Genomic DNA, 144,179 nt, shown 5'->3' with positions numbered 1-144,179 from the left:
TGCATTTTGACGTGCTTTCGAACTGCTAGGTTGGTAGGAGCTGGGACCGAGCAACGGGAACTCACCCCGTTGCAGGGATTCGAACCGCTGACCTTCTGATCAGCAAGCCCTAGGCTCAGTGGTTTAACCCACAGCGCCACTTGTAGTCACCATTAACTGGACGTAACCATCCAGGGGTCCTTTAACTTTACCTTTCCCCTACTTTTGAGCATAGGATTGCAATAAAACTGACTAGGCATTGCAACCTAACTTAAAATGCTTAGCTTTTGCTGGATCGCGCCCAGAATTCTTTTTCACCTAAAATCTCAAATATCGCTTTAGCTTCACATTCTTACTAACTTTATCATGTCTTTTTACTGTGTATGAGATCATTTCACTCTCAACAGAAGCTTCCCCCCCCCCCGCCCCATTATGCAGTTTTCTTTACGGTGGGAAATGTTCCCATGGCTACTCTTCTGTGGATGGTTTGTTGTTCAAAAAAAAAAAAATCATATATGAAAAATGCATAAAAGAAATGCCTTCTAACAGAAAATTGTTCTTCAAGATATAGAAAATTAAACATACCAGGCAAATTAATTCAATGCATTTAATGTATGGAGTGAGTTCCTCCAAAATCTGTAGAGAGGAAGGGATCCCTCTGCTTTTTAGGCTGAGACCTAATCCACATTTGCCTGGGACTAAGTTCCAGGGACCCAGGTGGCGCTGTGGGTTAAACTACAGAGTCTAGGGCTTGCTGATCAGAAGGTCGGCGGTTCGAATCCCTGCAACGGGGTGAGCTCCTGTTGCTTGGTCCCAGCTCCTGCCCACCTAGCAGTTCGAAAGCACATCAAAGTGCAAGTAGATAAATAGGGACCGCTCCGGCGGGAAGGTAAATGGCGTTTCCGTGCGCTGCTCTGGTTCACCAGAAGCAGCTTTGTCATGCTGGCCACATGACCCAGAAGCTGTCTGTGGACAAACGCCGGCTCCCTTGGCCTATAGAGCGAGATGAGCGCCGCAACCTCAGAGTCGACACGACTGGACCTGATGGTCAGGGGCCCCTTTACCTTTACCTAAGTTCCATTGAACCTTGGAAGCTTTACTTCTGAGTAAACATGGTTCCAATCAAATTGAGTGTAGTGCTAACTTGTACAGGATACAGCATTCCTCCTTTGTATGTACACCTTAGCCCTTTTCATACCTGTAATAAAAGGTTAAAAGAAAAAAGGCAAAGAACCCCTGGACGGTTACATCCGGTCAAAGGTGACTACGGGGTTGTGGCACTCATCTTGCTTCAGGCCAAGGGAGCCGGCATTTGTACACAGACAGCTTTCCGGGTCATGTGGCCAGCAGGACTAAACTGCTTCCGGCGCAACGGAAACCATGACAGAAGCCAGAGTGCACAGAAATGCCGTTTACCTTCCCACCACAGCGGTACCTATTTATCGACCTGCACTGGCGTGCTTTCACACTGCTAGGTTGGCAGGAGCTGGGACAGAGCAGCGGGAGCTCACCCCGTCGCAGGGATTCGAACCGCCGACACTCCATCGGCAAGCCCAAGAGGCTCCGTGGTTTAGACCACAGCGCCACCCTCATCCCTTTAATAACAAATATACCGAGTCTGTAAAGGGGTCCCGCTCCAGACCTGTGCAGAAAGTTTGGCATGTGAAATATACTCGGAGTCGAGAGTGAATTTCATGCTCTTTATTCAGCTCATATTCATCAAGGAGAAGAAGAGAAGACGAATGGCTCTCTTCCCAAAACCATCTGCTTATATACATTATTTACACAATGGGCCTTGCGTGATTGGCTACTTCAGGGCTACACCTGTGGGACAATTATATTGTGGATTGACTTCTGCCTGCAGCCTGATTGGCTGCTCCTACAGGCCAATCAGGTAGCAGATTCACTTCTGCCAGCCGCCTGATTGGCTGCTCCAGCAGGCCAATCAGGTTGCGGATTCACTTCCACCTGGAGTTGGATTGGGTAGCTCCCGCTGATTCTGAATCCTATTGTTCTAGGATTCAGCTCAGTACATAACAGCATGGCTCATATACACTTACAGCTGCAAATCCATAGGATCACTTTCCACATTTTCTGTGAACCCAGAGGGATCTGAGGAACGGCCAGGAGCCATGATCTCACTCCCACTTTTACCTTCCCTGTCTCTCTCTTGGTCATGCTGGTAAGTCAGCATAGAGAGAGAGAGAGAGCCCAGAGTTCTTCACAGTAATCTTCACAGCAACCACATAAGGTAGAGGGGTACGTTTCACTGAGTAAATATTCTGGAGGTGTACATTTTTTAAATTTAGGGATCTGCTGGTCTTTCTGTTTCGATATTTTTGTCTCTTAAAAAACAAAACCCTCTTCCGACAGGATTTGATCCCTGGGAGAGGAGCAAACAACTTTTATAGTCTTTTCTTGTTGCATTGGAAAACTCAAATAGCACACACAGCAGGGGGGAAGAGCGGGGGGGGGGACACACACAAGGCCAAACATCTGTTCTTGCTGCAGCTGGACTTTTTTTGGAGAGTCCTAGGCTGTCGTCCACTCAGATAATCGTTAAGTTTGTATGTGATTGCATTTGTCACGTTAAAGCTATACTGTCTAGCATTTCTTCCCTTTACCCTCTAAAAGTTTCCTCAGTTAAAATCTACAAGTTCGTAAGAAATTAAGGAAGGATGTCCCTGCCTCAGTTTTACTAGGGGCTCACCTATGTCAACGGTGAGTTGACCACATCTCATTCTGGAATTTGGGACGCGGGTGGCGCTGTGGTCTAAACCACAGAGCCTAGGGCTTGCCGATCAGAAGGTCGGCGGTTCGAATCCCTGCGATGGGGTGAGCTCCCGTTCCTCGGTCCCAGCTCCTGCCAACCTAGCAGTTTGAAAGCACGTCAAAGTGCAAGTGTCACAGTCTGGTTTGAGGATGGGCCATGCTGAATTTGAGGCGGAAAGGAAAAGAAATGCCTTATTTGGAAAGAGTTGAATGCATGATGAATGACATTGGGCAGTTGACAGATGCTGTGCATTTCCAGACTTTCCTGGGGATGGTTTGGGGAAGGGGGAAGTATTTCCGTTTGTACTTACCCTTTGGGAAATGGTTGTATTAGGTCAAGGGAATGTCTAGTTTAGAGGCGGGAAAACTTTATGCCCTAACTTTATGTCTTTATTTCCCTACGCACCCCCACTCGACAGGATATATATATATATATATATATATATATATATATATATATATATATATTAGTTTTCAATTACAATCCAATAATAACCTCATTGTAACAATACCAACTTATAATACAATTAGAATCATAGAATCATAGAGTTGGAAGAGACCACAAGGACCATCCAGTCCAACCCCCTGCCAAGCAGGAAACACCATCAAAGCATTCTTGACATGTGCCTGTCAAGCCTCTGCTTAAAGACCTCCAAAGAAGGAGACTCCACCACACTCCTTGACAGCAAATTCCACTGCCGAACAGCTCTTACTGTCAGGAAGTTCTTCCTAATGTTTAGGTGGAATCTTCTTTCTTGTAGTTTGAGTCCATTGCTCCGTGTCCACTTCTCTGGAGCAGCAGAAAACAACCTTTCTCCCTCCTCTATATGAAATCCTTTTATATATTTGAACATGGCTATCATACCACACCTTAACCTTCTCTTCTCCAGGCTAAACATACCCAGCTCCCTAAGCCGTTCCTCATAAGGCATCATTTCCAGGCCTTTGACCATTTTGGTTGCCCTCTTCTGGACACGTTCCAGCTTGTCAGTAATACAATCATTCAAGTACCAAACTATATAATTTAGATAAAGTGCCCCCCCCCCCGTGTGCTAGAATTGATGGCTTGATCATTTGCTTTATTTCTGAGTTCCAAAAACGTATTAATTTCCATTGCATTCCAGTCATAATAATAACCATCCCTTCTACAACAATGGCAATATTAATAACTTCTATTCGTGTTGACACATTAAAAGATTTATAAAACCATATGATGTATGGTTTCAGATTAGATGGGGGACCACATTGCAGGGGGTTGGCCTAGATGACCCTCCAAGTCTCATCCAACTCCACAATGCTATGGTTCTATGGTGTGAGATGTGGGGCAGGTGTGGGTGGTCTGTGGAAAACTGCCCTGCAAGCTTGGGGGGGGGGCTGACAGGGCACATTTGGTCCTCATTGCATAGGTTCCCCTTCATTAAACTTGTTTGTGCCTTTACTGCCCCGGACTCTGCACTCACCATCCGAGGACCTTCACATGAGGTCTGGAGGAGGGCGGCAACATGAGAACGACCCTTTTCTGAAATGGCTCCCCAATTGTAGAATACTGTCCCGGGGCGGGGGGTTTCCCCATATGTCATTATATATTTTTAGACACCAGGCAAAAAAAGTTCCTCTTCAACGAGGCCTTTGACTGGTTAATATCCTACAACCTTTTTAATGTGTTTGTGGAAAGGGAGCGGTTATTGTTTTGCTGTTTTGTTTTTAGCTATTTGCTTGTTTTTATCCTGTATTTTCTCCTGCCAACCTAGCAGTTTGAAAGCATGTCAAAGTGCAAGTAGATAAATACGACCGCTCCAGCGGGAAGGTAAATAGCGTTTCCGTGTGCTGCTCTGGTTTGGTTTCCCCAGGAGCGGCTTAGTCGTGCTGGCCACATGACCCAGAAAAACTGTCTGCAGACAAACACCGGCTTCCTCGGCCAGTAAAGCGAGATGAGCGCCGCAAGCGCAGAGTCGTTCGCAACTGGACTTAACTGTCAGGCGTCCTTTACCTTTACCTTTTATCCTGTATTGTATTCTGTGAACTGCCATGAGATATTATTAAACAAACAAACAAACAAACAAACAAACAAAGTAAGCTGGCAAACAGACACAGGGCCTGGTAAGGAACACTTATTTACCATACAATTAAAGTACTCTTATACCAATTTAACAGTCATGGCTTTCCATGAAGAATCCTGAGAAGTGCAGTTTGCTAAGGGTGCTCACAGAGCTACAATTAACAAACTACAGTTCCTAGAATTCTTTTGAGGAAGCCATTACTGTTAAAGATGTAAGTCATAGAATCATAGAATTGGAGAGTTGGAAGGTACCCCCGAGGGTCATCTAGTCCAGCCCCCTGCAACACAGCTATCTTTTGCTGAACTTGGGATTTGAACCCACAGCCCTGAGATTAAGAATCTCTTGCTCTACTGACTGATGAGCTTTGGGTTCAGCCACTAACAAATGCAATTCATGACAATGATAAGTGGTATAAAAGTGCTTTAAATGTATGTTGTGGGTGTGACACTTATTACACTTAATAAATTAGTCACATATCAGGTATTAGGTAAGTTTCATGTGAATTTCTGGCCTTGTAAATGATGTGCAATTGCTTATGAATGAGGATATTCCTTCTTTCCTTATTTATTTCTGGCATCTCTACCCTGTTTTTCAGCTAAAAAGACTCCCAGAGTGGCTAACATACAATAAATTAAAACAAGAAAGCCCCGGGCTGCAGGGCACACAAGAAAAAATGCACAGGGAGGGAAGAGGGGGGAAAGCAAACTCGGGCTCCGGTTCTTAAAGTTAAATAGTAGTTCCCACGCTCTAGCATGTATTTAATTAATCTGATCATTTTAGGCTGAAAGCAGGTGATAGGGTGTTTGTTTCAGATACTGGCAATCATGTGGTGTACACACTCATTCATCTGTTCAGGGTTCTTTCCCCATTTCACAGCCATGCCATACCTCCATCCTTCCAATTCTCTTAAAAATCATTCTCTTTCTCCAACTTTAAATGACCCAATCTCACATTTTCCCCTCCTTGTAACAATGCCGAAGATATTTCCTTGCCTGGAAGGGCAGTTATTATTCAGCTCCCTTAGCCCCGACCAGTAGAAAATGCCATATTCCACTGTTTGCCGTGGAACAATGAACACAAGGCTCATTTGTTTCCGTGGCCCTTTCCAAACATCCCCTTTCCGTGCTCGCTGCTGACTCCACAAGTCGAATGTCACCACAGCTTCACCTTCTCCCTAACGCGGAGAGACTAATGATCTCCCACTTGAGAGAATGAGAGAGGCTCATTTCCTCGCCACTCGATCGCTGCCCACACAAAAATGCAACCTTTTCATAAGCGGCAGAATTTGATTCAAAGGCCCCCCCAGCGCTGTGCTCTGGTCTGCTCAGCTTCGCCACCATTCACCAGCACGTTGAATGAAGGCTTTGGGAAAGAAAACAGGGGTGAATAGCTCCCCAACCCAACAACCGGCCCCTTCCTTGTCGTCCCTTTTTATCCCTTGAGCTTGGAAATTGAGCTAATACCATAAGAAAAAAAGGGTTGTGGCACCGCTTCTTGTTTTTGTGACCCCACATTGTTATTGCATTGGGGGTGAGAGGAATGGGGGGGGCAGGAATAAATGCATAAACAAAGAGCTTTCAGCAGCCATGACCTGCTGGAGCCTCAAACTATGACGTTCTTTCTGATGTAAACATTACAAAAATTATTAGACGATATACAAATAAGCAGCGGGCCACTTTTTTAAAAAAGCAAACCTCTTTTGCACAGCTCTTTTATATGTTTAGATCAGCTTTCAACTTTTAATTAGTTTAATAGGTGAATTAATCGATCATTCTTAAGTTAAATAATCATTGGGGGCAATTTTAATTGATGGGGCCTTAATTAAGGGCATGTGTGTTTATCTTTCGAAGGCCCTTTTGTCTTTGGTAAGTTTCATTCTCCTGATGGTTAACTTGTAAAATAAAAAACACCCTGGGTGAAAATCACTCCTGATGAAAATCAGGCGAGGTAGAAATCTAGGCTGATTTTTTCCATCTGAACATGGTAGTTTTCTATGTGGTGGCAGAAAGATTCAAATGTGTGGGAGCATTACAAAATTCAGTCCAGGAAAATATTTTTTTTCGCTTTATTCTATTGATGCTACTAGCTGATAAATGGGTTTCTCCTGTTGCCTCCATTTTGCATACATGAGTCCTCTGGTGTCGTGTGGAATGAAAACCTAAAACAATATGGTTTTGACACTGTGGTGTCAGGTGGCGCTGTGGTCTAAACCACTTCAGCTTGCCAATCGGAAGGTCGGCAGTTTGAATCCCCACGATGGAGTGAGCTCCAGTTTCTCTGTCCCAGCTCCTGCCAACCTAGCAGTTCAAAAGCACACCAGCGCAAGTAGATAAATAGGTACCACTGTGATGGGAAGGTAAATGGGGTTTCCATGCGCTCTGGTTTACGTCACGGTGTCCCATTGCACCAGGAGCGGTTTAGTCATGCTCTTACACCAGTAAAAATAGCTAAGATGTATCATAATCGGGATAACAAATGTTGGAAATGTAAGAAAGAGGAAGGATCTTTTTATCATATGTGGTGGACTTGCCCACTAGTAAGGGATTTCTGGGAGAAGATTTATAATGAATTGAAGAGAGTGTTGAAAAATACATTCACTAAGAAACCAGAATCCTTTCTATTGGGTATAGTTGGGAAAGAGATCCCCAAGAAAAATGTTAATTTCTTTATGTATGCCACAACGGCGGCAAGAGTATTATTGGCTAAGAACTGGAAGACTCATGAATTACCAACAGTGGATGATTGGCAAATGAAGATGATGGGGTATATGGAACTGGCTGAGATGACCGGGAGAATCCGCGACCGGGGAGAAGAAGCGACTGAGGAAGAGTGGAAAGACTTTAAAATTTATCTTAAAAAATATGCCAAAATTGTATATTAAGATTAGATTTAGAAGTGTTTAGAAACTGTGGATTTAGGAATTATGTGAAGTAAATAGATGCATAAGAGATTTGAAATTTTATGGAATATTTAATAATGAATTGGAAATGGCTAATTGATAAAAGAGATATGAATTGTAGATGGATGGAACTTGAGGAAGTCCCCTCAAATAATGTTAAAAGTAAAGGACTGGGTATTTGGATTTTTGTGTTTCTTTTTTATTGTTACGTTATTGTGCTTTATTGTTCTATTGTGTTGTTTGCTTGTGCCTTTTTTCTTTTTGTTATAAAACTAATAAAAATTATTTTTTTAAAAAAGGAGCGGTTTAGTCATGCTGGCCACATGACCTGAAAAGCTGTCTGTGGACAAACGGCAGCTCCCTCGGCCTGAAAGCGAGATGAGCGCTGCAACCCCATAGTCACCTTTGGCTGGAATTTACCATCCTTTACCTTTACCAAAGCTAAAAAGGAGCCCATCAAGACCAAGGCAGGTATTGTGGTCTTTCCTACACATCTGCCAATGCCTCTTATTCCTGAACCACAAATCACGCCTGTACAATATGGACAAACTATTCAAGCCCTCGGTATATCAATTGGTTCATTATGTGGCATCTTCCCAGTCAGAAGAGAGACGGGGAATTATTTCACAAATGTGCAAATCCCGTGGAGGCCACCAAATTGTAAGTCTCCATCCAAACTATGATTACCTTTGCTTCTCTTGCCCACCCATTGAAAGGGAATGGCTCCTATGTTAGCAAAACAAAGAGAATCAGAATAAAAAAATTCCTTCCAGTAGCACCTTAGAGACCAACTAAGTTTGTTATTGGTATGAGCTTTCATGTGCATCAGATTCTCATGCAGAGCTACCCAAAGTGATGACATCATAGCATAAAAGAAAAATTATCATGGCAAGGAAAAGCCCTTTTGGTAAGAAGTCATCATGCTGGCACGAGGTCAGTGCACATATTGCAGAGTTCTGTTAATAAAATTTATTGAAGCACATTTGCTGTTTAAATTAATTTTAAGGTCAGGAATTACTTCAGTTTTTCATGCAGAAAAATCTCCCTTTCAGATGGTGCAAGCTACATTTTAGTTAAGTATATCACGGCTGTAGACAGTATCCAAAGTGGGGCACCAGTTTAGAAACATAGAAATAATAGAACCAGGTTTTAAACAGTCAGTAACAGATCCAAAGTTGCCAGCTAAAACCACATCAATTCCATCAGAAACCACCTCCTGAAAAAAAGATGGTGTTCCTGAATGATCTCTCTAGGAAGCATATTGCCTTACCAGTGGTGGTTGTTTCTATTTATTAACTGGATTTTGCAAGCAGCACAGCTCCACCCTTGGTGGCCCAACCACAATTCCTAATCTCAAAAATGATTCAGACACAGTGTCACTCTAGGGTGCTTAGGGGAAAGAGGCATGGCAGCTGCCATTGAAACATGCAGACCCCTGTTGGCCACAGGAGGGGACCCAATCTAGCAGATCTTAGAACAAATTTCCAGACTAATGCAAGGACAAGCTGACATAGGAGATCAGTGTTCTTCAACCTTGGATCCCCAGATGTAGCTGGACTACAACTCCCATCAGCCACTTAGTCAATGGTGAGGGATGATGGGAGTTGTAGTCCAGAAATATATGGGAACTCACGGCTGAAGAATACTGCTTTAGATATCCTGGCATACCTGCCAAGTCTCTCACGGAGAAATCCGGGATCGGCAGCCGCGCAACACCGGAAGTTGCGTAGATGCAACTTCCGGTGTCGCTTTGCCCATCTATGGGCACCGAAAATGGCCGGCGCTGGCGCCGTAAGTCACGTCTACACATGTCCGGAAGTGCATAAACGCAACTTCCGGTGTCGGTGCCGGCCATTTTCTGGTGCCCATAGATGGGCAAAGCGGCACCAGAAAAATGGCTGCCGACAAGAACCAAAATAAGGGAAATTAACGGGAGAGGAGCTGGAACAGGAGACCTCCGGGAAACGGTAAGGAAAAACGGGGGTTTCCTGGGAAATACGGGGTACTTGGCAGCTATGTATCCTGGTCCTAAACTGTTTAGGCCTTTAAAAGTAATAACCAGTATTTTGAAGTGGGCCAAGAAATGGACATGAACCCAAAGAAGCAATTGCAATAGACCATTACTGATCTTTTCACTGAGGAAAGCAAAAAAGTTTCCACAGGAGCCTCAGAGTGCCTCAGACCATGCTTTGAAAACCACTCGGCTATATATATGCATATGAATACATAATGTGCATCCATAATAAAAAAATAATGGCAAGAAGTGAGAGGGAAGATTTTAAAAAGAGAGAGAAGTTGGTATTTATTGGCAGATGTTTGAACTCGGCAGTTTTCAGACCTGTATAAAAGAGGAAATTTAATTCCAGACTTCGATCACAATTGCTCTTGGACATTATCATTCTTAAATGCTCCGCAAGGGCGATCGGGCTGACTTTTATTACCCCAAATAAGAAATGCACCAGCTCAACTCATTTATATGCTACTGGTGTGCAATGAAGCAACTGCTTTCTGGGGAGGCTTTTATGAGGAGGTGGAGGGTGAAAGGCCTTTCTGCCTGAGCACCCAACAGAGAAGAAATCTATTGTGCACCCTCTCTCCGTGGCTGCCTGCAAAAAGGTTCAGGATGAGGTTTCAAATTTAGCATGATGTCATCCTGCGATATATATTCTCCTGAATAAAACACTGGGGGTTTCTTCTAAAGCAGTTTAGTCTTTCAGAATGTCCATGGAGTTCAAAGGTTCAAGGGTCTTCTTTTATTTTTTTTATTACCGCCATGCCATTAGGTTTCCATCTATCCACTCGAGGAGAGAATTCTTCCTTCGCCAAATGAACTGAGCCATTAAGGAAGGAGATTATACCAAACCATTAATTAAACGCTATGTAAATCTACCAGCTTTTCTGCGAAAGAATGAGCAGTGTGAGGAGCAAGGGGAATTTTTCTTCCTCTCTTATAATACCTAGAACACAAGGTCACCCAAAGAAGCTGAGCGGCAATAGGCCCGGGACTGACAAAAGGAAACACTTCTTTGCACAATGCGTAATTAACTTCTGGGATAGGCTGCCACAAAATGTGGGAGATTGCCAGCAGTTTGGGTGGTTTTAAAAAAGGATTAATCCCATCTGTGGAAATCCTGCTTATACTCAGTACCTCTAAAAAAAGCCCCATGTATTTGCGGCATACGATTCCAAAGAACATACCATAGCTATAGAAGATATAACATACCATAGATATAATGATGCTACTTTAAAGGGATTTGACAAGTTCGTGAAGGGACGTTCTACCAATGACTAGAAGCCATGTTTCCGAGCACAATTCAAAGTGTCGGTGCTGACCTTTAAAGCCCTAAATGGCCTCTGTCCAGTATACCTGAAGGAGCGTCTCCACCTCCATCATTCTGCCCGGACACTGAGGTCCAGCACCGAGGGCCTTCTGGCGGTTCCCTCATTGCGAGAAGCCAAGTTGCGGGGAACTAGGCAGAGGGCCTTCTCGGTGGTGACGCCTGCCCTGTGGAACGCCCTCCCAACAGATGTCAAAGAGGAAAACACCTACCAGAATTTTAGAAGACATCTGAAGGCAGCCCTGTTCAGGGAGGCTTTTAATGTTTAATAGATTATTGTGTTTTATTCTTCTGTTGGAAGCCGCCCAGAGTGGCTGGGGAGACCCGGCCAGGTGGGCGGGGTATAAATAATAAAATTATTATTATTATTATTATTATTATTATTATTATTATTATTATTATTATTGCTGGATAGAACTTCAGGGAACATAGGGAGCTGCACAGTAGGAGAGTAAAAGGTAAAGGACCCCTGGACAGTTACTCTAGAACCAGGGGTGAACGAAGGCTAACCAACACCCGGGGCGGGGGGAACCGCTGGCTGCACACACGTTGTGCCGCTACATGCGACGCATGTGTGGCATCGCTACGTAGGCCGCATGTGCGGCGGCGCTACATACAGCGCATGCATGCGACACCGCGCACGCATTGTACGTGGCGGTTTGCCATCGGCGGTGCCCGAGCACTGTACGGGCGGTGGTGGGATCTTCCGCTTGCAGCTGTAGTGGCGACGGAGGGATCCCACCGCCATCCGTACGGCGCTCGGGTGCTGCTGGTGGCACACCACTATGTACAGCGCATGTGCAACGTCGCTACGTACAGCACATGCATACAGCACTGCGCATGCGTTGTATGTAATGGTTTGCTGCCGGTGCCACTTGAACACTGTATGGACAGTGGCAGGATCCTCTGCTTGCAGCTGCAGCCATGAACAGAGGATCCTCTACATGTGGCTGTGGCAGCACAATGGCTGCTTGCGCCGCTGCGGCTGGGGGCGGCAGGGCGAGCACCCCGCAGGGTGCCTTCTTGTCACCCCCCCCCCAGACATGGCACCCGGGGTGAACCGCCCCCCACCCCTTGCAACGCCACTGTCTAGAACATTTCCATTCCAGCCTTTACTTTATAATCAGCTCTTATCAGACTGCAGATTGAAAGTCCCCAGTCCCTTTGTCTTTCTGAAATCAAGCTATATTTTTTGCAAAACCTTCAATGCTTTTCAGACATGAGCTCTTCATTAAGCTTTCGGCGAACATCCCCTCTATTGTAGAACACTTGAAACAAGTCGAAGACATTGCATGAGAAGAGACCAGCCTTGTAAATCGTTCCTTGCAATGAGCAATGGGGATTCAAAGTAGTGTTAAATTAAAATGTATGCTCTGTCAGTCTATCTATGAAGCCCGGCTCTGTCAGAATAATAGGGGGGTCATTCAAGGCTGCATCTTGAACACTTGCCAATATCACATATGTTTCTCTTTGGTAGCTGCTGTATGCTGTTGTTGTGCATTGAGCTTCATAAGCAGGAACGCCAGGCAACAGAAAATGGAGATTGAGCTGCTATTTCGGCTAATTGAAAGCTTGAGTTGAAAGGAGATGAAGTGTGAAGTCTTAAATTAGTACCTGTGTTAAAAACGTAACAGTTTGGTTCTAAAGGTTCTAAATGGCAGAGAAACCATTTCAGATTTTGGGGAAAATATCTGAAAGGCACACACACACACACACACACACACACACTCATGCATGTATTAAATTACCCAAAGCAGTAAGATTTAAGAGCTTTTTTTTTAAGCGTAAAATATATGTGCTTTTGCCATGCATATATGGGCCTATTTAACTGTGCATGACAATCAGTGAGAAGAAATAACTGCATCTGGCCACAGGGCATTGCCCTGCCCTGATTCCATCCCCCTTCAGATGTGAGCTGGTTTTCCACCAATTCTATCCTTACTGGCCCTAACCTCTTCAGGCCCAGGTATGACCAGTTTGGATGCATCTACCATGGGAGGAGAGCAAAGTTAATAACATATTGGGCATTCCAAAAGTCCAAGGTGCAGTTCATGGAGTTTGCAATAACATTCTTACATTTTTATTACATATGGAGATAATGAAAGTAACTTATTACAGTGGTACCTCAGTTTATGAAAACAATTGGTTCCGGAAGTCTCTTCATAAACTGAAGCGTTCATAAACTGAAGCGAACTTTCCCATTGAAAGTAATGGAAAGTGGATTAATCTGTTCCAGATGGTCCACGGAGTACTTAAACTGAAGCGTTCATAAACTGAAGCGAACTTTCCCATTGAAAGTATTGGAAAGTGGATTAATCCGTTCCAGACGGGTCTGCGGAGTACTCAACCTGAAGCGTACTTAACCCAAAGCATGGGTGTAATTGGTTCCGGAAGTCTGTTCATAAACTGAAGCGCTCATAAACTGAAGCGAACTTTCCCATTGAAAGTAATGGAAAGGGAATTAATCCGTTCCAGATGGGTCCGCAGCGTTCGTAAACCGAAAATTCGTAAACCAAGGTGTTCATAAACTGAGGTTCCACTGCATATATATTGTATTCCCCCCAGGTCTTGTGGTCTTCCATGCAGGCACTGATCCATCCCATACATTCTTAATAGACCTGAAAGGCTAATTAGTAGATTAGACAACTCAGGTTTTAGTTAGCTAATAAGCAGGGGCAATGTGGCTCCTTAGATATTCAACCTAAGGGAACATCCTTAGATATTACAGGATATTTTGTTAATATTACAGAGGGTATGAAAAGATAGTCTTCCTTTTAACGACGAAGTATTAGCTTCTACTTATTTAATCAGAAACTGTTTTACGCCTCCTTCAATATCTCAGAAGGACACAAATATTGATTCCTTTTTGCATTATGTTAATTAATTCTTTCATTGATCGCAACAGTTAAACGGCAGGTGATTAATCAGCTGACACTCCTTCCCTGCACTTTCTCCTCACCTAAAGAATTAGGTGCTCCCAGGTGCCCTTGTAGCTTTTGAAAGTGAATTGATTTGCATGTGCAGAACTTCAAATTTAGTTCCTAGCATCGGCATCTGAAGGGCTCTCTGAAGGAAGGGCTCAGAAAGACCTTGGCCCGAGACCTTGAAGAGCTGCTACTTATTGGAGCAGGCAGTGCTCAGCTACGTGGAGCAATGGGGCTACCATCCAATATAAGACAACCTCCTGTGTTCAGAAATGAACAACTTAGAATAAGTGTTTCTTGCTGTTTTCAGATCTTATATGGTGTGGCATTCCCTACAGACCGATATTTTGTCTGAAAGAACTCCCCAATTCACTTGATTGGAGTTAGAACAGGCATCCCCAAACTGCGGCCCTCCAGATGTTTTGGCCTACAACCCCCATGATCCCTAGCTAACAGGACCAGTGGTCAGGGATGATGGGAACTGTAGTCCAAAACACCTGGAGGGCCGAAGTTTGGGGATGCCTGAGTTAGAAACTCCAAACGTTCAAAAGGTTTCTTGTATGCTGCCACTGTTTATCTGTCTGTCTCTGTCCATTTAACCGCCCTATATCCAAGGATCACAGGGCGGTTCACAGCATAAAAACACAAAATACATAACACAATAACAAACAAAACAGTAACACACACCCTGAACATCCAAATGAAGCTGCATAGCACATCACAGCACATAAGTGTGGGATCAGTGTAAGGAGCAGTCAAGTACAACATTCCTTGTTTTCCTAGAGTGGACATGTGGGGGAATGTTTGGTCCAGCCAGTTGAAAACTTCCTGTTTCCTCCTGGCTGGGGCATACTTCCTTTGCATGTGACTAGAGGTGGGCGTGACCTTAGCTGTGCAGGTAACAAAAAGGACAAGGCATGCAGCGCTCTCTCTCTCTCTCTCTCTCTCTCTCTCTCTCTCTCTCTCTCTCTCTCTCTCTCTCTCTCTCTCTCTCTCTCTCTCTCTCTCTCTCTCTCTCTCTCTCTCTCTCTCTCTCTCTCTCTCTCTCTCTCTCTCTCTCTCTCTCTCTCTCTCTCTCTCTCTCTCTCTCTCTCTCTCTCTCTCTCTCTCTCTCTCTCTCTCTCTCTCTCTACTTTTATATACTTTACACAAGATTGTGGTGTGTTAATTCTTTTAAGAGGGATATAAGGGAACTTATCAGGAACCTACTAGTGAGAGGCTTACACAAGCCTGCAACCAGCTACCCGCTGTGTGTTTAAAAGGGGAATGTGAAACTCTGCTAAGTAAAGGAACTTGCTAGTGCTAGTTAGGAAGGATATTAATAAACAATATATCCTCTCCTGCCTCCCTGAACATTCCCACAATAAGGAGCTCTGGATCAGAGCAAATGCATTTCAGAAAGGCAGATACATTCATAGACAGATAGACTATTCTTCAGCAGGTAACCAAATATTGCAACAGTTTCTGAATTTCTGCAAAGCCAAGTTCTTTTTAGTTGTTCTTATTTTGTAAGCTCTTTTCCTATTTTAATAATTTCCTATGCATATATGAGACATTTTCTCGCAGCTGCACACTGCATCTAAAGATAAGACCATTGAGATCAAACAGCCACAGGTCAGGGCAATGGTTAATAATAGCCCTAGACATTTTAGGAAAGCTACTCTCTCATCCCAATAAGGGTTTAGTCACATGACCTATGGTAATGCAAACAGCCTGTTGCTTTACTTGCTCCCCAATGTAATATATTTTCTCAATGGCTTGATAAAATCTCTTAAGAAGCGTGGGAGTCTGGGGCATTCTCAGCAAAGTTATCCTTGCGGATTAGCACAAAGAAAACATCTTCAGTGAGAAGATACTATTAGGGACAAAGAAATATACTTACCCTTGATAATTTCATAAATGTATACCATTCAGTTGCTGAAATCTGCCCTGCCCTGTACTGCAGCCTCCTAATATTTAGCTGCTGCTTCTTCTTTGATGATCACTCGTAGCTGAGTAAGATTGTCTTCCATAAACATGGTTTTAACAATGAGTCCGTAAGTGACTGTGGAGGCCAATTCTGGATCCACATGCCCTTCCACAGTGGGGACATTGGTTTTTGGGCGGGAGTTGATCACGGTGTGGATGTGCCAAGCGTGCCCCCCTCTTAGCACATTTCTCCCTTTCGTCCTGAGTTCGAGTGTCTTCAAAGCCCATGACACCTTTGGTAAAGGCTGTTCTCCAACTGGAGCGCTCGCAGGCCAGTGTTTCCCAGTTGTAGGTGTTTATACTACATTTTTGTGAAAATGATATTATTAGGGGAATAGCTTACTAAATATTAGGCAAAGTTGAGCATAATATGCATTTAGGAGAAATGCTCACAAATATGCACACACATTTTCATGTGAGCTTTAAAAAAAACACACCATAAACTGCTGTGGAAATGGAGCACGCTGAATGCAAGAATGGAAAAATAAGACGCTAAGAGAAACTGACATATACAAATTGATCCGTCCCTAGCATCAACATACTCTATTCAGCTTGAATATATAACCTGCCCTTGCATATAGAACAAGTTGGTTGGCATCCGTCTGTCTCGCAAGTAATAGGAGTAATATTCATAAAATTCCACACCAGTGGCGTAGCAAGCGGGGGCGATTGGGGTGGTCCGCCCCGGGTGCCACCCTGGAGGGGAGTGACACTCGGAGCCCCCACAACTCCCAAGCCGAGCGGTGCCACTCCAGCGCCGTGCAGGGATGGTGCCGAGGTCCTGTGCCCGTGACTGCCCCCATGACTGGAGGCTCCCAGTGCCGTCTCCGCATGGCGCTGGAGCGGTTTGCTGGCAGCAAGCCGCTCCAGCGCCATGCTGGGATGGTGCCAAGGTTCTGTGCTCAGGCGCTGCACGCAAGGCATCATGGGGGCTGGAGTTTGAAAAGGTTCAACAATGGTCTCCTCCTCCACCACCACCCTCACATGCTGGCAAACTGCTCCAGCGCCATGTGGGGATGGTGCCAAGGTCCTGTGCTTGCAGCTGCAGCCGTGACCAGAGGCTCCTGCGCAGTCCTCGCAAGGCACTAGAGCGGTTTGCCAGCGCTGCGCAGCTCACATGTGTGTACCGTGCATGCATCGTGCGTGGTGACGTCGCACATGCGCACTGCATGGCGACGCCCCGTCCCGCCCCCGGGTGCCGGAAGGGCTTCCTCTGCCCCTGTTCCACATGTGTGTATAAGTATACCCTAAAACAATTAGGATATTTTCACATTAACTAGAAAGCTGAAACCTCCTGGTAGCTCCTCCATTATACTGTGACACAGTTCTCCTCTCCACAAGCTGCCCCTTAAGATTTCTCAGGCTCTCTCTTTCTAATACTTAATAATCTGTACAAGGAGGAGTCTTGTCCAAGAGCTGAGGAAAGGCTGCTATTCTGCACCTTGGTTGCCCATCTCCAGCCTTATTTCCACCTGTATGTCCCATCTCTAACCTGTTGGCACCTTGACTGTTTGAGCCCAGCACCAAATTTAGGGCAATGCAGGCAGTTCCCCTGCACAGGGTGCCAAGACTGAGGGGGTGCAAAATTGAGAAGACCCACAACTGAGAAGATCCATTTGTGGGCAACAAATTCTGGGCTCACTCGGGGTGCCATATTACCAAAGATTTCCATAGTCTGCCTAGCCCCTGGGCATTCTCTTGACTATATGACTGCCTTGCGACTGGCTGGGCAATGTTCGCCCTTAGTCAAGACTCACCTGATTTAGAACTCTTTAAAAGTGGACTGTTACCATATAGTCCTTTGTCCCTCAAAATCCCTCAAGCAACCATCTGTGCTGTTACATTTGAGGAGACCAGTGGGGAGGAGACAGACCATATCTCTTCTCTACTCTTTTTCCTGGCCCTGTAACTTGAGGTCATTTTCAGTGACTCTTATGCATGCCAAACGTGTATTCTACCACTAAATTATAGCCTCCGCCAAAAGCTATCCTCCATTGGGCTCTTAGAAATCTCTCGCCTAGGAAGTGGCCAGGACCACATATGTACCTGCTTAGCTTCACCAAAGCGCCAGAAGGGGAGTTTCCAAATCAGTCACACTGCCCAGAGGTCCTGAGCACCGTTTCATTCCAGCAGGATGGAGTTGAAACTCTTGGTTGTACAAGTGCAATTGCTGCTAAGCAGCTGCCGCACCACACCAGCCTGAAACTGGGGTTTCAGTCAGCACCCTAGTGCCCTAAAACAAACACTCTTCGACCTCTATTCCCACATGGGTCCCAAATACAATTGTGTTTATACAGTGGTACCTTGGTTTTTGAACGTCACCATTGATTAACTTTTTGGTTTTTGAACACCGTAAACCTGGAAGTAAATGCTTCGGTTTTCGAACTCGCCTCAGAAGTAGTCAAACATGCCACGTGGCTTCCATACTGAGTTTTCGGTTTTTGAAAGTTTCGGAACTCAAATAGTCTTCTGGAACGGATTATGTTTGAAAACTGAGGTACCACTGTAATATTATTGTTATGACAGAGGAAGGGCACTGATGGGCCTCACCTGTCATTCTGAAGCCACTTCCAGAAGAGTAGTTTTAACCAGCTTCTATACCACTAATGTGTCTCACTTTGGATCCAGAGTTTTGACCTTTGAACTATTTTTAAATCCCTCTTTGATCATTTGCTATCAAAACATATCTCTGTGGTTTTTTTTTACTCTTTCTTACCTGACATTCTTAACCATCGGTCCCTTATCTGATTTTGGGTTGGTGATAAAACTGATGAAGAGCAGAACTGACTGGAGAAGATTGTTCCCGTGATGGAAATGCTGAAGTTTGACCTTTGCTGTTGTGTCTGAGCTGGGAAGGTTCCCTTGTGTTTATCCAATGTCTCCAACGCTCAAGTGAAAGGCATGGGGAAATTTTATAAATGCACAAGGGTCAGCGACTCTCTAAAAGATCCTTGGCAGACCCTCGGGGAGAAGCGATTAGATGGAATTGCACAAAAGAATTGCAAACCTCTACTATCCTGTCATCCATATAGATCACACAAACATATGAATATGCCCCAGCCAAACAGAAGGATTCATTGCAAAGCTGTGTCAAAAAATATTATTTCTTCAAATTTGCAATTCAACAATAGTTCAGAATACCCATGCCTCCAGGTGTGGAGATTACATTTGTTTCCCTTGTTGCGGTGTATCAGGTGTTAGGGGAGGAGGAGCACCTCTGGTGGGGGGCACATCATGCTCCTTTGGGGGTATTTTGTCAGCCTTTGACTCCTAGAAGCTGTAAGCATGAAAAAGGAGCGACATCCCAGGAATGGCTTCAACTGGCTGGCTAAACCAGGTAAGAGTAGCCAATGTGTCTCAAACCCTTGGTGTGTTAGGGAGTTGTGAGTTAGAGCCATCACATAGAAGAGGGAACAAGCTTGTTTTCTCCTGCTCTGAAAGGTAGGACTCAGACCAATGGCTTTAAGTTAAGGAGATTCCAACTAAGAACTTTCTGATAGTGAGAGCTGTTTGACAGTGGAGCGGTCATCCTTGGGAGGTTATGGACTTTCCTTTCTTGGAGGTTGTTAAGCAGAGGTTGGATGGCCATCTGTCATGGATGCTTTACCTGAGATTCCTGCATTGGGGTCCCTCCCAACTCTACAATTCTATGTTTGTATGATTCTATGGCTCCAGACAAATTATGGGTTCACAAAAAGCTGACAAGATCTTCAAACGCTTTCCTAGAAATAAATACATTTGGGTGAAACTAGACACATATCCTAAGGCCTATGGAAATTATTAAATCTGATGGATTTCTGATGGATTTCTGTATTTTAAAATTTCTGTTTTTTTGGAAGCCGCCCAGAGTGGCTGGGGGAACCCGGCCAGATGGGTGGGGTATAAATAATAAATTATTATTATTATTATTATTATTATTATTATTATTATTATTATATGTACACACTGCCTGCATTTTGAGACATTTGTTTTCAGGCCCAGAAAAACCACTTCCGGTACACGGAGGGCTCATCCACACTTCTGCTTGCCTGCTGCTTTCCTCTGAGAAAACCTGCTGCTTACCGCTGAATCAGAGCAAACGTCAATCGGGTTTTCTCCAGATTGGCGTTTGCTCTGATTCAGCACTAAAGAATGAGTTTTCCAGGAGGAAGTGGAAGGGCAAAGGCAACAGTGTGCCGAGAAAGCACAGGACAAGCAGAAAGCAGATGCTCCAAAATGCAGCGCATGTGTGTTGAAAAGAAAGCAATTCCTCCATATGTTTGCCTTTAAGAATGACTGAAGGCTTAGGAACTGAGAACAGAACAGAAGGGAAGTGACACCAAACATGATTTTGTTGCCATAGCCAGCAACCTTCTATCCGGAGTCCCCTTCTCCCTGGAATATTTTCTCCCTGCAACGCGTGATCTGCCGTTGACATCTTGTGCATTTCCCTGTCCCTGTGCCTACCCTTCAGAGAAAAGAGGGAAACACGTGGTATCTCAGAATAGAATACATTCAACAAGTGTGCAGTAGTACTCTGTACACCCAATCTGTACTTCACATTTTTCAGAGTGCTCCTAAAACCACTGGAGAATCACAGCGCCTGCTGTGGCTGCAGAGACTGGCAACTTGTAACTGCTGCCTCCCGTGTTGTTTTTGCTGTGTTAGCAAGCACCGAAGTGTGTTGTTGTTTAGTCGTTTAGTCGTGTCCGACTCTTCGTGACCCCATGGACCATAGCACGCCAGGCACTCCTGTCTTCCACTGCCTCCCGCAGTTTGGTCAAACTCATGTTTGTAGCTTCGAGAACACTGTCCAACCATCTCGTCCTCCGTCGTCCCCTTCTCCTAGTGCCCTCAATCTTTCCCAACATCAGGGTCTTTTCCAAGGATTCTTCTCTTTTCATGTGGTGGCCAAAGTATTGGAGCCTCAGCTTCACAATCTGTCCATCCAGGGAGCACTCAGGGCTGATTTCCTTCAGAATGGATAGGTTTGATCTTCTTGCAGTCCATGGGACTCTCAAGAGTCTCCTCCAGCACCACAATTCAAAAGCATCAATTCTTCGGCGATCAGCCTTCTTTATGGTCCAGCTCTCACTTCCATACATCACTACTGGGGAAACCATAGCTTTAACTATACGGACCTTTGTCGGCAAGTATACGGACCTTTGTCGGCAAGGTAATGTCTCCCCCTTCATGGATCAATGCCTTGTCGTGGTGAAGGGGCTTGAGTAACTCAGAGAAGCTATGAGCTATGCCATGCAGGGCCACCCAAGATGGACAGGTCATAGTGGAGAGTTTTGACTAAACGTGATCCACCTGGAGAAGGAACTGGCAAGCCACTCCAGTATCCCTGCCAAGAAAACTCCATGGACAAAGACAACAAGCACCGAAGTAGAGCTGCACAAATCATCAAGGAGTTAGTATATACTGCACACAACTAGGGGTGGGTTGAGAGATTTCCGTAGCAGCTTATGAGTGTGTCTTCATTTTTTGTGCAATTTCTGACGCTGTTCTGTGGCATGCAAGCCAGGGCCTTTTGCTTTGAGGATTGAATGCTAAAGCTATTCATCATAGCTTTTCTCAAAATGGGAGGTAAGGTTAGCATGATTAACCCACTTCTTTGATTCAGGAAGCCAAACGACTGCTAGGAATCCTGATGAAAACAAAGCCGCCACAGCCCAGTGTGAGGAGTTTAGGATAAGAGTTACAAAACTTCAAACAGAGCGGGAGGGTGGGGGCAAAGCGGGGAGGGGCATGTCAAATTGAGAGACTTGACCTCCTCGGTTTCCCCTCAGACTGGTGTAACTGAAAGAACCTGGGAACAGCCTCTGAATTAAGAGGCTTTGCAAAGCTTGCAGGGGCAAAAGTCTGAGACAAGGAGGGAGATTCTTCTTTTCTCATTTTAAATCGTTCTTTATAAATGGCCCAGGGTAGGGCCTGCAGCTTAGTGCAAAGGCGCATCCATCGCAGTGCAGAAGGTCCCAGCTTCAGTATCCAGATAAGAGATCAAAGGGAGCAGAGCTGGGAAACACCCGGGTTCAAGAGACCTTTCAAAGCCAGAGCAGGCCCTGCAGGGTTGGATGGAACAATGGCCGGACTCAGCATCCACAAGCAATTTCATTTGCTTTTAGGGTTGCCTCCTAGTGTTAGTTTTATTTGCCTTGTTTCTTCTTCGTCTTCAGCAGCAGCCTGGCACACAGAAATTAAACAGGTGAGCCTTTTCCTGGCATGGAAATAAGTGGTGGGAGAGCTCCACTTCTTTGGCTTTTGTATGTTAAAGGTAAAGGGACCCCTGACCATTAGGTCCAGTCGTGACCGACTCTGGGGTTGTGCGCTCATCTCGCATTATTGGCCGAGGGAGCCGGCATACAGCTTCCAGTTCATGTGGTCAGCATGACAAAGCCGCTTCTGGCAAAACAGAGCAGCACATGGAAATGCCGTTTACCTTCCCGCTGTAGCGGTTCCTATTTATCTACTTGCATTTTGACGTGCTTTCGAACTGCTAGGTTGGCAGGAGCTGGGACCAAGCAATGGGAGCTCACCCCGTCACAGGGATTCGAACCACCAACCTTCTGATCAGCAAGCCCTAGACTCTGTAGTTTAACCCACAGTGCCACCTGGGTCCCTTATGTATACACCCTTTTGTATGTTAGGACTTTGTTAAAGTGTACAGCCCTTCTCCATGTGTGTCATCTGAGCAGGCAGAATACGCATAGGAGGAGGAGGAGAGGGATTGTGGACACAGTCTCCACACACTCCCAACTAATGTAGTTTGGTCTAATTTCTAAACCAGGGGTCACCAACCCAGAGCCATGGCACCCGTACAGCAGCTGGCACCTCTTGCGGCCCCCGCAAAATGTATGTTTGCTTCTTTAATGGGATTTTTACACCCATGACCTCTAAGCAGTTGACATAGAATATAAAACATCCATTAAAAATACTGATAGAAGTTGAATTTTGAAAACAACTTGACCTAAGTTCATGTAGAAACTTCCTTCTTGACCGTTGGACCCACTATTGGTCCGCTCAATCTGCAGGGAAAAGTTGAAGCTGTTCCTGGAGTGGCTGATGTCCGGTGCTTCTAGGAGCCACAGGTGAGAGCTGAGTTCAGGATGGGGACCAAAAGTGGGCAAAGTACCCCAGAAGGAGCATGACGTATTTCCCCACCAGAGGTAAGGTAAAAGATAAAGGACCCCTGGACAGTTAAGTCCAGTCAAAGGCAACTATGGGGTTGCAGGGCTCATCTCACTTTCAGGCCGAGGGAGCCGGCGTTTGTCCACAGACAGCTTTCTGGGTCATGTGGCCAGCATGACTAAACCGCTTCTGGCGCAACGGAACACCGTGACGGAAACCAGAGCACACGGAAACACCCTTTACCTTCCCGCTGCAGCGGTACCTATTTATCTACTTGCACTGGCGTGCTTTTGAACTGCTAGGTTAGCAGGAACTGGGAGAGAGCAATGGGAGCTTACTCCTTTGCGGGGATTCGAACCGCCGACCTTCCGACTGGCAAGCCCAAGAGGCTCAGTGGTTTAGACCACAGCGCTACCCGTGTCCCTTCCCACCAGAGGTACTACCCCTCTAACACCCCATACAGATGCACTCTCATTAAATCACTGTTTGTTTGTTTGTTTGTGATTAATCAGTTTTGCCTGTTGACCTCAGTGAGATTTTATGGGTTCCAGTCCAAGTCAGCTGCCTTGCATGGAGCACTCTCCCTGGGAAATCTTCAACAGGCAGCAGGGGCCGTTGAGAAGAGCCTGCAACTGGCATGCGCCACATTTTCCCCAGGAAACGGAGCGATGCTAGCTCTGCCCATTCTCTGCAGGCCTAGGTCCTGGGAAACAGAGCCCTTTCCCACTCTTCGGCTCTTGCTTCAGAGATGTTCAGTGGCACTATGGATTTTTAATTTAAGCCCCTGGGGGTTACTTTCATATTAAATTGTTTCCAGTCCTATTCATAATCACTTGGGAGACAGTGACAAAAATGAATCGGGGGGGGGGGTCCTTTCCCCCCCTTGAAAGGCTGTCATTACAAAAAACAAAAATATGATTTCACCTTAAAATATACAGAAAAATACAAGGAGGATATACCTGGTGTGGGGAGGAGACCTGTATCCTGTTCCGTGATAAATAGCCCAAAACTGGAGTACAGTACATACATATTTTAGGTTGCCAAGCAAACTCCACTATTTCCCACACTGTATTTCCATTCTGCTTTTTAACTCAGCAGCCAATGGAAAAGGTTGATGTAGCACAGGTGTGGTCAGCCTGTGGCCCTCCAGGTAGGTGATGCACAGGTGGTGGTTTCTTTTCCAAATACAGTAGTCTGAGATGTGTGCATGTAACCCTTTTAAAAAATGCTGAAATGCCACAGATCAGCTGCTTGGGATTTAGGTTCCCCCTCCCATGCCAAACAGCTGGTTTGTAGGATTTCATCTTTTTAAAATATGCTTACGTGCCCACAGTCCCAGCTGCTCCACTCATCTTGTTGGACTGATGACATGAAATTGGGCCACAATGAAGTGCAGTTATAAACAAATGCAAATAGCCCTCTATAACTTCTTTTCTTCAAACCCATAAATTTGTTGATTGCCCTCCAGGCTGGGGCTGCAGAGGGGTTGGTACGGAAGTTACTGCTGTACTCTTGAGTTTAAAACGTTCCAGAAGCTAGGATGAAAAGGTGAATTGTTATACTGCTGAAATGAAATAATAATTCCGATTCTGGGTAGCAGTTATACACAAAGGTCTTGGCGGGGGGTGGGGTGGGGGACTCACAAGATGAGACTGTTGCAATATTCCTTTTGTTTTGGTTTAACTGTTTGTTTTTGTGCTTTTCTCCAGTATTTTTATGTTGTGAACCGCCCTGAGATTTTCAGGTGAAGGGCAGTATATAAACTTAATGAAATAATAATGCACGTTCAAATCGAGGCGATGTGTTGAAGTGAGGGCATGTGGAATAGCAGGAAGGCAACTGTGTGGATGTAATCTCATGCACTATGCTAAAGGTAAAGGGACCCCTGACCATTAGGTCCAGTCGTGACCGACTCTGGGGTTGCGCACTCATCTCGCATTATTGGCCGAGGGAGCCGGCGTACAGCTTCCAGGTCATGTGGCCAGCATGACAAAGCCGCTTCTGGCGAACCAGAGCAGCACACGGAAACGCCGTTTACCTTCCCGCTGTAGCGGTCCCTATTTATCTACTTGCACTTTGATGTGCTTTTGAACTGCTAGGTTGGCAGGAGCTGGGACCGAACAACGGGAGCTCACCCCGTCACAGGGATTCGAACCGCCGACCTTCTGATCAGCAAGCCCTAGACTCTGTGGTTTAACCCACAGCGCCACCTGCGTCCCTGCATGATAAACCAAACCAAAACAGCAGTAAGGGGGAAATTGTTCTCCAAGATTGTGTGTGTGGGGGGGAAACGGACAGAGGGAATAAGACATTGGTACACCAGGGAACTACCTGGAATACACTATCCATATTGCTTGAAAGTGGTGCGGGGTGGTGGATTAAGATTGGAAGGGGGAAATCCAAATCAATCACTATTTATTTCATATTTATTTATTTACACATTTATAACCTGCATTTTCATATGTACCGTATTTGTGTATGTGTATAGGCAATATTAAATGAGCATGCTGTTGCTGAATTTCACCTATGATAAGGAATGAAAAAAGACGTCCGACATCATAACTAATCTATAACTTGTGACCATGCTGAAGCATAGGATGAGAACTTCAGATAAAACATTACAAATGGGGCTTTCATTCTGCTCCCTCTCCTCCATTCAGCAAAGCATTTTCAGACGATGGAAGGGCCAAGCTGGGGTTAACTCTGGCTGACCAGAATGATGCAATGCACAATTGAGCCTCTGTCCTCCAGAGCCAAGCAGCTTTCACAGAGTGGTCCCTTTTAATTAGCAGCCTGAGATTTTCAGGACCTGACAATTTCTTCATGGCAACTAGCCAATAAGAGGAGGCCAAAGCGGCCTCTGTTTCAGTTTGGCTTTTGCTCAATCTGGTTGCGGGATGACAGCTTTTGGCACAGGTAGCATCTTACAGTGGCATGCAATTCAACAGAAAGGGGGGGGAGCATGAAGCATATCATCAAATACAAAGCCCTGTCCATCTCTCCCCCCCCACCCCTTTCCTGGTCCCCACTGCCCTTCCATCCACTTACTGCCTCCCAGCAAGCATTAGCAACAAAATCACTGATAAATCTTGATAAGGAAGAATTGGTGCTTGGTCCTTCTCTGGCACGCTCCTGTAGAACTCCGAATACCTCCAGGGGTGATGGAATTGACTGTTTGCCCAGAGAGCTTAAGCGCAGGGAGGCCTGATGCAATGTTACGTGTGCAATTGCTAGATGATGACTGACTCCAAAGATTTTCCAAAGCTCAGTCGGTAGAGCAGCAGACTTTTAATCTCAGGGCCGTGGGTTCGAGCCCCACATTGGGGCTTTATCTACACTTTCCCTTTGTCCTATGATTTCTCCTATTTTCTCTGTGATTTCTAGGCTTGGGTCCACGAGGTAATTCATTTATCCAGCCGCTAATCCTGCAAAAAGGCCCTCTGTTTACTGATGATTCAGAACAAATGTCAGTTCTCAAAAACCCCTACGGGACGTGTGTTCCGATTCAGCAGTGAACCACGGGTTTTCTCAGAGGAAAGGAAACCCTGGAAGTGGAATCTTCAATTAGATGGATTAGAATATACCTTGAAAAGCATCTCCCCCAATTGGGAAAGGTTGTGGAAGAAAAGTATTAAATTTAACACTCTAATGATGAATATGATGAAAATGATGTATAGATGGTATCTTACACCGGTAAAATTATCTAAGATTTATCATAAACATGATAACAAATGTTGGAAATGTAAAAAACAAGAAGGAACCTTTTACCATATGTGGCGGACTTGCCCCCAAGTAAAAGACTTCTGGGAAAAGATTTATAATGAATTGAAAAAAAGTGTTGAAAAACACCTTTGTTAAGAAACCAGAAGCCTACTTACTTGGGATAGTTAGAGAGGAAATACCCAAGAAAGATGTTACATTTTTTCTGTATGCCACAACAGCAGCAAGAATATTATTAGCTAAGAATTGGAAGAATGAAGAATTACCAACGATAGATGAATGGCAGAAGATGATGACGGAATTTATGGAACTGGCAGAGCTAACCGGGAGACTCCGAGACCAGAGGGAAGAAGCGGTGGAAGAAGATTGGAAAAAATGTAAAGTGTATTTAAGAAATAATCATATTATTGGAAAGAATTAATAGAAGTTTAGGAGGTACAGGGAGGTTGTAGAAACAAAAAATGTTTAGATAAATATTGATATTGAGGTTTAGTTATAAATAAGCAGTAAGTGTGAGATTCTGTGTTATGATATAAGATAAAATTAGAAAAAGAATAGTTATATGGTAAATAAGGTATAAGAATAAGATTTAGAAATTACTAAAGAGGATATACACCATAGCTCCCAAGTAGCCTGTTTTCCCCGGGAAAACCCATTGTTTACTTACCTTTTCCCGGTGGTCCCCCGTATCACTTCGTCTCCCGTTTTTCTCCGTTATTTTCTCCTGCCGGCGGCCATTTTTTTTCTTTCCGATTTGCCCTTCTATGGGCACCAAAAATGGCCGCCGCCAGCTTCAAAAGTCGCATCTACGCATGTCCGGAAGTGCATAGACGTGACTTCCGGTGTTGGTGGCAGCCATTTTTGGTAGAACATAAGACTTTTAATTTCAGGGTCATGGGTTCGGGCCCTACATTGGGCAAAACATTCCAGCATTGCAGGGGGTTGGACTAGGTGACCCTTGTGGTCCCTTCCAAAACTATGATTCTAAGATTCAATGAAATACTGTTCTAAATCTCATTTTTGCCGGTGAAATCTGCATGTGTGGAAACCACATGCAATTTATTCATTTGTTAGTTCAATTTACAAAGCCAGCCTTCAGTACCAGGTCTTTTAAGGCAACGTACAAGTTAAAAACAAAAACCACTGTAGCTTCAAGCAAAGCCAACTGAAATCTGGCAAAGCTAATACACAGGGATGTGCAACCATTTTTGTTTTCTGCCAGGTGCCATATTCCTTTAGAGGTATCTTGTCAGTGGTGGGCAGGAGCAAAGTCAAGGATGGACAGAGCCGAATGTTATCATGGTTTCTGGTTGCCTGCAGCAGAAAAATTAAAATAAAATCCCATTCAGAATAAGCTACGTAAAAGAATAAGATATAAGATATCTTTATTGTCATTGTCCCCTTGCGGGAACAACGAAATTACTCGGTTGCTACATCCACTCAGATAAAGCATTCCGCATAATCCAAAATTACAAAACCTAATTAAAAACAGTAAATATAATACAAATAACAAGTAAAATAAGATGACTTCAAAGTCCAGTCTTTCCATTTAAGGCCAAAATCGCTCTAGAGAAGAAACTGTTCCTGAGACGGCTTGTTCTTGCCTGCATTGTTCCATATCTCCGTCCCAATGGCAGGAGCTGAAACAAATGGTGACCAGGGTGCGTTGGATCTCTTGATATGTCTAGTGCTTTTCTATGGCACCTGGTGGTATAGATTTGTTCTAAGGTAGAGAGTGAGCAGCCAATAATGCTCTCTGCTGTTTTAATAATTCTACACAGCCCTGCTCTGTCCTGAGAAGTACAGCTTCCGTACCACACACATAAACCGTACGTGAGCACGCTCTGTATGGCACAGTGATAGAAGGCAAGCAGCAGCTTTTGTGGAATATGGTTTTTCCTTAAAATTCTCAAAAAATACAGTCTTTGCTGCGCCTTCTTCACAAGCCCCCTTGTATTAACACTCCAGGACAGATCCTACTGTAACTCAATGCCTAGAAATCTAAACGTTGTTACCCTCTCCACACAAATTCCGTCAATCAAAAGTGGCTGGACCTCGTTCTTCTGTCTTCCAGTCACACTGCTGACTGGAAAGAGTGAGGAAATTTCAGTGGATTATTTTTGCTTGTATTAGCCATCCCAACCCTAGTATTAACCCAGCACAGCAAACCCAACCAAATAGAGTCAGATTTCCACACCTATTCCTGACTAAACCCCAAAGTTGAGCTATATCTCTAAAGGAATGGTATGGTATATACTCCAGCTCTTGAACTGAGTCAAATGAAACATGACATAGCATGATAGTCGTACTATCATACCCACCCCACCACCCCATAATTGAGGGAAACGTTTCGAAACTCAGGTAGGAAAAGTGGCCAAACATGTGGCTTAGGCCTGACAGGTGTCAATTTCACTGAGGGCAAACAAAACCAATTGCAAGAGAAAGTAAGAGAGGGGCAATGGAAAGAACTGCACAAACCTTTCTGCAGGCATTGCTGATCAAGAGCACTTTCAAATATAAAAAAATTCCTTCAGTAGCACCTTAAAGACCAACTAAGTTTTTATTTTGGTATGAGCTTTCGTGTTGGTCTTTAAGGTGCTACTGAAGGAATTTTTTTATTTTACTTCGACCCAGACCAACACGGCTACCTACCTGTAACTTTCAAATATGTTCTTGAAATACAATGAGTATTGGCTCAGCCCCAATTTAACTGAGAAATGTGCCGAGTAACGGAGAATAAGCCAATGCTTGTAATGTGTGGCTTGGGGACTTGGATATGTCTGACCCAACTCTTCAGCTGAAAAGGATCCCAGACCAGCTTACAAAAGATTAATAACAAATAATCTAGGTTTACAACCTAAAAGACATGGCACAAAAGGAGGAAAGGATGAGGAGAAGAGAGGAAAATAAGCAGAGTCAAGCACCAGCTCTTAACGTTTTCAAGTTATTTTAATGAAAACAGGTCAAAGAGCAGAGGAGCCAAAGAGAGTTGGCCTCTTAGCAGAGCAGATGGACTGCCCCTGCTTCTCTTCTCCCCCCCTCCGTGGCAGCCAGGTGAGTTGCAGGTGAGAGTCACAGGTGAGATGGTCAGGTCCTTGTTTTATACCTGGGATGTGCTGCAAACCTAAATTGGTTTTCTGTCATTTTGTCACAGCGTCCTCCAGAGAATCCTTCCTTCCACCACAGGCAGAACATGTGAGGTGGGTGCTCTGTGCCAAAGCACACAGGTACAGAACCCAAATTTGCAGAGACTTCCACCCCACTGCACACTTTTTTGGAGGTGAGGATGGTACAACTGAGGCTTCTGTGCATGCCAGTGGCCACATGGAGTGCCCTCCTCTTACAATCCATTATGCACATAGCAGAGAGCACTGGTATGTGGCTGTTCCTCCACTGCACAAAGAGGACCATTGGCCCAGTAAGTGTATGAACTGGGCTTTTGTTAGCAAATCTAGCCCGGAGAAACCACAGAAGCTGATGGCAAACCAGAGATGCTTTTCAAGGCCGTCTGACAATTTGAAGCTTAATAGTGGCAGGTCTTATTGGGCATGTTGTTGGGTGGCCCCTGTCCAGAATGTCACACACTCTATTTGAAAGAATTGTCATGAACGCTTGTTTCCATATATGCATATTAATGTATGACGTTACTATCCTCGGCACCTCATCTATCAAACATCGTTGTTGACCAGCCACATTCTACCGTATCTTTAACTGTCAGCCATGAAGCTCCCCCCCCCCATTGCTCTTGGCTTTGGAGGCTGCTCAAACATCCATCAGTCATTCGGAACTGGTGCCTTCTGCAGTCTCCTGCTGACTTACAGGCAAACCAGGGCAGCGCACGGAAACGCCGTTTACCTTCCCACCAGAGTGGTACCTATTTATCTACTTGCACTTTGACATGCTTTCGAACTGCTAGGTTGGCAGGAGCCGGGACCGAGCAACGGGAGCTCACCCCATCGCGGGGATTCGAACCGCAGACCTTCTGATCAGCAAGCCCTAGGCTCTGTGGTTTAGACCACAGCACCACCCGTGTCCCACCTAGGCTAACCTAGGGAGTAGGTTAGCCTAAAAGATGGCGATTGGCCTAATAGTTCACCTAGTGAGGCTCATGGTGAACAGATCCAGACCTCTCCAGTCTAAGAACAACAAATAATAGATTAATAATAGAAGTGGGTTAAACCACAGAGTCTCTAGGGCTTGCCGATCAGAAGGTCTGCGGTTCGAATCCCTGCAATGGGGTAAGCTCCCATTGCTCAGTCCCTGCTCCTGCCAACCTAGCAGTTCAAAAGCACGTCAAAGTGCAAGTAGATAAATAGGAAGCGCTACAACGGGAAGGTAAACGGCGTTTCCATGTGCTGCTCTGGTTTGCCAGAAGCGGCTTAGTCATGCTGGCCACATGACCTGGAAGCTATACGCCGGCTCCCTCGGCCAATAATGCGAGATGAGCGTGCAACCCCAGAGTCGGTCACGACTGGACCTGATGGTCAGGGGTCCCTTTACTTTTACCTTTACTATTTTCAACATATAAATTCAATAAATCATAACATGTCCACATCTCTGCTTCATAGTAAGTGGCTGATCCAGCAAAATAAATCAAAACATGGCAGGTCATGCTCCAAGTAAATTATTTCGGTGCCATGGCTGTGATTCACGAGTGTCCTTTTGTTAACTGTAGTGATATTTTTAATTAGATGAAGGGGCCTGGCAATTTCACTGGGCTCTGACACCAAATATCATTTCAGATGTACGACATCATTCTTATCCTTTATGTTTCTGTAGGAAAAAAACCATGATGCAACTCCTTGGCAGCAAGGCAAACGTCTAAGAATTTAGTTCCAGTCTGCTAGCAGAGGGCCTGTTCCGATGGTTGCCAGCTCCCATGTGGTATGAACACAGTATGAATCACTGCTTAATTTTTCTCCTGGAATTCTGTGTTTTGCTGGGTATGTTTTATATATCTTCCAACATAGATACAATAGGCTGCCCTCCATCTAAAATACTTCTTCTGTTGGGGTGGTGCTGAATTCCATTCTATAAGACGCTTGACTGAGGCAAAAGCCTTTTTAAAAATGGAAGCAAGGATGGTTGGTTCCAGGCCAGTTCAGACAAGCTGGAAACTACAGTGCGACAGCATAAGTAGGCCCAGGTATCCTAAAGTATCAGAAAAGGCATTACCTGCCTTATCGGGAAGGTATCACAATACAGGTTCATATTAGGAATATCCAACCCCCTACCAGACAACTGAGCCAAAGCAAACAAGATGAATTTTAACAAGGAGAAATGTAAAGTACTACCCTTGGGCAAAAAAAATGAAAGGCACAAATACAGGATGGGAGACACCTGGCTTGAGAGCAGTACATGTGAAAAGGATCTAGGAGTCCTGGTAGACCACAAACTTGACATGAGTCAACAGTGTGATGCAGCAGCTAAAAAAGCTAATGCAATTCTGGGCTGCATCAATAGGAGTATAGCGTCTAGATCGAGGGAAGTAATAGTACCACTGTATTCTGCTCTGGTCAGACCTCACCTGGAGTACTGTGTCCATTTCTGGGCACCACAGTTTAAGAAGGATACTGACAAGCTGGAACGTGTCCAGAGGAGGGCTACCAAAATGGTCAAAGGCCTGGAAACAATGCCTTATGAGGAACGGCTTAGGGAGCTGGGTATGTTTAGCCTGGAGAAGAGAAGGTTAAGGGGTGATATGATAGCCATGTTCAAATATATAAAAGGATGTCATATAGAGGAGGGAGAAAGGTTGTTTTCTGCTGCTCCAGAGAAGCGGACACGGAGCAATGGATTCAAACTTCAAGAAAGAAGCTTCCACCTAAACATTAGGAAGAACTTCCTGACAGTAAGAGCTGTTCGACAGTGGAATTTGCTGCCAAGGAGTGTGGTGAAGTCTCCTTCTTTGGAGGTTTTTAAGCAGAGGCTTGACAGTCATATGTCAAGAATGCTTTGATGGTGTTTCCTGCTTGGCAGGGGGTTGGACTGGATGGCCCTTGTGGTCTCTTCCAACTCTATGATTCTATGATTCTACTCTGGGTTCATATGTAAAGCAAATATCTTCCAAGTCTAGCTCTTTTTCCTCTACGACAAATTCCCTTAGTGAATTTCTTCCAGTGTTTTAACTGCGTAGGCTGCAGATCATCTGGGAGGGCCTGAAACAAATATGCTTGCTTTGGGAGGAATATCATCTTTATTGCCGAAATGTTTCCCAGCCATGAAAGTCCTTCAGGAACAAATTTCCTCTTTCAGGCACATTATGAGAGGTTCATAATTTCACTTTTTAAGCCGATGTATATCATTTGTAATGATTATGCCTGGATATTTAAAACAGTTTGCTTGCAATGTTAGATCAGGCAGCTTGCAATGTTAGAAGTTTCCGTATTGCTAATTGCTGTTTCCATGACAAGTTAAGACACATAAACTGGGACTCAGTATAATTAATCTACAAGCCTTCTACATGCTAAAAAATATCTGCTGGTGTCACTTTGAATTCTAGGATTCCTTCCCAAGGGTCAGGAAGAATGAGGAGGGGGTTCTACAAATAGATTGATGACATGTGCTTGGCTTTCAATTTCTTACACATTGTTTTAATAATCCTTCTGATTTTATCAGCCAAGACTTTGATTGCAACAGCAAACAGAATCCCCAACAGAGGGCAACCCTGCAATTAGGTCAGAATGTCTAGCATTCACTCACACACACACACACACACACACACACACACGTCTCCAAATTTGAATCAAGTTATGAATCCAGGGCCATGAATTTCTCTCCAAATTGACGTCTCCTGAGTAGCCTCAGCAGGAACAGCCACTCAAAGCTGTCAAATGCCTTGAAGGCATCAAGAGATAGTTGAGCCATGGGCTCTTGTTTACATGTCCTTAATGCAATACCTTTAGGATGCATCTGATTGAATCTACAAGATCCTGCCCTGTGTAAATAACTTTATTGTACTAGCCATTGGCCATGACAAATCTAAATCAAAAATAAATCAAGCAAAAGGAGTGTTGTGCCACAAAAAGTGAATCTACAACATGTCTACCTGGCACAGTTTAAGGTTTTCTAATACAGTGGTGCCTCGCTAGACGAAATTAATTCGTTCCACAGGTCTTTTCTCATAACGAAAAATTCGTCTAGCGAATCCCATAGGAATGCATTGAATTTTTTTTGAATTTTTTTTTGCCCATAGGAACGCATTAATTGAATTTCAATGCATTCCTATGGGAAACCGTGATTCGCTAGACAAATTTTTCGCAAAACACATTCGTCTAGCGAGGCAACCTCCGCTAGAAAAACCTTTCATTAAGCGGAAATTTCGTTAAGCAGGGCATTCGTTAAGTGAGGCACCACTGTATAATGAAAGCACTTAGCTATTATGCCAGTAATAAATTGGTGTCCTGATTTACCTGTGCTATGGATGAGTAGGATCCCATTTCTACTGGATCTTTACCTAGTGTAGGGACTATGGTCAATGTAGCTAGTTTCCATGAACTGGATATCTCCCTCCTTCCAAAATGCACACACAGCTGAGAGATAAGCACCTCAGAGAACACTTTATAAAAATTGCTTGTGAAACCACCCTCTCATGGGATTTCCAATCTTTTCAGCCCACCTACCAGTTTTATTTCCTCATCTGACACAAGCTCGTTCCAATAATTTCTATGGCCTTCCAAAAGGGGAAGAAAGGAGATGTCATTTAAGCATTTGTCAATGCTTTGTACAACTCTCGAGGTGTATAGTTTCTTGTAAAAGGATTCAAAAAGATTATTGGTGTTATTTTATATGTCAGACTCCATCTTTCTTCTCTTGTACTTTATACTAAGGGTAATGTTCCTTTCAGCTTCCTTTCTTGAAGCCCTGACAAGCAGTTTTGAACTCATAATGTCTGTTATGTACTGAGCTGAATCCTAGAACAATAGGATTCAGAATCAGCAGTCTGATTGGTCCGCAGGAGCTACCCAATCCAACTCCAGGTGGAAGTGAATCTGCAACCTGATTGGCCTGCAGGAGCAGCCAATCAGGCGGCTGGCAGAAGTGAATCTGCAACCTGATTGGCCTGTAGGAGCAGCCAATCAGGCTGCAGGCAGAAGTCAATCCACAACCTGATTGGCCCACAGGTGTAGCCCTGAAGTAGCCAATCACGCAAGGCCCATTGTGTAAATAATGTATATAAGCAGATGGTTTTGGGAAAAGAGCCATTCTTCTATTCTTCTCCTTGATGACTATGAGGTGAATAAAGAGCATGAAATTCACTCTCGACTCCGAGTATATTTCACTGGCGACGAGGATGGAATCCTGCTGAGCTGACCGCCACCACGCACTGCACCGCAGCACCGCCACTTGCTGCACCGCTGCATCGCACCGTGCATCCAGGCTTCAGCTCATTGATACGTGTCCTTTGAACATTAATTCCACCCCCCCACCCCCACCCTCAGGCCTTCAGCTCATTTGTTTTACTCCAAGTACATAACACACATTGGCATTCCTGTTTCTTTATACCTATTTTATAGAAGACCGATTTCCTAAAGGATCTCACTGCACTCTCATTCAGTACATTTCTACAGTGCATTGGATTCACTTATAAACTGCCCTCTCAAGCCAGCTTTCAAAGAGTCACACAAGAAAAGTGTTATTCATACCACATGACCTGCATTAATGAATAGGCGGTTAACAAATTTGGTGTATAGAATCCACTCACTTAAAGTGGAATATAGCATTGTAGATAATGATAACCCTATATAGACCATATGCCTGCAGGAGATTGTGGTTTTAGGGTATAACCCAGCCCAAATGATTTCCATACGAGCAACTGAAGCATTTGCTAAACAATCCCACTGACATTTTTTGGGATTTTGCCCCTAATATATTGGTAGGCCCTCTTTCTTATTTAAAGCATTTCCTGTCAACATGATTGTTGCTGCAAATTATTCAGTTTTGAATTACATACTCAAAATAGTGAAAAATACATTGAAAGTGGGAAAGCAACATGAGGTTTTTATATACAGTCATACCTTGGGTTACAGCCGCTTCAGGTTGCGTCTTTTCGGGTTGCGCTCCGTGATGAACCCAGAAGTACTGGAATGGGTTACTTCTGGGTTTCGGCACACACGCATGTGCAGAAGCGCCAAATTGCGCCCCACGCATGCGCAGATGCGGGTTGCGAACGCTGTGGGTTGTGAACCTGCCTCGCACATGGATCACGTTCGCAACCCGGGCATCCACTGTATATATAAAAAACCACTGATTTGTACTGCATAACTTTATCCCATGGATTCCCTGTTAAACCCATTATTTTATTTTCAGGGGGAAAGTTTTGAATCAGAATGTTTGGTTTTCTTGAAAAGGTTCCAAACAGGGTCCTGAGAAGGAAGTCCCGAAGGAAATACTGTGGCTTTCAGAATTCATTCCCGCCAGCAGAAAACAAAAACCCTGTATATTAGTTTATTTCAGACTGAAATTTAAAACATTTTTAGGGGACTGGAAAGTAAAGAAGGTTTCATTGGTCCCGTAGACAATGAAAACTTTTCCATTGGATGTCCCAACTCTACCAGGCATAAAAAGGTAAAGGTAAAGGGACCCCTGACCATTAGGTCCAGTCGTGACCGACTCTGGGGTTGTGCGCTCATCTCGCATCATTGGCCGAGGGAGCCGGCGTATAGCTTCCAGGTCATGTGGCCAGCATGACAAAGCCACTTCTGGCGAACCAGAGCAGCACACGGAAATGCCGTTTACCTTCCCGCTGTAGTGGTTCCTATTTATCTACTTGCATTTTGACGTACTTTCGAACTGCTAGGTTGGCAGGAGCTGGGACCGAGCAATGGGAGCTCACCCCGCCACAGGGATTCGAACCGCTGACCTTCTGATCAGCAAGCCCTAGGCTCAGTGGTTTAACCCACAGAGCCACCTGGCATAGGCAAGGTTTATGTCCTACCTCTGTGAATCTTTCTCTGGATGTGTTGAGAGTGTGCACACCAAGAGTTGCAACACATCTTGCCGTGTCCCAGGTGACCTGCAGGTGTCCAGTGGGTATCCGCACCACAGCATGCCCCAAAATCCTTAGCAATGGGCAGAGGTTCAATGAGAGGTGTGGAAGGGTCCCTGAAGAGTCTATTCAATGTGAAATGTGTGCCTCAGGGACTTGGGCAGAAATAGTTGGAGGGGAGGAGGTTGGCAGGGCTCAGCCATGGGCTCAATCTTTGAGAATGGTGAGCTTCGGTAGTCTTGTTAAACTTTTACACATGAACCTTAGAAAGAGTCCGCCCCCTGAGGAAACCATTCCTGTGAAACGGGGGAAGAAGCTAGCCGCCCGTCGGATGAGATAAGAGCGCATGGGAAGAGATAAGAACGCATGACACATCGTAGCACTTTATTATCGGACTTGATTATTGCACTTTATACTGGACATTTATGGTTGGACAGTGTTCTCGAAGCTACGAACATGAGTTTGACCAAACTGCGGGATGCAGTGCAAGACAGGAGTGCCTGGCGTGCTCTGGTCCATGGGGCCACGAAGAGTCGGACACGACTAAACGACTAAACAACAACAACAACTGGACTTTTAAGACTTCAAGCATGAGATTTTGTACGCATTTTAGAATCTCTTTGTCTATGTGAAGGTTGTTGGTGCCTATACATTTAAATATTTGCACTTCGCGGTTGTTTACCTTTTCATTGTTTTGCCAACATTACCGTGTTGTCTGTTTGTTGCTGCTACAACTGAAGCACAAAGCAGGAGGCAAGCTGGAGGAGCCAAACGGAAGTCAAAGCTGACCCAGAGAGTAAAACAACTTGGCTGAGGAAGACCATCATGCTCAAGACAAGCTGACCAAGAACAGGAATCTGGAGTACGTCTTTCCAGAAGGAAAGTGGAGCTAGTCCAGGATCTGTAGCTGCTTCACACAGAAGCCTGCCATGTGTACTTCAGTGGTTCTCTACATAGGACACAGTCCTTGCAGAAGGTGATGCTCCCTGGCCTTCCCTAAATGGCACCGCTGACCACAGCAGTAGTCCATACGAAGGACACTGTAGCACAGTCGACTTGAGGAATTAGGTGTTTGGAGAGAGTTTATCGCCAGGGGGGCAGGGGACTGGATTCTAAGTAGCCAGTACATTTGTTACCATCTGTAAGATCAGGCATCCCCAAACTTGGCCCTCCAGATGTTTTGGGACTACAACTCCCATCATCCCTAGCTAACAGGACCAGTGGTCAGGGGTGATGGGAACTGTAGTCCCAAAACATCTGGAAGGCAGAGTTTGGGGATGCCTGTGTAAGATGAAGACCACACACACACACACACACACACACACACACACACACACACACACACACTGTTGTCCTAGGTAGATAAAAAGAAGAATATGTTATGGCTATTTGGGTGCTAGAAAACTGCCCTGCCCCCTACACAGCACTATGGTTTTCAGACTTTTTCTATCTCGTCAAGAGGAACATTTGTGCTGGGTTTCTCGCCACCCCCTTGGCAATCCATGCAACTCACTGAACTGCTCTGAACTGCTCTTTCACCTTTGACATGGTAGTAAAAACTAGTTAACCACCCCAAGGGGTTTTGTTTTAACAGGTGAGGGAACATGAGTGTCGTGGCACTTTGCTTACGTGCAGCAGTCCAAACAAATAGATCTTACTCGCTTTATGATATCATTCATGTGTAAATGCAAAAGGCATATGACCACCCTTTTGCTGAAACATGCTGGGGACTCAAGCCTGATTAATAGGCTTGTAAGGGTCCAAGGCTCTGAAATGGTGAGGCGAATTCCTCAACATCTTTCCAACTTTCAGGCACACCTAAGCCTCTTGACTTCACTGGGTTTAAACATCTCCAACTTTTTAAAAGATTGGCCTGATGCACGCCTAACCAAAATCTTGGGGATGAGGGAAGTGACACATATATCCATCTTATCCAGAGGTTATGCACACTGCATGGGAAGGTACCACTAAGATGGTCAGGATGCCTGCTTCACAGAGGGTAGACTGGCATTTGAAGGGAAGTCAGAGAGGATAGACCTCTGCTTGAAGGTGTCCTTTATTTGAAGGGCTGCCCAGTTGAAGTCTGGTTTAAAGATAAAGAATCCTAAGGAGGACGAACAGGGGGCTTGAAAGTTGCCCATCCAGTTAGTACCCGCACAACAGACACACAGGTAACTGGGTCACAGTCTCCCCCACTATGGTAAGATTTACTGTATTTCTACTTAAAGCATAGCAGTCATTTCTAAATTTGCCCATATGCATATAAATTTGTACATTGAATATATATATATATATATATATATATATATATATATATATATATATATATATATATTGCAAAATCTGTGCCCCCTTTATGTCATCTTTTTTAGGCTATGCAATTCCTCTTTTCTGGCAATGTGTAAGTGGCAACCCAAGCTATCACTTCTCACATTGTGTGAGATGCTTGCATATGATCTAAGACTTCTGAAAGGTCACCAGAAGGAGCTGTGCTGAAGCAGCTCTCTTGCCACTAAAATGGTAACGTTGGAAGAAGCTCTAAGTTAATGGTTTTATATATTAATTTTTATTAGAATTTTCCCATGAAAAAAAGAATCAAACAAAGATAAATTTAAACATACAAGAACGTAAACATAAACAGATATCCCAAAATCCACTTCTTAGGGATATCTTTGTTCCACCGAACTCAACTTCCCCTTCCCCCTACTTTGGTTTTATTTATCAAATTCTTACATCTCTCGCTCTTCTAAGTCCAAACTTAATTTGCTTAAATATACTTCGTCAACATCCGAATAAACTCTATTATTACTGATGCGGGTGTTACCACATATCTGTGAGTGTTTTTAAAGTTTTACAATACGTGTTAAGATATTCCGAAAATTTACACCACTCCTTTTGGGTTTTTTGATCTTTTTGTTCTCTTACCCTTCCAGTTAGCTTAGCCAAGTCTATATACTCTATCATTTTGCGTCTCCAATCTTCAATTGATGGAATCTCTGGTGTCTTCCATTGCCGTGCCAGTAGCATTCTGGCCGCTGTGGTGGCATACATAAATGTTCTTATATCATAAAAAAGGATGATATAAGATGATCGAAGTTAATGGTTGTCACAATTCAACAACCCTGTCAATAAGAGGTCTGTGCATTCTAGTGTTTTCCGCTTCTTCAGCTAAGCAAGCTTCTGTAGTAGCCCTCTTCTGTATACGGCAACAGCAAAGTGAGAAAGAAACTTTATTTTGTCTTCTTCATTTGGTCAACCAACACTATCACCAGAAACTTCTTCCATGGAGCAATTTGCTGAAGAAAGCAAGCACACACAGACTGCAAATGTTATCAAATGATCAGCCTTTCCTTGGAGATGAACGAGGAAACTCCCAATGATTTAAGCACAGGACCACACAGATGGTTGGGAGTGGTGAGATCAGTTACAAAGAAGGATAAGGCTATAAATTTCCCATGGCTATCGCACACAGTCTGCTACACCTGGCCTTTGCAGAGGTCCTGAGAGATGCCGATCAGTTCTGCTGTTGGTAGAACTTGTTCCTTATCTAAGGATTAAAAGAATTTGTCCAACTGCAGAGAGAGAACGAGAGGGGGGGCGTGCAGAATGAGAGACAAAGCAGCTGCTAGATGAGTTCAGTAGAGTAAATGTGTAACTGAGGTCAGAAATTGGCAACGTGGTTTCAACCTAGGTCATTTTTGTGCACCATTCAGTGATGAAAGATGAGGAGTCCTCCTGGCAGGGCTGTTCTTTTAGAGCAAACACAGGAAAGTAGAGAGTGAAAGTGTAAAGCAGGCATGGCTTGGGATCTTTCCAGAGTCAAGACTGTGGAAATGTTAGGGATGTGGATTAGGATATATTATTAGATAGATCCTATCCAAGCTTGTGTTATCAAGCTTCCAATATCAGCAGAGTGACATTCCCCTTTTGTGCGCAGCAAAAGTGTGCGTTCAGGTCTGTTAAAACCTATTCAACAATATTATACTTCCTGGCAAATCCCCTTTGTCCCTCTTAAAAGAAATACACGACACAATAGTCTTAAAATAAGATAGAGTTTACTCACATGACATCCTGAGTTGACAGCATAATCTCAGAAAGGCAGGCTTACGTAGAAAAGCTACAAATATGTACATCTGGAGTCTACTTAGTAGAGTAAGGCTCCATCTGGTCTCTCTCTTGGCAGCAGGCCGAGAGGGAGAAGCATCCTAACTGGAGATTCTCTGGAGATGTGTTCCCATTGAAGAAGAGATGGCTAAGAGAGAAAATGGCTGCTGGCTAGGGGCTTTTATCTGCCAGCTACTCCATCTCATCTGCATGTCTGGAGGAACAGGAAACTGAGCCTTGGTCAGGTGTTCCTCCAGGTGAGTCCTCCAAGTGGACACTCTAGGAACGGTTGTGACTTGTCTGCCCCAGTATTCCATCCCACAAAGACCTGTTAAGGAGCCCATCAAAACCCAATGCTGCCATTTTGCTTTTGCTTCAAATATGGCTCACACCAAGTGAGATGACACACCTGAATCTCCTGTCACAATAGAGTTTAGGGGTGATTTTTATCCAGGTAGGGCCTCCATAGGATGCACTGGCCTGGCTCACAATTAACACTAAGCCAAACCAAGGCTATGTGTCAGTGAGTGAGCCTGTAGCTACTCGTTGGGGGAAATCACAACTGCTTCACTCCTCCTTTGGTGCTGCTGCTACTGCTTAAATCTGGGCTCGTGGTTTCCCTCTCTCCAGACAAACTGTAATTGGTAACCAAGGTTTGTCCTCAAGATCCTGCTAATTGAGTACGGTCGTACCTTGTATTCCGAATGCCCTGAAACTCAGATATTTGGGCTCCTGAACGCCGCAAACCCAAAAGTGATTGTTCCGGTTTACAAATTTCTTTTGGAACCCGAATGTCCAACAGGGCTTCCATGGCTTCTGATTGGCTGCAGGAGCTTCTGATTCAGAAGCCATGGTTTGGTTTTCAAATATTTTAGAAGTCAAATGGACTTCCGGAACAGATTCCGTTCGACTTCCAAGGTACGACAGTACTCTGAAACACCAGCCAGATATTCCAAACAAAATACATGGTATCTGAAGAAGTGTGCATGCACACGAAAGCTCATATCTTAGTTGGTCTCTAAGGTGCTGCTGGAAGGATTTTTTTTATTTTGTTTCGACTACGTCAGACCAACATGGCTACCTACCTGTAACCAGATGTTCCAATCTCCCTCGTGTAATCTCGGTGACTGCCCCTTGAGATGGAAGATGCATTCTTGATCCTATTTATAATCTAAATCCAGGTATAGAATGTGTCTTCAAGGCATCCTGTAGCAGCAGCCCAGTTGCCTTGTCGACATTTGCAAAGAACTAGCTTTTAATGAAGTAAAGTTTGAAGGTCATTTTAGTCTGTGGTTTCTGCCAATGTAAAGACAAGGAAGTTACTCAGTTTCCACTCAGTGATTTATTATGATCTATTTCTCCTTAGCAGGTGAAAATTTGACATTGATGCTTAACCAAGCTGAAGACATAACATTGGTTGAGACAGTATATATTGTCCCATAGCCAGATATAATCTTCTTTAAAATATTATATTGGTTTCAAATCTAATCATGCCTAGTTGTCCAGGTCTGCATAAATGGTGGCCCACAAAGCCCAAGGCAGCCAGCTCAACATGTAAAGTATGCTTGACAGCCACCCTAGCTGCTTGGCTAGATGGATGACTAGGGACAATACAGCAATGGTAGTCAATTCCCATTAAGACCAGTGGGATTTACTTCCAAGGAAACATGCTTAGGACTCAGCTGTCATCCTTGTCCTGCCATCTGATGTCTTTTGAGTTCTAGAATTCCATTGGTTTGGAGGGAAGTGTTTCATTCTCCTCTTCATCGTAAAAATATCCAGCGTTTCTCATGTAGCTGTGAGTGTCACTGCAGACCTTGAACAGTTAAGGATGCCAAGGGTGTTGGCGCTGTGCCCAAGAACATCAGTCTTGACGGCTGGATCCTAGCCTAGAGAACCAGCTGTGGCTTCGCTCCCACTGAGGTGCTTAATCTGTATCTGGGTTGTATCATTTCAGACTGCAGGTGGGATCTCATGTGATGAAATCCTGCCTCATTGTGTAAAAAATTTCCATACATATAAAACTTAGCATGTCAGGGAGAAGGCCGTGATTCACAGTATACCTAGTGGTCCAGGCTAGCATAATTTGTGACTCGCTTGATGGGTCACAATTTCATATTTTATGTAAAAAAAAAGTAAGAAGGGGAGACATTTTATTGTGTACCCTACAGGACCTTTGCAATTTCCAAAACAAAATCAACTTGAAAACAACCAAAAATATATATAAATTCTGTGTACACCCAACATTTCACTTGGAAAAAACAACAACAAAATATTAAGCGAAATGTTTCCTGCGTGGAAACAGCTGTTCAGAAGAGAGGGTTTTTTTGGCATGTGCCAATTCAAACAGCCTGAGAGAGAGAGAGAGAAGTTGCACCTGGAGAAAATTCCCCTTTCCACACGACTATGAAAGGTGTAGCTCTACCCTTATTCACTTGGCTTCCATTCTTAGAGTTCGTTCTGCCTCTGTTCTGTCACTTTGGCCTGAAGGCTGGGAGTAAATGATTCAGATTTCTCCACCTATACGCAGAACATGGCGCCGATGCTTTGGTGTGAGCATGGCAAAACGCAGGCTGCGGGAACAGCTGCAAACACCGAGTTAAGCATTTGTGCCTGAACCATTCCCAGCTCCCTCTTCTGGATGAGCTCTCCCCCCCACCCAAACAAGGCAGCAAAATGCCATGCAATTTGTCACAGCACTGAAAGTTGTGTCATTCTCCTCCGCTTGCCAATTTTGCTAATACATTTGGTTTGGCCAGCTGGCAAGCAGAGAGTTTCGTAGTACTGTATGCATTTTCATGTCATCATCAAGGCCTTTCTGCACCTAGACTCTCTTTATTCATGCCTGCACAGAGTCAGAACCAGTCACAATAGTGGGAACTGGCAGCGGGGGAAACCAAATTCTTAGGTGCCTGCATCAAATTTGTAAGCAACAGGGGTAATCAGGCACATTATTTCTCTCTTTGCGGGGGGGGGGGGGAGGAAATACATGAATTGTTATGACTTTTTTTAAAAAAAATATCATCTTATGCTGCAATCCTATATACCAGAGGTGGGAAATTTAGGCCCAGACCCAAATCAGATCTCCAGGCCATTTTGCCTGGTCCTTGGGATTCTCTCCTAGCTATATCTCCTCCTGGACCACATCTCTCACCTTCTTACACACCCTACTTTAGTGGTTTACCCATCTGAAATGTGCCCTTGAGCTCTGATAACTCTGGTCGATGGCCTGGAGGGAGGAGGGGGAGAGAAGGGTTTTGTGACTGTGTGAAGAAACCAGCATTCTGTAGAAAGGCACACTTCTCATTCATTGCTCTGCCTGCTTTCTGCACTGAGGTCCAGCTCTGAGGGCCTTCTGGCGGTTGCTTCACTGCAAGAAGCGAAGCTACAGGGGACCAGGCAGAGGGCCTTCTCGGTGGTGGCGCCCGCGCCCATCAAATGTAAAGGAAATAAGCAACTACCCGACTTTTAGAAGACATCTGAAGGCAGCCCTGTTTAGGGAAGTTTTTAATGTTTGAGGGTTTTATCGCACCAGTCAAACCCTATAGATGGAACAACCTCCCTGGCAAACATGGACATAGGCAAGAATTTTGTTGTTGGGCTTTTGGGGGGGGCGGAGATCACAGGTAACCCCCCCCCAAAAGGCATTATGGGGGGCAGGTTTCTGCTGGGTGGGCAGAACCTCAATTGAGTATTTTCAATGCTTTTCAATACGTTTTGTGGATTTGGGGGGGCATCAGCTTCCCCCCCCTCCATGGCTACACCCATGCTGCCAAAGGACCCCTGCTGATGCACATGGGATTTATGGGGGCGACTTCTCCCTTCCTCCTAACCCATCATCATCATCATCATCTCAACAGAGAACTGCTGCTTTGCTCTTATATTTCATTTTGTGTGACTTTCACGGAGATCCTGCTCGGCCCCTCTCCTAGGCAACCATGGGCCAGTCCACAAGCAGCACGCAGGGATCTCTGGCTGCTCACTTGTGGAGCAGATAAATGCTACTGAGGATCCCAGAAATTAGGGTAGATTTAGAAATGGGGCCCCAAGTCCAACAGTTACAGAAACCACGTCCCCACTATGTAGCGTCTACCTCTGCAGCAGAATAAAGTGACAGATTCCTGAGACAGGCAGGTGGCAGACATGATCGTTGCCTGCAGGCAGGAGATGACCTCTCTGGAGGAATCTATATGTTTGGGGGTTTGTTTGTTTTTAAAAGGATTCTTTAAGTAGAAAAGCATATCAGAAAGAAAGATTTTAAATTTTGGCTGTGTCCTTTGGTGTCAAATTTCAGCAGCGCCCTGTGCAATGCCCTGCTTCTCGCACTCCATTGTAAATTAAAATTGTGCCCCGGTGGCACACACACACACACACACACACACACACACACACACACACACACCTGTGGCACACACACTCCTAGGCAACTGAATCAATTGTGCTCCCCTAAATCTGCCTCTGGCCTAGTTTTACTCCTTGTTGTTGTTTTTAAATGAGGAAAATTAATTAAAACAAAAAACAAAACCAGTGACATTCTCCACCTGCAACCAGAAATGGTAACTTCATTCTTTCACTGTTGAAATTTACCACTTCGTTCTCTCCCTCTCTCTGAGAGATGGGCAAAGAAGCACACTCTTTACCTGCTCAGGAGCACTTTCACCTAGAATCATAGAATCGTAGAGTTGGAAGAGACCACAAGGGCCATCCAGTCCAACCCAGGAAACACTATCAAAGCATTCTTGACATATGCCTGTCAAGCCTCTGCTTAAAGACCTCCAAAGAAGGAGACTCCACCACACTCCTTGGTAGCAAATTCCACTGCCGAACAGCTCTTACTGTCAGGAAGTTCTTTCTAATGTAACCTATTGTTTTCCATATACAGTACAGTACTGTATTGCAAAGTTAAACCCTGGCAGCAAAGCTGATCTCTCCAGGGAAAATGGGCATGGAATAATCCCTGGTTCCCTATGCTCGCTCGCTCTCTCTCTCTCTCTCTCTCTCTCTCTCTCTCTCTCTCACACTCACACACACACACACACACACACACACACACACCCTCTCTTACGCTCCCTTGTCTGCATAATTTGACCGGCCCCCGCCCCTCTTGCTCCGCGGGGACAAAGGCAAAGTCGGCGAGCTTGCGCGCAAAGTCCCACGCCCCTCCTCTCTCTCCTTAGCGGAGAGGCGTCCTTCGCCTCTGCGTGGGAGGAGTAGGGGGGCGGCAACAGCAGGTGCTGGGCGGGACAGAGAGAGCTGCCCCCTCGGCAGAAGCCGGCCGGCTGCCCCCTCCCCGCCCTGCCCAAAGGAGGCTGCCGCCGCCGCCGCCCCCGGAGCGCAGCTGGGGCGCCTGGCCATGGAGAAGCGCACCTGGCGCGCCGCGCAGCCCCGACCTGTCCCCTCCTGCCTCGCCAGCGCAGCCTGCCGCCCCCGCCGCTCCTCTCGACGAGGCACCTTTTAGCCGCTGGGCGTCCTCCTCCCGCAGCAGCCAAGTGAATGAGGGCTCCGCTCATTCCTGCCATGCCTGCGCTTTAGGCTGCCGCTCCGGGGCATGCAGCTCTCTGCCACCCTGGCAGCGCGCTCCGCTTCCCTCTCCAAAACAGGAGCCAGGCGCACGGCGTCCGGGCTGCTCCGTCGCTAGGGGTGGTTTGCGGAGCTCCGCTTGGCGGGAGAGGATGCCGTCCAGCAGCCTGGCGGGCCTGTGGCTCTGGCTGCTCTTGGAAGCGCAGCTCAAGGTAGGTTCTCCCAGAACAGCTGTGCGAAAGCCTCCTCTCTTTTTTCTCTCTTACAAATTGCAGTAAAACCAATATTTGCCAATATTCGGTCATCTCCAAGGCAGGACCATCCCAAATACAGTATTTTAAAAATGCTGATTGCATTAAGAAGGACTTTGCAATATAGAGAGTCCATAAAGATATTCTGCTCCTTCTCAACTTTCTCCCTTTGCCTATATTTCTTAAATCTTTGTATATTTCCAACCAGAAGGGTGGGTTATAAATAATAGAATAATTATTGTTGTTATTATTATTGCCACCCCCTTCCCTTTTCCAGGGTGCACCTGTGACATGTGCAGGTCAAGCAGCCGCTGCCAGCCCAGATCTCCCTCCCTCTTTGCACTCTGAGTTGTTGGAGTTCACAGACAACAGTGGTAAGTGAGCAGAGTAGATCCTATATTGTATTAACCCTTGTGATTGGTTGTATTATGACAATAGCCTGTAAGGGCTATTGACTGGTGTCTAATGGAAATGATCTCTTTGGCTTCCTTTATAATTCTCTGCATATGCTCAGGAGCTCTTCTGAAACGGGGCTTTTAAAGCCCGGTGCCTGTTTACTCAGACATCAATGAGTTTCCATGTATTCAGGGAGACTTGCTTTCAAATAAGGGTGCATAGAATTGCAGTCACATGGTGAAATCCTGTGCATGCCTCCCGGGAAGTAAGCTCCATTGAGTTCAATGGGACCTGTGTCTTGGTAGGTGTGCATAGGGTTTGTATCTTTAATATGCTGTTTTATTTGGAGTGGTTGAGTGAGGTTCTGCCCATATTAATAGGATTAATAACGCATGCACCTGGGATCATGAAGTGTTTTGAAATAGGTGTTGCTAATGTTTAGATTCTGTGGCTGTTTTAGGCTACATGTCCAATGCAGGTCTACTGAGATGCAAGCCCCACTGGGCCCAATAGGGCTTTCTTCCAATTACAGCTTAATTCCAAAAACACACTTACGACTGGGCTGTAAACAAAACCTGCTGCTTTCTAGAAATGAATAGTGAAATCTCTCTGATTAATATGTTGATATCTGGAATAGCAGAGATTGTGAGACATGGGCCGTCCTTGATGTATTGCCTTTGATCGGCGTTAATGGATTTCCACAGGCACATAAATGTATATGCTATTTTAGCGTGGCTTTCTTAAATTAAACTGTTATATTTGTAACTGGCTTTCTTCCCGTCTGGAGTGGCTGCTGCCCTGCAACATAAGACCTAAGAATAATAACTTAATGGGTGAGGAAATCACATCCACACACATTCAAGCTAATGAGTAACTGTTGCCACCCTCAGTGAGGTCTTACTACATGGTGATAGGAGCCCGGAAGGAATGGTCTGCCCACTTGCTGAGTTGATTCACTCAGAATGGAGCCTCATTAACAATCCAAATATTGTGGGATGCAGAATCTGCCCCCTTTCCCCACAATTGTGAGCGGAGGAAGTTCAGCCTTTATTTTATTATTAAAAGGTAAAGTTAAGGTAAAGGCGCCCCTGACATCAGATCCAGTTGTGTCCGACTCTGGGGTTGCGGCGCTCATCTCGCTCTATAGGCCGAGGGAGCCGGCGTTTGTCTGCAGACAGCTTCCAGGTCATGTGGCCAGCATGACAAAGCTGCTTCTGGCAAACCAGAGCAGCGCACGGAAACGCCGTTTACCTTCCCGCCGAAGCGGTCCCTATTTATCTACTTGCACTTTGATGTGCTTTCGAACTGCTAGGTGGGCAGGAGCTGGGGCCAAACAATGGGAGCTCACCCCGTTGCAGGGATTCGAACCGCCAACCTTCTGATCAGCAAGCCCTAGACTCTGTGGTTTAACCCACAGCGCCACCTGGGTCCCATTTTATTATTATTAGGCTTATAAAACTTCCAGATGCAAAATAAGATAAGATAATCTTCATTGTCATTGCCCCCCTGCAGGAACGAAATTTCTCTGCTGCTCCATCCACTCAGATAAGGCACGCCACCTAAATTTTAAATATCAATTAAAACATCAATTAAACGATACAATACAAAATGACAAGTAAAAATAAGATAAGATGACTTCAAAGTCCAGACTTTCCATTTAAGGCCGAAATTTCTCTAGAGAAGAAACTTTTCTTGAGACGGCTTGTTCTTTCCTTCATTGTTCTGTATCTCCGTCCCGATGGCAGGAGCTCGAAGAGCCGGTGACCAGGATGCGATGGATCCCTTGATATGTCTAGTGCTTTCCTGTGGCACCTGGTGATATAGATTTCATAGAATCATAGAGTTGGAAGAGACCACAAGGGCCATCCAGTCCAACCCCCTGCCAAGCAGGAAACACTATCAAAGCATTCTTGACATATGCCTGTCAAGCCTCTGCTTAAAGACCTCCAAAGAAGGAGACTCCACCACTCCTTGGTAGCAAATTCCACTGCCAAACAGCTCTTACTGTCAGGAAGTTCTTCCTAACGTTTAGGTGGAATCTTCTTTCTTGTAGTTTGAATCCATTGCTCCGTGTCCGCTTCTCTTGAGTGATTTGTTCTAAGGTGAAGAGTGAGCAGCCAATAATGCTCTCCGCTGTTTTAATAATTCTGCACAACCCTATCCTATCCTGGGAATAACCCTACTGGAACCATCCTGTTCTGTATTAGTGTCAGAAAGCAACATGATTAAAGCACAATCGTTTTTAACTACTCACCTGGTTGCCATAGGTGATTAGGAAGGTCACCCAGGTGAGCGAGCAGGCTGTGTGAAGATGCGTGGAGTGTTTGTCCCTTCCTCTGACAAGTCACCTATGTTTCTGGTCAGGGGGTGGGGGCACACTTCATAGAAACCCAGCAAGATCACAACAGAGGTGTGCAGTGCTTGACCCCCGCCCCCTTTCAGCATCTCAGTTTGTTAACTATGCTGGGAGGCTTCCTCTTCCGCCCCCCTGCCCCCATGCACCATGGTGGAGTCATGCAGGCTCCCAGGGAAGGCACAGATTGCCTCTACCATTCTCTGGCAGCCTCGTGGATTTCCATACTGCATGATGCTCACAAAGCAAAGGCCATTGCCTCCCATCCAGCAGAGACACCAAAAAAGGACCAGCAGCAGATGAAAAGAACTGCCAGACTGGTGTCTTTTGACATGGAGCAAGTGGGCCTTGTGCATGCCTAACATGGAATCATAGAATTTGATGGGGGTCACAAGGCTCATCTAGTCCAACCCCCTGCAATGCATGAATCTTTTTGCCCAACGTGGGGCTCGAACCCATGACCCTGAGATTTAGAGTCTCAGGCTCAACCGACTGAGCTATCTGGATCGGGGTGTTAATCGGACACTTGAGCTTATTCACACGCACCATGCTTCTGTTTATATTCATACACTGACAGCACAACCCTTTGTCTATGTCAGTCCCACTGAGTTGAATGGGACCTACCCCCAGGTAAATATAGTTGGTTCACAGCAAAGGGGCTCTATTACCAGCCAACTAAGCTTCTTCTTTTCCAAAAAAAATTATTCATACACAACATAAACAAATAAAAACATACTACAACAGAATAAATACTAACAAATAAACAATATAATACAACAAAAACAATACTAAATTTTCTTACTTATCCATCTCTTAACATTGTAGGGTGACTTCCCCAGATACCCCCTTTCTGCGGTTTGCTATAAGTCATCTTTAGTAATTTCTAAATCATATTTTTACCACATTGAATATCTTATCTTTACCTCATTTCTTGCTTTATCTATTTAAATCATTTATATAATTTTTTCTTACTCACTAATCACTACTTCTACCCCTACAGCCTAAAACAACTTCCAGATATAGTCCATAATATCAAATATTGCAATATTTCTTTAAATAAATTTTAAATTTTGTCCAGTCTTCTTCCACCGACTCTTCTTCCTGGTCACGCAGTCTCCTGGTCAGCTCGGCCAGTTCCATAAAGTCCATCATCTTCATTTGCCATTCTTCCACAGTTGGTAATTCTTGGCTATCAAAATTCTTGCTCATATTGTGGCATACAGAAAGAAAATAACATCCTTTTGGGGAATTTCTTCCCCTACTATTCCAAGTAAAAAAGGCTTCTGGTTTTTTAGCAAATGTGTTTTTCAACACCTTTTCCAATTCATTATAAATCTTTTCCCAGAAGTCTTTTACTTTAGGGCACATCCACCACATATGGTAAAAGGTTCCTTCTACATCTTTACATTCCCAGCATTTATTATCATGTGTATGATAAATTTTTGCTAATTTTACCAGTGTTAAATACCATCTGTACATCATTTTCATTGTGTTTTCTCTCAATGTATTACATACTGTAAATTTAATACCTTTTTTCCACATAGAAACATAGAATCATAGAGTTGGAAGAGACCACAAGGGCCATCCTGTCCAACCCCCTGCCAAGCAGGAAACACCATCAAAACATTCCTGACAGATGACTGTCAAGCCTCCTCTTAAAGACCTCCAAAGAAGGAGACTCCACCACGCTCCTTGGCAGCAAATTCCACTGCCGAACAGCTCTTACTCTCAGGAAGTTCTTCCTAATGTTTAGGTGGAATCTTCTTTCTTGTAGCTTGAATCCATTGCTCCATGTCCGCTTCTCTGGAGCAGCAGAAAACAACCTTTCACCCTCTTCTATATGACATCTTTTTATATATTTGAACATGGCTATCATATCACCCCTTAACCTTCTCTTCTCCAAGCCATTCCTCATAAGGCATCGTTTCCAGGCCTTTGACCATTTTGGTTGCCCTCCTCTGGACACGTTCCAGCTTGTCAGTATCCTTCTTGAACTGTGGTGCCCAGAACTGGACACACTATTCCAGGTGAGGTCTGACCAGAGCAGAATACAGTGGTACTATTACTTCCCTTGATCTAGATGCTATACTCCTATTGATGCAGCCCAGAATTGCATTGGCTTTTTTAGCTGCTGCATCACACTGTGGACTCATGTCATGTTTGTGGTCTACCAAGACTCCTAGATCCTTTTCACATGTACTGCTCTCAAGCCAGGTGTCACCCATCCTTTATTTGTGCCTTTCATTTTCATTTTTCCCCAAGTGTAGCACTTTACATTTCTCCCTGTTAAAATTCATCTTGTTTGCTTTGGCCCAGTTGTCTAATCTGTTACGGTCATTTTGAAGTGTGATCCTGTACTCTGGGGTATTAGCCACCCCTCCCAATTTGGTGTCATCTGCAAATTTGCTCAGGATGCCCTCAAGCCCATCATCCAAGTTATTGATAAAGATGTTGAATAAGACTGGGCTCAAGAAAGAACCCTGTGGCACCCCACTAGTCACTTCTCTCCAGGATGAGGAGGAGCCATTGATGAGCACCCTTTGGGTTCGGTCAGTCAGCCGAATCAGCCCTTTGGGTTCGGTCAGTCAGCCAAATCCACTGAATGGTAGCATTGTCTAGCCCGCATTTTACCAGCTTCTTTACAAGAATATCACGGGACACAACCTCTCCCAATCCTCCATTATAATGTTGTGCCCCACATCCTTAGCCCATTCAATCATTACAGATTTCACCTGTTCATCTTTCGTGTGCCACCAGCCTCCTAAGCGTCTAGGCTGGATGCATGAGAATCAAACCCTCTTCTTGCAATCTCAGCAACCGGCGAGGAGGCAGGGCGCTTGCCATCTAGCCCACTGCCACCACCAAACACTCCAAACAAGCAGGTCTTTTTTTGGAAAATGTTGCAGGGCTGTGACTTTTGAGAGCCAATTTACAAGTCTGTATTAAAAGAAGTTGTGCTTGTGGAGATAAGAAGGGAAACGCCAGGGGGTGCTGAATAGTGAACCTTAATAGCCTGAAACATTCAGTGAAGGTCTCCCTGGAATTCAAGTGGAACTTTCTCGTTAAGTTTATCGGGACTTTTATTTGAGACGCTCTCAAGATAGCATTTGGGGAAACCGCTTTCCTTTGTAGATTGGGACTAGATGGATTAAACACATGGCTTCTGGCAAAGATGGAGCCGCCGTGTGTATAATTCTCCCCTTCCCCTTTATTGCGTCTAGTAAGGATTATCTGGGCCCTAAACACAAGATTACTCACATCCTCACTGCTATTGGAATAAGTTATGTGTTATCATCTACCCTTGAGATGCAGTGTAAATGCTAGGTCCGTAATCGCTAGGAAAATGCATCTGCTTTAAAAAAAAAATTGTGATAATGGATTAATGAATCATAGAATTGTAGAGTTGGAAGGGACCCCAAGGGTCATATAGTCCAAGCTCCTGCTATGCAGGAATGCAAAAAGGCTGTGTCCACAAAACTCCCATTTACTGCAGGGGTGGGACACTGGATCCAGCCCACAACCCCGTGGGCCAGTTTTGACAGGTCCACCTGTCAATCACTTGATGTCACAGTGAAATCAAACCACTCCAGTCTTAAGAAATCCCTGCGTGAACCCAAAGCAATGCCTACCAAAAGTAGTGGGAGGACTTTCATTTGAAAAAGTCTCAAACTACAAGAAAGAAGCTTCCACCTAAACACTAGGAAGAACTTCCTGACAGTAAGAGCTGTTCAACAGTGGAATTTGCTGCCAAGGAGTGTGGTGGAGTCTCCTTCTTTGGAGGTTTTAAGCAGAGGCTTGACAGCCATCTGTCAGGAAAGCTTTGATGGTGTTTCTTGCTTGGCAGGGGGTTGGACTGGATGGCCCTTGTGGTCTCTTCCAACTCTATGATTCTATGATTCACTGCAAGCAAAGGATGAGCAGCTGATTGTAAAGCACTCTGCATTCCTAATGAGCAGCTCTCTAGTGGAGCCAGACCCAGCAGCACTGTCAGGGCAGTCAGCAAGACTCCTTGCAAAGAAACCACCTTCCTATTGTTCCTTTGGAGTGACATCCTTACCTGCCCCTAACATGTGACACATGTGATGTCAGGTGTGGAGGCAGCTGGTCATGGTTTGGAGGGGATGGCCTTAAGGGCCAAATTTGGACTCATGGTGCATTTAATGAAACCTATTGATCAGAGGTTTTCCCACCCCTGATTTGAGATCTCTCTTGCCCCTTCTGCACTCTCCATTTAAATCAGCAACATACCCACAGTCAAGCCTCACCTCAGAGAATCCTAACTGTAGTTTGTTGTGGGTGCTGAGAGTTCCTAGGAGACCCCTGTTTCCTTTCATAGAGCTACCCAGGGCGATTTAACAATCAAGCCCTCCTCCCAGGGGACATTTTCAGTAGCCAGGTTGCAACAGGAAATCTGTGCGTACAAATGCATGCAAACACTTGCATTTGCACCTGCCGCCGTCCATGCTGGCGAAAGTTCTGACTTCTCTCCATTGGCTGCTTACAGAATATGTTATTGTGACAGCATATGAAGTAGACCGAAATGGGGATTATGTAAGTCATGGAGTTGCACACCATGAAAGGAGGAAGAGAGAAGCATCAGAGGGAGAAACTGACTCGCTGCACCTCCATTTCCATGGATTTGGCCACGACTTCCAGCTTGACCTTAAGACTTCAGATTTTCTCGTGGCGCCTGGATTTACAATACAGACCCTGGGCAAGGGGAGAACCAAGTCAATACACACCTACCCAGCAGAAGACTTTTGCTTTTATCAAGGTGTCTTGCGGTTGCACAAAAACTCGTCTGTAGCACTTTCAACATGCGGAGGCTTGGTAAGTAAAGATGCAACAAGTTGAGGGGGGAAATTAAATGCAAAATGTCGTAGCTATTGCAATGAAATTCAGGATGGATGTGCAGGCAAAACATCTGTGGAAGCTTCAAAAGGAGGAGACTTTGTGTTGTTGTTGTTTTAAAATATGTTTTTATCTATGAAACATTTTACAAGGAGAATGTACCGGCAAACATACATTTTACTGCCACATGTATTGCATAGGTATGTGGTTGAGTGTGTGAGAAATATAGATACATAAAACAAACGTATCAGCACATATAATATTATGCATAATTTTGCAAAAGCTATAATTCCACCCACCCACCCACCTCTATTCACGGGGAGCGTTTATTGTAAGAATGTCAGAGCGCAGCTCCCAGTGGACAATATGTAGTGCCTCATCACAAGCCTGGATTTGCGTAATGCCAGGGTCATGAAAGGGAGCAAAAGTGAAGGCAGGTTTTAAAATGGCAGTGGCCATAGAACTGGAGCAAGGAGGGAGAACCACTAAGAGGATGAAAATTGGGATTTTAAACAGTAGGTTTTGAGTAGAGCGAGCAGGGAGTGGCACTGAGGCGGGGATGTGGCAATTTAAAACAAGGTTTGAGAACAGTGAAAAGGGAATTTGGAAAACTTGTTCATTTCTGTATTGTACCTACCTCTGCTACAGTGGTCCCTCGACTTACGAATTACTCGACATCCGTAGGTTTCGACTTACATACGGGACAAATGGCTGCACGCTTACGAATTTTTCTACATCCGAACGGAAACCGTTGGCGACTTTAAATGCGGGGTTTTTTTTACTTACAAATTTTTACATGCGGTTTTTTTGGCTTACAGTGGTGCCTCGCTAGACGAATTTAATTCGTTCCATGGGTCTTTTCTTATAACGAAAAATTCGTCTAGTGAATCCCATAGGAATGCACTGGAATTTTTTTGAATTTTTTCCCCCCATAGGAACGCATTAATTGAATTTCAATGCATTCCTATGGGAAACCGCGATTCGCTAGACGAATTTTTCATAAAACGAATTCGTCTAGCGAGGCAACCTCCGCTCGAAAAATCCTTTCGTTAAGCAGAAATTTTGTTAAGCAGGGCATTCATTAAGCGAGGCACCACTGTACAAATTTTTCCGAATTTTTTTTCCTATGGGAAACCGCGTTTCGACTTCCAAACTTTTCGACCTACGAATGTGCATTCGGAACGGATTAAGTTCATAAGTTGAGGGACCACTGTAGTTCTTTTCATTGAAACAGGTGCTTAAAAAACACAGCTCCCCAGTAGCCTTCCATCCCTGCTTCGCTCAAACCTCTGCTGTTGTTTAAAACTGCCATTTTCTTCTCAGTATCTTTCCATCCCTGCTTCATTCATTCTGCCAGTGTGAGCTGCATTCAGCCTGGTGTGCCACAAGTTGTGCAAACGTGGTATATGCAGGTACATCGAAACAGGTAATCCAGGAAGCCATTATTGGTTGTGGCTCCCTTTGTATTCAGGCAGTTTTAAACACATGCTTGCTGCTCCATCGTGTTGGAAGTGCCCCTTAGAGTAGGGTATTGGCTAAGGGTGGAAATCAGTGTTACACCATGATGAGCGTTTTATTTGTGCAAACATTTCAGCTTAGCAGACAGAACAACCCCCTTCCCCCCCATACACTGTTCTGGGTGTTTTCCACATGGGGGAAAGCCCCATTACTTAAGCAAAAGTCCTTGCATATGCCTTGTTGGGTGAATCCCACCCTACGTGGGATGAATATCTGTACATAAACACTGGAAGTTCAGTGAAGCTGGCATTAATTTTCTGCAGAGATGATTTCACTGAATATATTTTGCTGCTGAATAATTTGATGTTCATCAAGAGTGCCAGGGATGATGTTATCTTCTCTTGTTTGACCTAAAGGCGCATCTCCACCCAAAGGCGGTTTCTGTAACTTCATAAAACTATTTTTGCACTCAGAGATGTTCAGGTTTTAGCTGAAAACTTACTGAAGTGCTGCACTTAGTCAGCTCCTATTACATGTCCTCTATCACATGTTCATGTGAATACACATGTGGAGAATCGCTGTTGGTCAGAGTTCTAAGTCAGGTGGACTGTTTACCTGACTCTTTTATAAGGCAGTTCCTTATGGTTCGTTCACACATGCAAATCATCAAAACCTGTGACAGTGGCATGTGGGAATCAGCCCTTGGTCCTACCTTAAAGGAGATAATTCATTTTGCAAAGCTTACATGAAAGCCTACTGACATCATGTTGGGATGTGCAGTCGTGGAGGTAACCATCAAATAATTTGGTTGGTACGACTAAAGTATCTCCACATACTCATGGACAAAGTTTGTTTGTCAGTCACTGCTTTCCAGTCACTGGGAGCTGCAAAACAGTCAGCTGAAACAATCAACTCTTGCTTGAGTTGAGTACATTTGAAGGATTTGAAGGTAAAGGTACCCCTGAATGTTAGGTTCAGTCGCGGACAACTCTGGGGTTGCAGCACTCATCTCGCTCTATAGGCCGCCATTTACTTTCCCGCTGGGGCAGTACCTATTTATCTACTTGCAGTTTGACGTGCTTTCGAACTGCTAGGTTGGCAAGAGCTGGGACCAAGCAATGGGAGCTCACCCCGTTGCAGGGATTCGAACCGCCGCTGACCTTCTGATTGACAAGCCCTAGGGTCTGTGGTTTACACAGCGCCACCCATGTCCACATGGTTTTAGGGATGCACAAACATCCCTTCATTTACTTTGAAGGAGCTCCCTCAAAGGGATCCTTTGTGAAGCTCTAACTGAGCAAATGCAAAACCCTTCCAGGTGACACTTGGCCTGCCCCTGTGCTTGACATGTTAAAAACCCAGGCTGAAGACGTTCCTCTTTGTCCAGGCGATTGGATCATGAACTGCATTGCATTCAGAGTGTGGCCCTGTAAATATTTCTCACTGCTGTTTTACTATGTTTTTATGTTTGATTTATTGATCTTGTGCTGTTAACTGGCCTATGATCAGGAATGGAGGAAGGAGAGGATATAAAAAATAAACTAATTGTGGCAATGTTAGGGATGTGGGTTAGGATATATTATTAGATAGATCCTATCCAAGCTTGTGTTATCAAGCTTCCAATATCAGCAGAGTGACATTCCCCTTTTGTGCGCAACAAAACGTGAGCGTTAGGTTTGCTAGAACCTCTACAACAATATTATACTTCCTGGAAAAAACCCTTTGTCCCTCCTAAAAGAAATACACAACACAGTGTTCATAAAATAAGATAGAGTTTACTTACAGGTTCATCCTGAGTTAACAGCATAATCTCAGAAAGGCAGGCTTATGTAGAAAAGTTACAAATATATACATCTGGAGTCTACTTAGTAAAGTAAGGCTCCATCTGGTCTCTCTCTTGGCAGCAGGCCGAGAGGGAGAACCATCCTAACTGTAAATTCTCTGGAGATTTGTTCCCATGGAAGAAGAGATGGCTAAGAGAGAGAATGGCTGCTGGCTAGGGGCTTTTCTCTGCCAGCTAATCCATCTCATCTGCATGTCCGGAGAAACAGGAAGCTGAACTTAGTCAGGTGTTCCTCCAGGTGAGTTCCTCTTAGTGGACACTCTAGGAACTGTTGTGACTTGTCTGCCCCAGTATTCCATCCCACACTAATTAACTAGCTAAATAAATAAAACAGTCATGGCCACTGGAACTCTTGCTTGTTGTCTCTGCCACCTTCCCCCACTCCCCAGCCAAGCCAGGGCTGGCTCTAAGGCAAGCCTGGGTGGTGCAGGGCACAGGGCCGCCAGGGGGGCACCGCGTGGCTGCGCCCGCTGCAGCAGCGCTGCGCCCACCAGACAGCCACGGTGAGAAATGGGGTGGGGCGGCACCGGAGCGATCATCGCACCATGGCTTCCGGGCGCCAAGCTATCCTCCCAACTTTGGGTAGAAGAAGGGGGCCCTATTGATGACAGAGGTTGCTCTCCTCAGTGGGAAAATAAAGCTCTGCCCAAGAGCTGGATCCAGTTCTAATTTCTGCTGCGCTCACAGCCACTCCTGTCTCCTTCCACCCTGACGTAAGTTTGGAGCATCCTTGGGTGGCAGCCGATGGGGAAGCAGTGGCTGCAGAAAGAGCGGAGGCCACTGGTTTTGTGGGTCAAGCAATCCTTGAGAAGGATACTGCTTGACCTCTGCCACCTCATGAGTAGACCTCTGGACACCCCTTGAGACTCAGCTGCTGTAACAGCAGAGGCAAGATCCTGGTGGATGCAAGCGATTTTTCTCCGCAAAATGTTTTGTGAACAAGTCACAGTGAGCTGCTGTTGGTTCTGGGCCAGACTGTCAAAGACTCTGCACAATGAGGATGCAATGGAGGCAGCAAAGTTTGTCTTCTTTGCTGCCTTTCCTGCCACTAGGTTGATGAGCTTCTCCTACTTTGAGTAATAACACTGTTCCCTACGATGGCACAGCCATTTGTGCAAGTCATTGATTGATACTTGAGTCAACACATTTTGCACCATAAGAGAAAAAAAATGAACAGCAGCACTAGTGTAACACCTTCCAACAATTACCAAGTATCAATCAAGCTTTCAAATTGCAAATTGCACAGAGAGAGAAAAAATATGTTGCATCAAAAAGTTGGGAAATTAATGGTTAGCAATGAAGGCTGCCATAATCAATTACCATAATCAAGGACAAAAGTGGTAAGGACCTAACAGAAGCAGAAGACATCAAGAAGAGGTGGCAAGAATACACAGAGGAATTATACCAGAAAGATATGGAGGTCTCGTACACCCCAGGTAGTGTGGTTGCTGACCTTGAGCCAGACATCTTGGAGAGTGAAGTCAAATGGGCCTTAGAAAGCACTGCTAATAACAAGGCCAGTGGAAGTGATGATATTCCAGCTGAACTATTTAAAATTTTAAAAGATGATGCTGTTAAGGTGCTACACCCAATATGCCAGCAAGTTTGGAAAACTCAGCAATGGCCAGAGGATTGGAGAAGATCAGTCTACATCCCAATTCCAAGATCAGTCTACATCCAAGATCAGTCTACAGCAGTCTACATTCTACATTCTACATCATTCTACATTCTACATCATTCTACATTCTACATCATTCTACATTCTACACCAGTCTACATTCCAAGATCAGTCTACATCCCAATTCCAAAGAAGGGCAGTGCCAAAGAATGCTCCAACTACCACACAATTGCGCTCATTTCACACGCTAGCAAGGTTATGCTTAAAATTCTACAAGGCAGGCTTAGGCAGTATGTGGACCGAGAACTCCCAGAAGTGCAAGCTGGATTTCGAAAGGGCAGAGGAACCACAGACCAAATAGCAAACATGCGCTGGATTATGGAGAAAGCTAGAGAGTTCCAGAAAAACGTCTACTTCTGCTTCATTGACTATGCAAAAGCCTTTGACTGTGTCGACCACAGCAAACTATGGCAAGTTCTTAAAGAAATGGGAGTGCCTGAAATGGGAGTGCCTGATCACCTCATCTGTCTCCTGAGAAATCTCTATGTGGGACAAGAAGCTACAGTTAGAACTGGATATGGAACAACTGAGTGGTTCAAAATTGGGAAAGGAGTACGACAAGGTTGTATATTGTCTCCCTGCTTATTTAACTTATATGCAGAATTCATCATGCGAAAGGCTGGACTAGATGAATCCCAAGCCGGAATTAAGATTGCCGGAAGAAATATCAACAACCTCAGATATGCAGATGACACAACCTTGATGGCAGAAAGCGAGGAGGAATTAAAGAACCTTTTAATGAGGGTGAAAGAGGAGAGCGCAAAATATGGTCTGAAGCTCAACATCAAAAAAACCAAGATCATGGCCACTGGTCCCATCACCTCCTGGCAAATAGAAGGGGAAGAAATGGGGGCAGTGAGAGATTTTACTTTCTTGGGCTCCTTGATCACTGCAGATGGTGACAGCAGTCACGAAATTAAAAGACGCCTGCTTCTTGGGAGAAAAGCAATGACAAACCTAGACAGCATCTTAAAAAGCAGCAGAGACATCACCTTGCCGACAAAGGTCCGTATAGTTAAAGCTATGGTTTTCCCAGTAGTGATGTATGGAAGTGAGAGCTGGACCATAAAGAAGGCTGATCGCCGAAGAATTGATGCTTTTGAATTATGGTGCTGGAGGAGACTCTTGAGAGTCCCATGGACTGCAAGAAGATCAAACCTATCCATTCTTAAGGAAATCAGCCCTGAGTGCTCCCTGGAAGGACAGATCGTGAAGCTGAGGCTCCAATACTTTGGCCACCTCATGAGAAGAGAAGAATCCTTGGAAAAGACCCTGATGTTGGGAAAGATTGAGGGCACTAGGAGAAGGGGACGACAGAGGACAAGATGGTTGGACAGTGTTCTCGAAGCTACGAACATGAGTTTGACCAAATTGCGGGAGGCAGTGCAAGACAGGAGTGCCTGGCGTGCTATGGTCCATGGGGTCACGAAGAGTCGGACACGACTAAACGACTAAACAATGAAGGCTGCTCTCTTTTTGAATTTATTTGGATCTTCTCTAGCACTGAGCAAAACACACACTTGCTTGATGTATTCAGCACTTAGCATTTGGACCTCTAAGAAGCAGTAATTATATACTGTTGTGTAGTTTATTATGTTCATGAACCACTCCAGTGACCAGGTGGCTATGGCATCCGCCTTTATGCCCAACTCCCCAAACTATAACCTATCTTTTTTTTATCTTGCATATCTGGGTTAATTTGTTTCCAACAGTCATTCATGATTTTCTTGCTGTGAAAATCATTCATGATTTTCTTGCTGTGAAAATCCCTTTGGTTCCACTCTGAAAAGCTTTGACGAAACCAGTAGTAAATTCGTTCCAATTCATTCAAACTTACCTTTTGCCCCACACTTTCTGGGCACAGGTCTGTGCTGGGTTTTTTTCACCCCAGAGCTTTCCCCACAGAGGATTGGCAGGATTATTGTAATAACCTGCAGTTTTATAAGAATACAGTCATACCTCGGTTTAAGTACGCTTTGGTTTGAGTACTTTCAGTTTAAGTACTCTGTGAACTCATCTGGAACGGATTAATCCACTTTCCATTACGTTCAATGGGAAAGTTCGCTTCAGGTTAAGTACGCTTCAGGTTAAGGACAGACTTCCGGAACCAATTGTGTACTTAAACCGAGGTACCACTGTATATATTTAAAGTAGATGAGCAAATTAATTTAATTGAGATATGCAGAAATACCTTTAAAAATAAATTTAAGGAACCTCAGAAAGAGAGGGAAGGAAGTCAAGTTTTGAAATGTTAAAATGATTGTAAAGTTATTGAAATGTATAAAACTGAAAATCATAAATAAAATTAAATATATATAAGAACTTTCCCCACAAATACCCACTTTTTTAAAGCTGAAGCGCAACAAACGGCAAGTCGAGTTTTCTGTGAATTGCCATTTGCTCCAATTCAGCAGTGAAGAGCAGGTTTTGGCAGGGAAGCATGTGGGAGGGGAAGAGAGAAAGAGAGAGCACTCAGACACAAAGCTTTAAAGCATCGACTGTGCCTGGAAAGTGGATAAACCCTTGTCATGAGTACAGGTATGTCTGCAGCTACTCATTTGCATGTTCAGACCCAGAGACCTCCCCCCTAAATAAACACACATTTGACTCAAATTTTAGTTTTGGTTTTTGGCAGAATTTAGGCCACAACTTTATTGATTGCAGAAAAGTGAGTGGTTGCATAGGCTCTGGTTCAACTAGCTCCCTACACCCTTGCAGGTAGCGCTGACCCAGAGCTCCATCATAGGTCAGCCAAGGGTGAACACCTGAGGTAGGTAGGAAGCCCCGGAACAGACTCTGTTCACTCCCCAGATGTTCCCCTGGACTCAGGCACGGGCACAACCCCCTCTCGGGGGTTGACCAAACCAAGTTGAGTCCCTGGATTCTTTTAACGGAATACCCTTCACATAGGGATGGCGAGACCGTTCTCCCATCCCTATCACCTGAACCAGTGCCTATCCGCAACCTTACAAGTTGTGACGATTTCCTACGCGGCAGGCGAAACCCAAACGGCAAGAGCCAATTAGCCAAGTGGGGATAATTCCCAACAACAGATGACACACGATGGCATAGCAAGGTCAATCGCAAAATGCCCGAAAAGTAGGGAGAGGTGAGCGGGTATTCTGATGCACGAGCCGAAAGAGGAAGCTCTGGGTCACGTGCATAGTTATATATAGGTCCCTCAATCCATTTAGACTGGACCCCATTGCCCAGATTAAACCCAGCAACAAGGGACCTTACCAATAGGGTGTTGTGGCTATCCAATATACTCACCCACAACCAGGAGGTCAGTCTCCAGGTCTCACCGCGACACATGCCCTCTTTTAGGGAGGACACGATCATTTCCAGGACCACTGGGAATGTAGGAAGCCCTGTGCCCATTCTCAAAATTGTTCCAGATGAAATATGGGTTTCAGGCCCAAATACCAGTTGTTTATTCCTGATTTAATTCTCTACCCCCCCCCCCCAAAGATATGAAACTTCCTACTTTTACCCTGTTTTCCTCCATGCTACCATGCTCTGGGAAGTTTTTGAAAAAACGCTAGTAAGTCCAGCACACTGCAATCCTTTGCGTGGTGTTTTGTAAGTTGATATGACAACACAATAACACATAGGAGGTGTTCCTTCAGAGGTAGCCTTTGGAGACCCAGAGATCTACTACATGCTTGACCCAGAGGGCAAATGAGCCCTTGGCCTTATAGTAGGAAATATAAAATCATAGTGGTGGGAAAGGCTCTTAGCTCACCCAGCCTCTGGCCTTGCCAAATTAGAATTGTTTCCTTTGGTAGGATTTCTAGGGCTGTGACGAATTCCATTTTAGAATCTCTGTACGAATTGGTTGCTACAGTTTCCCTGCTGCTTAATATTAAATGCAAAGGCGCCAGGTCGCCCCCAAGATTGAGGGGGGCCCTGCACGCATTGCATGCATGTGACGTTACTCATGTCGCACATGGTGTGTGTGGCATTTGGAGGAGGTGGAGCATTCTAGAGGAGCTGCCCACTGAAGCTGGGACACATGACACATAATGCATGTGACATCATGAACATGTGACTCATGCCAGGCCCCTGCAACATTGAGAGGACCTGGCCCCCTTCCAACAAATATTGAGGGGGCCAAAGACACTTCGGCCCAGAGCTGCCAAGTCTCCCGTATTCCCCGGGAAACCCCCGTTTTTCCAGCTGTTCCCAGCCGAAAAAACGTTTTTTTTTGTTTTTCCCCAGTTTATTCTGGTGTGGCGGCCATTTTGGAACTGGGCGGAGCATGCTCAGAAGCGACTTTTGATGCTGCTTTGCCCAGTTCCAAAATGGCTGCAGCGCGACTTCTGGGGCGGCGGCCATTTTGGAACAGGGCAGAGCAGCATCAAAAGTAGCTTCTGAGCATGCTCCGCCCAGTTCCAAAATGGCGACAGCGCTACTTCCGGTCCAGTCCCTTATTTCTCAGGCCAGAACTTGGCAGCTATGCTTCGGTCCCCTAGAGTTGGCACACCTGATTAAATGGACTGGTGCATCATACTGTTAGGAAGTGTTGTTGTTTTTTGGCATTCTTTAAAAATAAATAAATGAGTAAATGCTATCTCTCTTAGGACAGAACTTACATGGAGCGACAATAGCCTTGCATTCCGTGTTGGCTTCTTCCAAGCATGTAATATACAGGCACCCCCCCCCCATTTACGTGGGGGTTACACTCTGGGCCCCTGCACGCATAAGAGAGATTGCATAAAGTGAGGAGCACCCCACTTTAATACATAGCTGTCAAGTTCTCCCCCTTTTTAAGGGAAATTCCCTTATGCTGAATAGGCTTTCTCGCGAGAAAAGGGAAAACTTGACAGCTATGCTTTAAGAGGGAGGGTGTGGGGGAAGGAGAGAAAGAGAGAGAGAGATGCTCATGTATCAAGCCTGTACCAAGCTGTCCTTTGACCAGGGCCACTGCCCGGCATGGCTTCCCTCGCTCACTTCTGGGCAGCAGCCCCAAGTGAAGGAAGGCTAATCTATTTATTTCTTTATTTTGTGGTGACCTGCGTAAATGCAGTTGCACACAAGTGGGATGTGTGTAAGTGTGTGGGGGTGTGTGTGCCTTTACTACAATTTATCCCCATGACCACGTTGTTCTGCTAAGTTTCTTCTACACACCTCCATACATTTCAATATTTCTCCGGTGAAAATAGGGGCATCACATTCAATAATAATAATTTTACTATTTATGCCCCACACATCTTACTGGGTTGCCCCAGCCACTCTGGACAGCTTCCAACATTTATAAAACATTGTTGTTGTTGCCAGGAGGTGATGGGACCAGTGGCCATGATCTTTGTTTTTGTTTTTATGTTGAGCTTCAGACCATATTTTACGCTCTCCTCTTTCACCCTCATTAAAAGGTTCTTTAATTCCTCCTCACTTTCTGCCATCAGGGTTGTGTCATCTGCATATCTGAGGTTGTTGATATTTCTTCCGGCAATCTTAATTCCAGTTTGGGATTCATCTAGTCCAGCCTTTCGCATGATGAATTCTGAATATAAGTTAAATAAGCAATTCCCAATTTTGAACCAATCAGTTGTTCCATATTCAGTTCTAACTGTAGCTTCTTGTCCCACATAGAGATTTCTCAGGAGACAGATGAGGTGATTAGGCACTCCCATTTCTTTAAGAACTTGCCATAGTTTGCTGTGGTCGACACAGTCAAAGGCTTTTGCATAGTCGATGAAGCAGAAGTACAGTACTGTATATGTCTTTCTGGAACTCTCTAGCTTTCTCCATAATCCAGCACATGTTTGCTATTTGGTCTCTGGTTCCTCTGCCCCTTCGAAATCCAGCTTGCACTTCTGGGAGTTCTCGGTCCACATACTGCTGAAGTATGTTTTATATAAAACATAAAAAAACATTAAACATTTTATTTAAAAAAATCCCTATACAGGATTGCCTTCAGACGGCTTGGTGGGTCGGATAACTCCATACCCTCCAACATTTCTACCAATGAAAATAGGGACAACCTAAGGAAAAGTGGGACATTCTGGGATCAAATCAGGAAGGCTTCTCTAAATCAGGAACATCCCTGGAAAATAGGGACACTTGGAGGGTCTGCACCTCCCCTCCATATATATATATAGTGCCTCCGTCACGCAATTCCAGAGCAAGGAACATCATTCAGATACAATAACATGTCATTAAGGACAGCTATTGTAATAAATATGACTATATCAGCCAGTCACCTGCTAGGTGAACCCCACATGGCAATATGCAAATGTGCAGAACCAAATTTAAGATGGGAAAAATGAGTAAGTCAGAGAAACTGAAATTGGCAAATTCACCCAATATATTACACCCAACCCTAGTTGGATTTGGGGCGGGGGGAGGGAATGACCGCCTGCTGTTGTGGGATGACACCACCACTAAATAGACAGTGGGCAGGAGGGAGATGAACCTACTTCATCGGGGGTTTGGGAGCACTTTCACGCCCTCACAAAAAAAAAATAAAGCCAGAAGTTTGCTTTACCAAATTTTCAGCTCAGCGCTAAACAATTCCCATAGTTAGCCCTTAAAATGGGGGGGGGGGTGAATGTTTGCACAACAGGGGAAGAGGGAGATGAGTCTGTGGGTACTCCATGTCTCCCACAACATTACGTTTACTCCAGGCTAATGTCCCCACTTAACTAAGATTTGAGAATCGATCCCAGAGGCTGTTTCCAATTTCTGGTTTACACACACACACACACCCCTCCAGTATTGCTAACCTCAGTTAGCATCGGTGTATATGTAATGTTAAGATTTAATTAAAATTCAGAAGGAAATTTGGAAGAGAGGGGAGAGGATGGATTTGCTCGGGAGAAAGAAATGTGTATCTCCCTAGACTCCCTAGATTTTTTAGTTTTCAGATCCTGATTTGTAGGGAGCCAGTGTTAAGTTTATGAAGGACCTCTGTTGTCTTAAAAAGCTGCTGTACAAATTAAGATTTGTTTAGGAGCTCAGTGTAGGAAAGAAAAATATCTAAAAGGAAGGAGTATCTTCTGAAGGACAATCTGAAGCCATGCTCTCTTTTTTAATTGTGTTTTGTCTTTCTAGTCTGGCTTGATAAGGACACAGGAAGCTGATTACTTGCTGAAACCACTACCTCCAAATATTGCACTTAAACACAACTTCTCTGCTCCTCACGGCCACCGCCCTCATGTACTGTATAAGAGATCTACTGAGCCTCAACTGGCATTTGATAATGAGGTAACTGTGAATGATGAGAGGCAAAGGGAAGTGGATGGTCACAATCATGTTTTTCAAGAGACCCACCATCATCGCAATTCTGAGCGGCGGCAAAAACGGCACTTTTGTGGGAGGCGCAAGAAATGTATGTAAGGACACAGTTCCCCCCCCCCCTGAGTTAATTCCATTGTCTGTGTAGCTGTTGTTAAGATTGTTCATTTGCAGTTCACTTGTTTCTTTCCAGTAAACAAATACCTTCACAAGTAAGAGGTAGGAAGTGAACACTTTGAACCCAAGTGTTGGATGTTGGGGTTGCATGTCTGCCTCAACCAGCAGTCACGTCTGATCACTCCTGTAGTCCAGGCCATCCTGTTGCCATGTTCTGGCTTCACTTCTGACTTTGTTTTTTTGTTCCTAAAGTTAGCACACAAAAGACTGGTACTGAGCTTTAGCACGGTGTTTGTTCCCTAACTGTGTGAGTGGTGATTTGGATGAACATATCACTGTCTTCTTTGTTCTGTCCTTCAACTTTTAGTAAGGTCTTTCAAAACGGTTACATTTAGTTAGGTGCGAATCAAAATATTTGTCAGTATCTTCCTAAACTTCTTTGGCACAATTCAGCCAAATTAAGGAAGCATTAAGTCTCATTGTTTTTTATTCTTTAAGGTAAGCTGCTTAGAGATTTGTATTACTGTATATTAAACAGTATATTTTTTAATAAATACATTTATTTAAACAGGAGAGGTGTAGGTGTGTACTTAATGGACCAGTTTGAAATCAATAGGACTTAAAAAGTAAATGTTTTTGTACAATTTTGAAAAGTTAGTGGCACAGCAGCCTCTGGCAACGTTGCCTAAGCTAACAGGTTTGGTACTAACATTTACTGGAGCCAGGTGAGGAGAACCTTTCGCCCTCTAACTGTTGCTGAACGACAAGCTTGGCCAATGGTCAGAGATGATGGAAGTTGTAGTTCAACAACATCTGGAGGGCCAAAGGTTCCCTGCACCTGAGTGAAGCAGTGTGGTTCCTGTCTCCATCCTATATTTCCGCAGTGTATATGGGAAACCAAACAGGAATGATTAATAAAGTTCTTTACAGTGTGCTTGAAACACTAGATGGGAAAGAAAGGGATGTTAAGAACCTTAGTGGTGTTAAGTTGCTTAAAAATATCAGTAAACTCCACTGCGCTCTGGAAAGGTATCAAATGCTTGCCACAGGTTCTTGACCCTTCCCAGGGCTATGGGTCTCTGAGATCTTAACACAAGGCTTTCATTGCTACGTGAGATCCATTAACTTGTGGGTAGCTATGCTGTGGCCATCAAGATGATGCTGGATTTCCTTTGGTCCCCGCCAGCATGGCGAATAGTTTTGGGATATTGTAGCCCACCTACATCTAGAGTACCATAGCTTAGCTACCTCTGCTTTAACTGGAGACACTAAGGTGCTCTTCTGCCTTAAAAATGGATGACATGCTCTGCTATAATTCTTTCCCACTACATGGGAGTTACTTTTCGGGAGGCTAGTATAATCCTGTTCACATGTTTAGCTCTTTGATTTGACGTTGCTCTGTGAAAAACACAGCTTTGGTTTTACTTGGACACCTCCTGTCTTGCTTCTTCCAGATATGCCCCAGCCTCCAGATGGAGACACTTATATCCTGCCAGATGAATATGGATATCTACTGCGAAGCAAACGATCTCTTATGAAGGCTCAGAAGAGCAAAGAGCTGAATGTTGAGACCTTGGTGGTGGTTGACAAAAAGATGATGCAAAACCACGGCCATGACAATATTACTACGTACGTCCTGACTATACTCAATATGGTATGATATAGTCCTTTTTCTTGAGACACATTGGGTGATGGATCCAGATTCAAAATTAATATTGTCACTTTATAAGGATGTTCAGCCACTAGTTTGTACTCTCCTCACTCCTCCAGATACTTTCTGGAGTGAGGCTGAGAGCATCCCCACCCCTTACAGCAACTTAAGAACGCTGCTTGAAACACAGAGGGGGGGGGGACGACCTCACTGTGTTTCAAGCTGCTAAAGTGTTCCTAGCCTGAATGCTTTGTGGCATGTCTGATTTAGTTAATCTTTAGTTTTCCTGAGAGTGGAGCGATGAGATCTGTGCAACATGGAAGTAAAAGTTAATGGACCACAAATGTCGCCCTTGTTGCACATTGTTTTGTGCCCTGCAACCCTGAAATCACTTACCAATTTTGCAGGAGGGAGGTTACTCTGATGCGTATTGTATAGGTTTCTTTCTCCTTTAAAGTACGGGTAGGATCTGGCAAAAATTGGGCACGTTTAAGACTCATTGATTGCAGCGAAAGTGTTGGGCATGTCTTTTGGGGCCAGCTCATTTATAGAAGCAAGCTTAGGCAGCTACATGGGCTGCCAAACTTCTAGGGGTACCACCTCCCTTAGCTGTGTAAATGTCTTGGAGAAAGAGCAACAGCCTCTAGTTGGAGGAGGCTGACAATCCATGCATCCAGGGAACAAGACCAAGAGCTTTCTGATCACTATCAGGGTGTGGGCATCCAGGATGTAGACGTAGTTGTAAAAAGGAGGAAGTGGCAGACATTATAAATGGAAACAAGAAAATAATGCCCCAGGCCACCCTTGACCATTAATGTGCCTTTTTGTTCTGTTGCTCAGGGAGCAATCTTGTGCATAACTCCCCCTTTGAAATCAGTAGGGTTTAAGTACATGGCTTTGGTTAAATTACATTGCATTTAAAAAAAAAACAACCCAAAAAAAGAATTGCAACAATCTGTTGTCACGTGTAACAACAACAAAAAGAAAGAGTCTTGTGGCACATTAAAGGTAAACATATTGTGGCATAAACATTGATAGGCCAGATACATAAGCAAAGTTACAAAATATATATATAAGGGACCCAGGTGGCGCTGTGGGTTAAACCACAGAGTCTAGGGCTTGCTGATCAGAACATCGGCGGTTCGAATTCCTGCAACGGGGTGAGCTCCCGTTGCTCGGTCCCAGCTCCTGCCCACCTAGCAGTTCGAAAGCACATCAAAGTGCAAGTAGATAAATTGTAATCTGGCGGGAAGGTAAATGGTGTTTCCGTGCGCTGCTCTGGTTCGCCAGAAGCAGCTTTGTCATGCTGGCCACATGACCTGGAAACTGCGGACAAACGCCGGCTCCCTTGGCCTATAGAGCGAGATGAGCGCTGCAACCCCAGAGTCGGACACGACTGGACCTGATGGTCAGGGGCACCTTTACCTTTACCTTTAATATATATATAAATAATTTATATATAAATAAATATATAAATGCATTGTTTAAGGGGCACATTTTCAAGCACTTTTCCATAAGCAGGAGACAGCAGTTTCTGTATGAAACCAATAGATTGTATTCTAGCCCCGATTCTGAAATATGAGAGGCCCCTCAGTGTTGGCATCCCACCAGCTCCTGAAGACATACCTGTTTAGGCAAGCGGTTCCCTGAAGAGGGCTTCTGGTTTTGGTGTTTTAACTGTTTTCAGTGTTAAAGCTTTTAAATTTTTGCCTTATTATATATTTTAATTAAGCATGTTTTAATGCCCAACGGATTTGTCATTGTATATTTTGATTACGTATTGATTTTATAATTGTAAACTGCTTAGGCACCATTTTGGCATATAAGTGGTATATAAATCAAATAATAAAGATAATTAATTTTTTCACAGCAGATGATGGTACTGCATTAGCTTCATCGGCTTTCATTTTTGGTATTTCCTCTTAGGTTTCTGCTTTGTTCAGAGATGGAACCATTGGAGGAAATATCAATATCGCAGTTGTTGGCTTGATACTTTTGGAAGAAGAACAGGTAACCGCTAATATTGCACCGTTTTCTTTGAAGCTGAATAATTAAACATCGTTTTACTATTAAAGGCCCCCATTCATTATTGTCAAAGTTCAATCTGTCAGACTTACGACAGACAGGGCCGATGCTAGGGCTTTTTGCGTCCTAAGCAAAAACAGCTTCTGGCGCCCGCCCCCCCCCCCCGACGCATGTATCATGGCACACACACAACACCGCTCCTGCGTCCCCTCCATTGGCGGGAGGAGCGCGGGCCAAGAAGGGAGCTCGGCGCCCTCCCACCTGTGGAGGGGACGCTTTGAGCTCCTCAGCGGCGGCTGCAGCGAGTGAACGGCAGCGGCAGCGCCCATAGCTGAAGGCTTCAGCTGCGGGCGTTGCCGCCGCTTGCTCACTGCAGTCGCTGGGGAGCTCACAGCGTCCCCTCCGTGGGCGGGAGGGCACTGAGCTCTCCTTTTGGCTCACGTTCCTCCCGCCTATGGGGGGGATGCTGTGAGCTCCTCAGCGAGCGGGCGGCGGTGGCAGCAGCGCCCACAGCTGAAGGCTTCAGCTGCAGGCGCTTGCTGCCACTACCACCACTGCTCGCTCGCGCTGCGGTTTAGCCGGGGCTGCTGCAGAGGCTCCTCACTCACCCCAAGGAGTTTCTCTCCCGGCCTCGGGAGTCGCGCCACCCTCTGCCTGATTCCCCGCCACCATGGAGCCTGGAACAGCCGCTGCTGCTCAGCCGGCAGCCTCCACCGGAGCCGCAGCGCTCTTCCTGGCTGCGAGCAAGCAGCAGGGCTACTCCGAGCTGCTCTTGCTTTGCGGCAGCGGCCAAGCTGCGCCCGAGGTGGGGAGACCGGCGGCGGCAGAGAGCGTTTGTGAGCGGGGAGACACAGCAGCGCCCCCTGCATTCTGGCGCTCTAGGCCGTCGCCTATTTCGCCTTTATGGGCGCACCAGGCCTGATGACAGAAATAATTTTGCAAGAGTGAAACAACTAAACTCTGGCTGGCGGGAGCCGTGACTCAAGCCGCCATGACGCCATCTTCCACCAACCCTCTCCTTTTCAAGCACAGATTTCCGTGTTTCCCCCATGGCTGAGAGTTGTGCCAACTCCATGCTCAGTTCTAATCAGGGGTTGGTTTTTAGTGATCATTGTTAACTGGCTCAATTCTAAGCAACCCATGCTTAGTGTGGACTGTGGTTAACCATGATGTCACCAGAACCCATACCGATGGTTAGAGATGGTGGATAAATGTTGTGTGTAAAAATGAAGGTTCAATATGAACTCTCAGCTCACTCCCAGTCCCCAACCATGTGTGCCTAACTCCACTAAACACACTTTGATTTGGAGCACGCTTCAAAAATGACCACTTAAGGAAGCACTTAAAAACTCCATACTTGGAGATACAGAACCCTGGATCGTTCCTACATTGAGCCCCGCAAGAACAGTTCCCGATCCTCACTATTCCAGCTGTTACAACTGTGTCGACAGGGACATGAAAGCCTACTCTCCCTTCATTTACTTGCCTCTTTCCTTTTTTTGTTTTTGAGTTGTGCAGTAGAACGCTCTACTAGCAATGTAATGCTTCATTTTATGTGCTGAGCGATCAGGACTCCTTAAGTGACAGGTTAATTACATTGAATGTTTAGCTTTTCGTGCTTGGACCACGTCCAACATGAAAAGGGTAAGGAGAGTAATCTTTTGATCTTACACCTGTGATATAATTTTCCTTTACATCTTATGCTTAAAAATTGCTGCTCTGTAATTGTAAATCTGTTGCTTACTGCCCCACTGCTTAACAATTCTTTCTTTTGCAGCAAAGGGAGTTAAAGGAACAGGTAGTACTTGTTAATTTTATAAGGGCAGCTTTTAGTTAGTTACAGCATAATTCTAACCATGCCTACTCAGAAGTAAATTATGTTAAATTCAAATGGAGTTTACTTCTTGGTCAGTAGAGGTTATGTGAACACTTTGGACCCAATCCTGTCCATTGGGTACTCTTAGCCCCATCCAGAGTCCAATCAGGCTCTGCTGGCTTTCTTGACTTTTATCCTTTCTTCCTGTTATTATGTCATATAACAGATTTTGTAAAAAGGAGGTAGAAATATTGGACAAACATAATAATACCTTCAGATACAATATTATTATTTATTTTAAATGATTTTTACAACCTGTTTCTGATATTTTGGAACCCGTGTTCCTCTCCCTTACTGTTTTTTTTCCCTAAGGAGGAACCTAGAGTTGAGATTCATACTATCATCTAGTGCTTATATTTAATGATGACATACAATATATTTCAAATTTGGATACCACAGTTCATATAGCATATACAGTCGTACCTTGGTTTTCAAACAGCTTACTTCCTGAACGTTTTGGCTCCCAAACGCCACAAACCCGGAAGTGACTATTCCGGTTTGCGAGCTATTTTTGGAAGCCAAACGTCCGACGGGGCTTCTGCGGCTTCCAATTGGCTGCAGGAGCTTCCTGCAGCCAATCAGAAGCTGTGCTTTGGTTTCCGAATGTTTTGGAAGCCGAACGGAGTTCCGGAATGGATTCCATTCGACTTCCAAGGTACAACTGAAGAACGCTGATCGACAGGTCAGAGCAAATGGCCATTTGGGAAAAACCCAAATCGCGGTTTGCTCTGTTTGAGAGATAAAAAGCAGCGTCTGCCCAGGGTGTGCACACATGCCGGGCAGGGTACAGAGGGTGAATGGAGCCTGCTCCACCAGCCCTTGCCACTGGAGCCAAGTGGGGCCACACTGTGCCGCCTGCCAGCCCACAAAGGAAGAAGCTCAGCTGGCTGACGCAGCCCTTGGCGGGCAAACCCCCCTGACGCCCGCAGAGAGGAGTGCTGGGCCAGGCTAGGCCACACTGGGGCCACCCCTTGCCCGCCTCCCTTCCTCTGTGTCTGCTCACCGTCTGTGCAAGGAGAGAGCAAGCTCTGGCCGAGCGGCCATTCAGCGAGGGGGCCAGGGACATGGCGGTAAGGCCAAGCCAGGCTCCGAGACCGTGTCTTTCCCTTTAAACACCTGCTTGTTTTTATCAACTTGCCCACAGCTACAAAACGGAATCTCATTCCCGGTTCCCATTTTAACTCCCGCGGTGGACTTTTTCTTCTGTTTGACTCTTCCGTTCAGCCGGGGCTCGTGATCAATCACCACGCTGACCATACCCTGAGTAGTTTTTGTCAGTGGCAGTCTGGGCTGATGGGGAAGGATGGGAGCCGCCACGACCATGCAATTTTGCTTACCGGCCTAGATATATGTTCCTGGAAGAACGAGCCATGTGATACCTTAGGTGAGTCCTTGCTGGCAACCTCCTGTGATCCTCACTGCCGAAGCATTAACCCCTGCTCCTAAAAGTCCTCGGCAAAATCAAGGTGGTGCTAAATACCTAAAATCCGGTGTCCAGCTTGACACTTAACTGGGTAAACACATATTGGCCCTATTATTTCACAACTGGCTGGCATGATTACCCTCTAGAAACTGAAGGGTCCTAGACCCTATCTTGCCCCCTGAGAATTGCTACCCACCATGTCTGTGGAGGACCCAGGTGGCGCTGTGGGCTAAACCACTGAGCCTAGGGCTTGCTGATCAGAAGGTCGGCAGTTCGAATCCCTGTGACGGGGTGAGCTCCCGTTCCTTGGTCCCAGCTCCTGCCAACCTAGCAGTTCGAAAGCACGTCAAAGTGCAAGTAGAGAAATAGGAACCGCTATAGCGGGAAGGTAAACGGCGTTTCCATGTGCTGCTCTGGTTTGCCAGAAGCAGCTTTGCCAGAAGCAGCTTTGACCTGGAAGCTGTACGCCGGCTCCCTCAGCCAATAATGCGAGATGAGCGCACAACCCCAGAGTCGGTCACGACTGGACCTGATGGTCAGGGGTCCCTTTACCTTTTCCTTTAATGGGCATCTGTAGGAATAGAATTTGAGGGTTGGCATAGAACAGGGATCTTCTGTCCCGTCCCGTCCCCCCGGTCGTCGTTGTCCCCCCCCCCCGTATTCCTGGAGCTTTTTGGAGAACGATGGAATATATAAATAAATAAATTGGGGTTCCGCAGTCCAAAACCATACCGGCTCACAGTGTATACCCATTTGATTCCTCGGGGCAGGACATCGGTGTGATAAATGCTGGAATGAAACACAACCATCACAAGCTATCAGATGTTTGTCATGGGTTTTTTGCAATATTCAGGTGATGGGGGAAGAGATGCCTCTGTTTTGTTATCCAGTATAATAGCTCTGTCAATACCTCTGGTCAGGAATTAGTGGTGTGCTCAGGGTGTGTGGGGTGGGTGTGAGAGAGAGCAGGGATCCAGTTGTGCACTGAAATACATAAAAGCAGAGAAAGCAGTTCCTTTCGCATTCATATCACAACACGGAAGCTGTGTGACGCTGGCAGCGACAGTCTACTTTGCAAAGCCCAAGTATTACATATGCATTTTGAAGCCAACAGACCAAGTTCTTTTGGATTTTCTTTTTCGGTATTTGTTAAACTACCATTCACAAAGAAGTGTTTCCTAATGAATGCTGTTTTCCCTCCCTTTACATTTAATTTACCAGGATTTGCTCCAATAAATGGAATGTGCAGTAAATATCGCAGCTGCACAGTTAATGAAGATACTGGTCTTGGCCTGGCCTTTACTATTGCTCATGAGTCTGGACACAAGTAAGTTTGTATGCATGTATTTCGAAAGAGATACTAGATGCTTGTTTGTTTGTTTGTTTGTTTGTTATTTTGCAGCATCCTTTCTAACAAGTGAAGTAGAAATTCGTTGTGCTTCAGTTAAATATCAGGTGACAAGCCAAATGACTGTTTGTGCTACCGTAACTATGGTTAGAATTCAAACTGTGATATGATCTTCCAAACAGGTCTGCTTGTTTGCCTTCGTTTTTCATCTGCTCAGCGTTTCAGAGTTCAGATTCTATGGCTTTGGGGGCTGGAACGATGGCTGTGACTATCGTTCTATGTGAAGCATCGTATTGGGTAAAAGTATTCAGCGGGAATTTTCAAAAGAGTCCTTTAAAATTATTGATGGTTCTTTTCTATAAAAAAAAACTTGTCAGGATTAAAAAATGGTGCACAACAGAGAAAGCTCTCTTACGAATTTGCAGTTCTGAGTGCTGGTATTATTAGGCAGTATTTATATAGAGAGAATGCAAGCTATCGTTTTTGCCTCCTGCAGCTTTGGTATGATCCATGATGGAGAGGGAAATATTTGCAAGAAGTCTGAAGGTAACATCATGTCACCCACACTGGCAGGACACAATGGGGTCTTCTCATGGTCAGCTTGTAGCCGTCAGTATCTCCACAAATTTCTAAGGTATGCATGTTGTGGAAATGAGAGTTGATTCACTGAAAACTTTGCTTCCAGCCCCCCACACTTTTGAGAAAGGGAAATCTGGATGTTTTAACTTACCTGTGGCTCAGTAGACCAGAGCAGATAGATAACATTCATAGATCTCTTTGGATAGTGGATTGCCTGGGCATTCACTAGGCCCCAAGACCAGCCAAGGGCCCACGGTCGCAAGAACGCTGCCTTTCTCACTATATGGAACAAAATGAAAATTAGAGGGAATCTGTTTTAATGTTCTGCCTCCTCTAGATTCGGGGCAACTTTTCTACTCCATTTTACTAACTAGTGTTTGCTTAGGTAAGATATAAGATAAGAGTCAGAAAGGTTGTCTTAAACAATTTTTAATCAGGAAGGATTACACTTCACTTGATAAAGGATTTCCTCAAAACATGAGGCTCTTAATCTCAGGGCTGCGGGTTTGAGCTCAAGGTTGTCTCCTCATGCACCCATTTACCCCTCACAGCAACCCTGTGAAGTAGGTTAGGAATATGATAATATGACTGTCCCAAGGTCACCCAGTGAGCTTCGTGGCTACAGGAGATTTGAACCTGTATCTCTCGACAAAGTATTTCACTACTTTGGGGCTGCGATCACATCTCAGTTTATTCCGCTTTCCTCATTGCTACGTTCTGCATTATATTTGATCAGTCACATGGTGTAAAATCTACAACTGGAACAATAGTGGAATGTGGTGCAAATTTGGTGTTCATTCCCATGTTACAGTAAGCCCACAACTTACATGCATTTAATTTGTGTGGATTCAGCTTCACGTGCTTGGCAAAAAGAAGAAAGGAAGGAAGGAAGGAAGGAAGGAAGGAAGGAAGGAAGGAAGGAAGGAAGGAAGGAAGGAAGGAAGGAAGGAAGGAAGGAAGGGGCTGGCGTCCGGAGAAAAATACTTAGGCAATCCTATTCAGCATTGAACCCAATGTGTTTTGACCATATGTGATTTTGGCTTTAGGCATGATCCCCAGAACATAACCCCCCCCCCCCACACACACACAAGTTGTGGGCTTACTGTATTTGCTTCCAGGGGGTAAAAATCCCTTTTGCAATTATTAAGGATATAAGTGATAAACTTGTGCTAGATTCTACGGTGGTTCCAAAGGTGGCTTTTACATCGTGTGAATGCTCAAATATAATGTGGGGATTGACAGATAGAAAAATGTTGTGAAAATGGAATCAACTTCCATGTGAGTGAAGCACTGGTAGATGACTATGCATTTCTTAACAGATGCACCCATAACAGGGATCTGCTCAGCTTTCTGAAAACAGCAAGCATTCAGTGAATGAGCTTGCAGTAAGTTTCTGAGTTGGTGTGCTTTTCTGTCATTTGTTAGATAGATGCTGTGTTGCAGATGCTAAGAGGTTCCATGCAGAATCCCGCTGTGCTAAATTTCTCTCAGTCATGCTAATTGTGTTGACCACGTTGTCCTGTCGTGCTTCCACTATTAATAGCAGAAGATCTCATCCCATTTAGTGATGCCTGTGTGGTGGAACTTATTTTAGGAGAATGGGTTAATGTTAGACTCGGCCACTCACACATCTGATATCCCCAGGATGTGCTCATCCTGTTTTTCAACAGCACAGAATTGAAGACAACTAGATGCAAGGCAAATTACTGATCTGATTTTAACCAGAGAGTTGTTGAACACCGGCCATTGTCAGAATTAAAGAAGTTGAGAGCTAACTTCATTGCTGTTCCAGGCACAGTTTAGCCCTCTGCACATTCTCAGCTGGTAGCATTAGATATGCTGGGGCTCTGATGAGAAAAGATATCAAATGGGGCCGGCCCACCCATTAGGCAAGGTGAGGTGACCACCTCAGGCGACAGCATCCACAGGGGCAATGGGTCCCAATGTGGAGCTCCATTCCCTCTTTGTTCCTAATGTTGTTCTTCCCTCCTGCTTTTTCCTTGGCCAGGAGGGGGGGCACCATTTTGTGGTTTGCCTCAGGCACCAAAATGTCTTGGGCTGGCCCCAATATCAAACATGCTCATCTGAGTGCTGATTACAACGGGGAGTTACGACATACACACCCAGGTCCGGCAGACTTGATGTGTTCCCGAAACCTTGAGAATGATTTGTGAATGGTTTTATTTGTAGTTAGTTAGTTAGTTAGTTAGTTAGTTAGTTGTTACGCTTCTCGACCAGCATACACATATATACATAAAACAATCCAAAATACAATCTAAAATATAAGCAATAAATATAAATCATTTCAACCATTATAAAACTTATTAGATAAAAGAAGATATCACTACTTGGGAGGCTACAACAAATGGTAGCAATGGATCATCTTTGGCTCTGTCCTGAAATTTTTGAGCGTTTTATTTGTAGTTCTTTAAAAAAATAAAAAATAAGTGGTTTAGAAATGCTTTCAAATAAATAAAAACAAATACTTCCTGTGATGTAAAAAAACAAACACATTTACTTTGATACAGGAAAGGAACACATCAAAACTGTCTGCTTTTATTGCCACCAGCAGTAGTAGTCCAAGGAAGTTTTACCCCAAAATCTAGGGCGAAAATAGATGTCTTTGAAGGTGCTACCAATGTCCTCTGCACCCTATTATATTGGGGTGACATCCAGGAGGAGAGGGTTGTTCTTGGTAGGATGTTGTTTGTCTCTTCAGTGCTTTCCAGTAGCCTTAGGACACAGCTGTCCTCTCCAGTAAAATGGTCTCAGCTGAGGAACAGAGGCTGCAGCGGAGTATCTTAGCTCAAACAATAGTATGGAAAGATGGCAGCGGTTGCTCCTTTTGCCTTCAAGAGTCAGAGCAGGCCAGAGCAGACCAGCCAAGAAAGCTTAAGGAATAGCTTCTCTTAACACCCCAAATACCAGCTCACAATTCTCTCACACCTCTTTTATCTCAGCCCAAACCTAGTCATTTCAGCCAGAATGTGACACTCCCATATTGCTATTTCCTTTCATTCTTTTTTTTTTAAAAAAGTAATTTTTATTGGTTTTACAGAAAAAAAGAAAACAACACTTTAAACACAACAAATACAAACAAAAATAACAAGAAAAAATAACATTACAGAAATGACAATAAAAACACAAAAATCAAAATACTATAATTCTTTTCCTTTAACATTGTAAAAGGGGACGTCCTCGAGTTCCCTCTACCTGCGGTACAGTTCTCATTCCTCTTTAGCAATTTCCAGTTCATTATTTAAAACTCCTTCCAATTTCAGATCTCTCATACAACAATTCATTTAACATAATTTTCAAACCCGCAGTTTCTATAAACTTCTAAATCTAATCTCAATATACAATTTTACCATATTTTTTAAAAATAAACTTTAAAGTCTTTCCACTCTTCTTCTATCGCTTCTTCTCCCTGGTCGCGTAGTCTCCCGGTCATCTCAGCCAGTTCCATGTGCTCCATCATTTTTCATTTGCCAATCTTCCACTGTTGGTAATTCTTGAGGCTACATTGGTACCTCTACTTACGAATTTAATGCGTTCCGAATGCAGATTTGTAAGTCGAAAAAAATCCCATAGGAATGCATTGGGAGAAAAAAATCGTAAGTCGAAGCAACCCTATCTAAAAATTCGTAAGTAGAAAAAATCCTATCTAAACCACATCCAAGATGGCGGACGGAGCTCCATTCGTAAGTAGAAACATTCGTAAGTAGAGGTACCACTGTATTTCCTTTCATTCTTGTCCATAGTTGACCTAGAACTGCCTTGTTTCACAGCTGACTAGCTGCAACAAGGGTCCCCTTTAAAACGGCATTTGACATATCCAAATACACCTTGTTTGGGTCTCTTGCAGCTCTGCTCAGTCCTTGTGTCTTTCTGATCAGCCTAAGCCCGTGCATGAGTACAAATATCCCGAGAAGCTACCAGGAGAGCTGTATGATGCTGCCACGCAGTGCAAGTGGCAGTTCGGTGAGAAAGCCAAGCTGTGCATGATGGACTTCAAAAAGGTAAGAACCTGTTTTGTTTCACCGCATACGTATCCCACCCTTAATCCAAGGAGCTCAGGACAATGAGCCTGTGCTATGGAGTGCCATAACTGAAAAGGTCCTCACCCAAGTAAATACCCACTGGATCTCAAATGGCAGAGGAATTCAAGGAGGTTCTTGGTTTGCCTTGTGTTGTTTATGTCCTACATTTATAATCACAAGACAGATAAACCAGTAGGAGAACACTTTAACCTCCCAGGACATTCTATACAAGATCTCCAAGTAGCTGTCTTATTACAAAAGAATTTCAGAAATAGACTGGAAAGAGAAGTTGCTGAATTGCAACTCATTACCAAACTTAAAACCATGGAGAGACCTGGTCTGAGTAGAGACATTGGATTCTCATCTCATTATACATGATAATGTATAATGAGATAAGAATTTCAGTATGATCAACAGCATGCTTTTGCTCTCTTTTAGCCATTTTTAGTTGCAACAGTGGATGCATTCAGAAATTAAATGCTGACTTCAGTTTGTTGCCGTTTCTCCCCCCATTTAGGATATTTGCAAAGCGTTGTGGTGCCATCGGATCGGCAGAAAATGTGAGACCAAATTCATGCCAGCTGCAGAAGGTACAACGTGTGGATATGACATGGTAAGGAGGGTTTGTTTGTTTTTAGTTTGGCAATGGTTTGGTGTGGAAACGGGGGTGGTGACAAAAGAGAACGGGATTGTGGGAGTAGAACAGGAGTGGAAAATCAGGTGACCTCCATCATCCCTGGCCATTGGCCATGCTACTTGGGGATGGTCAAGGGTTGCAGACTCCTCATCCCTGGAGTAAAGGGTATTCTATCTATGGGCCTCTCAGGACATCCCTTTTATACTGTGCTCCTAACAATTTGTGCTCATGGTGGTATCAGGGATGGTTTTACTCAATCCCTCTGTCAGCACCGTTGGTGCCAGAAAAGAGTATTCTGTTTCAGGCAAGACATGCTGCTTCATTTCCAGTCAGTGCAGGTAACTGCCTGCTAAAATCCTGTAACATTTTATACCTGAAATGCTCTGGTTTATTTTATTTTATTTTTGCCTTGCTTTTGCTGCGCTGAAGTGCAGGAGTGCTCCTCTAGTGCAAAAACATCACATAGCAGCTAGTAAAGGGTAATGGTGGGCGGGTGGTCGAGCAAAAATCTAACACTAATGTGCTGTTGTTGTATCAATAACGTGTTGCAAAATACACCTGTAAAAAAACACAACTTGTAACAGTAAAGAAAAAATAAAGGGCCCTTTGATACCTTTTCCTGGATCCAGGTGGCGCTGTGGGTTAAACCACAGAGTCTAGGGCTTGCCGATTGGAAGGTCGGCGGTTCGAATCCCTGTGACGGGGTGAACTCCCGTTGCTCGATCCCAGCTCCTGCCAACCTAGCAGTTCGAAAGCACGTCAAAATGCAAGTAGATAAATAGGCACCACTATAGCGGGAAGGTAAACGGCGTTTCCACACTTTCTGAAACAATCTGAGAACTGAAACTTTGCCATCCTTAGAAAAAGTCACATGAGAAGGGACCCAGGTGGCGCTGTGGGTTAAACCACAGAGCCTGGGGCTTGCCGATCAGAAGGTTGGCGGTTCAAATCCCCGTGATGCGGTGAGCTCCCGTTGTTCGGTCCCAGCTCCTGCCAACCTAGCAGTTCGAAAGCAGGTCAAAGTGCAAGTAGATAAATAGGTACCGCTCTGGCGGGAAGGTAAATGGCGTTTCCATGTGCTGCTCTGGTTCGCCAGAAGTGGCTTTGTCATGCTGGCCACATGACCTGGAAGCTATACGCCGGCTCCCTCGGCCAATAATGCAAGATGAGTGCGCAACCCCAGAGTCGGTCACGACTGGACCTAATGGTCAGGGGTACCTTTACCTTTACCTTGATACCTTTTCATCACAAGCTGCAGTACATTAAATGAGTAAACTTCCATTCACAATTTACAAGGAAACCCCCATTTCCTCTGTAGGAATACTAATCTTAGGGAGAGGGTTATCCGTTTTCACATATGTAAACCGAAGGTATCCTTACTTTTCTTGCGGAGCTGTTTCATATTCCTTTCCATTTCATATTCCATGCAACACATAAAAAGCAAGTTTGAACTTAACAGTAATTCTAATATTTCAAGGCCCAATTAAAATATTCATTGTTGCCATCTTGCTGCCATTAAAAATTGGCTCCTGGTCAGGATTCCCCACAACTGTGAAAATGTTTTATCCTCTGAAAAGGATCCAATAGATTGTTGGGGGGGGGCACATTAGCATCAATGGGCCCTAGAGATAATGCAGTTGTGTAGGTACCTTCCATATAATTGCATGGTTCACTTGGGGAGGGGGATATTTGACCATCCCCCTGACCACAGTTGGAGCTTCAGCCATTCAACCACCATTTTGATGGCTGCCACACCACAAGGAAAACTCTCTCCCATACCCTATACTGTTTCTGCCTCCTCATTGTTCCTCTGCCCTCCCAATCTCCTGAGAGTATGATCTACTAAACTATTCATTTAGTAACACCATTTTGTCACTAGGGGTCCAAACTGCAAATTATGTGAGGGCCACTTTTACATTTTAGTAACACAAGGTGGCCATGCTGTTAACTCCAAGGGTGTGTTTTTCTTTCCAACTTAACCACTCCCACATAATTCATTCTGTATTAATTGTCAACTGCATGGTGTTTTTTAAGTGTTAATGTGAGATGCGCATAGCTGCCAAGTCTCCTGTTTCCCCCGGGAAATCCCCATTTTTCCAGCTGTTCCTAGCTGGAAAAAAACGGATTTTTTTGTTTCCCCCCGGTTTATTCTGGCGCGGCGGCCATTTTGGAACTGGGTGGAGCATGCTCAGAAGCGACTTTTGATGCTGCTCTGCCCAGTTCCAAAATGGCTGCAGTGCGACTTCTGGCGTGGCGGCCATTTTGGAACTGGGCAAAGCAGCATCAAAAGTCACTTCTGAGCATGCTCTGCCCAGTTCCAAAATGGCGGCAGCGCTACTTCCGGTCTGCTATTTCAGCCCGGTCCCTTATTTCTCTGACAGCAACTTGGCAGGTATGGAGACGCGCAACCCCCCCCCATTACAGGTTGGCACCCTGATGGAGAAGGGAAGGGGGCTTAAACCCTACTGTTTACACTAGAAGGGTGCCCCATTTGTACTCTTATTCAAGGAAATCTGGAAGACCCCATTCAGCCTAGGTCTATAGTGGGGAGCAAAGGGTTGAAGGTCACCTCCCTCCCTCACCATAGTCTTGACACTTTAAAACGCCCACTATTCATAGAGTTGCTAATTTTAGTGTAAATTCATGCCAATGCTAATTGCACAAATGGTGCCATATTTAATTTGGCCCTGCTGCAAAACTGCCACCACCTCTTGCCACACTCCTCTGCGGAGAGCAATGCGGAGCTGGTGATGCAGAGATTTTTGGTCTTCCCTCTTCACGTTTTTGATGGGCTTTGTGTGCCTTACATGTTTCCATAAAGAGGTGAGAAAGGGCTCCAGATAATCCCCTAATCCAAACAGATTAAAGTAGTTGATCTATTTAGCGATGACTCCGAGGAGGGATAGCTCCAGTTCCTAGAAGAAGAAATATCATATCAGTCTCTTTTTCCAAACTGAACTGTTGAGTCATTTGACTCCAGACTAGATTTTAAGGATATCATACGCAAAGCACTTGTCAAGATGAATGCAGACAGACACAGTTTAAGGTCTTCACATCAAAGTGAACATGTGCTTTTAGGTTAAATTGGGTGTAATCCTGACTGACAGTCCCAAGAGAAGTGGTGCGTGGGGTTTTTATTTTATTTTTGTCCAAGAATAACAGGCAGGGACAATTAATCTCAAATAGATTACTTCACCTATAAATCAGATGGTATACTATATACAGTCCCAATGCATTCTCCTGTTTTCGGTTTCTAAAGTTTCACTTGCCGTAAGCCGCAAGTCGTTCTCAAAGCAAAAGGGGGTCATGACTGAGATTAATCCATAACAATAACAGAGAAATCTAATGAGGTGACTGTGGAGAGTTACTTTGAAATGTAAGATTTTAAATACCAGTGCCTGGTCCAGTAAGGGTAATTCGCAGACAGAATCAGGCTTCTGCATTCATCCAAATACAGAAGTTACATATCAGAACCGTAATACTTTCAAAAGGATGAACATTCTAATGTGCTTCCCTAATAGGGTGGGTCATAAAAAACTTTTTTTGGAAAATGTTTCCTCCCTTGATCTTATATCAGGCGTATGGTATAAACATAGTCAAATTTCAAATTTGGGACAAATCGGTTAATATTTAGACCTTGCTCCTACAGATTGAAATTTTGCCTCACTACGAGTGATGAAAACATAGGAATTTGACTCATTTATTCTCAGTATGCTAAATTGTGAACTAATAAACATAAATTTTAGGTTTTATGTAGAGCAATAATAGTTGCATACTATTATTTTCTGCAATATTTATTTATTTAAGATAAAACATGTTGATAATTTACATGAAAAACCAATGGTTTTAAACAAATTATATGGAACAATTAAGCAAATGGTGTACTAAACAAGTAAACATAAACATTAAACAATAAAACACCACTCATGTTATGTGTTGCGTCAAAACATCACATTATACTTAATTACTTAGGTATAAATTGTACTAAACCTAGGTATAAATTGTACTAAATGCTTACATTTTGTGTAATTAATAAAATTTAACAGAGGAGCATATTTCAATTTTTTCATTTCCTGATGGAAATTACATTGGTGGTCATGTTACACCGGTTGATAGCAAGGTGAAATCTATTGCAAATTCTCTTATCTCATTTCTCAGAGAAAAAGACCTAGTGTGAGTCAACTTGCAGCAGTTGCTTGTGATGGGACAAACACAAACATAGGTGCCCCAGGAGGAATTAACCATCTTATTGAAATAGACATTGGCCAGCCATTGCAATGGAATATTTGCAAAGGCAAGCCATGTCTGGAAGTGAAGCAACTTGCCCTGGACCTATCTTCTTATTGTGTCTTGGTGTCACCCACTTTGCCTGTATTTTGTGCCAGGGATGGGGGACCTGTGGCCCTTCAGGTGTTGTTGGACCAGCTCCCACCAACCCCAGCCAGCATAGCCGATAATGAGGGATGGTCCGACAACATCTGGAGAGCCAGATTTATCCCCGGGACAAATAGTTCAATTCTGGTAGGAACACATTTGCCTTCCCATGTGGAATGTAGCAGACTGGCTTGTCGATATAGGGGATTCCCTTTTGTGGCTTTGAAAGGAAGGGTCTTTTTGATTTCATGTGCCAGGAACTTAGTTTTGTGGATGAGTGAGGGAACCTCCATGCAGTGGATTGCAAATAGCTTTCATTGTATTTATTTCTGAAGGGAGAGGCAATTGGAGGCAAACTTTCCTAGACTTTGATTCGCTGTTCCTAGCATTGTGCAATTGCATAGGAGTTTTGGAACCAAACTATTCAGACAGTTTAAAAAAATGTGGCTTTATCAACTGCCAATGGATTTCTATAGGATTACTTTTTTTAGTTATCCTTATCATATTCTAAGGAAATCACATATGGAAGTAGTTTCTCCAACATTAGCAACTGAAATGGCAAGGATACAGACATTTCCATTTCTACCACTGATTGATGAGTGGATTCTGGGATGTTGGGAAATAATCAAGTTAAGTGAATGATTAAAAATTGTGAGAATTGGAGTCAGCCGGCTAATCAATAGCAGCTTTCTATCTAAGTGGATTAAATCCATACTATCTTGGGCAGTGTTAGATGGTATGGAATAATTGCTTTCTTCTTTTAGATAGCGATGGCAGTATGTTAAATAATCTTGGATATTTCCCCTCATATTATTTTTATATTTATTTTATATTACAATACTACACAGATGATCACAAATCACTTATTTCCTACTGTTTATAATGAATCTTTTCTAAGCATGGTTGAGGGTTCATCCAGACTTTCTTTTGTGTTTGTTTCCTGGCGCTTTCTCCAGGAAAACTCACGTTTTACCACTGAATCAGAGGAAATAGGTTTTCAGTATTCTGACATTAGCTCCAGTTCAGCACTAAAGAGCAAGTTTTCCCAGGGAAGGCTCTGGGACAAATGTCAAAAACACTTGTACAGGGAACTTTGAAGTGCATATGCAGCTGCTGGGTGACCTTGGGCTAGTCACACTTCTTTGAAGTCTCTCAGCCTCACAGAGTGTTTGTTGTGGGGGAGGACGGGAAAGGAGAATGTTAGCCACTTTGAGACTCCTTCGGGTAGTGATAAAGCGGGATATCAAATCCAAACTCCACTTCCGCTCCACATATCTGTTCCTGGAAAGCACAGTGCCAAAGGAAATTGAGGTGAGGCCTAAGTCTGGATCTACCAGAACTATTTTAAAGAGAAGTAAACCTCCTTGGCTAGCAACTTGTGAGGGCAGCTTCCCTTCTGGAGATTTCCAAGGTTGATCATGGGGAACCTGTGGCCCTCTAAATGTTACTGGACAACAGTTCCCATAATCCTTGGCCATTGGTCATGCTGCCTAGGGCTGAGGAGTCAACCACATCTGGAGAGCCACAGATTCTCTATTTCTGCCTTAGGTCCAGAACCAGATTATAGCCTGGTGCACCTCTGCTAGATGTTCCGCAGACAGTTTTTCCGGGTCATGTGGCCAGCATGACTAAGCCGCTTCTGGCGAAACCAGAGCAGCGCACGGAAACACCATTTGCCTTCCCACCAGAGCGGTACCTATTTATCTACTTGCACTGTGTGCTTTCGAACTGCTGGGTAGGCAGGAGCTGGGACCGAACAATGGGAGCTCACCCTGTTGCGGGGCCTCGAACCGCCGACCTTCCGATCGGCAAGTCCAAGCAGCACAGTGGTTTAAACCACAGCGCCACCCGCGTCCCGCCCAGGTTGCTAGCGTGATTCAAAACCTCACAATTCACCCTTATCGCACTGGACTGGAAGTTACCAAGAGAAGCATGAGAGCAATCAATAGATGGTAGCAACCACACCACTTCAGGTAACATATGAATGAGGCCAGAGAACCCAGCAGAGAAACTTGCAGCTGGGCAATAGGACCTGAAGAGCAGTTGGACAAGGGCACCTAAATCCTGGAGCCCTTTCAGATCAGCAGCCACAGTGTTGCCTTCTATTTTATTCCTGGAATTTGAGCAGGATGGTCTAGTCGAATGCTGCAGACAGCCCACCCCCCCTTTCCAAGATTTAGCTTTCCTTTTGAACTCTGATTCATTGCTGACTAAGCTTTTTTTAAAAAAGAATCGTAAATTAGAGATGTCAACGAAGCAAGACAGTGACAGCAAAGCCCCTTTTAAAGACCATGATCTGAAGCCAGAAATACTTTAGCAGGAGTAACTTGAATATTCGGCTTGATTGGTGGTTAACAAGGGCACAGAACACCAAAGGAAAACAAGTGTGCATTTGTAGATCTTTTCTAATTCTTTATATTGAAAAATGGCAGGATGCATGTATTGGCTTTCTTTAAAAGAAATAAAGAAAGAAAATGTCAGTAATAACCTTGTTGCACAGTTCCCAACTCAGGGAAAAACAGAATCCCTTTTGTCCATGCAATGAGGGAAGCTCACTGTACACTTCAGGACTGTGGATCTGAGTTCTAATCATGCAAGGAGTTCAGTGGGCTTTTCAATGCAGACTTCTAGCTTCAATGCATAGAGAAGAGGAAGCCTGAGCACCAAGGCATGTGGCAGAGGTGGTGTATCTCCTGTGTATCTCCACTGATTCTAATTACATGAGAAGAAGAACTTCTGCTTGGGCCACCAGGCAGATATTCTAAAGTGCTGAATGTGGCAATACCACATCTCACCCCACATTTCTTTAAACCTCGGTAGGGTGCCAATTTCATTTCTCATTTTTCCAGTTCTCCTCACTCCTGAATCAACTTCTGATTTTCTTTCTTAAGCCCTCTAGAAAATTCATCAGCATTTTAGCATGAATACCTCCAAACATTCACATGTTTATATGCAGTTTTTCCTAATCTATACATTTTTGCAAATTGATTCTCCCTATTATAATATATTTTTGCACACTGTTTTCACCATGTGTTTTTGTGGACACTTTATCCCAGTATATGCATGTTGGGGCGTATTAGTTGCCTGCAGAACTGCATTGCAAAATTCAGGGACATGTGACTTTTAAAGGTAAAGGTACCCCTGACCGTTAGGTCCAGTTGCGGACGACTCTGGAGTTGCGGTGCTCATCTTGCTCTATAGGCTGAGGGAGCCGGTGTTTGTCTGCAGACAGCTTCCGGGTCATGTGGCCAGCATGACAAAGCTGCTTCTGGCAAACCAGAGCAGCGCACAGAAACGCCATTTACCTTCCCTCCAGAGCGGTACCTATTTATCTACTTGCACTTTGACCTGCTTTCGAACTGCTAGGTTGGCAGGAGCTGGGACCAAACAATGGGAGCTCACCCCGTCATGGGGATTTGAATCGCCAACCTTCTGATCAGCAAGCCCCAGGCTCTGTGGTTTAGACCACAGCGCCACCCATGTCCCTTCTCATGTGACTTTTACTAAGGATGGCAAAGTTTCAGTTCTCAGATTGTTTCAGAAAGTGTGGATTGGGTAGATCCACCTTTGAATAGGAACTTAAATCTAATTTCTACCCCCATCCCTACCCACAGATTGCTGATGTATATACACCCCATTTGTTGCAAAAAGAAAAACAAAAATGAATGCCAGTATTTATCCTGGATAGTTTTGTGCAGTGTGGTTTGCTTACTTTCCTTATCAAAATCTTCAAACACCAAAAAGTGTGTTAACTTCCCAACTGAAGGCTAGTAGACACTGAAATGGAACACACACTTGGTTGTTTTGTCTCCTGGAAAAGCAGTGTGACCTTGGACATACTGTACTTTATCACATTGTCCAGGTGTCTCAAAGGAAGGCATAAATCTTCAAGGGAGTTCACCTAAACACCCAAATTCTTGTGGTTTAACTTGTATCTCAGTCTTAGCAGGACTTCTGAATGCTAAGAAATGCTCACAGTTTATACATCCCATGTATAAGCCTTGCATATCAGGGCTGTGGTTCAGCAGCTAAGATTTGTGTTCCTATCTGGTGGTCTCTTGTACTTGCACGTATGTCCTCTTTGGGGGCTCCTGTGTAGTTTCAGTTAATGCACAAAGTGGGGGCACATTGTGGCTACTAGGCTCCACCTCCCAACTTGTGTGTGTCTGTCGCATACCTCTGAATATTGCCAATGAAGACATATGATGGTGGTAGGGTATGCATGGATCCTGCTGTCCTACATACACTCAGCACACTGCTGGGGGTAGATCTATGTTTGTGGGGTTTAGCACAGTGTAGCAGGAGCTACAGGGTGGCATCTCCACTCAGTACTAACCCCTTCCCTCCAGTTACAGGTAGGTAGCCGTGTTGGTCTGAGTCGAAGCAAAATACAAAAATTCCTTCAGTAGCACCTTAAAGACCAACTAAGTTTTTATTTTGGTATGAGCTTTCGTGTGCATGCACACTTCTTCAGATACACTTGAAACAGAAGAGCCAGAGGGTTTGGCGTAGGGTTTGGCCTGTTTGTCCAATATCTCTCCAATATCAGCTCTCTATATTGGAAAAACAGGCCAAACCCTATGCCAAAGGATAAATGGACATAAATCTGACATCAGGAACCACAAGACAGAGAAACCAGTAGGAGAACACTTCAATCTCCCAGGACATTCTATACAAGATCTCAAAGCAGCTGTTTTATTACAAAAAAATTTCAGAAACAGACTGGCAAGAGAAGTTGCTGAATTGGAACTCATTACCAAGCTTAAAACCATGGAGCCACCTGGGATGAACAAAGACATAGGATTCTTATCTCATTATGCATGATCAAGCTTTCTTTAGCGCCTCAGCCCTTGCTTTTTCCCCGCAGGACCAATTGCAGTCATCAGCAGTCGTTAACAGCCATCAACAGGTTTACCACTCCTATCAGCCCATCACCCATTCCCACCCACCCCCACCACCCTCTGTATATACATAAGGGTCTGGCTTTTCTGTTTCAAGTGTATCTGAAGAAGTGTGCATGCACACGAAAGCTCATACCAAAATAAAAACTTAGTTGGTCTTTAAGGTGCTACTGAAGGAGTTTTTTATTTCCCTTCCCTCCAGTTCAGGGAGTCAGGATTCCTCAGTCCATAAGTGAAGCAGGAGGGAGCTTCTAAAAAGCAGTCTCGGGAAGTCAGAAAGTATTAAACAATGTTTAAAACTGTGTGGTTGGGTGGGATAGATAATATAAGCGAGGTGGCTTCTTTGTTAGTGAGACATGCCGTGTTGCAAAACTCCTGTTGCAAAACCATTTGCACTTGAAAGTATAGAGCAATGAGCAAACATCCGCAAACACGTTGTATGTTGCAGTGGTGCCGTGGAGGGCAGTGTGTCAAGTATGGCGATGAAGGGCCCAAGCCAACCCACGGACAGTGGTCAGAGTGGTCCCGGTGGTCATCGTGTTCAAGAACCTGTGGAGGAGGCATATCTCACCGAGAGCGAAATTGTACGAATCCAAGGTGAGTGCGAGTTTCTTTTTCTTCAAGGCTAAATGTGGTGGAATAAGCCAGATGTTGCAAAACCATAACCATTCCTTTTGTTGTGGGTAATGGCTTTCATCAGCAACTAAAGCACTTCACCAATGTCATGTGCTGGATGCCTCTCCTTGTTTATAGCAAACATTGCAAAACACAAGACAGGGGCTTTTTCCACACTTCTGCTTCTCCTGTGCCCAGAAAGCATAGGTCCAAGAGGTTTTAACTTTGCCCCACCACTTTTCTGGGGAAACCCAATCCACAGGGAACCTGATTGCGTTGTTTTTTTTTTATGTGGTTTATGTATTGTTTGTGACCTTTGTAATTGTGCTATTACTGTATTGTTTTGATATTCGATTGGGAGCTGCCCAGAGTGGCTGGGGAGACTCAGCCAGATGGGTGGGGTACAAATAAATTATTATTATTATTATTATTATTATTATTGTTCCGATTTAGCACCAAACCACGGGTTTTCCTGAGAGAAAGCAGCGGGGCAAATGGAAGTATAATAATAATAATAATAATAATAATAATAATAATAATAATAATAATAATATATTATTTATACCCCGCCCATCTGGCTGGGTCCTACCCGCCACTCTGGGCGGCTTCCAACACACATTAAAATACATTAAAATATCACAGATTAAAAACTTCCCTAAACAGGGCTGCCTTTAGGTATTTTCTAAATGTCAGGTAGTTGTTTATCTCTCTGACCTCTGCTGGGAGGGCGTTCCACAGGGCGGGTGCCACTACCGAGAAGGCCCCCTGCCTGGTTCCCTGTAGATTTGCTTCTCGTAGTGAGGGAACCGCCAGAAGGCCCTCAGCGCTGGATCTCAGAGTCCGGGCTGAACGATGGGGGTGGAGACGCTCCTTCAGGTATACAGGACGAGGCCGTTTAGGGCTTTAAAGGTCAGCACCAACACTTTGAATTGTGCTCGGAAACGAACTGGGACCCAATGTAGATCTCTGAGGACCGGTGTTATGTGGTCCCGGCGGCCGCTCCCAGTCACCAGTCTGGCTGCCGCATTCTGGATTAATTGCACTTTCCAGGTCACCTTCAAAGGTAGCCCCATGTAGAACGCATTGCAGTAGTCCAAGCGGGAGATAACCAGAGCATGCACTACTCTGGTGAGACAGTCTGCGGGCAGGTAGGGTCTCAGCCTGCGTACCAGATGGAGCTGATAGACAGCTGCCCTGGACACAGAATTAACCTGCGCCTCCATGGACAGCTGTGAGTCCAAAATGACTCCCAGGCTGCGCACCTGGTTCCTCAGGGGCACACTTATCCCATTCAGAACCAGGGAGTCCCCCACACCCGCCCGCCCCCTGTCCTCCAGAAACAGTACTTCAGTCTTGTCAGGATTCAACCTCAATCTGTTAACCGCCATCCATCCTCCAACCGCCTCCAGGCACTCACACAGGACCTTCACGTCACTGGTTCTGATTTAAAAGAGAGGTAGAGCTGGGTGTCATCCGCATACTGATGAACACCCACCCTAAACCCCCTGATTAGTATGGATGAGGCTTCTGTTTACCTCCATTTGAGACATGTTGTGATACAGTTTTCCATAGTTCAGTAGCACAGCACACAATTTGCATTCATAAGATCCTAAGTTTCACTCTCTGGGATCCTCAGTTAAAAGGATCTTGTTTAACAGGGTTGGGAAAGGCATCTGCCTGAGAGCATGAAGAATTACTGCTAGTTGAATCCGACCTCTCTGTGCCAAGTAGACCAGTGATCTGACTGTGGGATGGGTTTTAATGGATAATTTATCTCATATGTGGGTTGAAGAGTTTCAAAATTCCATCCTTGGCAACAAAAGCATAGGAATTAGGCTTTAAAACCTTGTTCTGAGCTGGCTGCCCCTTCTTACTCTGCTTAATAAAGAATCAGGCAACAGCTAGTAAAGCAAGTTTAAAGATAAGATTTACTTACTTTATAATCATTCATTAGTTCACAGCAACAGTAGCCGGAAAAAGTATGCAAGCAAAATACTTATATTTACAGTTTAACTAGCTTCAGACATGTGCCTAAAACTGCAGCGAGCAGAGGCATGTCTGCATCCATAGTTGCTCAAAGGAAGAGAGGGAGAGGAACAGGGAGTATTATATGCTCCTTCCTTTCCAGGAGAGGAAGGGAAATGACATAACACTGAGTCCTCTCTACCAATTGTATTTCTATGGTTTAAGTATCTGCCTATCAACAATACAGCTTTGTGGACTTAGCCACTTCTCATGCTAACTAGCAAGAGCATGCATTTGTAAGGTTTGACTGCTAATAGAATCATAGAGTTGGAAGAGACCACAAGGGCCATCCAGTCCAACCCCCTGCTAAGGAGGAAACACCATCAAAGCATTCCTGACAGATGGCTGTCAAGCCTCTGCTTAAAGACCTCCAAAGAAGGAGACTCCACCACACTTCCTTGGCAGCAAATTCCACTGTCGAACAGCTCTTACTGTCAGGAAGTTCTTCCTAATGTTTAGGTGGAATCTTCTTTCTTGTAGCTTGAATCCATTGCTCTGTGTCCACTTCTCTGGAGCAGCAGAAAACAACCTTTCTCCCTTCTCTATATGACATCCTTTTATATATTTGAACATGTACCACACTGACAGCATCACATGCTCCTTGAAAGGAGCAAAATTCAGTGGGACTTACTTCCGTACTCCTTGGAGGAAGAGCACTATGGAGACATAAAAATAATCAATTGTTTAAAAAATGTTTGGGGGAGGGTGTTTCCCATAACATGAAATCTCAGCAAATACATTTAAACAGCTAAGGAAATGTTTTAAAGCACACCCTTTCTCTGGGGAGCTATGCATAGCCTCCTGCTTTATCTTCAGAGGTTAAACTAAGGTACAGATTAAACTGAGGGACAGTGACTTGCCCAAGGCCAAGCATTAGGCTTTTGTGGCACCACAGCAATTTGAACCTAGGCCCATGTTCAGCCATAACCAGTACTTCATGCTGGAGGTAGTTATTTGTTTCTGCTCAACAAAAGTTTGATCAGATGTTTTAAGGATGCTTTCTTGGCTTATCTTTGTTCGAAACCAACTTCTTAACAATTTTCCTTTAGCATTCAGATGCCGAGAGCGCATTTCCATTGCACAGTATCTGCAAAACTGGCATGGTCACGTTTAGGCTGATTTCCAGAAAATGTAACAGAGGTTCCAGGCACCTTCAGAAAATGCCGAGGGAAACACTCTTGCCAATCTTGGCTAACCAATCAAAATAAGCACAGATGTTTGTTATTGAGCACATAAAGGTATATAAGGCATAGCTGCCAAGTACCCCGTTTTCCCCAGGAAACCCCTGTTTTTACTTACCTTTTCCCGGTGGTCCCCCGTATCACTTCATCTCCCGTTTTTCTCCGTTATTTTCTCCTGCCGGCGGCCATTTTTTTTCTTTCCGATTTGCTCTTCTATGGGCACTAAAAATGGCCGCCGACGCCGGCTTCAAAAGTCGCATCTACGCATGTCCGGAAGTGCATAGACGCGACTTCCGGTGTCGGCGGCGGCCATTTTTGGTGCCCATAGATGGGGGGAGCGACACCGGAAGTTGCGTCGACGCACTTCCTGACATGCGTAGAAGCGACTTTCGAAGCCGGCGGCGGCCATTTATGGTGCCCATAGAAGGGCAAAGCGACACCGGAAGTTACGTCGACGCAACTTCCGGTGTCACACGGCTGCCGGTCCCGGATTCTGCAGTCCGGGACTTGGAAGGTAAGATATAAGGCCACATTGAAAATGCAGTCTGCTTGAATTTTAAGGATGTAAGATATGGATATTATATTGTGTAAAATTAAATGCAGTAGAAGCCTGGTATGGTGGAATGAGGGGAGGTGACTTATTTTCTTTTTACTGCTCCCTGATTTAAAACATACCCTACAAATGAAAAGAAAATAGCATGTCAGGGGTGACGTTTGTGGTCCAGACTGCTCTGTGTAGGCTAATTTTGTATTTGCTGCAAGTTTGTTTTGTTTTTATGGAGCCAGGTATTCACTTAGTCATATACACCTCATGTGGTAGAGTCTATTCTGCCACCTCGGTGTGCTAAATGTGTAGGCCAGGTCTTAGACAGAGTTGGAGAGAAGGATTCAAAAAAGGTGATCTAGTGTTCAAGAATATCTGCACTGAAACTGGAAGCCCTTGTCTGCATCCTCCAACTAACGTCTGTATTAGACTGGAATAGGAACTTTCTCAGTGTCACTTGACCTGTTCCACCTACGCAATGTATTGTTGGTGCCAACTAGATGCTTGGTAATAGTGGCAGAAATATGCTACCAGACATTTGCCCGGTAGCTGGAGGATGTCTTCTCACTAGGGGGTAAACTTAGGCTATAATATGATATGCATAATTGCAGTTCCCCGGGCTTATCATTTGACCTTCTCTTGGCACAAAGAAGAATATTCTAAGCACCTTAATGCAGTCTCCATCAAGCCACGAAGCATATTTAGCTTTGGAATGTACACAACCTTAAATTTTTTAAAAATAGTTATGGGGGGTTTCCACATTGACCTCAGACCTTGACGCAGATGACTTTTTAAATGTTAATTTGTTCAGGGTTTGATCGTGTAAACAGCCTGCTTTTCCAGAATGCCTTTCTATGTAATCAGCAACTGAAGGGGGCAGTGGGAATGAACCTGGGAACAAAAGCTTTCTGCAAGTTAGGAGCTGGCGTGGTTTTAGGTTAATCGGAAGAAGGATCCAGTGGGACCCGAGCATGCTTACCTTCCAAGTCCCGGGCTGCAGAATCTGGGACCGGCAGCCGTGTGACTCCGGAAGTTGCGTTGACGTAACTTCCGGTGTTGCTTTGCCCTTCTATGGGCACCAAAAATGGCCGCCGCCGGCTTAAAAAATAGCTTCTACGCATGACCAGAAGTGCGTCGCCGCGACTTCCGGTGTCGGCAGCGGCCATTTTTGGTGCCCATAGATGGTTGGGGCGACACCGAAAGTTGCGTCAACGCACTTCCGGTCATGCGTAGAAGCTACTTTTGAAGCCGGCGGCGGCCATTTTTTGTGCCCATAGAAGGGCAAATCAGAAAGAAAAAAATGGCCGCCGGCAGGAGAAAATAACGGAGAAAAACGGGAGACGGAGTGATACGGGGGACCACCGGGAAAAGGTAAGTAAAAACGGGGGGTTTCCCGGGGAAAACGGGGTACTTGGCAGCTATGCGAGCATGTAGCAATGAGAAGAGGGGGCATCCTGTTCTTATTGATGCAGTTTGGCCTCTGTTGTTAGCTCACCTGCACCTCAGCTTGAGAGTACTGCAAGGAAGGCTTTACTGAATACACTTTGAGACTGATGGATTCAACTAAGCTGGAATCAAAATGTCGCTATGTGAATGGGTACTTTATCCTCTGCTTTGTGCTGGTTTATTCAAATATATGTTTTTTAAAATGGTTTTAGCACCTCATTTGAAGTAAGCTTCCTCCCCCACCTCAACATTGCAGGCCGTCGCACGGGGGAAAGTTCTGCGAGGGTTCCTCTCGGATGTTGAAACTCTGCAACAGTCAGAAGTGCCCAAAGAACAGCATTGGCTTCAGAGCAGCCCAGTGTGCAGAATTCAACAGCAAGCGGTTCAGAGGATGGAACTACAAGTGGAAGCCTTACACTCAAGTGGCAGGTGAATTTAAATCTGTGATTTAAGATTCTGCTGTTTAAAGATATGGGCAGGCATGATTTCCCCAAAGCAGGTGCCCAATTGAAGATGCCTGGACATTCCATGCAATGGAAGGAACATCTGGGGCTTCCGTAGGTGACTTTGGTGGTTCCAGGATCACAGTAGCTGCAGGACCAATTCAGCTGGGCTTTTAGACTACATATTATTTTCTCTTTGGGCTCATCCACACTCCTGTTTGTCCCACAATTTCTAGTTATGAGTCAGAGAGGTTGCATTTTGCAGCTTTCCCCAGGAAAACCCACTGCTTCCTGCTGAATTGGAACAAACATCAATCAGGTTTTGTGCAGATTGACAGAAGAAATTGCAGTGCAAATGGAAGTATGGATGATCCTGGCAATTTCTCATAAATCATGCAGACATGACCTCTGCTTCATCAGATACCCATAGCTGCCAAGTTCTCCCTTTTTTAAAGGGAAATTCCCTTATGCTGAATAGGCTTCCTCGCGAGAAAAGGGAAAACTTGGCACCTATGCAGATACCTTGTTTTCAGATAACATGAGGGTTACTTTATCCTAATCTCTCTGTGCCCGCCCACCCCATCCCAAGCAACAGTTCAATGGACAAAAATAAATGTATGTTCATGGTTGTGTTTGCATTTCAGATCAAGACTTGTGCAAGCTGTACTGTATTGCAGAAGGCTTTGATTTCTTCTTTTCTCTGTCGAACAAAGTAAAAGATGGGACACCCTGCTTGGAAGATAGCCCTAATGTCTGTATAGATGGGATTTGTGAGGTAATAATGAAATAAGGTACTCTATTTTGCCATTCGCTCAACATTCCTTATCCGTAATTAGCAATGAAGGCAAAGTGTGATGTCGGATTACCTTTCATTTTATGTTGTTCAAGAGGGATGTAGTATAGAATCGCAATATTGTTCTGTGCATCTTAATCTCCGAGTGGTAAGAGATCTTAGGGTTCCCGGCGCATCCCTTGGGTTTGGTTTCCATGGCGTGGCAGTATGAGGGGTTTATTTATGTTCATATACAGATTGAGCATAAGATGGAAAGTTCATAATGTTAATGCTCCATAGATCAGGGGCGTAGCCAGGATCAAAATTAAGGGGGGGCAAGGGGTGGGGCCAAGGCACGGGAGGGGAGGGGCCACAGTGGGGCAAGGAAAGCAATGGTCGTTTAGGGGCGAGGGGGCGCCAGGATCAGCCCGAAATCGGGCTGTTCCGACCCCCTCCTCCCCCTCCGCAATCAGCAGGGGTGAGGGGGCGCCAGGATCAGCCCGAAATCGGGCTGTTCCGACCCCCTCCTCCCCCTCCGTGATCACCGGGGCAGGTGGAGGGAAAGCCAGCCACACGCTTTGCGCGGCTCTGGGGCTTTCCCTCCACCCGCCCCACAGCCAGCCAGGGAGAAGGGAGACGGCACCGGGTAGCAGGGCAGGCTGGCCAGCGGCCCTGCTTCTAGGGGGGCAACTGCCTCCTCCTGCCCCCTGCCTACGCCCATGCCATAGATCCTGCTCTCGTATTAGGTTTGGCAGTGGGGGAGTGGTCAGCCCCATCCCACTTGATTCTGTGCAAGGAACGAGTCAAGCCTCTCTCAATTTCAGCTCCTGTCCCCAAAACGACAGCCCTTTGTTCTCTTTCAGACATAGATACCTTGCTGTCATCATCTTTAGCCAGGGGAGGGGGGAGGGGGAGGCCTGCTCACCTTCCAAAAGGGTCTCTAACTACAAGTTTCCGTGACGATTCATTGCCCTAGCTTACATTACAATACAGATATTTAACAAACCTGGCTATCTACTTAACAAAGAAACTGGTCTGGCCATTTTAGCAGTCCCTTTTTGTACAGAGTCCAGTCTTACATCTGTAAAAGCACGGGATTGGAAGGAAACAGCAGAAACCCATTCAAATCTAACCCTGCTCTCATTACAGTATTAAATATGGCCTCTCCTTCAAAAAATGAATTAAAGGTGGCCTTGGAGATGAACGTAGTTGCTCATTCTTTGTTCCCTTTTGAGAATGCAACCATTCTCTATTTCCATTGAAATAATAAAAGTCTGCAATACCTGGGAGAATGCCCCACTGAATTTGATAGGACTCACTTCTGAGTAGACGGGGCTAAGATTGCACTGCAGCTGGCTTCCAAAAGATATACAGCATAACATCAGAAATGGTGCAGGACAAGGAAGCAATTCCAGTGACCCACAGACAGGTCCAGCAAAAACTTCAGCGACAGTTTTCCCTCAAGGAATTTTGTTGTTGTTTTTCTTTTCCTCCAGCCCCTTTCAGTGTTGGAACAGGGCTGAGAAGAGAAGCTATGGACTGGGGAAGCCCTGGCATGAGCTAGTAAAAAAAGAAGCAGCAGAAATTGGCTGTCCCTGCTTTAAATTGTCAGTAAGGTGTTGACCCTTTCTCGTTTTTTATTGTTCCACTTTTATTCTGCCGCTCCACCCAGAGGGCATGAAGAGGCCATTGGGCCTATTGTGGAGAGCTACAGAATGCAGGGGGGGGGGGAGGAAGAGAGATTCCTCATGTCAACATAGTTTCATATTATGAGCAATAATACGCTGGCAATTACCCAAGGTGAATGAGGCTTTCTTTCCCCCAAATGTCTGCTTACTCAGCCTTTCGTCTGGAGAAATGAAACATGCCTAGGAAATAAAATTTTAAAAGTCTGATGGCTTCCTTCTAACTTTCACAACTGACTTATCGCTATAATCTAAACGCAGATGTGCAGATGATCATGTGGTCTTTGCCTTGCAGGTGGTTGGCTGTGACCACGTCTTAGGCTCCAGTTCTGTGGAAGATGCTTGTGGAGTGTGCAAAGGAGACAATTCAAGCTGTAGAATATATAAGGGGCAGTACACAAAATACCACCCTACAAATCGTAAGTGTGCGTTGAAACAGCATGAGACTCGTATTGCTGGCATTGCTCAAGAGTTCAAAGAAACCAAAGAAATCTGTTCAGTTTGGAAAGGTTCTGTCAGAGGTTGTTGCGACTACTCCAGAGTAACGACCTTCCACATGCTTGTCTTTTAACAGTCTTTATTGGTGCACTCTATTTACAGTGTAACGGGGTGTTGGAAACATGTCTGCTCATTCCGATCCAGAATCCGGCACTGCCCCTTTGCGCGATTTTCCCCAACATAATAGCCTCGGGACAGTGAATCTCCTCCCCTTTCTCCTCCTCCGTAATTCCGGAACTGGGGGAAAAGGTCTGCGCTCCGTGCTTTCCCTTCCCCCCCTTTCCGCCTCTCTCTCTTCCCGCCTGTGGAGCCGGGGCTCTCCCATGCTGCCAGAGACCTGGCACTCTCTCTCCGCTTCCTGACTAGCCTCTTCAGAGCCCGCGCTTCCATCACTGCTTGGGGAGGAGCTACTCCTGATGAGAGGGGGAGGTTCTCTATACTCTCTCCCCCTTACAGGTTCAGTCTGCTATCTTGATTCAAACTGGTGCTAAATTGTATCCAAAGACAGATTAAAACCTGCTCCCTGATCCCAGGAGCCACTATGCAAAATTTGGTTATGATAACTTAAGAGGTGTCCAGGTGCATATGGAATAGACAAGCAATTTCCCAAAATACAATAGCACTTCAGAAGTTGAGCGGAATCTGTTCTGAATTGCTGTTGGTTCCTTTTCAGTGTTAAGGAGAGGGTTTTCGGTGCTCGGACATGGACCAGGAAAGCACCGACTTGTGCCTAGAAAGTGTGTAGCAAAAGTTAAGCGTGGATGTCCCCCTTGTCAGAGGCATAGGAATGGGGTGTGGTCCTCCCTGGGTGCCATGCCAGAGAGGGGTGACAAAATCCCCCCTGGGCGAATTGCCCTGCTGTGCCGCGATCAGCCCCCCGCCAGGAGGATTGTGCCGCAATCAGACCCCTGCTAGGAGGATCGCACCACCGCACCGCAATCGGACCCCCGAGCAGATTGTGCCACCGCGATGGTTGCTCCCATGGGCAGATTGCCCCGCCCCTGTGGGCAGATCACCCTGCCCCTGTGGGTGGATCGCCTCACCCGTGTGGGTGGATCGCCCCGCCCCCGGGTGCACGCCTCTCCGGGTGCCCGAGCGGCTAGCTCCGACACTGCCCCTTGTATACTAATTCCCCTTGTCCCCTAATAATACAGGTTCACCATCACATCCATCCATCCACCAACACATGTTAAAACAGAGCTGGGTGGATTCCAAAACTCTCTTTGAAAACCCTGCTTTGAACCCAAGTAGGAGAGGATAGAGGAAAGGGGTAGCAGGAGTGATAACGACGCCACTTTGGTAACATGGAAAAAATTCAGGCAAGATCCATGGACAACCAGACTCTCCATCCCTACCTGGAGTGTGTTCTCTCCTGCCCAAGGTCTGCAAAATCGGGAGCTGGAGTGACCTGCACTATTGACCAGTGAGGGAGCAGAAGACCAGGTTCCTAATATTTAATATAGGGACTTTATACTGGCTGCCAGTCACAGAAGCTAATGTTGCACACTATGAGGATTCCAACTTAAGTCTCAGCAGCAACAGAGCCTTAAAATTATACAAGAACTTGATGAGTGAATAATTCCCTTTGGGCTCCCCACCTTCATATGGTGCTGGCTATGATACTGAACTCGGACTCTCTTCCTCCTTTGTCTAGAGTACTACAACTTAGTTGTTATCCCTGCTGGAGCACGAAGCATCCGTGTGTATGAAATGAACACCTCCAGCTCCTATATTGCTGTTCGGAGTTCCAGTAAAAAATACCACCTCAATGGCTACTGGACCGTTGACTGGCCAGGGAGATACAAGTTTGCCGGATCTGTTTTTGACTACCGGAGGCCACCTAACCAGCCAGAGACATTAACTGCTCCTGGGCCGACAAATGAAAGTGTGGTAATAGAGGTACGTTATGTTGTGATACCCAAGATCCATGGCGCAAACGTACAGAGATCATTGTGCCGTTACATGACATGGCCTGTCCCAGATCAGGAAGGCCCTCTTCTGACACGTTATGTGCCCACAAACCGAGACTTCTCTTTTTTGTATATACAGTTTATTAATTTTATGATAACAAAAAACAGCTAAAAAAACAAAACAAAATCATCACAATCAAAATCATACTTCTTAATTAATTGACTTCCCTCCAACTTCCTCTCCTGGTTCCATTTTTTTTGTACAGGTACTTATTTATACACAACCATTGAGTCTTATACTCTTAACTATCCAATTGTAAAACCTTATGCATATTATTACATTTGACCTTTAAAGGTTCAACAAATGTAGAAGCCAATACACAAAGCTTACTAATTATGCCTGAACATTTCTCCCTTTTAAAAAAGAAAATAAAAAAGAACAACATCATTTTCCTTTCTAGGGTTTCAAATTGTCTAGTGCATCCACCATAGTTCATTCATTTATTTATTTTTTGCCAATCTCCTTCATCTTCTTTGACGGTGGCTTCTTCCTTCTATAGAGGTGGGCTGGTCTTGTACTGGTGTCTGTTCTCAGATGTAGGGACAAAGTCTTAATGATAAATCCATTAAGTCCTGTACCTTCAAAAATAATAGCTTCAATTTTTTTTAACAAAGGTCATTTTCAACATATTCTTCAGATCTTTATATATCACTTCCCAGGCTTTCTTTATAATTTTACATTGCCACCACATATGGTAGCCTCTCATCCCTAACCCAAGACTTCTCCAGCACAGAAGTCATGGCTGCTCTTCCCTTTTCAAACCCCTCCTACTTCTAGGAGACAGTGGGGCTGGGGAATCTACTGACCCGTCCCTCACCTCAACTACCCCATCTCCACCTTCCTCCGCCTCAGACTGCCCTGACTCCCCTCCTCCTTTGGTTCCTGACTTGCAGGTGGCATGACACCCCATAAATAATTAGCCCCCCTCTCCTGAGTCACTCCAGTGGTCCCCCACCTCTGCTCTGCCAGTCCCTGACATTAGAGCATGTTACTGTTGAATCATTCACTCTCTGCCTAACCCAGGCATCCCCAAACTTCGGCCCTCCAGATGTTTTGGACTACAATTCCCATCTTCTCTGACCACCGGTCCTGTTAGCTAGGGATCATGGGAGTTGTAGGCCAAAATATCTGGAGGGCCGCAATTTGAGGATGCCTGGCTAACCTATCTTACTTTGTGGTTGTGAGGATAATATGGGGGGGACGGACTACGTACACCATCTTCAGCTCCTTGGAGGACCAGGTGGCATATAGATGTAATAAATAAATGAATGAAGACAATTTCAGTTACTATTACTGGGTAATATCCAGTCAACATGTTCCATCAGTGTTATGCATTAGTTGAGCACCACCCATGGTTGCTGTTGTAGTAAACCTTTAGAGTTTGCTTTTTATATTAAGCAATATATAAACAATAGCTTAACAGTAAGTACAGTGGTACCTCGGTTTACAACAACGACCTGTTCCGGGGAGCCGGTCGCTCCCCGAAGGCACGCTTCTGCGCATGCACAAAGCACCAATAGAGCGCTTCTGCGCATGCACGAGCTACGCATATCGCTTCTGCGCATCAGCACGCACGGAACCTGGATGTAAATACTTCCAGGTCCGCGGTGGTCGCTCTTTGAGTTCGTCGTAAATAGAGGCGGTTGCAAACCGAGGTTCTACTGTATATAAATAAATAGTAAATCATTAGAAGGCATACTTTCTTTTCAGAGATTCCTCATTCAGGGAAACTCTCTTGCCAACTCCACATTCAAAATTTCAGCAAATGCTAAGCCTATGCTGCTATCTTTCCCTCTTTTGTTTTGTTTCTTAGCTTCTCTCTCAAGGCAAAAACCTAGGGATTGGCTGGGAATATTCCCTTCCTAAGGCCGAAAGTGAAAAAATGACAGCACTGAAGCCTAACTATACATGGGCCATCACCCATTCCGAATGCTCCGTCTCGTGTGGAGGAGGTAATGTATCTCTGAAATGTTCAAAAATATAGTTTTATTGCAGACCACAGGCTCTTTCCTGTCCAGGAATAGCCCTCACTAGGCACTTCCAGGCTGCTCGAAAATGTAACCTGTAGGAATAGAAAGCTCATTTATGGGCTATATAATTAGGTTGGCTCCTACGTGTTATGTTAAATATGGCGATGGGGGGGGCAATACTTTGTTACGCTGATCTTCGCTGTGCGGACGAAAGTATTGCTTTAACACGACACTAGAAGAAGCAATACCAACCAATCGTACTTCTAAGACTTCAAGTATTTTCACATGTCACTCTGAAGAACATTATTAGCTGGCCACCGGGAAGTAGAAGGAGCAGCAGTAGCCAATTAAAGAGAGGACTTCCTTTTCTGGAAATTTAGAGCCACTGTTTCTGCTTTAGTGGGATGGTAACACTTCTGGCCCAGTTCGTCTTGATCATGCATCCCCAAACTGTGGCCCTCCACATGTTTTGGCCTACAACTCCCATGATCCCTAGCTAATAGGACCAGTAGTCGGGGAAGATGGGAATTGTAGTCCAAAACATCTGGAGGGCCGAAGTTTGGGGATGCCTGGTCTTGATGGTCAGCTGTTGGAGCAAAAATGGCAACACACTTGAACCTGTCATTTGTAGATGATAAGTGCTCTGATTCCCATGGAAGAAGCTTTTCATTCCCACTTCCACTCTGGCTTTTCCTTCCTTGATGGGGGGGGGGGATTATCCACACTTACCTTTTGCCCTGCTCTTTCCAGGCAAGAGAGTCTGTGCTTTAACACGCCCCAGAGCCGTCTTTCCTATTGGGCTTACTGGCACGTTGCACTAGGGCCCTGGCCTCTCAGGGGCGCCCAGTGAGTGGGGGAGCTGTGCGGCTTTGCCGGCGGCCTCCCCTTTCCGTGCACACCCACCAGCTGTGCCCTGTCAACCATATGGCTGGCGGGCGGGCAGCTTGCCTCCCAAGCCTCCATGGGAGGAAAGCAATCCCTGCAAAGGCTTAGGATGGAAGCTGCGCCCCGCCAACTATATGGCTGGCGGGCATGCAGCTTCCTTCCCAAGCCTCCATGGGAAGAGCGATCCACACAGTGGCTTGGGAAAAGGTCGAGAACTCTGGGAAATGGGGGGGCGGAGGAATCTTTGCACCACGGCGCCAGATCTGCTTAAGACGGCCCTGACACTCGCATGCCCGAGCGTTGGTTTTTTGTTTCACTTTTGCCCTGAGCTTTCCCCACAAAAACCTTCTCTCTGGCGCTGAATCAGAGCAAACATCATTCTACCATTTATCCATCCTGGAGACCTCTGACCCTCTTCCTCTGTCCCTTCCTCCCTACTCCTCCCCTGAAGATATCAGTGTTGTTTCCACCATTCTCTGTTTCTGCTTCCTACTTCCTCCTTGCTTCCATGCCAACGGTGGGGCTTCCCTGCTGGCAGAGCTGAGCAAAGAGATCCCTTTGCTCCATTTGAAACATCTCCATCAGAGTAGACTGGGGCTTTGGGTTGCTCTGTGAAGAAGGAGGGGTTCCCAGGTATTGTCCTTGTTTCCTGGCTATGCTTCATAAAAAGTTGGTGGTAGAGGCAAACAGGATCAGGCTTGAGGAATGGATGGTGAAACTGGGGGGGGGTCAAAATTGATGGATCTTGGGCTTCCAGTTGCCTATCTCTAAGAGACATCACCTTGCCGACAACGGTCCGTATAGTTAAAGCTATGGTTTTCCCAGTAGTGATGTATGGACCATAAAGAAGGCTGATCGCCGAAGAATTGATGCTTTTGAATTGTGGTGCTGGAGGAGACTCTTGAGAGTCCCATGGACTGCAAGAAGATCAAACCTATCCATTCTGAAGGAAATCAGCCCTGAGTGCTCACTGGAAGGACAGATCCTGAAGCTGAGGCTCCAATACTTTGGCCACCTCATGAGAAGAGAAGAATCCTTGGAAAAGACCCTGATGTTGGGAAAGATTGAGGGCACTAGGAGAAGGGGACGACAGAGGACGAGATGGTTGGACAGAGGACGAGATGCTTGGACAGTGTTCTTGAAGCTACGAACATGAGTTTGACCAAACTGCGGGAGGCCGTGGAAGACAGGAGTGCCTGGCGTGCTCTGGTCCATGGGGTCACGAAGAGTCGGACACGACTAAACGACTAAACAACAACAACAAAGATGACCCCGTGAACATTTTGTGTGTGTGAATGTGTAGCAAACACACAGAGACAAACACACTTGCTCTCAGATGCGGTGCTCTCAGCTACACTGTCTTGTATTCTGAGAAGATACCCGGATACCAAGGCTCGATTTCAGACAAAGAGTAAATTGTAAGATGCCAGAGTTTGAGCAGCCTCCATATGGGGTGATAATCCTGTTGCGCTTGTTCTCTGTGAACATATGCCACCTGGTTCAAACGACCGAAACACTGGGGAAAGCAGAGCTGATGTCATAAGGAAGGTAAAGGTCAAAGTGACTGTGATCCATCAGAAGCTGAACCTCTCCTTGTTTCAGCAGCTCTAATGCAAATACTTTTGCCTTTGATCTAAGGCTGCTATGCTTGTCAAACTGTAACAGTATTTTTAAGTGATCAGTTTGTTCCCCAGGAGGGAAAAAAAACCCCTTCCTTTCATCTCTTCGACTTTGCATTTACAGTATATGTGTTACAATCTCCCGGATCGCTAGGATTAGTTACTGATACATTACTGAATTTCACATGGCTAAAACTGGAACTAAATGCTCAGCAGCCTGGGTGTTTTTTCAAAAGCAAGCAGCCAGGCTTCTCTGCTAGAAAAGGAAGGGGGATTTTCAGGGGAGAAGCCGTGGTTGGGAAGGAAGCTGCTTAATTACGCCTTTGCCTGTTCACCACTATTCTCATCGCTGGAGCTCTTGATGTTAAAAAGCCAAAATAATACAGAACAGAAAGGCAGCTGGAGTGGGAGGCTGCAGAGGGAAGAGAGTGGAAACCATTAAGCACACAGACATCCACTGGTTTGTACACACATCTAGTGGTTGAGCTGCATGCTCCGGCACCAGGAGTGGAGACCAGATGGGGCGTGGCTGGTGTGTGTCCCGTGGGGGCGTGGCACACATCCCGGGGGGCATGGCACACCGCCTATGGGGGGCTTGGTGCCTGGCGTGGTTGGGTGCGTGGCACGCATCCACGAGGCAGCCACAATGGTACACCCGTCCTCGATGGTGCTGGGGGTGGAGCCCTCCCCCCACCCCCCTACCCATTTCTCCGCCAGTGCACACATCCACGGTGAGACATGTATAGGTTGCCAGATATTTTGTTGTTGTTGTTTAGTCATTTAGTTATGTCCGACTCTTCATGACCCCATGGTCCATAGCACGCCAGGCACTCCTGTCTTCCACTGCCTCCCTCAGTTTGGTCAAACTCATGTTGGTAGCTTCGAGAACACTGTCCTCTCATCCTCTGTCGCCCCCTTCTCCTAGTGCCATCAATCTTTCCCAACATCAGGGTCTTTTCCAGGGAGTCTTCTCTTCTCACGAGGTGGCCAAAGTATTGGAGCCTCAGCTTCAGGACCTGTCCTTCCATTGAGCACTCAGGGCTGATTTCCTTCAGAATGGATAGGTTTGATCTTCTTGCAGTCCATGGGACTCTCAAGAGTCTCCTCCAGCACCATATTCTCCTCCAGCCAGATATTTAGCTGTCTAATTTCCCATGGGTAACTTTGTTGTTGACAGCAGCAGTTTAAGGTTTATTTCTTCTGCTTTAGGGGGTGTTGCGAGGGGTGTCTGTTTCAGTTTGCAAAACTCCTCTCAGACCATCTCGGTGCGACGAGCTGCTAGCCCTCAGGGAATAAATCCAATCCCTTGAGGCCAAGGTAGCTGCTTTGGAGAAGATGCGAGCCAGAGAGGTCAATTGGCAAGGCCTTTGGAGATACGATAGCAGCATCCCTCTCCCAAGGCGACAGCTTCCCCGCTGTCATATAAAATGAGGATCTTGGAGTAGGTCAGGGCCACTCTGAGGAAAAGGGAAACAATATTTTAAAAGAGACCCATTCCTTGTGGGACAAACCTGACATCTTCTGTGGAGGATCCCCCCCCCAGCAGCAAGAGGGATCCTGGTAGTGCAAGGGTGTGATCATTATATGGGCATAAACCACTGGGTTTGTGAAGGGTGTGTGGATTACCTGCTGGTGACTCGCCTGCCTGGTGCAAAGTCTGTGGATGTCACACAAATAATCTAAATAGGAATGGAGAGGAGTCTATGGTCATGCAACATCAGGGGTCAGCAAACTTTTTCAGCAGGGGGCCGGTCCACTGTCCCTCAGACCTTGTGGGGGGCCGGACTACATTTTGGGGGGGAAATATGAACGAATTCATATGCCCCACAAATAACCCAGAGATGCATTTTAAATAAAAGGACACATTCTACTCATGTAAAAACACCAGGCAGGCCCCACAAATAACCCAGAGATGCATTTTAAATAAAAGGACACATTCTACTCATGTAAAAACACCAGGCAGGCCCCACAAATAACCCAGAGATGCATTTTAAATAAAAGGACACATTCTACTAATGTAAAAACACCAGGCAGGCACCACAAATAACCCAGAGATGCATTTTAAATAAAAGGACACATTCTACTCATGTAAAAACACCAGGCAGGCCCCACAAATAACCCAGAGATGCATTTTAAATAAAAGGACACATTCTACTCATGTAAAAACACCAGGCAGGCACCACAAATAACCCAGAGATGCATTTTAAATAAAAGGACACATTCTACTCATGGAAAAACACCAGGCAGGCACCACAAATAACCCAGAGATGCATTTTAAATAAAAGGACACATTCTACTCATGTAAAAACATGCTGATTCCTGGACCGTCCGCGGGCCGGATTTAGAAGGTGATTGGACTGCATCCGGCCCCCGGGCCTTAGTTTGGGGACCCCTGTGCTACATGCTGGCACCTGTGGCCTGAGGAAATGTAGTTGTGTGGCCCTGGAAACTAAATTTAGGTTGTTACATAGGAGGTTATCCAGGACCTTCAAGGTAACTTTCTCTGAACTGCTAACTGTCCCCATGCTAGCTAGACAGGAAAAGCTAAGAGGATGGGGCCATGATTGCAATTCAAAGAGGCCAAAAAAAAACCATGTCTGGCCATTTGGAGAGAAATGCCATGTATAAATGTTTATATGCTAATGCTCGAAGCTGGTGTTCTGAAGTGTTTTAGAGGAGAGATCCCACCCCAAATTTCATAAAGCGGACGGCGGTGGCATGATCATGACAAATGACAATGCAAAATTCCTGTGATTTTCTAAGTTAACTGAGTTGCAAATGAATTTTCTTTTCCCTGGAAACAACATGGAAATGAGTTGTAAATTTCTGCTTGGTGCCACTAAATTTCAAGAAGTGGATTGTGCATCATGTGAAAGATCACATAAAACATGATAATTAACGAGTGAGGAAATGTCGGGATGTCAGACATTTATTTTATCTGTGCAGACATTTATTTTATCTGTGCAGATAAAGGCTGTGGTTGCCTCCCAATGCTTGCTTCTCAAAACAATTCGGAGTAATTCCCTCTTGCTGGAACTATCCTGTGCTGTCACTGTTATCATTTAAGCCTCTGAACTTCTTGCTCATTAATTGTGCAGACAGCATGTGACGGGCAAGTCTATAAAATGCATGACCAGTTTGTCTGGAGGCGCAGCAAGCCACACACTGTGTAACAAACAAAAATAGCCGAGCTCAGCACATGAGGCAGACTGCGGAGGCAGGGAGGCCCGATAATAGAAGGGGAATAAATTGTGGGATAGAATCCTTCCAACACTGGGTGAAAGGTTAAGTCGCCTCACACGCCGCCTTTTATTGGTAGTTTTGAAAGGAATTTACGTTCTGTTTTCGTTGTGTCAGGAGAAAGCAAGTTCATGCAGAGTGCTGTGAGGTAACAAAAGTATGCTGGCAAGTAGATCTGTGAGGGGAAGTGGGCGAAAGGTACAGTAGGAAAGGAGTCAGTGTCTGCTTGTCTACAGGTGACTCTTTGAGACATTTCCTTGACTGTGTTCATGGGACTTCGCCTTTTGCAGAGGATTCCCCATCATGTGTCTGAGCAAGCAACGTGTGGTGTGTTCTTGAGTTACTAAATAAACCTTGAGAGGCACTGCCACCTTGCCAACCCCCCGCAGATAAGTGTCTGTGACAGCAGGGGAGAAAGAAGGTGCAAGGCCAAAGGGAGTTATTGGGGAAAGCATCAACCATAGGTTAGCAGGATGGTCTTCCCACCCTCTATAGTGGCCTGAAATGATGCCATTGATCCAGGGCAGGGGTGGCCAACTTCCAAGAGACTGTGATCTACTCACAGAGTTAAAAACTGGTAGGGATCTACCCCCTTTTGGGGGGTTCAGGTCAAAGTTGAGCTTTTTGGGGAAGGAAAGCCCTGTTTTGGGGGTTCATGTAAAGATTGTTGAGCTTCTTTAGGAAGGAGGAAAGCGACATTGAGCTTCTTCTTTTCTTTTTCTTAGGAAGGAAAGCCCTGTTTTTGGTGGTTCGGGTCATTTTAGGGGTGCAGGGCAAAAGTGTTGAGTTTTTTTAGGGGAGCCAAAGTTTTTTAGCTTCTTTTGGGGGGAGCCACTGATCTACCAGTGATCTACCACAGACGTCCAGTGATCTATCGGTAGATCACGATCTACCTGTTGGACATGCCTGATCTAGGGCAAGGCCTCCTTATGAAGAACAATGGGGGGGTGGAGCAAATGTTTAAGTCCAGTGCACACGGGGCCAAACTGCACGTTCCTTTTGCAGATATTATCTGTCCATGACTGCACCGTGTAGCCCTGTGAATGTAAGGCTTTGCTTGCATGGGTCCTATTACATGCACCACATGTAAGACTGTTGAGCTTTGAGATGGACAGCTGTACGCTCCGCCATCATACGTGACCACACGGCCCTTCCTCAAAACCTGACCTCCATATGATGTTGGACTACAAACCCCATCATCCCTGACCACTGGCCATGTGGGCTGGCCATGATGGGGATTGTGGTCCTAGCGCATCAAGGTTAAGGAAGGCCTCTCTGCACACTTAGAGCTTTGTCTAAAGTAAACCTTCTGGAAATGATGCCATAACACAAAAGGCATGCTGTGACTATCAAACACACTGTGTGGAACACGCTTGCAATCTAAGCAGCCACCCCACAACTACAGTGGTACCTCGACTTACGAACGACTCGACAACCGAATTTTTCGACTTATGAATGGGGCAAATGGCCGCACGCTTACGAATTTTTCAACATCTGAATGGAAAACGCGGCAGTTTTAGATAGGGATTTTTCGACTTACGAATTTTTAGATGGGGTTGCTTTGACTTACGAATTTTTCCCTTTCCAATGCATTCCTATGGGGAATCGCATTTCCAGTGGCGCTTTTCGACTTACGAATTTTTCGACCTACGAAGGTGCCTTTGGAACGGATTAAATTCATAAGTCGAGGCACCACTGTAGTTGTGTGAACTAGACCGTTCCCATTATAAAGGCACCACCCCAGCACTCTTGATCTCGGTAGCTCTATTTCTGCATAAGCAAATAAGACTGATTTGTGAGCCGATGCCCCCTTCCTGTTCTGTTGTCCCTCTGTGTGGATTGATTTTGCCTCTTGTTGCACTCTGCTACCTTCTTGGAATTTTAAAAATTCATTTAGGAATTGGTGCGTGCTTAGTTTGCTACAGTTTTCTGTTGACATCCTGTTGACAATGCACATATGTGCATTGATTTTAAAACACTGTGCAAAAAGCATTGTTGATGTGATCATGCAATTACATGAAGATTCGTTGTTGTCATGTGATTTAATCAATGCCCATATGCACTCCTGAGCTCCAGCAAACTGCATACATGGTCTGAAAATTTAAAAGAAAGATTGGTGGACTGAATCATAGAACTGTAGATTTGGAATGATTCTCTAAGGCAGGCATCCCCAAACTGCGGCCCTCCAGATGTTTTGGCCTACAACTCTCATGATCCCTAGCTAACAGGACCAGTGGTTGGGGAAGATGGGAATTGTAGTCCAAAACATCTGGAGGGCTGAAGTTTGGGAATGCCTGCTCTAAGGTCATCTATTCTAGCCCAACTCCCTGCAATGCAGGAATCTCAACTAAAGCATCAGTGGCAGGTGGCCGTCCAGTCTTTCCTTTAAAAGCTCCAATGATGGAGAGTCGACCACCTTCTGAGGGAGTCTGTTCCACTGTTGAACAGCTCTTACTGTCAGAAAGTTCTTCCTGATGCTTAGTCGGAATCTCCTTTCTTGTAACTTGAAACCATTGATTCAGCTCCGACCCTCCATAGCAGAAGAAAACAATCTTCCTGCGTGATTAGCTACTTCAGAACCCCCAAATCCAGAGACAAATTTGGATGAAGATAATTTTGTAAATATTCCTAAATAGACTACTCTAAGAGAACACTTACTATCTTCTGCAAAAATCTGAAGCGTTTCCCTGATCTGGTCTTTCAAATGTGGTCACGTACATCCCTGTGAATGGAAAGGAAGCCAGGTTTTCTGGAACCCTCTTCCCCAAAAGCTCAGTTTTATGCAGCTATATGTCACAAAATCTCTTAACCTCTTCATTAAAATAACCACAATTTACGTTTAGATCCAGGTTATGTCTGTAAGAGAAGAGCCACGGGAGGGAACGAGAGGGAAAGAAAGGGGGACTGCAGAAGGGGAAGAGAACAACTGTGGAATGAGCATTAGAGGGAAATCTTATATATGATTACCAGAGCTGCTCTGAGATAATCAGTCATGTAATTACCAAATACCTAAGGAAAACACCAGACTTGTTTGTTTGAGCTGGGGACCCGAACCACAGGAGGCAATCAGAAAAACGAGATTGCTGTTTACATTGGGTTATGTAAGACGTACACGGTGGATTTGAGATAACCAAGAGATTGGGTTTCGGATGCACGCAGCTGTTTGCAACTTGGTACTAGCCACCTGTGTTCTTTTCTATGCAGGTCAAATGGTCACAAAAGCAAGTTGCTACAAAGACGTGCAGGTACCGGTGGATCCTTCTTTCTGTAACCCCAAGACTCAACCAGCTCCTGGAATTGTTCCTTGCAAAAAGGCAGCTTGCCCTCCCAGGTAATAAAACCCATCGCAAATTGTATGTTTCCTCTTGGTGCATGCATTGATTTAAAAAATGTTTGCAACACAACTTTTTGATGAAAAGTTTCCAAGGCTTTTCCAGGGAATGTTATTGAGGCTTTGTTCGATCTGCATTGGCTTCCAGTTCGTTTCTGAATAAAAATCCGAGTTACTAGTCACTGATTATAAAGCCCTAACCTGTTCCAAGACCAGGGGATTTGAAGGGCTGCCTTCTCCGACTGTCGGGAACTGCCCAGGCTAGGACCAGATAATGTTGGCCCTGTCTACGGCTGCCCTGTCCCCAGTTTAACTCACTTCAGCCATGAATCCCTTTATTATCCACCAATTCCTCTCCTTTTTCTTTCTCCTTGTCCTAACCCACCACTTGTAATATGGAAATAATACGGTGGCGCTGTGGGTTAAACCACAGAGCCTAGGGCTTGCCGATCGGAAGGTCAGCGGTTCGAATCCCCACGATGGGGTGAGCTCCCGTTGTTCAGTCCCAGCTCCTTCCCACCTAGCAGTTCGAAAGCACATCAAAGTGCAAGTAGATAAATAGGTACTGCTCCGGCGGGAAGGTAAAACAACAATTACCAGACCTTTAGAAGGCATCTCAAGGCAGCCCTGTTTAGGGAAGCTTTTAATGTTTGATTTCTGTATTTTAATGTTTTGTTGGAAGCCGCCCAGAGTGGCTGGGGGAACCCGGCCAGATGGGCGGGGTATTAATAATAAATTATTATTATTATTATTACTATTATTATTATTATTATTATTATTATTATTATTTCTTCCGTGTGCTGCTCTGGTTTGCCAGAAGCGGCTTAGTCATGCTGGCCACATGACCTGGAAGCTGTACGCCGGCTCCCTCGGCCAGTAAAGCAAGATGAGCGCTGCAACCCCAGAGTCATTCACGACTGGACCTAATGGTCAGGGGTCCCTTTACCTTTACCTTTTACCTCGGTTTAAGAACAGTCTGGTTTAAGAACGATTTGGTTTACAAACTCCGCAAAACCAGAAGTAGTGTCCCGGTTTGAGAACTTTACCTCGGTCTAAGAGCGAAATCCGAACGGTGGAAGGGCACCAGCAGCAGGAGGCCTCATTAGGGAAAGCGCGCCTCGTTTAAGGATGGTTTCGGTTTAAGAACGGACTTCCAGAACGGATTAAGTTCAAAAACCGAGGTACCACTGTAGCTTACCTTTTCTCAAAACCATTTAAACTGAATATATGGATCGCCAGCCATGCCTGGCTTGATGGTTCATAAGTTACAAAGACTGGATATATTGAAGAGTGAAATGCTGAGTATTGTTACTATGATTTGCTAATAATAATACCTTTGTCTGCTGTTTTCCGCCTCCTGCTCTGCAGCATCAGGAGATGCTGTACAGACCAGACTGGCCTGGGGAAGGTTGCCCTGGCCTGCGAAGCATCAAAAGATGCTGCGCGGACCTGCCTCCGCCTCCTCCAACACTGTAGACATATTTCCAGAAGCAGGGCAGTCTCGAGCAGGTCGGGCACCCTGGCGCTGAGGTGCGGAGATCGCTCTGGGGGCCCCACCCTTGCAGGGTGCAGCATGGCTTCCGCGCAGCTTTGCCGCGCAGCGCCCCACCTACCAGCCCTGGCGCCCCGCGCCACCGGGAGTGTACCTAGAGCCGGCCCTGTCCAGAAGTGCTGTGGTGGGAGGGGGAGGAAGAGGAGTAGTGATGTGCAAGGTCCAGGTAAGTTTCCTTCCATTTTTTGACTCAAGCCACGGCACAGAAACCCCCCTCCAAAAAAAGCCAGAGCACAGGAGCTAAAATGGGACATCTGGGATTGGGATCAGAAGCTGGGGTGACTTCTGTCCATCCAGGATGTCCCAGTTAAATCGGGACACTTGGGGGTATGCAATTACCTGCTATGGAGCAATAAAATAAGCCCTCCAGGTGTTGCTGACTTTAAGTACCATCGGCCCCGGGAAACATGGGGCTTCATGGGAGTTGTAGTCTATATTATCTGAAGAGCACCACGCTGGCTAGACCAGACATCCCCAAACTTCGGCCCTCCAGATGTTTTGGACTACAATTCCCATCTTCCCTGACTACTGGTCCTGTTAGCTAGGGATCATGGGAGTTGTAGGCCAAAACATCTGGAGGGCCGTGGTTTGGGGATGCCTGGACTAGACTTTTGACAGAGAGGGGTTGCCAGGGGCTGTGCTTTCTGCTCTCTGTGTCTTTCGATGCTCAGGGGTCATTTTTTCACATGACAAATATGACTTCTTGTCAAGATCTTAGTTGTGTTAGAGTATGAAGGAGGGGGAAAACGTTGAATACTGGAGATAGATAGATATACCGGTAATGTTCAGGTTGGCATGCCTCCTATTAAATATAACAACCAAGCTCTCATTTGGGATCCTGCAAGAAAATGGAATACAGTCCAGAGTAAAATATCCTGCAGAAAAAAAGTGCCTACCTAGAATTGCAGATTCAGAAAGAAGCATACTGTTTTTAATTTTTAGGCACTCCAGCACCTTGAGGACACTTCTAATTTCATTGACACTGAATCATCATAGTGAAATAGTTATTTAATCACAGCACATGTTAAAAATGGGCAAGCAGTTATATCATGGCTCTGCGTGCACATATAGTGCCTTACATCATTTATGTGCACTCTCTCGAGTTAAAAGAGACATCGCATTGCCGTCTGAACCTTCCAGACATCACTTCTGGGTTCTACATGGGATATTTTAGAATTCATGGCTGCAAGCCCTGAAAGGGTTTGGCTGCAGTCCCAGATTTGAGCAGTTAAGCCTGCTGAGCTAGCTCGTGAAGTCTATAAATATTAGGCTTACACCAGAGCAAAGCTTAAGCTGGTTGTTAAATTGCTGCGCATAATCAAAACTTGTGCAGCGTAAAACATTTATGTAACGTTCTTCTCATGAGTAATAGAAGATGATGATACAATTCCAGTTAATTCCAGCTTAATCCTTATTTATCATTATTATTTATTGATTTGATTTCTCAGGTCTAAGGAAACACACTCACTTCATTTGGTCTAACAGGAAGTGATGGCAAGCTGTAGAGCAGGGGGTGGCAATTTACACATTTTCACAGTACCAGTAAGCTATCATTTGATCATGGGCTTATCCAAACTTAGCTTTCCTCTGCTCCTTCCAAGCACAGTCCACATGTTAAAACCCCGTGTCCAAGTACCTTTTCTTTCTCTCGTTCGTTCTTTCTTTCTTTCTTTCTTTCTTTCTTTTTCTGCTTGGTAGGTTTCCCTGTGAAAACCTGTTCTTTAAAACTTAACCGGAGCAAATGGCAATCCATGAAGAAGCTGAATGGACATTTGCTTCAACTAAGCGCTAAAGAGCGGGTTTTCATGAGGAAAGCTTGGAGCAAACAATAAAAAATAAATGCTTCGATTGAGAGCTTTTAAGCACCAACCTGTGCTTAAAGGTACCTGTGGATAAGCCCTTACAGTGCTATTCAAACTAGGCCACTAACAACGTTAGGTATGGATTAAAACAAGGTGTTCTGTGGGTGGGTGACAGAGAAGGCCCCATCGTCCCCCCTGGCATGACCATTCATTAGGCCTGAGCTGGCGTAGTTAATAGCAGTGAATGAGAGGGAATTTTTAACAGGAAATGATTGCCAGGGACCCTTTCTCGTGTGACCTTTTCGGCATGGGAGCCCTTTATGGCATGGTTCTTTCCCATGCAACAAAAGTAATCTTTAAAAAAAGAAAGAAATAACACACTGCACTGCACCATATAGAAGGAGCTCATCCTGCAACTCCTCTCCAAGCTGCTGTTGCCCATTGAAACTGCAGGTCAGGTCATCCTATGCATGCTTATTCAGAAGCAAGTTCCACTGAGTCCATGGGACTTACTCCCAAGTAAGTGCATACAGAAGGGCCGGGGATCTTTACCAGCTCAAGGGCTACATTCTCCCCCGGTAATAATAATAATAAATAAATAAATAAATAAATAAATAAAAATAATACCCCACCCTTCTAGCTGGGTTTCTCCAGCGACTCTGGGCAGCTCCCAACAGAATATTAAAAATACAATAAAACATCAAACATTTAAAACTTCCCTAAACAGAACTCCCTTCAGATGTCTTCTAAAAGTCAGGTAGTTGTTTACTTCTTTGACATCTGATGGGAAGACGTTCCACAGGGCGGGTGCCACCACCAAGAAGGCCCGCTGCATGGTTCCCTGCAACCTTGCAGGGAGGGAACCGCCAACAGACCCAGGAAGGAGCAAAGCTACAGTGGTTTGCACTAGGCCCGGGCTGGGTGGCGCAACCTGGCCATCAGGGGCACGGAAGGGGCGCCGAACTCAGCGGTTCAGGCAGTTCTCCGGAGGCGCGCAGGGAGCGCAGGCCTGGGGCCGCCTCCATGAGAGGCGCGGCGGCCCCAGGCTCATGCTCCCCACGCGCCTCTGGAAAGCAGTCTGAAGCCGCTCAACAGCTGAGAGGCGTGGAGGAGGCAGCCCCAGGCTCGTACTCCCCGCGCACCTCCGGAGCTTCACACGGGGAGCGTGGCGGCCCCAGGCTCGCGTTCCCCGTGTGCCTCCGGAGAGCAGCCTGAAGCCACTCAACATCTGAGAGGCACAGTGGAGGCAGCCCCAGGCAGCGCCCCCTCCATTTTGGCGCCCTAGGCCCTGTTCACTTGATTTCTTGCTCCTGTTTTCATAACTATCAGCAGAACCAAAGATGTCTATTTGAGGCAGGGTTTGAGGACAGAATGAAGACAGAAAAAAGATCTTTTGACTTTGACTTGGTGAGATTAACAGCCCCGAAATCAAGTCCTAGTTAAGGATTTGTATCCATGCTTCACGGAATAATATGTGTTTACAAGAATTAATAATAATAATTTTCTTATTTGTTCCCCACCCATCTGTTTGGGTTGCCCAGCACAAAACATTGATAAGCGTAGTACACACACAGTTTCGCCTTGGAATGAAGTGTTGTGCATTCAAGTTTTAAAGAGAGAGGCGGGGAGAGAGGAAGAGATAGCTGTGAAGTGTTGACGGGAATGTTTTAGGTCACTTGCAGAGGACTTGGGTTACTGCTCCAGGTTTCTCTCTTTCCGCACTCTTTGCCAGTCAGCTGTCATCATCTGCCGGTCTTTTCCATGCCAAGGTCTGATATCGGGCAGTAATCTTGGGGGAAGAGAGAAAAGCATGAGCAGATTCCCGAGGCTGCCTGAAGTCCGCTCCTAAGGTCAATGACTAGAACATCTGTTCAAACAGCAGAACAAGGGAAATTGTGACCGCAGCATGTCCTATGATTTTTGTCTGCGTTTCATTACTGGTTGCTAGATACAGTGGCAGAAGCGGAACATGTATGTGGCTGTTAAATACAGGAGAGCACAAGGATGGGGAAGTCTAAACAAGCTGTGCTTACCAATATGCGACGATGGATTGAGGGAGAGTCCCCATCACACTGAATTATTTCTCTCATAGCAGCACTGGGATGCGGGAGGGTGCATGATGTAATTTGCACTAATCTTCTAGAACAGGCACCCGCAAACTTCGGCCCTCCAGATGTTTTGGACTACGATTCCCATCTTCCCCGACCACTGTTCCTGTTAGCTAGGGATCGTGGGAGTTGTAGGCCAAAACATCTGGAGGGCCGCAGTTTGGGGATGCCTGTTCTAGAATGTCGTATTTTGACATGTGGAATAAAAAACGAAACAATATTTGACAGGTTCCCCCCCCCAAAGCATTTCATGAATCAGGCAGGAGGGAGGAAGTGTTATTCTTTCTGCTACTGATTTGCAAAGAGCCGTCCGGCAAATTCATGACTAAGGTGAGACTGAAGCAGGAATGCCTTGGCTCACAGCTTATACTCTTAACTGTACATACCATTTCTCTCTCAAACTCGACTTTCCTCGATTGCTATGTCTCCCTTGATCGTAAGGTCGCTATAAAAGATAGCACTCCTGCTATTTTTAATGTGGTTGTTTTTATTAAAATATTTGTATCCCACTTTTCTGAGGGGCCAATTATCTCAAGAACTGGAAGGAATGTTTAATTTACAACACACACTTCAGTAGTTAAGATTGTCGGAATAACAGGTGTGGGAAACAGTATTATTTCGGTGTTGAGGCTTGATTGATAGTGCAGAACAGTTTGGGGGCTGTGCTCCCCCCCCCCCAGATTGCTTACTGCACCCCCTCCCCACCCCATCACCAAATATATCTGGTGTAAGTATTATACAAGCAAATTCCAAACAGAATCTATGGATGCTCCAAAAAATTCCCTCTACCCACTGAATTTCCCAGGGGACTGTTGTATGAGTTCTGTTTATCCTACTGTGATGAGGATAACATTAAATAGCTTTGAGATCTTTGGAGGAGATCCTGAATGGAAATATGGTGCATAGAAATGAGTTGAGTGCCATTCACTTTGGCTTAGGCCAGGGGTGGAGAATTTCAGGCCTGGGTACTGAATGTGGCCCTTCGGTCCTCTCTCTGGCCCTCAGGATGCTTCCTTCGCTGCCTTGGTGCTGTTCCACATCCATCTTTAGCTCATTTGTACCTTTGAGCTCTGGCGATGTCTGGATTTGAGGATCGAAAGGTGTGTGGGTGGGTGTGGGTGTGGAAATGCCTGACTTTTGGGTGGTTGCACTGTGCCTTCCAAAGATAAGAGTCCCACCCGTTTTCCCAACCCCACTTTATGCCTTGGGCTGCGTCCACCATTGGCGTGTGTCTCAAAAGTTTGCCCATGCGGGAACATGGGTGTAAATAGATTCCTTGCCCCTGGTATCATCCCCAATGCCTTTCTTTGAATCTTTTCTTCCTCCTCCTCCACATCTAGCTGGTCTGTCGGCAACTGGAGCGAGTGCAGCTTGACGTGTGGAGCAGGCGAGAGGTACCGCTACATCCGTTGCATGCAGAGAATTCACTACAAGCCAGAATGGGTGTCCGATTCTCTTTGCCAATTCCCGGCCCCAGCCAACAGGGAACTCTGCAACAACCAAAAATGCCCACCTACCTGGAGTGCTGGGTCCTGGTCTGAGGTAAACAAAAGTCACAGGAGTTGGAGCTGTTCCGACAAGTCCGCATACCGTTTTAGGTACGACGGCATTGCGGGCCGGCGATGCCTTGCATCACCGGAACCGGCGTGGGGGCTACAGATGCTGGAGGCTTCCCTGCCGGCTGGAAGAAGCTTAGAGCTCTGCTTCACCAGCTGGGAATTTGGATCCCAAGCCTGCCTGCAAACTGGCCAATGGCAGGCAGGTAGGCAGGCTTGGAGGCAGGACCCTCCTAGTGGGTGGGCTTGAAGGGGCAGGTAGGTCCACTCCCAGGATATTTAAGGTGCCCTGGCTGAGCCCCAGCACAAAGAGCTCCCACTATTCACTCATGTGCTCCAGACTGCCTGTTTCCATGTGCAGTCTGGTAGGTAAGGTAAAGGATCCCTGGACAGTTAAGTCCAGTCAAAGGCGACTATGGGGTTGCGGCACTCATCTCGCTTTCAGGCCGAGGGAGCCAGCGTTTGTCCACAGGCAGCTTTTCCAGGTCATGTGGCCAGCATGACTAAACTGCTTCTGCCACAACAGGACACCGTGACGGAAGCCAGAGCGCATGGAAACACTATTTACTTTCCCACCACAATGGTACCTACCCTGTTTCTCATATTTTAAGACATACCCATAAAATAAGCCATAGCAGGATTTTTAAGCATTCAAGGAATATAAGCCATGCCCCGAAAATAAGACATAGTGATAGGCACAGCAGCAATGCCAGCTGCGGCAGGAGGAGGAGGAAAAAATAAGACATCCCTTGAAAATAAGCCATAGTATGGTTTTTTTAGGGAAAATAAATATAAGACGGTGTCTTATTTTCGGAGAAACACGGCATTTACCTACTTGCACTGGTGTGCTTTTGAACTGCTAGATGGCCAGCATGACTGAGCCGTTTCTGGCGAACCAGAGCAGCACACGGAAACGCTGTTTACCTTCCCGCTGGAGCGGTACCTATTTATCTACTTGCACTTTGTGCTCTCGAACTGCTAGGTTGGCAAGAGCTGGGACCGAGCAACAGGAGCTCACCCCATCGCGGGGATTCGAACCACCGACCTTCCGATCGACAAGCCCACAAGGCTCACTGGTTTAGACCACAGCACCACCCAGACCAGTAATATGCCTCCAAGTATAGATTAGCCAGGGTGGGGTGTGTAGAATGGCAGCTGCCCTGATTATTTGCTTGTAGACCTTTGACTCCATTCACATGGTGGTCCTAATGTTCTAAATCTGAGACATTTGTAAGAATACTTTTTCTTAAAATATTTTTCCAACATGCGGTAATTTTAGGGGTGGGTTTTGTTTGTTTTTTATTGAACTGATTAATGCGCCAGATTTGTAAAAATAAATAAATAGTATCCTACTAACATCTTTCATTATGTCTTGATTCCCTCCCACCCACCTGCAACTTCTGGAAAACATCAACCCCTAAATTCTGTTCCGCTTTCTCAGTGCTCTCGAACATGTGGCAAAGGCTGGAGGAAAAGAGTGGTTTTGTGCAAAAGCTCCAGCTCTTCTCCCTGGGCTCAGGTTCTGTCCGATGCTGCCTGTGCCTCAGAACTGAAACCGAAGATGCAGGAAGACTGCCTCCTGAAGCGATGCCACAAACACAAGAAGATCCAGTGGTTTGTCTCCACATGGACCGAGGTGAGCAAGTGGAAAGTGCAATTCTATTCATTACAACTTCTACAGTGGTGCCTCGCTAGACGAATTTAATTCGTTCCACGGGTCTTTTCTTATAACGAAAAATTCGTCTAGCGAATCCCATAGGAATGCATTGAATTTTTTTTTTTTGCCCATAGGAACGCATTAATTGAATTTCGATGCATTCCTATGGGAAACCACGATTCGCTAGACAAATTTTTCATAAAACAAATTCATCTAGCGAGGCAACCTCCGCTCGAAAAATCCTTCTGTTAAGTGGAAATTTCATTAAGCAGGGCATTCGTTAAGCGAGGCACCACTGTATTTTAAACGGAATTTCAAACCTGCGCAGAATTTATTTCTAAATACACTGGTACCTTGGGTTACAGATGCTTCAGGTTACAGACGCTTTAGGTTACAGACTCCGCTAACCCAGAAATGGTATCTCAGGTTAAGAACTTTGCTTCAAGATAAGAACAGAAATTGTGCAGCGGCGGCAGCAGGAGGCCGCATTAGCTAAAGTGGTACCTCAGGTTAAGAACAGTTTCAGATTAAGAACAGACCTCCGGAATGAATTAAGCTTACCACTGTGTGTGTGTGTGTGCTATAGAGCACACAGGTAAGCACATTTCTCTCTCACACACAATTATAACTTACTAGTGTCATTCAGCCCATTAAGTAAACGGGCGCTAGAACATATGTGAGAGGAGCGGTGGGGCCGCGGCCTTCGCTCCCTCTCTGCGCTCGGCCGCGGGGAATGCAAATAAACAAACTCACTTTCCCGTCGTGCCCTGCAGCCGAGCGCAGAGAGGGAGCGAAGGCCGCGGCCCCGCCGCTCCTCTCACGGGCTCCTCCATCGCTGCTCCGCCGCCGCCACCGTGGTCCATGCCTAGGCAGGGGAGGGGGGAAGGTAGGGGCGGCCAGGGCCCTCTTTCCTTCCTGCCTTCCCCCTGGACTTGAGCCCCCTCCTTGCCCGCCGCCGCCTGAGGACCGCGAGGGAAATGGTAGGCAGGGGGTGGGGAGAGAGCGCGCATGTGTGTGCGTCCAGTCTCTGCGTCCAATCCCTGTGTCCGTGGGGCACATGCACAGTAGCGTGGACACAGGGACACAGGGACTGGACGCAGAGACACAGGGACTTTATTATATAGGATGCAGAAAACAAGGGGTTTTTAAAAATGCTATCTCGTCAGGGGTTCGCAATGGGATTTCCGCAGATCTTATCCAAGGAGAAACTGCTACTGGAAATAAAAATAACACTTTGTCTCTCATAACACTGTGGAAGAGCCAAGCTTTGACTGTTCATCGAGTAGCGGTTCCGCACAGTGCAGATGTGCTTGCGGTATTAATCGTTTGTCTCCTTCAGCAAATACCCAAACTGTGCGTGGCAGGTGCGTGCCCTTCAAAAACTGGTTTGTGTGTGTCAGGGAGCTTTAATAAGACACATGTACACAGATGTTGAAGGATATACACACCCCTGCAACCAACAGGATTACTATGTAAACGATGCGAAGCTGGATCAGACCCAAGGTCCATTAGCTGGTTTCCCGCAGTAGCCAGCCAGAAGCAAGTCGCAAAGGCAAATTACTATTTTATCTGTAAGTTGCCTCACGTCCCTTTCAGGGGGAAAGGCGGGATATAAATAAATACATCATTATAATCCATGTAGCGGCAGCAGTGCACTGTACATTGTAACTCCCGCCAGCCGTGACCAGAAGTGGCGAGTGCAGGCAGTTAGTTTTGCCCAGAGCCGGCCCACCCATGAGGTGGGGTGAAGCAACCGCCTCAGGCAGCAGAAGCGCAAGAGGCGGTGCCCCTGCCCGCCCCACTGATTCCTCCCCTCCCAGAGAAGCAAACCAGGTAAGGGAGGTGGCGGAGTGATGCAACATTGCTTGCTGCTCTCCCCCAACCCTGAGGCAGAGAGAGACCCTCGCCAAAGCCTATGAAATGTCCCCCTTCTCCCTGAGTCTTATGAGAAGCCTGAGAAGAAGCTGCTGTAGGAGAATTGGGGGCAGCACCTTGGGAGGGGCGTCTCTAGGACTAAGGTGAAGCTGTGAAGCTCCCTGTTAGTTTTTTGCTATTGGGTGTTGCGTGTTGTTTAAGTAATCTTGTAGGTTTATAGTATTGAAAAGCGGATTTTGGTATGCTGTTGTGTTATGCTGTTGTTTTTGTTAGGAAGTATTTTTCTGTGTATAAGATGCCCCCTATTTTGGGGGTCTCCAAAATAAGAAAGCACCCCTCAGCACTACCCATGTATAAGACGAACCCCTAATTTTTTGGTTTTTTTAAAAAAACCTAGTCTTGTACACGGAAAAATATGGTCTATAATATCACAAAATGGTTTTTGTAATGTGTGTTTGAAATGCATCCCTGCTTCTTTGCTGTAAGTCACTTTGAGTTTGGGGTGTGTGTGTGTGTGCGTGTGCGTGTGTGTGTGTGTGTGTGTGTAAAAGTGGCATACAAATGAATGAATGAATCTTGGTAAAAGTGAGGCGTTCCAATGCACAGTGTTTCACCCCAGAGGGGTGGTGAGTCTTTCTCCTTAAGGAGAAGCCCTTGCCGATCCCCACCGCCCTGCCAGGTGCCAATGTCTTGGCCGCCCCTGATTATGCCATAGAATGTGGAGTGTCAGTTTGAAAATAAAAATTTAAAAACTGGGGAGGGGGAGGTATAGAAGCTAACTTGCTTGAATGCTGATCAGAAGCATTCATTGAGCAACCAATGTGGAAATATTCTTGTGCTGACTGCAGAGATGCTGGTCAGACCAAAAGCACAATTAAGCCATATTTATAATGTTCTGGCGAAGGTGTAAGAGAGATAGGGGACCTAAACTATTTAATACTAATGCATCGTCACTGTATTCCCTTCCCTGCACCTCCTTTTTCTAGTGCTCTGTGACATGTGGAAAGGGAGTGCAGAGGAGGACAGTGAACTGTGCAGAAAAATACGTTTCTGGAAAATACAGAGAACTTGCTCCTAAGAAGTGTTCCCACCTTCAGAAACCAAACATAGACTTGGAAAAAGCCTGCATCTTACATCCTTGTCCCAGGCACTCTGCTTATTCACCAGTAACTCAAGGCAGCTGGTTTTCCTCTTCTTGGTCTCAGGTAAGGATGGCGCTAACTTTGAACCCGTTTTATATTTCACATTAGACCTCATCCATCATGTTTCTTTCAAACAGTGTCTCTTTTGCCCTGGGTTTATGCTGCTGGCGTGGTCTCTTACTTCCAGGTCTGATCTATGGAGGGAGCTGGCTTGTGTAGTATAGAGACTACAAATGTGCGGGAAATTGATTGATTGGCAGTAGAGTCAAGGCAGATGAAAGAAGGGGCACATAGCAAAAGGGCTTTAACCCTTTTTAACCCAAGTGCAATATAAATGTTGTTCATTCTAATGTGTGAATATTTTGTACCCCTTATTTATTTAGAAGCTATGTAGTGTACATAGAACAATTTAAAACAAATTATCAGTATACAAATAAAATCTGCGAAGTTTAAAATCTGTGTGTATCCCTTGTTCACGTGTCCTAAAAGGCTTGCCAAAACAAAAATGTTTTAGCAGACATCAGATATGTGGATGGGACGTGGGTGGCGCTGTGGTCTAAACCACTGAGCCTAGGGCTTGCCGATCAGAAGGTCGGCGGTTCGAATCCCCGCAACGGGGTGAGCTCCCATTGTTTGGTCCCAGCTCCTGCCAACCTAGCAGTTCGAAAGCACAAAGTGCAAGTAGATAAATAGGTACCGCTCCAGCGGGAAGGTATACGGCATTTCCATGTGCTGCTCTGGTTAGTCAGATGCGGCTTAGTCATGCTGGCCACATGACCTGGAAGCTGTCTTGCGGACAAACGCCAGCTCCCTCGGCCTATAGATCTTTCCGGCGCCCTCCCGCCCCGTTTCCCAGTGCGGTGGGCGGGTGGGCGCAGCGCGCAGCTGCGCGACGGACCGGCTGGCCAGCAGGCAGGCTCAGCTCGTGGCGCCCTCCTGGCGGACCAGTGCCATGATGCCCTGCGCCACCCAGCCTGGCCGTAGGGCCGGCCCTGAGCGAGATGGACGCTGCAACCCCAGAGTCGTCCGCAACTGGACCTAATGGTCAGGGGTACCTTTACCTTTTAAGATATGTGGACAGTAAACATGAAAACCGGATTTCTGAAGGGTATTCTGAAGGTATTCATTAGGAAATTATGGGAGAGCATGCTTTTTATCTGCTTTACGAAGCAGTTTGGGCTGTCTCATACCAGCCGCTTATTAAGGTGTCCAATTATTTTAGTAACATATTCAGAAAAGAACATTGAAGTGGGGCCACCTTTATTCAAAGCTAAAGGTTTGGGTAAGTCCATGTCCTGTAGAAATAAGTAGCCTATGACCAGGGAAGCGTCTACTGTATGTGTTTATGCCATAGAAACCAGCAAGTCCCCTGCACTTAGCACAGTTTCGGGTTACCTATTAATGGCTTGCCGGTGCTCAGTTGCTTGTAAGCATTTTCACACCATAAGCCATGCTAAGCACTTGAGAGGACTGTAAAGATACAATGGCTTGATGCCCATGGAGGTTTATTCTTGGATTGGCTGTGCCATTTGGACATCCGTTTTTGAGCTGGCAGTTTAAGTTTATGGAAGTTACCTTTCATCGGAAGGGTGGTACTAAAAAAATAAACGTTTGGTTTGGAGGAAATGACTATAACATTGCAAAAGAGTGCAGTAGCAAGAGTAACATATATCATTGTGCTCCTGGGTTCTATCTCTTTGTTACATTCTAGAATGACCATGAAATGAAGTCCAGCAGGGGCGTTGTATATGAACCGGCACATAGATTTGTGGACTTCCACTTAGCTCTCTGGAGCAAAGCAAGCAGAGGAAGAGAAAGGAAATAACCCCATTCACATTTTAATGCAGATTGACCTCATTCACACTTGCTGAACCAATATGCAAAGTGAAAAGCAGCTAGCCTTTAAAAATTTTGCAGGCTGCTGTCCAAATACCTAATTGACTAAAGAAGCTTGTTGTTGTTTGTTTGTTTGTTTTATTGCATTTATATCCTGCCTTTCTTCTTTCATAGAACTTAAGGTAGTATATATCTGCAGTAGTTACCAGGCAGTCAGCCAGCCAGCCATTGACCACCATCAGGAAGGTGATGGCCTCATTGGCTTTCAGACCATACCCCTCAGACAAAGTTTTAAGAGGAAAGTGCACACAAAAAATACGCACATTAGTGAAAATGACATAAAATTGCATTGTGTTAAATTACATTGGAAAAATGCATACATTAGACAAAATTGCATATAAAACATGTACACATAGCTATGTTCAATTTTTTCATACATACTTTTTTGGGGAGAGAGGGGGGAATCACAAACTGATTCAAAAATAGAGTGATCCAAACTTAAGATTGGAAACCGGAAATAACTTGCTGAAACCATCTGAGTGTTTTTGCCTTTTCCCTGCCACCTTCCTCCGGAAAACCCGCTCTTTGGCACTAAATCAGAACAAATAGCAATCCACACAAAAACCCAATTGCAGTTTGTTCCGCTTCAGTGCTAAAGAGCAGATTTCCCTGGAGGAAAGCAGTGGGACAAACAGAAAATAGAAGGGAAAGCGTGTAGCTTCCTGGGAAACTTGCACTACCGGTTTTTGAGGTTGATGAATGGATTTCCCAGTTCTGAATGGAAATTTGCATTAGGGGAAACCATGAACTATTGTACATCTTGAAACCCTGTTCATCTTAACCTAAGCCCCACTGAGCTCAATGATAAGTGTTTTGGGGGTCATTGGTTAGTTAGACAAATCAATTAAAACCCCTTTTTGTTTTTTAAATACAGTAGATTTTCAAAAAGAGGGAATCTTCATTTGATTTGGCAACACATTCCTTACATACATTTAAAGCACTTTGATATCACTTTAAACAGGCATGGCTTTCCCCTCAAAAAAATCTGGGAGTTGTAGTTTGCTACGGGGGCTGAGAGTTGTTAGGAGATCCCTGTTCCCCTCCCAGAGCTACTATTCCCAGAACGATTTCCCTATGATTTCCAAACTGTAGCTCTGGCCCTCCAGGTTCATGGATGTTGGTAACTGTGCAGCCCAACGAGGACGTAAATCACAAGGGACCAGATTTAGCAGCTGAACGTTCAATCCTATGCCCTTTGCTTTATGTCTATATTAACAGGTATAGAATTAGGTAGCATGTGAAAGGGCCTAACTGCATATTTGACAGTAATAATCCAAAGTAAACAGGTAGCTGGAATACTGCAGAGATCTCTTACTGAAGCAGCATTGCTAAAGTTTGCAGCGATTACGCTTTTGTCTTTACCACTCTGTTTACACGTTGACATTTTCAAAAGGTTTGCATTCTATTAAACGTGTGGCTGGGCTCCGCTTTCCCTTACAGTGCACAACAACCTGTGGTGGAGGCATGCAAGTCAGGTCAGTTCAGTGTCTAGCCAACGGGAGGTCAGCCACTGGATGTCTGCCGCACCAGAAGCCTGTCGCCTCGCAGGCTTGTAACACCAACTTCTGCCCGCTTCCCGAAAAGAAAGGTAAATTCTGTTTCTTTTGTTGCTGTTTTTCCCAACTTCCACTTTTGCATTTAAGGTTTACTCACTGAACAGACCACCTGAGGTTAAGGGGTTGTGATAATAAAATAATAATAATAATAATAATAATAATAATAATAATAATAATAATAATTGTACCCCGCCCATCTGGATGGGTCTCCCCAGCCACTCTGGGCGGCTTCCAACAAAGATTAAAAATACATTAAAATGACACACATTAAAAACTTCCCTAAACTGGGCTGCCTTTAGGTATTTTCTAAATGTCAGGTAGTTGTTTATCTCTCTGACCTCTGATGGGAGGGCATTGCACAGGGCAGGTGCCACTACCGAGAAGGCCCTCTGCCTGGCTCTCTGTAGCTTTGCTTCTCGCAGTGAGGGAACTACCAGAAGGCCCTCGGTGCTGGACCTCAGTGTCCGGGCAGAACGATGGGGATGCAGACGCTCCTTCAGGTATACTGGGCCAAGGCCATTTAGGACTTTAAAGGTCAACACCAACACTTTGAATTGTGCTTGGAAACATACTGGGAGCCAATGTAGGTCTTTCAGGACTGGTGTTACATGGTCTTGGCAGCTGATCCCAGTCACCAGTCTAGCTGCCGCATTCTGGATTAGTTGTAGTTTCCGGGTCACCTTGAAAGGTAGCCCCACGTAGATCGCATTGCAGTAGTCCAAGCGGGAGATAACTACCACTCTGGCGAGACAGTGAGCTGAGGTAAGGGACTGACAAATCCACACTTTTCCTGCATCCTGCAGCCAAGTCTTCTCTGGCCAGGTGGCAAACCTGCTTAGGACAACAGCCTCACCTGAGGAGGAGATATTTGCACGGTGCTGATCTGTGCCATCCAAGTCTCCAGCAGCCGAGTTTTCTCAGGTGGGGCTTGGCCCTCTCAGAACAGCCTCTCCACCTGTCAACATTTGGCTGCAGCAGTCTAGGCAATGGGTCATTCTGACTGAAGAGAGGCGCTGCTCTCTCAGCCTGGCTTTCTTGGGTGCCAGGGCCCCATGGCCCCCAGTTCCCTGTTGATTAATAAACACACAGAAGCAAGTATTTAGGTTTATGGGCTAAAACAGGCCACAACTTTATTGGTTACAGGTGTGAGCGATTTAGCTTAGGCGTTGGGTTACGCATGCCCCGTCCCCTGGCTATATCTTGATTCTCACCCATCTACAGGGAGTGAAACTAAGCGTAAACCACCAAAAGAGGGAGTTCTATGACTTACATCAAATAGGGGCACCCCGAGGGGTCCGCGTTGGGGTTGTGGCATGGCCCTAGCCCACACCTGGGCTTCAGACAGGATCCGCACCCCAGGATCCCTTTAACAGGATGCTTTTAATGAGGAGAGGCAGGCAGAGGCTACAACCTACTCTCCATTAAACAAAGGCTCACCCAATGCCTAACCTTACAAAGTTGCAATGGTTGAAACGAGATAGGTGAAAACCCAATGGCAGGTGCCAATTCGCCAAGTAGAAAAATTCCTACCTGGCCCCAACCAACCTTGTCCATAGCAAGGCATAGCTGCCAAGTTCCGGCCTGAGAAATAAGGGACTGGACCGGAAGTAGCAGACCGGATGTAGCGCTGTCGCCATTTTGGAACTGGGCGGAGCATGCTCAGAAGCTACTGTTGATGCTGCTCTGCCCTGTTCCAAAATGGCCGCCGCACCAGAAGTCACGCTGCAGCCATTTTGGAACTGGGCAAAGCAGCATCAAAAGTCGCTTCTGAGCATGCTCCGCCCAGTTCCAAAATGGCCGCCGCGCCAGAATAAACCGGGGGGGGAAACAAAAAAAATCCATTTTTCCGGCTGGGGACAGCTGGAAAAACGGGGGTTTCCCGGGGAATACAGGAGACTTGGCAGCTATGTAGCAAGGTCATGTCATACCAAAGCTGAAAAAGAGGGCGGGTGGGTTGGGAGATCTGGTGAGGAGGTGAGAGACGGAAGCCCCCTGGGTGCACCACAGTTTAAAACTCCCACAGCCATAACACGGCCAGGGGTTAGTGCGGGAGGAGCCTCAATCCCCCCACTCCCGAGCCAGATCACCGCAAGGGCCTGGATGCCCGGCCACAACACCACCCACTACAAAAGGTGAGCAGTCTTATCAACATTTTCTTCATCAGTGGCGGCATCAGTTGGAACACTTAGAAAACGCACTGGGGTTACATATAAAAGCACGTGTGAACACCGATCCACTGCAATTAGGTTTCCCGCAGCTTGGACCCAGCCTCCTCCTGCTTCCACAACCCATTTTACAAATGTACCATCCCATGAATCAAATGGTGATTGAGCCTCATCTTGCTGCTTCAGACAAACGGCTACCCCTTATTTTACATGCATGTTTGCTCCATTAAATTTGCATGCATCCTTTTAAAGGAAAAGGAAAGGCGGTTGTTAAAAACATTCTTTTAAAAAAAATGCTTTAGGGGGGAGGGGAGAAGTAGATTAGTTATATCCAAGTGTGCCAAGTAAGGGGGCCCCCCGAATATTTCCAATGAAGGGGCCGGGCTCCTCAAAGTTCTGCAGCAGATGTGCATGCATGCTGCAGGGTGTGCTCACGTCATGCGTGCAAGCCGCAGGGCTTTCACACGACACATCAGCATGCGGCGCTCAGCTCGCTTTACAGGCCAAGGGAGCTTGCGTTTGTCCGCTTCCGCAGACAGTTTTTCCGGGTCATGTGGCCAGAATGACTAAGCCACTTCTGGCGAAACCAGAGCACTGCACGGAAATGCCGTTTACTTTCCCGCCAGAGCAGTACCTATTTATCTACTTGCACTGCGTGCTTTCGAACTGCTAGGTTGGCAGGAGAACACAAGATTAGTGTGTTTCTACAGCAGGCTCACCAGCAATAAAATACTGTATGTGTCTGGATTCACCCTGTTTCTTTCAACCATTAGTAATGTCATATTGTCTAAAGTCTCCTCTCTCTCTCTCTTTTGACACTTCTCGTTTCAGATACCTTCTGTAAGGATTACTTTAATTGGTGCCACTTGGTTCCCCAGCACGGTGTTTGTAACCATAGTTTCTACGGCAAACAATGCTGCAGGTCTTGTGTAAACTCAAATTTGTAAGGGAGGCTTGCTCCTCAGGCAGAAAGCGTAGCTTTTGAGTGCAAACATTGCTGCGCCTTCTAACTCGGAACTGTGATTGTCGGACGCATGATTCTCAAGAGTGACTTCAATTTGCTCTGAAGCCTACTTTAATTATGAGCCTGGACAGAAAATGTAGTCAATAGCTACCTGGATGAGTGAGGTGTCTCAAATACTTTCCAGTACTGTATTCTGAAGTGACCCCCATCCCCACCCCACTGCTGTTTTGGGGTAAGCACCCTGTTCTTAAGATGAATGGAGGGAAGGGGTTTTAATGAACAGGGACATTTTCTGCATTTGAATTGATCCTTCAGAAGCTGCCACTTTCTTTTGAAACGACATTGAAGAGTTGCCTGGAGCATGGACATCTGAAGCCGGCAACAGAGAGAGAGAAGTCTGGCCTGAGGAAGGACTTTAGTTCTTTTACCACCCCTTTGGGCACCATCTACCGGGGAGTTCTCTTGCACGAACCCCACCAAAATCTGTGGCGGCTATGCAGGAGCTTTTCCACAGGGCTTATTGTGGCGGGGACAGCTTTGCGTCCGAGATATTTATTACATTTTACCAGTGTTTTTGCGCAGCTCCCGGCCAACTCCACGGGACCTTGTGTAGAACTGCCCCTTCGTGCCTCATGCCCTAGTGGCAGAATCTATCAACGCCCTATTAAAATGAAGATTGTAACTGATTACAGCAGTTGAAACGTACTTGAGGCTCTTTGGCCAATAAATAAACCTGAACTGCTTTAGTTAGATCTGTAGCTTTTAACGGATGAGAGAATCTGGGGGGGGGGGGGCAGGCAAGGACAAGCCTCAGGGGTGCCCTTTTCCCTCAACATTTGCCAGATAATAAGATCCTTTATATTTGTTGTTTTCAAATGAGCGCTCTTATTGAAATGTCCTTGTTTTATGCTGTACTGCTAGCTGTAAAAAAAAAAGAGTGTTCTGCCATCAGTGTTACTTAAATGGCTGATTATACCAAAACTATGTTTGCATTTAAACATAAGGTACTACTACCATGTTAGATTCCCAGCCTAGGAAATTGTTTTTCTTTTTTTGCATTGTAATACTATTCAGGGCAACTGGAACATGTTTTGCAAGGTTAGAAGCTGCACGGAATGCTGATATCAGAGCTGTGTATATTCTGCAATTCCACTGATCAGAAATGCATATACAGTGGAACCTCAGTTTATGAACACCTCGGTTTACGAATTTTCGGTTTACGAACTCCGTGGACCCATCTGGAACGGATTAATTCACTTCCCATTACAGTGGTACCTCGGGTTACGAACACGATCCGTTCCCGGTCGCGGTTCGTAACCCGAAAATGTCGCAAACCGAGTGCCATTTTTGCGCATGCGCAAAGCGCATGTGCCGCTTCTGCGCACGCGCGGAACGCATGCGCGACGAAAACACTTCCGGGTTTGCGGAGTTCGTAACCCAAAGTGTTCGCGACCCGAGCGGTTCGTAACCCGAGGTACGACTGTACTTTCTATGGGAAAGTTCGCTTCAGTTTATGAACGCTTCAGTTTGTGAACAGACTTCCAGAACCAATTACACCCATGCTTCGGGTTAAGTACGTTTCAGTTTAAGTACTCCGCGGACCGTCTGGAACAGATTAATCCACTTTCCATTACTTTCAATGGGAAAGTTCGCTTCAGTTTATGAACACTTCAGTTTATGAAGAGACTTCTGGAACCAATTGTGTTCATAAACCGAGGTACCACTGTATATATATGTTACTGAGCATGGAATGCCAATTCCAGAGTATCTTGGATTTCATTAAACAAGTTTCTAGCTCTCATGGCTGCCAAGATACATTGCAGTGCAATCATTTGTATGTCTACTTGAAAGCAAATTCTAATGAGCTCAATGTGGTTTATGCCCAGGTAAGTTTATATAAAGATTGCAGCCTTAAATGTGTGAGGGCAATGCTTGCCAAAGCCTCAGATTTCAGAGCAATTGCTCAACAACGTTTCTGCTGTTGTGATAGGGCTTCAGCTGCAAAAGCAGAATAAATTTTGCAAAATATGGAAAAATGCACATGTTTATATTGTTTGCAAAATTGATGGAGAACACAGAATTTGACTTTTTTGGTGCTGAATTTTTCACTGTTGGAAATGCAGAGTGTGTCTTCCAGCCCTGAGTACAATGTAAACTGCAATTACAGCATTGTTGCTTCCTCAAGATTTTCTGGTGCTGTCACTCCAAATGGAAATCTGAATATTTATGTTATCTGAAGTTTAATAAAAAAAAAATTGTTTCTTTAATGTCTCGTCTCAAAAGTAATTTCAGATCCTGCTTCCAGTGTCGATAGTCCATTGTAAACTTTTATTGTATCCATTTCTTGTTGCATTTATTAAATCAGTTAGCAGCTAGCAGTCCCACAGCCAAGGAGTTTTTGTTTTGTTTTTAAGGAAATTTGGGCATGAGTTTTTCAAACCTGTTTTCAGACTCAGCAAAAAATATCCATATGCTTTAAGAAGCATTTACTGAGACGATGGGCTGGCAATGACATTTTATAGAGATCTCTTGGCAGCTCTGATTGTGGTGAGCATTATATATGACTAAGTTTGCCAAACATTTCAAGAATGGATGTGAAAAATCTCCTTTATTAAAACAACAACAAAAGCAACATAAATCTTCCAAGTCTGACCACATGTTACATCAAACCTCAACATCTCATATTATCCGTATTACAGAAGTTCTTCCTTTTGAATAGGAAGGCTTAGTGATCCTTTCCTATGCTTTTCTCCTCCTACTGAATGGGAAATAACTACAGCGTGTGTTACTGGCTGCAGGATTTAACTTTTCAAGGATCTCAAACTGATTCAAGAAGAAGAAGAAGAGCAGGTCTCTAAGACCTTATGTTTGCAAATATAATTCTAGAAAGTAAATGGGCAGCGTTGGGCGATGGAAGAGTTATTGAATAGAATTTCCAGAGAGCAGAACGTCAACACTTGCCCTGCCCCATCACCAACAGAAACAGAATAAATCATACAGAGAAAACCCCAAAATAAATCCTGCAAAACAAGAAGAAGAAGAAGAAGAAGAAGAAGAAGAAGAAGAAGAAGAAGAAGAAGAAGAAGAAGAAGAGGAAGAGGAAGAGGAAGAGGAAGAGGAAGAGGAAGAAGAAGAAGAAGAAGAAGAAGAAGAAGAAGAAGAAGAAGAAGAAGAAGAAGAAGAAGAAGAAGAAGAAGAAGAAGAAGAAGAACTGGAGAAGTTCTTCTGGAGAAGAGAAGGTTAAGGGGTGATATGATAGCCATGTTCAAATATATAAAAGGATGTCATATAGAGGAGGGTGAAAAGTTGTTTTCTGCTGCTCCAGAGAAGCGGACACGGAGCAACAGATTCAAGCTACAAGAAAGAAGATTCCACCTAAACATTAGGAAGAACTTCCTGACAGTAAGAGCTGTTCGACAGTGGAACTTGCTGCCAAGGAGTGTGATGGAGTCTCCTTCTTTGGAGGTCTTTAAGCGGAGGCTTGACGGCCATCTGTCAGGAATGCTTTGATGGTGTTTGCTGCTTGGCAGGGGGTTGGACTGGATGGCCCTTGTGGTCTCTTCCAACTCTAGGATTCTATGATTTATACCCTGCCCAACTGGCTGGGTTTCCCCAGCCACTCTGGACAGCTTACAGCATATCTTAAAACATCAAGCGTTAAAAACTTACCCATACAGGGCTGCGTTCAGATGTCTTGTAAAAGTTGTGTAATACTTTATCTCCTTGACATCTGAAGGAAGGCGTTCTGCAGGAAGGGCACCACCACCAAGAAGGCCTTCTGCCTGGTTCCCTGTAACTTCGCTTCTCACAGTGAGGGAACTGCCAGAAGGCCCTCAAAGGAGGACCTCAGTGTCCGGGCAGAATGATGGGGGTGGAGATGCTCCTTCGGGTATACTGGGCTGATGCCTTTGGGGGCTTTAAAGGTCATCACCAACACTTTGGATTGTGCTTGGAAACATACCGAGAGCCAGTGAAGATCTTTGAGGACGTGTTATATGGTCCCGGCATAATGCACATATAGGTAACAGAATCCAGCAAACCTTGATGCAGAATTTAGCTTACCATGGACCTCTCTCTAAAGCCATGGCAATAAAATGTTTCCACAGTTAGTGTGGGGAGGGGGGAGGGTTGGCTATAGTGACGGTAAAATCCAGCCAAAGAACTGATAGGGAACATCTTTAAGTAGAAGTCGTTTCTGCTTTTGCAGCTTCCTCTGCTTTATACATACCTGCCAAGTTGCTGTCAGAGAAATAAGGGACCGGGCCGGAAATAGCAGACCAGAAGTAGTGCTGCCGCCATTTTGGAACTGGGCGTAGCAGCATCAAAAGTCGCTTCTGAGCATGCTCCGCCCAGTTCCAAAGTGGCCGCCGTGCCAGAATAAACAAAAAAACAAAAAAACTTTTTTCAGCTAGGAACAGCTGGAAAAACGGGGATTTCCCAGGGAAAACGGGAGACTTGGCAGCTATGGCTTTATATTTAACAAATAATTCTTTCAACGCCACCATGCTTCTGTCTGTTGATCTGCAAGCCAAGCCAAGCTTCTCAGAGCTTGCATGTCCCAATGTATATTTTGGGTAAATTCAGAAGAATGCTGCCTGCTGAACATCTTTGGGAAAGTCTTTGGGTACCACTGCAGCAGCAGCTGCTGAGACATTCAAATTGACTTCACGGTAAAGACTCAGGCTTAATCCCAGCTAATCTAGACACAGTCACAGGTAATTTATTGGAAGCAAGATTCTGAATTTGTTCCTATGTAAACCTCTGACTCATCCACTCCAAGTGTCAGGGCTTGGCAGCGCCGACCTTTCCGCAGCTGTAGAATTCTGCTGTTCTCGTCGTTTTGTGGTCACTTCAGGTCCCGTCCCAAATTACTAACTTTTGGAAATGTTGCCATTGCGTAACAGCCATGCTGGTGATGGCTGGGTTCAGAGGGAAAAGAAGAAAGCATCGGCTTACTTGTCCCATTGTCTGTGCTGAACAAATATTTCCACTTGTTTCCAAACACAGAGACAAAACATTACCCATTTCCATGAATCTAGTTTCTTTGCAATCAAAGAATAAAAATATTTTGCTGTAGTCAGGATGAGCATGGGGGCTGGTGTCGATTTAAAGAGACCATGAAGAAACATTTGAAGGCAGGCCAGATCTATCATGAGGGTGGCTCACTTTCCAAATGTTTGAATGCTTTCCTCATTGACTGATAGCCAAATGTGGTAGGGTTATGAGGTTGGCATACTCGTGATCTTCGGCCACTGAAAGATGCCAATTGCAGCTAGTCTCACCTTTTGCTCTGGAAAATTTACACACACACACACACACACATATCTACTTGCACTTTTTTATTTATCTACTTGCACTTTTTGGCGTGCTTTCGAACTGCTAGGTTGGCAGGAGTAGGGACCGAACAACGGGAGCTCACCCTGTCGTGGGGATTCAAACCGCTGACCTTCTGATCGGCAAACCCTAGCAGGGCCGGCCCTACGGCCAGGCTGGGTGGCGCAAGGCACCACGGTGCCGGCCCGCCAGGAGAGAGTGCGAGCTGTGCCCGCCCGCCCGCTGGCCGGCCGGTCCACCGCGCAGCTGCGCCCACGGCAACCGCGCTGTGCCTGCCCGCCCGCCGCGCAGCAGCACCTGTGGCAGCCGTGCTGCGCCCGCCCGCCCACCGCGCTGGGAAACGGGGCGGGGGGGCGCCGGAGGGATCCGTTGCTCCATGGCGCCAGGGGCGCTTAAGACGGCCCTGAGCCCTAGGCTCTGCGGTTTAGACCACAGCGCCACCCACGTCCCATTATTAGTGTAGGTTTGGCCCGTTTTGTAGTAGAAACCCTAGCCATCTCACTTTCTTTTTTTCCTCTCCCAGACGGTTACGTGAGACAGACCACATGACTTCTGTCAGATTTGAGCTCAGAGAAGATCTTCTTTCGTCCTGGAAGACATTCAGACGGACCCTGTTGGTCATTTTCCACACCATTCAAGATATATAGCATTACACACACACACACACACACACACACACACACACACACACACACACACACACACTGCTTGGTGAGCCTGGGGGCACATACTTCTCTCTGTCTGAGAAACATCCAGCAATGACTCCAGTTGTAACTATATGATAGCCATGAATGCTATCACAGTCTCTCTCTCCGCCCCCAACTGCTCCAAGCTAGAATTTAATTCCAGGCCACAGCCAGACAGAAATTATGCCCTGTCATTTTGTTCACAGTCCATTTAGTACTATCTTTAACGTAGAAGCAAATATTAAGCGTGAGTCAGCCTGGAAACATTTACTCTTTTGCATTCAAGGTAAATTCTGCTTCAGAGCAGAAAGTCTGATTTCCACCACATGCATTGCTTTTCTCAGATTCCTCCAACACAGATGTACACACAGAGAATCTTGCATTTTATTAACCCACTGAGGTAGAATAAATAAGAAGCTTGTGATTTATCTTATATAGGTTGTAAACCTCTACACAGGTTCAAAGCACTTCACATACTCATGAAGCATTACAGTGGAAGCTCGGGTTGCGAACGTGATCCGTGCGGGAGGCACGTTCGCAACCCGCATCTGCACACACGCGGGTCACGATTCAGCGCTTCTGCGCATGCGCAAAGCGTGATTTAGTGCTGCTGCGCATGCGTGCGCCCCGAAACCTGGAAGTAACCCGTTCCAGTACTTCCAGGTTCGGCGCGGAGCGCAACCCGAAAAGACGCAACCTGACGCGGCTGTTACCCGAGGTTTGACTGTACAACAGATCTTTAGGAAGGCCAGTATTGTTATAGATTTGGGGAGGACACACCCCAAACCCTAGAAATTAATAAACAGTAGGATTCTGATTAGTTGGAGTATTGCACTTAATATAATGCACTTTAATAATATAATGCACTTAAAACACACTGAAAACATTATATTTGCAGCTGTATAGCTGGGTCCTCTGGGCACAATTTGCTCGAAAGGTTTTTTTTATTGCAAATTTTTCTTCCTTGTGCTTCTCAAAGTATTTTTACTCATCTCCTGAAATTTCTCCTCCACTTCTCCTTTCACATTATACTTGTACCTTCCCCGTCCCTGGCGGTTTCTTTTATTCTTCCTCCCTGCTCCTTTTACATCCACTTCTTATAAATGGGGATGGACATTGACTATCATTTTCCTGCATAGTTCTAGTTACAGGTAGGTAGCCATGTTGGTCTGCCGTAGTCAAAACAAAATACCCAAAATAAAATCCTTCCAGTAGCACCTTAGAGACCAACTAAGTTTGTCATTGGTATGAGCTTCAGATACAGTCATACCTCGGTTTTCTCAGTGCGGCTGTCTGGCGGGCGCAGCAGTGCAGTGCCCCCCTGGCAGCCCGGCGCCCTGTGCCACCCAGCCTGGCCATAGGGCCGGCTCTGATGTCTGGCCTGAAACAGAATACAGTCATACCTCAGTTTAAGTACGCCTCGGTTTGAGTATTTTCAGTTTTAAGTACTCTGTGGATCTGTCTGGAACGGATTAATCCACTTTCCATTACTTTCAATGGGAAAGTTTGCTTCAGGTTAAGTACGGACTTCCGGAACCAATTACACTCATACCTCGGATTAAGTACGCTTCAGGTTGAGTACTCCGCAGACCCGTCTGGAACAGATTAATCCACTTTCCATTACAGTGGAACCTCGGTTTATGAACACCTCGGTTTACGAATTGTCAGTTTATGAACGCCGCGCACCCATCTGGAACGGATTAATTCACTTTCCATTACTTTCAATGGGAAAGTTCGCTTCAGTTTATGAACGTTTCAGTTTATGAAGACACTTCCGGAACCAATTACACCCATGCTCCGGGTTAAGTACGCTTCAGGTTGAGTACTCCGTGGACCCGTCCGGAATGGATTAATCCACTTTCCATTACTTTCAAGGGAAAGTTCGCTTCAGTTTATGAACGCTTCAGTTTATGAAGAGACTTCCGGAACCAATTGTGTTCATAAACCAAGGTACCACTGTACTTTCAATGAGAAAGTTCGCTTCAGGTTAAGTACGCTTCAGTTTAAGTACTCCACAAACAGTCTGGAACGGATTGATCCACTTTCCATTACTTTCAATGGGAAAGTTCGCTTCAGGTTAAGTACGGACTTCCGGAGCCAATTGTGTTTGTAAACCGAGGTACCACTGTATCTGAAGAAGTGTGCATGCACACGAAAGCTCATACCACTGACAAACTTAGTTGGTCTCTAAGGTGCTACTGGAAGGAATTTCCCTGCAGTTTTTGTATAATCCAAGTGTGTGTTTTCTCTCCCACCACACCACACCCCAGCTGAGCACACATTGCATATGATGTTCCACCAGCATGGCAGCAATGTATCTGTAGTTCTGGCCTGATGTAGGTCTAGGAGTGCTCTGCAATACCATGCCACTGATAAAATAAGAGATGAGTGACCCTCATTGTTGGAATTATAGCTCGTTACTTATAGCTAGAGGATCTGAAGTGTTCTTTCTCTCTCTCCCCCCCCCCCAGCCCCACACCTGTTTCTTTGCTTTGTGAATAGTGATTGCTTTAGATCATTCCAGGTGGTAAAAGCTGACACATGAAGGGGAACAGACCTGGTGCTATTCTCTGTAAGAACAGCATTTTCTTCCAGCTCCTGACAGTCAGGCGGCTTGAATTCCAGATTTCGAACAATAATAACCTGTCTTCTATCTCACAAACAGGTTTGTGTTTCCATTAAATTGCTTCTAATCCCTCACTCTCCATCCTCCTAGATATATATATTTACCGGTATATTGCCATTGGGCCCTTGTCAGGTTACAAAGAAACGTCGTACGAAACGGTAGACCTCGTTTAAAAGAACTTGGGGGGTTGGAGAAAGCCGTGGAATTAAATCAAATCCGACTCCGTAAAAGGCCAACACAAATAGCAGGCTGGCGCAAAAATCACCCCACATGCCATCAGCTTGATTTTGCCTAATGTCTGAACTCCGCCTGTAGTCAGGTGCTATCCTGTTTTGTTTTGGGAATTATCTGCAGGTGCAATGAGGATGACCCCCCCCCCGCCCCATGACAGTGATATAGTGCAATCTCCAAGTCATAGAAGGGGGGCTGCTGTCCTGTTTAAGCAGAGCCCCATCAAGTCCCTGTAAAAAAAGCTACCCGTTCTTAGGAAGCATCCAAACCTCTTGACGTCTGTTTGGGAGGTCTAATAGCTCTCAAAGTTGCCTCTGGAAATAGTAAAGCTGTTTGTTGACCAATGTGAAGCACTCAGGTCTTTAGTAGCAACTAGAAACTGTTCTGACCTGCAAGCTGATCCCTCTCGGAGTTACTACTCACTGTTTTATCTGAAGCATTCTCCTCCTCCTAGCTCTGTGAACCGCCCCACCCCATACCTGCCAAGTTGCTGTCAGAGAAATAAGGGACCGGGCCGGAAACAGCAGACCGGAAGTAGCGCTGCCCCCATTTTGGAACTGGGCGGAGCATGCTCCGAAGTGACTTTTGATGCTGCTTTGCCCAGTTCCAAAATGGCCACCGTGCCAGAAGTCGCACTGCAGCCATTTTGGAACTGGGCTGAGCAGCATCAAAAATCGCTTCTGAGCATGCTCCGCCCAGTTCCAAAATGGCCGCCGCACCAGAATAAACTGGGGGGAAACAAAAAAAATCCATTTTTTCAGCTAGGAACAGCTGGAAAAACGGGGATTTCCCGGGGAAAACAGGAGACTTGGCAGCTATGCCCCACCCTCCAGCCAAGAGGCAAGCAACAGTGCAGCCTCCCCCAGTTCCCACCAACAAACTCTAATACTGCTGAATCTGGATTCTGACCCAGTAGCCCAGGGGTCAGCAAGCTTTTTCAGCAGGGGGCTGGTCCACTGCCCCTCGGACCTTGTTTGGGGTGTGCGTGAACGATTTTAGCCTGCCCACAAAGAGGCCCGAAGAGGCTTCACTTTACCTGTCCCAGTTGTCGTCCCAATAGCTGCAGTTGGGCTTCTCCAGCCAGCCAGGTGCCATGGCAGGGTAGGGGTCTGCATTGGCTGGCAAAGACAGAAGCAGCAGCCCCAGTGGAGGAGCCACAGACAGAGGTAGGGGAACCGGAGCGTTGCTGGAGTTCCACCCACCACCACCACCACGGTGCTTCCCGAGAGGCACCGCGAAGAAGAAGAAGACAGAGCCTGCCCGCCAACCCGCAAGCGGCGGCCACGGCCACTGCAACAACCCGCCTGAACGCCATGGGAGGAATGAAGGAGGGAAGGAGGCAGATGGTGACGAAGAAAGCGCCTGGCTAAAATTCATTGTCAAAAGGAAGGTTATGCTTCCAGTTGGCAGAACTGTGCTATCAGTTAGGGTACTAGTTTAGTGCAACTTTACATACACAATCGCACAATTGCCAACTTTTTATTCGTCTTGGATAGGAAGCTGTTTTGCTTCAAGGGGGGGGGGAATACAGCAAGGAATTCTGCAAAAACAACAAAACCAATCACCTCTTAACTTCAGCAGAATTTTGCGAATTCTGCTGTCACCTCTTCACTTTAGAGCTTTGGCCACAAAAAGAATAAACTTTACAACACAGAGTTCAACTGTTATTCTTTGCCCAGCAGTAAATGAAATGTCCTGTAATTTATTTGTTTCAATCAAGGCATTTTATTATACATCCAGACTCATAAATTCAGCTCCAGACATTCCACTTCTCAGCAGGAGTAAAAATACGATGGGTTATTAAAAGTCAATCTGTTACCTTTTCAAGATATCTTAATCATCACTTCTGTGATGTTGCTTCCACTTATTACAGTAATCATTTAGGTTTGCGGTGTGCTCAGTAAGAGGGTGGAAGCAGTGGAAAGAAAGAGTGTAGGAATACAAAGAAGAATCTTGCGACTCCTTAAATATTAAGTGGCAGATACCCATGAAAGTTTCTACCACAGTAAAGTGGCGAGTCTTCAAGATGCTACGCCTTGCTACACCACATATGTTTAGGTGAGTATTTGTCATCATGATACTGAAAGCTGGGGAAGGAGCTGCTTGCTGAAGCACAGCATAGAATCATAGAGTTAGAAGAGACCACAAGGGCCATCCAGTCCAACCCCCTGCCAAGCAGGAAACACCATCAAAGCATTCCTGACAGATGGCTGTCAAGCCTCTGCTTAAAGACCTCCAAAGAAGGAGACTCCACCACACTCCTTGGCAGCAAATTCCACTGCTGAACAGCTCTTACTGTCAGGAAGTTCTTCCTAATGTTTGGGTGGAATCTTCTTTCTTGTAGTTTGAATCCATTGTTCCGTGTCCGCTTCTCTGGAGCCGCAGAAAACAACCTTTCTCCCTCCTCTATACGACATCCTTTTATATATTTGAACATGGCTATCATATCACCCCTTAACCTTCTCTTCTCCAGGCTAAACATACCCAGCTCCCTAAGCCGTTCCTCATAAGACATCATTTCCAGGCCTTTGACCATTTTGTTGCCCTCCTCTGGACACGTTCCAGCTTGTCAGTATCCTTCTTGAACTGTGGTGCCCAGAACTGGACACAGTACTCCAGGTGAGGTCTGACCAGAGTGGAATACAATTCTTACTTCCCTTTATCTAGATGCTATACTCCTATTGATGCAGCTCAGAATTGCATTGATTTTTTTTAGCTGCTGCATCATACTGTTGACTCATGTCAAGTTTGTGATCTACCAAGACTCCTAGATCCTTTTCAAGCCAGGTGTCACCCATCCCGTATTTGTGCCTTTCATTTTTTTTTAATTTTTTTAATTTTGCCCAAGTGTTAAAATTCATCTTGTTTGCTTTGGCCCAGTTGTCTAATCTGTTAAGGTCATTTTGAAGTGTGATCCTGTCCTCTGGGGTATTAGCCACCCCTCCCAATTTGGTGTCATCTGCACACTTGATCAGGATGCCCTCAAGACCATCATCCAAGTCATTGATAAAGATGCAGGAAGAAAATAACACTGATCAGCTAATAGAAAACGTATTAGTCTTTAAGGATCCACAAGACTCTTTTGTTGATTTTGCTAACACAGTAATCAACCTCATGGTTCTCGTTAGAATTTGAGAAAAAGCAACATTCTTGCTTTCTGTAGGGTGCATCTTGGCTCAGTTGCTTGGCTTATCTGGAGTGCACCTGCTCTATGCTTGTGGCCCACTGTGGCCTAGATTACATAGGATGTTCCCTGGGAGACTGGCATGGATCCAGTCTAAACACTGGTGGGGGTTTAAGCGTTCATCACAGGAGAAGGCATAGTCAGCAGAATTAGCCAGACCATCTCGAAGGCTGAACTCCACTCATCTCTGCATATCTGTTACGATAGTTCAGAAGTTATTGATACCAGTTCTTCGTTAATAGACAGGAAAGGAGAGGAGGGATAATCAAAGGGCTGGCCCACACATGTATATTCGGTTTCAGTATATGACTCAAAAGTGTGAATGATCCAACACAGAACTTTCAAACCAGTGGATGTTTTCCATAATGTTAGTTTGCACCATCAGCAAGGGCTGGTTGCAACATTGCTTGATTTCTCCGCACTTGGTTGCCAAACACTTTGCCTCGTTGTATTTCCCTGCCCAGCAAGCGGGACAAGCTTCCTGATTTGCTGCACACATGGAGGGGAAATGGTTGCAGTTTCACCACTGCTTTAGAATCAATAATAAGAATAAGAATAAGAATTCATTTATGCCCCGCTCATCTGGCTGGGTTGCCCAAGCCATTTTGGGCAGCTTCAAAGACATAAAAACATAATAAAACATCAAACATTAATAGTAAAAATCTGATCCAATATAAAAGTCACCGTAACTTTAAAATAAACAATTTACATCAAAATTCAACAATCCATCAGAATCTAATAGTAAACAGAAAAATTACCATATTTTCCCGTGTATACTATGCCCCCCTATTTTGGGGGACTCAAAATTAAGAAAATGGGGAAAGGTTGCCCAGAGTTGTTGAGGTTTTTTTTGGGGGGGGGGAATCACTCAACCACCTAGCCAAGGTTGCCAATATCACACGTAGCAGAAGCCAACAATTGTCTACCCGCTCACCGCCAGCAGCCGCCAATCGCACACCCAATTGCCACAACAACAGCCAATCAAAGCAGCCCTTGCCGCAGCCACCAATCACCCATACAATCACCGTTGATGATCTCCTCCTCGTGGCAGCAACCAATCACCCGTCCCCACTCTGCACTACCTATGTATAAAGGTAAAGGTAAAGGGACCCCTGACCATTAGGTCCAGTTGTGACCGACTCTGGGGTTGCACGCTCATCTCGCATTATTGGCCGAGGGAGCCGGCGTATAGCTTCCAGGTCATGTGGCCAGCATGACAAAGCCACTTCTGGCAAACCAGAGCAGCACATGGAAACACCGTTTACCTTCCCGCTGTAGCGGTTCCTATTTATCTACTTGCATTTTGACGTGCTTTCGAACTGGTAGGTTGTCAGGAGCTGGGACCAAGCAACGGGAGCTAACCCCGTCACAGGGATTCGAACCGCCGACCTTCTGATCAGCAAGTCCTAGGCTCAGTGGTTTAACCACAGTGCCACCTATGTATAAGACGACCCCAAATTTTTCACATTGTTATAACAGGGGGGGGGGGGGAAACCTCGTCTTATACAAGGGAAAAGTATGGTAAACATCAGCAAATATTAATTAAACAGTTCAACCACAATAAAGAATTACCAATCTATAATCAATAAAAGTAGCAGCATATCACAATGCATAAAGTACCACAAAACATACAAAACCATGTAAATAGAATTTCAGCAGCAGAAGAAGACGATGGGCAGGTGTTGCTTGCGATGGAGACTGAGGTGGGATCCTGCACATTCGCCAACAATGGCATGGACCAGGTCATCGTGGGTGAGATAATTACTCTACTGTCAGCTCACAACCAAAAATACTCTATCTGATTTTTTAAAAAAAACAAACAAACACGTACAATAAATCAGCCCTGTGGGGGAGGGATGAGGGGGAAGTGGCACAATAACAGTGAAAACACAGGAATGCAATGGTTTGTGGCTTGCCGGTGCAAAAGTGCCTGTAGCAGGGGGAAAGGGTAGTGTGCATAACAAATACATCATACATGACCTTTTTTTAAATATCTATCGAGAATGGTAGTTCACACTGTTTTAGGGTGGGGGGAAACCACTTTATCTGAAGTAAGCTAGGAAGAGTGATTTGTTTTGGATATTTGAAGCTCTCCCCCCCCCTTGCACTGGTCCAATTAGCTTGCAACAGTCCCCACCTATTGAGCTTGTGGAGAGTCTTCCTTTCTCTCCCCCCCCCCATGGATCTCTTAGCCT

General features: G+C 45.3%; 1 protein-coding gene across 1 annotated transcript; it reads left to right on the top strand.

The window, feature by feature from the left end:
• Positions 1-46,109: 46,109 nt before the first annotated feature.
• ADAMTS16 (ADAM metallopeptidase with thrombospondin type 1 motif 16) lies at positions 46,110-132,190 on the top strand. Its single transcript, XM_035101543.3, has 23 exons — positions 46,110-46,597; positions 46,914-47,010; positions 53,890-54,215; positions 66,272-66,548; positions 68,026-68,225; positions 70,149-70,232; positions 73,348-73,507; positions 74,768-74,873; positions 75,391-75,528; positions 79,339-79,492; positions 80,031-80,126; positions 89,874-90,022; positions 95,493-95,665; positions 96,324-96,454; positions 98,432-98,555; positions 100,289-100,533; positions 102,419-102,557; positions 111,524-111,650; positions 118,453-118,654; positions 120,110-120,304; positions 123,187-123,405; positions 126,679-126,826; positions 129,791-132,190. The coding sequence occupies exons 1-23, from the start codon at positions 46,538-46,540 to the stop codon at positions 129,904-129,906; spliced, it is 3,666 nt and encodes a 1,221-aa protein (XP_034957434.3). The 5' UTR covers positions 46,110-46,537; the 3' UTR covers positions 129,907-132,190.
• Positions 132,191-144,179: the final 11,989 nt, after the last annotated feature.

This window comes from Zootoca vivipara, chromosome 8 (genome assembly GCF_965207765.1).
Source record: "Zootoca vivipara chromosome 8, rZooViv2.hap1.1, whole genome shotgun sequence".
Taxonomy (NCBI): domain Eukaryota; kingdom Metazoa; phylum Chordata; class Lepidosauria; order Squamata; family Lacertidae; genus Zootoca; species Zootoca vivipara.
This window is presented reverse-complemented; position numbering and strand designations above follow the sequence as displayed.

Coding starts and splice junctions, on each gene's coding strand:
- ADAMTS16 (XM_035101543.3), top strand. CDS start 46,538: ATGCCGTCCAGCAGCCTGGCGGGCCTGTGGCTCTGGCTGCTCTTGGAA. Junction 46,598..46,913: donor TCTTGGAAGCGCAGCTCAAG/GTAGGTTCTCCC, acceptor TCCCTTTTCCAG/GGTGCACCTGTGACATGTGC. Junction 95,666..96,323: donor GCCTTACACTCAAGTGGCAG/GTGAATTTAAAT, acceptor TTTGCATTTCAG/ATCAAGACTTGTGCAAGCTG.